The 144179-nt window shown below is 38.9% G+C and overlaps 1 protein-coding gene and 1 pseudogene across 2 annotated transcripts; one reads left to right on the forward strand and one right to left on the reverse strand.

Annotated features, from left to right (window-relative positions):
* Positions 1 to 8597: 8597 nt before the first annotated feature.
* Positions 8598 to 10011, reverse strand: LOC119528974 (annotated as a pseudogene).
* A 31745-nt stretch (positions 10012 to 41756) lies between these two features.
* On the forward strand, positions 41757 to 91976 carry ERI1 (exoribonuclease 1). 2 transcript variants are annotated; one of them, XM_037831277.1, is made up of 7 exons: positions 41757 to 42013; positions 45804 to 45982; positions 51792 to 52002; positions 57886 to 57969; positions 58657 to 58766; positions 60523 to 60637; positions 89191 to 91975. In XM_037831277.1, exons 1-7 carry the CDS (start codon positions 41906 to 41908, stop codon positions 89431 to 89433), a joined length of 1050 nt encoding a protein of 349 aa, XP_037687205.1. In that variant the 5' UTR covers positions 41757 to 41905; the 3' UTR covers positions 89434 to 91975. The 2 variants fall into 2 exon arrangements, with proteins under 2 accessions (XP_037687205.1, XP_037687206.1); XM_037831278.1 differs by lacking the exon at positions 41757 to 42013 and adding an exon at positions 43615 to 43860 and having other exon boundaries at positions 89191 to 91976.
* The last annotated feature ends 52203 nt before the right edge of the window (positions 91977 to 144179 follow it).

Consider the following 144179-nt stretch of genomic DNA (forward strand, 5'->3'; position numbering starts at 1 on the left):
TTCAGAGAACTGTCTTTTCATATCTTTTGCCCATTTTATAATTGGGCTGTCTGTACTATTGTCATTGAGTTGTAGGATTTCTTTGTATATGCAAGATATCAGTCTTTTGTCAGATACATGGTTTCCAAAAATTTTTTCCCATTGAGTTGGCTGCCTCTTTACCTTTTTGAGAAATTCCTTTGAGGTGCAGAAACTTCTAAGCTTGAGGAGTTCCCATTTATCTATTTTCTCTTTTGTTGCTTGTGCTTTGGGTGTAAAGTCTAGGAAGTGGCCGCCTAATACAAGGTCTTGAAGATGTTTTCCTACATTATCTTCTAGGAGTTTTATGGTACTTTCTTTTCTATTGAGATCTTTGGTCCATTTTGAGTTAATTTTTGTGTAGGGGGTGAGGTAGGGGTCCTCTTTCATTCTTTTGGATATGGATATCCAACTCTCCCAGCCCCATTTGTTGAAAAGACCATTATGACTCAGTTCAGTGACTTTGGGGGCCTTATCAAAGATCAGTCGGCCATAGATCTGAGGGTCTATCTCCGAATTCTCAATTCGATTCCATTGATCTATATGTCTATCTTTGTGCCAGTACCATGCTGTTTTGGCAACTGTGGCTTTATAATAAGCTTCAAAGTCAGGGAGTGTAAGTCCTCCCACTTCGTTTTTCTTTTTTAGAGTGTCTTTAGCAATTCGAGGCATCTTCCCTTTCCAAATAAATTTGATAACTAGCTTTTCCAAGTCTGCAAAGCAGGTTGTTGGAATTTTGATTGGGATTGCATTGAATCTGTAGATGAGTTTGGGTAGAATTGACATCTTAATGACATTTAGTCTTCCTATCCATGAACATGGAATATTTTTCCATCTTTTAAGGTCCCCTTCTATTTCTTTTAGTAGAGTTATGTAGTTTTCTTTGTATAGGTCTTTTACATCTTTGGTTCAGTTTATTCCTAGGTACTTGATTTTTTTAGTTGCTATTGAAAATGGTATCTTTTTCTTGAGTGTCTCTTCAGTTTGTTCATTTCTAGCATATAGAAACATTACTGACTTATGTGCATTAATCTTGTATCCTGCTACTTTGCTAAATTTGTTTATTAGCTCTAGTAGCTGTATCGTCGATTTCTCAGGGTTTTCTAGATATAAGATCATATCATCTGCAAACAATGACAGTTTTACTTCTTCTTTTCCAATTTGGATGCCTTTTATTTCTTTGTCTTGCCAGATTGCCCTGGCTAGCACTTCCAGCACAATGTTGAATAACAGTGGTGACAGCGGGCATCCTTGTCTTGTTCCTGATCTTAGAGGGAAGGCTTTCAGTCTCTCACCATTGAATACTATGCTGGCTGTGGGTTTTTCATATATGCTCTTTATCATGTTGAGGAAGTTTCCTTCAATTCCTACCTTTTGAAGTGTTTTTATCAAAAAGGGATGTTGGATTTTGTCAAATGCTTTTTCAGCATCTATTGAGATGATCAATTGATTTTTCCCTTTCGAGTTTTTAATGTGTTGTAATACATTGATTGTTTTTCTTATGTTGAACCATCCTTGCATGCCTGGAATGAACCCCACTTGGTCCTGGTGTATGATTTTTTTAATGTGTCTTTGGAATCGATTTGCAAGTATTTTGTTGAGGATTTTTGCATCTATATTCATTAGGGAGATTGGCCGGTAGTTTTCCTTTTTTGTAGCATCTTTGCCTGGTTTTGGTATTAGATTGATGTTAGCTTCATAAAATGAGTTAGGTAGTGTTCCATTTTCTTCAATGTTTTGAAAGAGTTTGAGTAAGATTGGTGTCAGTTCTTTCTGGAAAGTTTGGTAGAATTCCCCTGTGAAGCCATCTGGCCCTGGGCATTTATTTGTGGGAAGATTTTTGATGACTGATTGGATCTCTTTGCTTGTGATGGGTTGGTTGAGGTCTTCTATTTCTTCTCTGGTCAGTCTAGGTTGTTCATATGTTTCCAGGAAATTGTCCATTTCTTCTACATTGTCCAGTTTGTTGCCATACAGTTGTTCATAATATCCTCTTATAACTTTTATAATTTCTTCAGGATCTGCAGTTATGTCACCTTTTTCATTCATTATTTTGTTTATATGGGTCTTCTCTCTTTTTGATTTTGTCAGTCTAGCTAGGGGCTTGTCAATCTTGTTGATCTTCTCAAAGAACCAACTTTTGGTGATATTTATCCTCTCTATTGTTTTTTTGTTCTCTCTGTCATTTATTTCTGCTTTAATACTTGTTATTTCTTTTCTTGTACTTGGTTTAGGATTGGTTTGCTGTTCATTTTCTAGCTTCTTCAGTTAATCCATTAGTTCTTTGATTTTGGCTCTTTCTTCCTTTTTAATATATGCGTTTACTGCTATAAATTTCCCCCTTAGCACTGCTTTTGCTGCATCCCATAGGTTTTGGTATGTTGTGTTCTCATTTTCATTCGTCTCTATATATTTAGCAATTTCTCTTGCTATTTCTTCTTTAACCCACTGATTGTTTAGGAGTGTGTTGTTTAACCTCCAGGTATTTGTGAATTTTCTAAGTCTCTGATGGTTATTGACTTCTAATTGTATTCCATTGTGGTCAGAGAATGTGCTTTGAATAATGTCAATCTTTTTAAATTTATTGAGGCTTGTTTTATGTCCCAGCATATGATCTATTCTGGAGAAAGTTCCGTGAGCACTAGAAAAGTATGTGTATCCTGGTGATTTGGGATGTAATGTCCTGTATATGTCTGTTAAATCTAATTCATTTATCAGATTGTTTAGGTTTTCAATTTCCTTATTGGTCTTCTGTCTGGTTGATCTATCTATAGGAGAGAGTGATGTGTTGAAGTCTCCCACAATTATTGTGGAAACATCAACTGCTTCCTTTAGTTTTGTCAGTGTTTCTCTCATGTATTTTGTGGCACCTTGATTGGGTGCATAGACATTTACGATTGTTATTTCTTCTTGCTGAATTGCCCCTTTTATTAGTATGTAGTGGCCTTCTTTGTCTCTCAAAACATCCCTGCATTTGAAGTCTATTTTATCTGAGATTAATATTGCTACACCTGCTTTCTTTTGGCTGTAGCTTGCATGAAATATTTTTTTCCATCCTTTCACTTTCAGTTTCTTAGTGTCCCTGTGTCTAAGATGAGTCTCTTGTATGCAGCATATTGATGGTTCATGTTTTTTGATCCATTCTGCGAATCTATATCTTTTAATTGGGGAGTTTAATCCATTTACATTCAACGTTATAACCGTGAAGGCATTTCTTGAATCGGCCATCTTATCCTTTGGTTTATGTTTGCCATATTTTTCCCCTCTGTCTATTAATATCCTTTATTGTACCCGTACCGAACCTCTTTAGTACTGAACCTTTCTCCAAGTCTCTCTGTCCTGTCTTTGTTCCTCTGTCTGTAGGGCTCCTTTAGTATCTCCAGTAGGGCAGGTCTCTTGTTAGCAAATTCTCTCAGCATTTGTTTGTCTGTGAAAAAGTTAGGCTCTCCCTCAAATTTGAAGGAGAGCTTTGCTGGATAAAGTATTCTTGGCTGGAAATTTTTCTCACTCAGAATTTTAAATATATCGTGCCACTGCCTTCTCGCCTCCATGGTGGCTGCTGAGTAGTCACTACTTAGTCTTATGCTGTTTCCTTTGTATGTGGTGAATTGCTTTTCTCTTGCTGCTTTCAGAACTTGCTCCTTCTCTTCTGTGTTTGACAGTGTGATCAGTATATGTCTCGGAGTGGGTTTATTTGGATTTATTCTATTTGGAGTTCGCTGAGCATTTATGATTTGTGTATTTATGTTGTTTAGAAGATTTGGGACGTTTTCCCCAACAATTTCTTTGAATACTCTTCCTAGACCTTTACCCTTTTCTTCCCCTTCTGGGACACCAATGAGTCTTATATTTGGACGTTTCATATTATCTATCATATCCCTGAGGTCCATTTCGATTTTTTCAATTTTTTTCCCCATTCTTTCTTTTATGCTTTCATTTTCCATTCTGTCATCTTCCAGGTCACTGATTCGTTGTTCAACTTCCTCTAGTCTTGTACTATGAGTGTCCAGAATCTTTTTAATTTGGTCAACAGTTTCTTTAATTTCCATAAGATCATCCATTTTTTTATTTAGTCTTGCAATGTCTTCTTTATGCTCTTCTAGAGTCTTCTTGATTTCCTTTATCTCCCGTACTATGGTCTCATTGTTCATCTTTAGTTCTTTGAGTAGCTGCTCTAGGTGCTGTGTCTCTTCTGGTCTTTTGATTTGGGTGCTTGGGCTTGGGTTATCCATATCGTCTGGTTGTTTCATATGCTTTATAATTTTCTGTTGTTTTTGGCCTCGTGGCATTTGCTGAACTTGATAGGGTTCTTTTAGGGTTTGTAGACCTATTGAAGTCCTTATCTCTAATTTATCAGATCTACAGCTTCGTGGAGTACAGTTTCTCTAACTAACCAGCAGGTGGCGTCCACGAGCCACCTGTTCTCCACAAGCCAGTTATCCCCTGCTTAGCCTTTTTTTTGAGTGGGGGAGTGAGTCTTGTGGGGCCCAATTGGTGTACCAAGCTTGCGTGTGTAGTTGGTGTTTCCTGCACTGTATGTGGGGCGTGTTTCTGGGCAGTTGGGGAGGGGGGGTGGCGCTAACAATCAAATCTCCCTGGTGATCCTACAGTTTTAAAGCTGCTGCAATAGTCTAATCCTTCAGTTCAGTCCCACCACAGTTTGTCTCTGCCACTGACCCACAAGTCCTTGGTATTGGCGTATGGCTCCTGAGACTTGCAAGTGGGCCCCTCTTCCAGGTTGTGCACCCCAGGTCCTCTGTTGAGGGATGACTGTGCTATGTCACAGGTGAGTGCCGTCCCCCCAGGGCAGTTCTGGGCTGCTGGGCTGTGTAGGGAGGCTCCCAGTCTGCTCAAATGATGGCTGAATGGGGCTTTGTTAATTCACACTGCTCCACCTTCCCAACTCTGGGACAATCAGCTGAGGTTGCAGGGAAGGCTAATGTCCACGCCGAGTTTTGTGGTGTGTGCCTGTTATTTGAAGCACTTCCGTCACACTGGATTGTGTGGGGCAGCTCTGGGCTATGGGGCTGGCGATGGGCAGGAGTGTTTCCTGTCCACCAGGATGGTGGCTGTGAGCGGACACCCCCCTTTTCTTGGGAAGTTGTGGTGTTTAGTGAATTTTCTCAGCCACTGAATTATTGCCTTTTGTCTCAGAGCTCTCTTAGTTCTGCTCTTGACTTGACGTGCCCAAATTGAAAGTCTCTGAAGCTTTCTGTATTGGACTTCTTAGAGTAATTGTTTTAGAAAAAGAAAAAAGGATTAAAAAAAAAAAAAAAAAAAAAGGGCCCTCCTCAGAGATCTAATGGGTTATTGAAATGCTAAGAGACAAAGCAACCAGGGCCATTAAGGAAAGGTCCACAGGGCAGAGAGATCGGCTTTTCTTCGGGATTTGCATATGCGCCTTAGGGCCTGAGCTCCGCCCTTCCCCTTTCTGTGTTCACCAGAACTCCAAAAATCCTCTGCTTTTATTTTGGAGTTTTTCGTGTTGTTTTTTTTTTCTATGCCTGTCTCCTCTCTGCTGGGCTGGCAGCTCTCAGATTCTCTGGTGTCTGGTCTCAGTCTATCTATGGTTGGAGTCTGGATCAGTAGAATGAGTTTCCGATAAGAGCAGTCACTGCAGTTCTCCCTTCTCCTTCCCGGAGCTGACAGCCCCTCCTCCCACGGGGCTGAGCCTGGCAGGGAGGGGCGCGGGTCCTCTGGCCGCAAAAACTTACAGATTTCGCTGATCTCAGCAGTTCGACGTTTTCATGAGTGTTGTATGAAGTATGCCCAAAGTCAGATTGCTCTGTGGTGTCCAGTCCACGCAGTTCCTGGCTTTCTACCTACTTTCCTGGAGGAGTAACTAAAACATACAGCTCACCAGTCTGCCATCTTGCCTCTTCTCCTCGGATTGGCTTTTTCAATGGGGATTTATTAGGTTGCAAATTTATGGTTCTAAGGCCATGAAAATGACCGTATTAAGGCATCAAGAGGTAGATACCTTCTCTGAGGAAAGGCAGATGGCATCCAGGTTTCCTCTGTCACAAGGGAAGGCACATGGCTGGCTCTGCTGGTCCTTCTTTCCCAGGTTTAGCTTCTGGTATCTGTGGCTTTCTCCAGAATGTCTCTGGGCTTCTGTCTCAGCTCCTGTGGGTCCTTGCTTCTCCTGGGGACAAAGTCTGGATTACATATCTTAGCTTCTCTTGGTTCTCTGCTTGTTTCTCCTGGGGCAAACTCTAGATTTCCTCTCTTAGCTTCTCCCAGGCAAACTCGGGGCTTCATCACTTAGCATCTCCAAACGCCTTTCTGTTGGCACCTCCAAGTGTTTGGGTCTGTGTTGGCTCTGAGCTCTCTCTCTCTCTCCCCTTGAGCTCTCTTAAGGACTCCAGTAAACTAATTAAGACCCACCTTGAATAGGCAGGGTCACATCTCCATGGAAACAACCAAATCAAAAGTCCCGCCCACAATAGGTCTGTCCCCACAAGAGTGGATTAAAAGAAAATGGCTTTTTTATGGGTACATGATAGATTTAAACCAGCACAACTAGTATTTATATTTACCCATGTCATTATCTTCCCTGGAGATCTTTGTTTCTTCACGTGTCTTCCGTCAATTGTCTAGTGTCCTTTCCTTTCCACCTGCAGAACTCCCTTTAGTATATCTTGTAGAGCTGGTCTAGTGGTGATGAACTCCCTTGGCTTTCGTTTATCTGGGAATGTTTCAATTCCTCCCTTATTATTATTATTATTTTTCATTCCAACAGTTTCACTGTATTCAATCAATATAACATGATCTCAGTGCTTAAGCAGCCTCTGTAGTGCCAGGTCTCTGGAGGTAGTTTTGTCTCAAGTCATCAGCTAATTACAGCAATTTCCCAGGCAGCTTTAAGGCTGTGGAGGATCAGAGGAACCAGCTCAGCTTGTCATGGACCTCTCACAGAACCAGCCAGTGGCAGGTGCAGGGACTTGATAAATCTAGTTCCATTTTCTCACGTTGCAGATGGGGAAACGGAGGCCCCAGAAAGGGAGGGGACATGTTCAGAGCACCAGTGAGTCAGTGGCAGAGTCGGATCTCCTGCTAAACCCTCAGTCCAACTTTTCAGTGGAGGAGGGCAGTGGGCCTGCTCTCGGACCTACTGCAGCAAGTGGACTTGGTCACAGTGTGTCACCCAGGAGGGCCCAGCCCAGCCAGTCCCACCGTACACATGGGGAGACTCGCAGAGAGAGGGAAGTGACTCAACCCAGAGCCAAGACTAGAACTCAGGTCTCTTGCTTTCGTCTCTGCCTCCTGAGAGAAGCTTCCGCCAGTGGAATATAAAAGGAATGGCATGTACGGAACTTTGAATAGGAAGTGAGATACGGTAGGTTAGTATAGGCTGGAGTGAAATAGTGATACATCCCAGAGTAATTTGGGCAGATAATAAAAATATATTTACAACCTCCCCCCACCCCAGCCCCGAGGATCTGGGGGAAGGTGCAGATGTGTTGGACATCCTCACCTGGACTGGGGCTGATGTTGTCACAAACATTGGGACTGGCGGTTTGATGTGCTGAGCCCTTGAGCATGGGACTTGCCCTTATGAAGCTCATTACCACAAAGGAGAGTCTAAACTTGCATGTAATGGTGCCTAAGAGTCTCCCCCTGAGTACCTCTTTGTTGCTCAGATGTGGCCCTCTCTCTCTCTAACTGAGCCACCTCGACAGGTGAACTCGCTGCCTTCCCCCCTACATGGGACCCGACTCCCAGGGGTGTAAATCTCCCTGGCAATGCAGACTATGACTCCCAGGGATGAATCTGGACCTGGCATCGTGGGACTGAGAGTATCTGCTTGACCAAAAGGGGGATGCAAAATGAGACAAAATAGTTTCAGTGGCTGAGAGATTTCAAATGGAGTCGAGAGGTCACTCTGGTGGACATTCTTATGCACTATATAGATAACACCTCTTACGTTTTAATGTATTGGAATAGCTAGAAGTAAATACCTGAAACTACCAAACTCCAACCCAGCAGTCTGGACTCCTGAAGACGATTATATAATAATGTAGATTACAAGGGGTGACAGTGTGATTGTGAAGACCTTGTGGATCACACCCCCTTTATCTAGTGTATGGATGAGTAGAAAAATGGGGATAAAAACTAAAGGACAAATGGGGTGGGATGGGGAATGATTTGGGTGTTCTTTTTTACTTTTATTTTTTATTCTTGTTCTGGTTCTTTCTGATGTAAGGAAAATGTTCAGAGATAGATTGTGGTGATGAGCGCATAACTATGTGATCATACTGTGGACAGTTGATTGTCTACCATGGATGATTGTATGGTGTGTGAATGTATTTCAATAAAACTGAATTAAAAAAAAAAAAAAAAAAGGAATGGCATGTGGTGGAATAGCCAGTCCAGAGAAAGAGATCGAGCTGACAATTTTAAATACAAGTCATTTGCACAAATGATCAGATAAAAATTGGTTTCCCTATCACAGTCTCACCTTCCACGAGGAGCCCCATTTCTGGAGAGACCAGCCCCGAATGGGACTGTAGGGACATGCAGCATTAGACTGAACACCACGGCTGTGCGACGGGGCAGGGGTGGGGTCTGGGGAGCACTCAGACAACTTGCACTGTCTTCAGTAATCCCATGACTCCTTCTTTGGTCAGGAACACCACCTCATTAGTGTTCTGGCACCAAACCTCAAAACATGAAGGGTCTTCCAGGTCCCCTTTGCCAGTGATGATCACAAAGGGGTAGCCAAGCTTGTTCCCAATGGTCAGATGAGTCCTGTCATCCAGCAGGAGCTCCCCGCAAAGCTGCGGCACGGCCTCTGCAATAAGGTCGTACAGGCTCCCTATGAGCCATGGCCGCCTCCTCTTTGCTGCCCTTCTTAGTGGGGATAAGGCAGACCTGGTAAGGATCCAGGAGGCTGGGCCAATGAAAGCAGTCCTCTGTAGACGGGACTTCAATGGCAGCAGCCAAGATCCACATCACACCCAAGCCATAGGCAACCCATTTCAGCCAGGGAGACTTTGCCGTGGATGTTGGCAAACTGGGCCTTGAAGATGGAAGAGTATTTGGTGCCCAGGTAAAACATGTGCCCCATCTCAATGCCTTTGGTTTCGGTCAGTGGTCCCTGACAAGCAGGACAGCTTGTTTGTGACGAGTCTAGTGTCTCCATATTGGCCGAGAAGTTGCAGCTGGGACAGACGGCAAGCCGGTCCTCTCCAACATCCACTGGTAGCTGGAACTCATGAGACATCATGCCCCAATGCTGCCCACATCTGCCTGGACCTTGACAAAATGCAGCCCCAGTCTGTTGAACAGGCTGCAGTAGGCATCACACACCAGGCTGTAGGTGTGCTGAGCGGCCTCAGGGGAGGAGTCAAAGGAGTATATGTTCTTCGTGTAAAACTCTCGGCTGCAGAGAAGATCGAAGCAGGGCCTGGGCTTATCTTGAAACTTCCTTGTCACCTGGTACAGCAGGAATGGAAGCTGCTTGTAGGACAGTGTCTTCTGGGAGGCGACCAGGGCCATAATGGCTTCCTCCTGGGTTGGTCCTAAGCAGAACTCCTTGCCGTGATGGTCTCTAAGTCTTAGCAGCTCCTTGCCCATCAAGTCCCACCACTTGGAGGCTCGCCAGAGCTCTGCCGAGCTGAGGCTGGGCATGTTGAGCTTCTGCCCCCGCCGATGGCGTGCATCTCCTGGTCTGTCACCTGTATGTGCTTCTCCATGGCACGAATGGTATAAGGCAGGAGGTGGTAAGAGCCAGGACTCGCTGGGTGGATCAGGCCCACCTGCAGCATCAGCCGCTGGCTCTTACAGGTCAGCTCACCAGATCCATTCTCCAGGGACAGCACCTGATCATACCACAGGTTCTGAGGCTGGAACAAGTGGGAAAGCACCAAGCACTTCCCTCTTTGTGGGCCACCAGAGTAAAATCTGTGGGGAACGTACCCGGAGAATTGGCCCACAGGAAGCTAGGATAGGCAATGTTCTGCATCTTGTCAGCAGCTCTGGCATGACACCCTGGCACAGGGAAGCACTCATGCCTATTGCATGCCCAGCCAACACCACCCCACCTCCCTTATTTTTGAAAGATGGTTTTGCTGCATACAGAATTTTTCATTGGCAATTTTTGCTTTCCACACTTTAAATAAATTTTAAATTTCCACAAATTTAAAATGAGAAATTGGCATTTAATCTTGAGAAATGGGCATTTAAAATTGAGGCTCCTTTGTTTGTGATGTATTGCACATGAATTTTCTCTTTATCTATGGCATTTGATAGTTCAGTTATAACATGGTATGGTGTGGGTCTATTTGGGTTTTTCCTGTTTGCAGATCATTGAGCATATTTGCTGTGTATATTCATATCTTTCATTAGGGAAGTTTTCAGTCATTATTTCTTTGCATATTCTCTCTGCCCCTTTCTCTCTTTCTTTTCCTTCTGGTACTGCCACAATTGTACATTGGTACACTTGATGGTGTCCCATAGGTTCCTCAGGCTCTGTTCACTTTTCTTCATTCTTTCCTCTTTCTGCAACTTGGACTGGATGATTTTAATTGTCTTATCTTCAAGTTCACTGATTCTTTCTTCTGCCCACTCCAATCTTCTGTTAAAGCCCTGTAGGGAATTTTTAATTTCTGTTACCATGGTCCAGTTCTGTTTGGTCCCTTTTTCACAATTTTCATCTCTCTATTGATATTCTCTTCTGTTCATCCATCATCTTCCTGATTTCCTTTGGTTCTTTGTCTGTGGTTTCCTCTAGCTCTTTGAGCATATTTAGCTGATATAAACAGTTGTGTACAAGTTTCTGTGGGGATATATATTTTCATTTCTCTTGGGAACCTTGGAGTGGAATTGCTGGGTCATATGGTAACTGTATGTTTAATTGTTTGAAGAATTTCCAGAGTATTTTCCAAGGATGCTGGACCATTTTACATTCTCACCAGCAGTGTATGAGGGTTCCAATTTCTCCACATCCTTGCCAACTCTTGTTGTTTGCTGATGTTTTGATTCTAGCCATACTAGTAGGTGTGAAGTGGTATCTCATTACGGTTTTGATTTGCATTGCCCTGATGACTACTAATGTCCAACAACTTTTATATGCTTATTGGCCATTTGTGTATCTTCTTTAGAGAAATGTCTACTCAGATCCTTTGTCCATTTTTTTAATTGGGTTGTTTTTATTATTATTATTATTGAGTTGTTGGGATTCTTTATAAAGTCTAGAAACAAATCTATTATCAGATACATGATTTTCAAATACTTTTTCCCATTCTGAGGGTTGGCTCATGACTTTCTTGATGGTGTCCTTTGAAACACCAAAATTTTTAATTGTGTGAAGTCCAATTTAGCTATTTTTTCTTTTGTTGTTCATGCTTTTGGTGTCATATTTAACAATTCTATGCCAAATTCAAGGTCATTAAGAGCTTCCTCAATGCTTTAATTTAAGAGTTTTATAGTTATCCTCTTACGTTTAGGTGTAAGATCCATTTTGAGTTAATTTTTTATTATGGTGTGAAGTATGGGTCCAACTTCATTTTTTTCAGATCGCATTTTACTTGACCACTCCTTCTGTTTTTGTTATTAGAGAAGTTGTAGGTTTACAGACAAATCATGCATAAAGTAGAGTTCCCATATATTCCCTATTATTAACACATTGCATTGGTGTGATGTATTTGTTAAAATTGATGAAAGCGTATTATTATAATTGTACTATTAACTATAGTTCATGGCTTACGTACATTAGGGGTCACTGTTTATGTTGTACACCTATGATTTTCTTTTTGTAATTTTTATTCTAGTAACATATATACAACCTAAAACTCATTTTTTTTTTGCATGTGGATATCCAATTGTCCCAGCACTATTTGTTGAAGAGACTATTCTTTCCCCCATTGAACGATCTTACAATCTTTATTGAAAATTAGTTGATCATAGATGTGTGAGCTTATTTCTGGACTCACAATTCTGTTTTATAGACCTATACATCTGTCCTTATGACAGTATCACACTGCCTTGATTACTATTGCTTTTAAATATGTTTGAAATTGGGAAATGTGAGTCTTCTTATTTTATTCTTTTTTTTTTAGGATCGTTTGTTTATACTAGGTCCCTTACAATTCCATATGAATCTTAGAATCAGCTTGTCAATTTATATAAAGGAGTCAGCTGAATTCTTCTAGAGATTATGTTGAAACTGTCTATCAGTTTGGGGAGTATTGCCATTTTAACAATGTGAAGTCTTTTGATCTATGAATAAGGGATGTTTTCCATTTATTTAGATCTTCTTTAGTTTCTTTCAACAATATTTCGTAGTTTTCAGAGTATAAGTTTTGCACTTCTTTTGCTAAATTTATTCCTAAGTATTTTATTATTTTTGATGCTTTTGCAAATGGGATTTTCTTAAACTCAGTTTCAGGTTGTTCATTGCAAGTGTATTGAAATGCAGTTGATTTTTGTATAGTGATTCTGTGGCTTATTGCTTTTTAAAAGTGAAATAATTTCATGAATTAGGAAAGACACAATTTTTGTTTATACAATTGTAGTCTGTTTCTAGTCTTTTTCTTTTCCAAAGAAAGATGAATAGTGTGCTTTACTGGACTTAGAGTAGGGGGTATAGATCCTTTTGGACCAGTGAACTCCCAGCTCTAAGGGTTTGAACTGAATACTTCATGAATTTTTTGGAGCCTCATTTTTCTTCTCCATAAAGTGGGAATTGAAGTACCTGTTCAATTCCCAACCACAGAGTTGTTTTAAGGGTTCAATGGGCAAATACGCATAAGTGTACTTATTTGCTATATTTGTTATTATGAAAGTACCTAATAAATGTGTAAAAGTGACCCATCTTCTTGCTGTACTTGGATTTTAATTTTCTGAAGATACTTTTTATATTGAGCTGGCTGAAAGAGAAACCAATACCTCAAAGAGCCTGGAATTTTCTTGTTAATAGAAGAACCCACACAATAATATAATGATAAATCAGTTAACACAAGGCTGGTAAGTTCATTTGCTTCACTAACTAAATTCTGATTTCTCCAATCCATATATTCTATAGAATAAAAAATAATATGATGTTTTAGGTTGAATGAGCTTTTAACAGTTAACTATCCTATGTAATATCTTGAGAAGCATCTTGTTCCTTCTTAATAGACAAAATAAGGGAAAGATCCTGAATCCATTTAAATTTCGATAAGATAGCTGAGCAAGGAGGTTATGGGGCCATGGAGATTGAGACAGCATTGTAGGGATATTGGATTAAGTAAATGAATAACTATATTGAAGATAATGGGAGACAGGTTTTTTATTTTTGTTTTTGTTTTTTTTTTCCTGTGGGAGAAGAGATTACAAATATGATTGGACAACTCTAATATGTGGGGTTGAAATAGGTGATACTAGTGTGAACTCAGTTTATTTATATATATATGTATAGTGTGTGTGTGTGTGTGTGTGTGTGTGTGTGTGTGTATCCTACCCTGATCATAAGAGGGCTTAGAGCAATGACACCCCACTAGCAATAATTGCACTGGTGTCCAAATATTATTCTTCTCTAAAAGGAACCAGGGTTCCTTAGTGAAATGGCTGTTTCTAGGGCCAGGACAGGGAAAATACATGGTGAGTCAGGAGCATATCGTTACACCAGAAAGTAAGGAAGTACTCAAAAATTAATGGGAACATGTCAAAAGAATATAAGAACCAGCTTGAAGGAAATTCCTCGGCTAAATCTCAGTCATTTTAGGCATCGGAAACTAATGATAGTAATGGGATACAACCCACTGGATAAAATGGGAAGCCAATGGTCCATCTGATAGGCAGGGAGAGGGAGAGAGAGAAATGGGGGGGGGGGGGGATGGATGGAAGTAGGGAAGTAGGGACGGAGAGAGGAAAGAAGGAAGGAAGGAAGGAAGGAAGGAAAGAAGGAAGAAGGAAAGAAAAAAAGGGAAAGTTCTTTACACAGGAAGGCCAACTGTAAGAGGAATGATGGAAATAAAAGAAAAGGTCATTTGACAGCTATTATAAAAATGATTGATTCAGGTGAGAATCAGCAATGGATGCTGTAGTTGGTTGAATGGTGGCCTTCCACAGAAGATATGCCCAAGTCCTAATCCTCAGAACCTGTGAATGTGGCATTATTTGGAAAAAGAGTCTTTACCAGTATCAGGTTAATAATCTCAAGATGAGATCATTCTGAATTACCAGGTGGTCCCTGGATGGTAACAGGTGTGATTAGAAGAGAAAGATCTGGAGAGATCTGAGACACAGGAAGAAGGTGGTCATGGACGATGAAGGCAGAGATTGGAGTCATGCAGCCACAAGCCAAGAAACATGTGGCTTCAGTAACAAACTACCACAAACTGCATGACTTAAAACAGAAATCTATTCTCTCACAGTTCTGAAGGCTAGAGGTCTGAAATCAAGGTGTTGTCTATGCTCTCTCTGAAGGCTCTGGGGAAGAATCCTTCCTTGCTTCCTATCTTTTATTGGTTTCTGGTCATCCTTGTGTCTCCTTGGCTTGTAGCTTCCATCTTCACAAGGCCTTCTTCCCTCTGTGTCTTCTCTGTGTCTCTTTGCCCTAATCCACTATGACTTTATCTGACTAATTTTAGCTGCACATGCCCTATTTCCAAGTAAGGTCACATACATAGGTATGGGGGCTAGGGCTTGAACTTATCTTGTAGGACACAATTCAGTCTATTATAGTGAACCCTCTAGTTTCCCAAATTCATGTCCTTTCCATGTGCAAAATACATCCATGCCATTCCAACATCTCCAAAAGTCTTAACCCATTCCAGAATCAACTCAAGTCTAAAATCTCATGTAAATATCAAGTCAAGAAGTTCCAAATCTTATCATCTAAATCATCTAAATCTGGTATGGGTGAGACTCTGGGGCAAAATTCCTCTTTATCTGTACAACTGTAAAACTAGAAAACAAGTTATCTGCTTCCAAAATTCAGTGATGGAACAGGCATAGGATAGAAATTCCCAAGTCTGACAGGGAGAAAATGGAAGGAATAAAGAGGCCACTTTTCCTAAACAAGTTCAAAACTCAACAGGTAAAATTCCCATTAGGTTTCAAGGCCTTAGAATAATCCTCTGTGGCTCTATGTTCCACTCCTCTGAAGCCAAGGAGGAAACCTGAGAAGATGGCCCCATTCTCTGAGGCTGAAGAGGTAGCAGCCACCTCACAAGCCTCTGAGTCAGCCTTGGAGTTATTCTTCTTTCATTTCATTCTAACCCTCCTTTTGGGTCATGCTGGCAGTATTTCTGCTACCATAAGATTTGCAAAACCCGTGTTGGAAACTTTGCAATCCACAGACATTTATACCATCAGACAATAAGGTTCTCTGCTTACCTTTCCTGGATAACTCTATCTCTATTCCTGGCTTCTGCTGAGATGGTTGATTGGATCCATTAGTCACAGGCCTAATCTGTCCAATCAAAGGTTGTCCAATTACACCCTTGGCATTCTTTCCAGACACACTTCAGCATTTTTTTCAATATGCATAGACTGAAAATTTTCCAAATGGTCCTTAAGTTCTGGTTCCTTTGCACTTAATGGCTCTTTCCTCAATTTATCTCTTTCTTCTTACATTTTACTATAAATAGCAAGGAATAACCAGGTTGCTTCAATATTTTGCTTGGAAATCTCCTCAGCTAAATATCCAAATCCATTGTTTACAAGTTCTACTTTCCACCCAAAGACAGAAATCAACTCAGCTAAGTTTTGCCACTTTATAACAAGGATCACTTTCCTTCCAGTTTCCGATAACATGCTCCTCATTTCCATCTGAGACCTCACCTGATGCACCTTTAACCTCTATATTTTCACCAGCAGTATCTTCATGGCAATCTAGGTGTGCAGGTCTGAAGCTGTTATGGACCCCAGAAAAACTGTGATCTTTTAATCCAATCTTGTGGGGTGGGACCTTTTGATTGAATGTTTCCATGGAGATGTGACATGCCCAACTGTGGGTTAGGCATTTTGATGAAATTATTTCTATGGAGGTGTGAGCCCACCCATTCAGGGTGGGTCTTGATTAGTTTACTGGAGTGCTTTAAAAGAACTCATGGAGAGAAGGAGCTCAGAGAAGCTTAGAGAGATATTTTGGAGACAAGCTAAGTTATGTAATCCAGAGTTTGCCATCAGGAGAAGCTAAGAGCCATCACAGACCCAGATGCTTGGAGATGCAGACAGAAAGACATTTGGAGATGCTAAGCTAAGAGATGAAGCCCAGAGTTTGCCCCACAGAAGCTAAGAGAGGACCCCCAGGTGCTTAGAAAGAAATGCCTTGGGAGAACAAGCATGTATGCGCAGTTGCTGAGAGAGAGAAGCTAAGAGAGACAGAAGCCAAGAGACATTTGGAGAAAGCCCTTTTGAAGCCAGAACCCAGGAGCAAAGGACAAAAAGACGCCAGTCATGTGCCTTACCAGTTAACAGAGGTGTTCTGGATGCCATTGGTCTTTCTTCAGTGAAGATATCCTCTTGTTGATGCTTTAGTTTGGGCACTTTTATTGCCTTAGAACTCTAAATTTATAACCTAATAAATCCACTTTATAAAAGCCAATCCATTTCTGATATTTTGCATAACGGCAGCTTGAGCAAACCAGAACACTAGGCTTCTCCTATCATGTACCTCAAAATTCTTCCAGTCTCTACCCATTACCCAATTCCAAAGCCACTCTCACAGTTGTAGGTATTTGGTACAGCAGCACCCTTCTTCCTCTGTATTAGTTTCTAGGGGCTGCAGTAACAAATTACCAAAACTGGGTGGTCTTAAAACAACAGAAATTTGTCCTCTCACAGTTATGGAAGACAGAGGTCTGAAATCAAGGTACCAGCAGCCATGCTCCCTCTGAAAGTTCTAGGGAAGTTTCCTTCCTTGTGTCTTCCTAGTTTCTGGTGTTTGCCTGTGTATTAGTTAGGGTTCTCCCTGGAAACAGAATCAATGAGAGATGTCTCTGATAATCAAATTGTAAAAGTGACTCACGCAACTGTGGGCATGCATGAGTCCAAATTCTGCAGTGCCGTCAACAAACTGTCAACTCCAAGGAAGACGTCCGACGAACTCCTCGGGAAACGAACTGACAACTTTGATGAACTCCTCAGGAAACGAACCGGCAACTTCGACGAGCTCCCCAGGAAATGCTTCACTGAGCAGCCGAAGAAGAAGTGAAGGCTCTCTAACAGTCCAGCTTATAAGCCTCCAACTGATCACCCGGACCAAATTCAGCCAATTGCATTCTCTCACTGTGGAAGCACTCCCCTTGATGAGTCATCAGTCAGCTGCAGTCAATTGACTGATGAACCAGCCTCAAATAGCCTCACAGCAATCGTCAGGCCAGTGCCCGCTTGACCAGACTGCTAGGCCACCTAGCCAAGTTGACACATGAACCCAACCATCACAGCCTGCAATCCTGGTGTTCCTTGGATTTGCTCCAATCTCTGCTCCTGTCTTCACATGGCCTTCCTCCCTGGGTGTCTCTTCTGTGTCCTCTTGTATAAATCTCCCTTATAGAGACACTAGTCATTGGATCTGAGCCCACCCTAGTCCACTATGACCTCATCATTGCTTGGTTACATCTACACAGACCCTATTTCCAAATAAGGTCACATTCACAGGTCCTGGAAGTTACAACTCGAACATATGTCTTAGAGGGACACAATTCATGTCAATGTAGGAAGATACTCCCCTAGCGTCTTCAGAGGAAGTGTGAACTGCCAACCCCTGATTTCTAATGTTACCTACTATTTCACCTTCAGAGACAATAACCACTGTTAACATTCTCAGGTATTTCCCACTGTATCTGTTTCTGTATCTGTATCTGTATCTGTATATGTATATATAATTGTCACACATAAAATGTTTAGGATCATTCACTGTATAGATTCTTCTTGCATTAATGTTATACCATCATTTATCACACAAATTAAATATGTCTATTGTTCAAAATTGAGATAAAGAAACTTTCCCTAAACTTGTTACATGGAGATAAGACAAGGATGACACAGGAGATAAGAATGGCTGGAGGTCATCTTGGAGGCTGGCTACCACTGACCCCAAATCTCTCTATCTTGTTGCTCTGCCGTTTTCACCCAAGGCTTCTCTGTCATGATCCAAGGGGTATGCTACCAAGGTATATGTTGGGTAATTTTTACATGCACTAAAATTTAATAGCTATTCTCTTATCAATGATGTGAGATTGGTGGTTTTTGTCAATGACCAAAAAAGTCCCTTGAAGACAAATAAAATTAAATCAAGACAGTACTCAGTTGCCTAGAGTTCTTCTTCAAGAATTTTTAAAAGGCCTTTGCATGTGTGAGAATTTGTTAATATCATCTATGACAGACAGCTAGGCTGAGTATAAAATTTGGGGTGTGCAAATATTTGCCCTCAAAATATTGTAGATATTGTTCATTGACTTTCAAATTTTTTATCTATGAGAAATCTGAGGGTAGCCTAATTTTTTCTGCCTGGATGCTTTTATAATCTTTCATCATTTTAATTTTTAAAATTTGTCATATTTGTCATTGACTTTGCCTGTTGTCCTCATACTAAGAATGTTTTTCAGTTCAGGATAATTTCCTTCTGTTGCATTTTGGATTGTTGGTTCAGTAACTAACAAGCTGTGTATCTTCAAGATGCATCACTAATGAACCCCTGCCTCATCTGCCTAGAAAATCTTTCCTCTTTATTTTTTCATCATGGTTTAATAAAACATACAAATTTATAATTATTTATGTTGTTTTAAAACAAAGTAGATGTCTATAATTTTTTGTTTGTTTTTTAGCATATTAATAAGATATGTTTTTTTTAATATATCCATCAGTGTGGCTTTCAATACCACTTGAAACATGCATATCATCCTAGAGACGAATCGGTTTTCCAGTGCTTCTTATTTGATATATGTTACTGCAAACTCATTATAAATTACTGAGCAGGTATTTGGTTAAAAAAATAAACAATAAATCATACTGCCCAAATAATATTTTGCAAATACTGTTTTTCTCTTTTGTGCTTCTTTATTATGAAATGTATTATACATACATAAGACTTTTAAGAACATATAAGTACAGTTTTAATAATAATAATAATAATAATAATAATAATAATAATAATAATGCCTGTGTATCCAAGACCTGTGTTGAGAAATAGAACTTAGCAGTAACTTTAGAAGGTCCCTCTGTGCCTCTCCTTTATTGTCTTTTAAAAATACATTTACTGTAAAGGAATACATACCTGGCTATAATATTGTTTAGTTTTGAAGAATTAAGAGGCAAGCACAAACTTAGCTGTGCAAGGAAAAACAGAATCGACTCTATTTGATGAAGCCTCCCAGATAATCTGACAGTCTCTGATGAGTCTTTGACTTCATCTTCACTGATGTTGACAAGAACCCTTTGAAAGTCAGTGGTCAAAGTTATAAGTGAGTCCTGGAAAACAGAGCTTTTGGGGAATCTGGCAGAACTGTGGAGTGAAATATTGGACATCCAGAAGAAATATCTTAAGGGAGAGTGAGATGTGCTGTATTTGCAGTTTCTTAGTTACCATCTCCTACTTCCAGCTCTCCAGAGTAGTGCAAAGCAGAATACTTCTGTTGGAGTGAAATGAGTATCTTCAAAATGACATGGAATTGCAACAAATGTACCGCACCAATGCAAGATGTTAATAATAGGACAGTACATGGGAACTTTGTATTTTATGCATGATTTTTATGTGAACCTCTAACTTCTCTAATAAATTTTTTTTTTAATGACATGGCAGCAGGACTTCGGGGAAAAAGTAAGAACTTCATCAGCTGTTGATCAAGATGAACCAAGTAAGGATAAAATTCTGGCCAGGTCCACTGGACTTTGTGCACTCCTGTTAAGGTACACACTGGGATCAGAGACTGTGGTTATAACAGGATTCAACATGCATGTCTCAAGTTCTGATGCTCCAACCCTGACTGGTGCCCCTTGCTGGGAGGCAGCTGCCATTCTGAGATCATCCTCCTTTTCTTCCTGGGGATTTGCTTTGGCTCTGCTCTCTGTTAGAGATCCAGTGTCCTGAATCCTGTGTCTTCTTTCTTGGCTTACTCTGTTTTGTGGCACATGCCCTTCAGCAGAACCTGGTAAAAGGATGCATAGAAGGTAAGTTTGTCTTACCTTACCATAACTTGTATGTCTGAATATATCTTTTTACAGCTCTTGTGCTCACATGATACTTGATTAGGTATAGAATTCTAGGTTGAGGGTATTTTCTTTCAGATTTTGGCCCTTCAGTCCGGCAACTGATATCTGTCAGTTCCAGGAAATTTTCTTGAATTATTTCTTTGATTATTTTCTTCCCTCCATTGTCTTTCTTCTTTCTTTCTGGACTCTTATTGAGTTGTTTGATCTCCTGGATGGTTCTATAATTTTCCCATCACTTCCAATTCTCTATAGTCTACTTTCTGGGAGAATTCTTCAAATTTGTCTTCTACAGTGCTGTTCAATAGAACTTTTTGCAATGATGGAAATATTCTATATTTATTCTGTACAACACTTCGGCCACTAGCCCACCTGTGGCTTTTCAGCATTTGAAATGTGACTAGTGCAAATGAGGAACTGAATTTTTAATGTTGTTAGTTTTAAGTAACTTAACTTTAAATATATTGACTGGTGGCTATCCCACTGGACAGCACAAGTGTTTGCATAATTTTCAAGAGTGCCTTTTAGGTTTTTTTTAATCTTTTATTTTTAAGGCCTTGGTTCTTATATTTAATGGAAGAAATATCCTCTTTTATCTTTCTGAAGATATGATTAAAGCTGTTGCTTCTAAGTCTTTTATAGTTTCTCATTCTTCCAAGATGCTTCTTTTGTTTGTGCTTGTTTGTTTTGGTCTCTGTCTTCTATATAATAAGCTTTCACCAGATTATCCTTAGTGGTCTGATCAACATTAAGAGTGGGAAAATTTAAAACTGATTAGAAACTCTGAACTTGTGAAATTCACTATAGTGTGATGGTGGGGGGGGGGAACATTGATGTCAGTATCTTCAGGTATTTTCTTTTAAGATGGTCATAATCCCCCCATGCAGGAGTCTTCTAATCTCCCACATAAAAGATAACAGTCTAGCTGCTGTGTTCTGTAGGCCAAGTTGAGAAGAGGGCTGGGGACTGATCCCTTCATCCCTCTCAGTGAGAACTGGCAAAGATTGGGAGAAGGGTCTAGGATTTTAAATTTTTCTCAGCTTTCACCCTGGTCCTCTTTGTACTATCTCCTCTCTCCCTTTACCTCCTGTCTTAATTTTGCACTGTAGAATCCTGAAAGGGCCCAGAAACTGTACCCTTTGTAGATATTGTTGGGTAAATGTAGTTGGTTCTCAACTTTCCCTAGTGACCTTGGGACTTTGTTTTCTCAGGTCTGTTAAATTTGTTACCACCGATCCATCTAATTTTCGGTTTCTAGAATTTTGTTGCTGTTGTCTCCTTTCCTATTCTAATTCTTGTGGGTTTGGGTCTTAAAACACAACCCTTATTTTTATGATGTTCATGAGGGTTGGATATGTGGTTTCCAAATATTTTCTCTTGTTGAGTAGCCTGCCTTTTCACTTTTTTGACAAGGTCCTTGAATGCAGAAAAGTATTCATGAGGGAGAAAATTTTCCTTCTTACTCTGGAAATTAAAACAAAACAAAACAACAACAACAACAACAAAAACAATAAAAAACCTAAATCTTGTTCCTTTGTGAAGCTTTCTTTTGATTCCCCTGCCTTTAAAAGAATTAATCATCTTTTACTGAATTCAAAGATTTTGCTGCACATTTTTATTGTGTTACACAAATTGGATCCTAATTTATTTATGTATGCTTTTCTCCCCAGAGAAAATATAAATGTCAGGACCCAGTTTAATTCTAGCTTTATCTTCAGCATCACAATACGTAGGAAGCATTTAATAAATGTTTGCCAAATGCAAGGATATATAATTAGGTTCCAAAAAGGGCAGAAGTGAACCTTTACAAAAATTGAACATTTATTCAGATAAATTTTCTTCTGGCTAAAAAATTATAATTTCTCTTTAACAATATCTGCCTTCCCAAGCTAAAACTGAAAACCTGTCAGTTCCTTCACAGCAGAGCAGCCTGTTTACTACATTAGAGTAATTTTGGATTGACTGCCCTCTAGTGGCAATTCAAGGAAATAACTTATTGTACTCTCTTGGAGATGTCATCAAAGAGAGGAAGTATCTGGGTGCTGCTGCATCTCTGTATTTTATTAATCTTCCCAATTAAACATCTATGAATTTTGTAATCATAGGAAAACTACAATTTTCAAAATAATCTATGAGTTTTTGATACAATACAAAGTGCTTAAGAAGTTGAACTAAAATAAAAATATGAAGTATATGTTTTCAAAATACAATCTATTTCTAAAGTTTCCTTTGCCTTTATTATTTCTCAATCTGTCTTCAGTTGAATTACGATAAACCCAACATAAATCATCTACAATTAAAATGGTAAATAAATATCTGAATTTCTTTATAACAGAAAATCTATTTTATTTTATATACCAAAAACTCACGCTGAATTTCTTCCCTCAATGTTGAAAACAAAAAAACTGAAATCTTTTAACATGCAAGTTTAAGCATGCAACATTGAAAGAAAGAAAGCACTGGAGCAATTTCCCCTCCTTCTTCCAAATATGCATTCTTATTTCAGTCATCCTATTCCTCTATTTTCTATTGACTATATCAGAGGCAGATAACTTCTCTTTTGGTTTACAAGCAGCTGGACCAAGAGGGGCTGGCCACATCTGCTCCTGCACCTCACCCAGAGATCTTGGACACTGAGCTGGATGCACCGACTGAATAGGACCTGGGGAAGGGGTGTGGGTACTTTATGTGCAGGAAGAAGGGTGCTCATGGATAGGTGTTGCATCAGTTTCCTGTGACTCTAACATATTGTCACAAACTGGATAGCTCAAAACAGCAGAAATTTATTCTCTGACAGTTCTGGAGGTTAGAAGTCCAAAATCAGGATGTTGGCTGGGCCATGGTTCTCTCCGCAGGTTCTAGAAGTGGACTCCTTCCTTCCTCTTCCAGCCTCCAGTGGCTACAGCCATTCTTTGGCCAATCTCTGCCCCCATCTTCATCCAGCTCTCTTTGCCCTGTGTGCCTCTGTCTTCACATGGCCATCTCTTTGTGTCTGTCTCTCTAACTTTTCTCTTTTTATAAGGACATGAGTCATAATGGATTGAGGGCCCAACTTCCTTTATCAATTCCATCTGCAGTGACCCTGTTTTCAAATAAGGTCATATTCTGAGGTATTGGGGGTGAGGACTTCATCATATCTTTTTGGGGGACATAATTAAAACCATAATATGTATGTTCACCAGATGGTGAATTATGGCAGGGAGTGCTAGTTGTCCTAATATCTGATCTCCTCTTCTTCCACAGCAATAGACTTTTAACTGTTCACATGGCCACCCAGAACAAAGGCAACATTTTCCTCATTTCTCCCAACTAGTGTCATGTGACTAAATTCCAACAGATGGGATATAAACAGAAATAAGGAGCACAGTTTCCAAGTGTGAATTTAAATGGAAATGCACATACTCCCGTTCAACTTTTCCCATTTTCCACTGGCTGGAATGCATATGGAATGTTAAGCCCTCTGGAACATGGAATGAGGAAAGTGCACTAGGAATGGTGGGGCCACAAGACAGAAGGGCCTGGACCCCTATAGCTTTGGATATGGAACCAAGCTTTAACATCAGAGAGAAATACACCTCTAACTCATTTAAGCCACTGTTATTTAAGGCCTTTTTCATACTCAGCCAACTCTTTATTTTTAAAAGCATGCAAAGGAAAGATGCAGATTCCATAAGGGGCAGAATCTAACAAAATCTGGTGTTCTGAGGGGACATTCCGGAGGAAGTGAGGTTTAATCTCCCATCTAAAGAGTGAAAGAAGTTGCTATGAGAACCAGCATAGGATGTTGGTGTAATGAAAGGAGTTAAGTATGGGAGAGAATGAAGGTACTTGATGCTTGAGGCTTGAGAGAAAATCATTACACTGAGGGAGGTGAAGAAGATGAAAACTCAAATGTGATTTCCATATTTCTGGCTTGATCAACTATGTGGATTGCAGAGCCATTTACTGAAATAAAAAACACCAGAGAAGAGGGAGGTTTTTTGGGGGGAAAATGATGAGTTCACTTCTGGATATGTTGACTTTGTAAGTAGGCAAGTAGTTCTGTGCATCTGGAGCTTGACATTAAGAAATAAATTAAAATATAAGAGATAAGAATTAAGATATAAATTTTTGCAAGTAGATGGTAAATAAAGCTAGAGGAATGGGTGCGATCACCTAGTCTATACTGAGAAAAGGATAAAAGAAAAGAAGGGAATCTAAGGTTCAGTCCTGAAAGAATTTCTATATTAAATGGCTGCATAAAAGAGGGGGAACTGACAAGGGAGCTTGGGAAGGAATGGCCAGAGGGAAAGGAAGGAAGCCAGGCAAATGTGCTGTCATGGAGACCAAGGTGAGAAAATGATTCCATAAACAGAGTGGCCAACAAGGTGAGATGTCACTGAAAGATCAAGGAGGATGAGCTCTGACAAGTGCCTATTGGATTTAAACATGTAGAGATACTTGGTGACCTCAACGGAGAAGTGTCAGTGGACTGTGGGGGTGAAATCCAAATTAGAGTAGGTTGTATAGTGAGGAGATGGCATGGTTAAAAGAGAAATTCTTTCAAGAGGTGGTTAAATAAAAATAAAATGGCCATCTGCATTGGGAGTTGCCAGGAGTGGTCCTCTTTTTGAGACATGGCAGGGACTTTTCTAAAGATAAAAACTGGCCAAGAACAGAACTTTCTAAAAGCATAGAGCAATCCCCCAAAAGTTGCAACTTTTACAAAATTAAGTGATTTGTTGGTATGATGATAAGGTTCATGTGTCAATTTGGCCAGATGATGGTGCCCAGGTCTCTGGTCAAGCAAGCACTGGCCTAAACATTACTGCAAGCACATTTGTGGCTGGTTAATAAAACAGAAGGCTAGTTTATTAAATCATCAGTCAATTGGCTGCACCTGTGACTGATTACGTCAATGAAGAGCGTGTCTCCGCAATGAGAGAATTCAATCAGTTGGATTTAATCCAATCAGTTGAAGACTTCTTAAGGGAGAAAGAGAAAGAACCTTCACTTCTTCTTTGACTAGCCAGTGAAGCATCTTCTGAGGAGTTCATCAAACACCTTCATTGGAGTCGCCAGTTTGCTGCCTACCCTATGGAATTTGGAACTTGTGCATCCTACCCTAATTCCAAATTCGTGCATCCCCACAGTTGTGTGAGACACTTTTATAAAATCCTTTATTTACAGATATCTCTTGTTGGTTCTGTTTCCCTAGAGAGCACTAACTAATACAGTTAGTCTTGGTTCCAGCAGGGACAGCCTATTAAAGTTAGACAAATACTCATGCTAACCAATATATATCTGTTCCCTGCTTTGTAAGACCCTTCTATATAATGAAAAACTTGTGTCAACCAATTACTATAACTCCTCACTTGGAAATCCCCTAATTGTCTCTAAAAGCTACTGCAACCCACTCGCCATCTTGAGATTCTCACTCCAACTTCCCCAGTTTAAGATTTCCCTGCTTGAGCAGTTTTTTTCAATAAATCAGCAGTTTTGATTACACTGGTAACTTGGTTTCCATTAATAAGGTTTAGCTCTGAGGATGAGAAAAGAGATGGCACAGCAGCTATATGGGGTACTGAGGTTGAGGGAGGTGTTTGGGTTGGTTTGTTTTTTTTAAATTGTAAAAATTTGACTTGAGCCCATTTAAATACTGAAGGAAAAGGTCCATTCAAGGAAAAGATTGAAGATACAGAAGAGAGGGATAACACAAAATTCAAGATTCCTGAAAAGATAAGAGAGGAGAGGAATTCAGAGAACATGTGGTGGAATTCATCTCAGAAAATGAAGGAGGAAAAGAGGGATGGATGGACGAAGCAGGGCCAGGATGAGGGGCAGCCAAGTGAGGCGCACACTTCAGGCACAAACTTTAAGGAAGCACACTCAAAAAACCCCCCAGTAATTAAAGTAAACACTATTTTAATTCAATATTTCAATGAATCAAAATTAATGCAAAAAATCCATGATGAGCCAAATATCAAAATTTCAAATCAAGGCTATGTGGTAGGTTGATTTGGTGGTAGGAAGCAAAAATCATTTTATTTAGAAGGTTTCTATTTTCTCTGTGAAACAAGAAGTGAGTTCCAGTAAGAGTAAGTGGGAAAGGGGATTGGAGGTTGGAGGTGAGAGCAGAGAAGGTTTACAGTAGAAGTTGTAGAGGGAAAGAAGGCAAGATGAGGAGAGAAACTTGAAAGAGTTATCAGGGAGGGTTAAGAACCTGGGTGAAGCCAGTTATCATTAACTTATCATGACGCTGATCTACCTGTTATGTGATCTCTAAGGCATCTCTCAGAACTCAGGGCAAGCATGGAGAGAGCAGACAGATTTATCTTGGAGGAGGGGGTTGTCAGGGAAAGATGTTTAGGACATCAGTTGGAGATTTATTTATAATGATGGACCATAGAAGCTGGTAAGGGAGGAAGTGAAAACATGAGAAATAACTGAACCCAAATGTGAAATTATAGTTCTAAAATAGAAGGCAAATATTGTATATGTTAATATTGTAGAAATAATCACGTAGCTTTATAATTCATTAGCTCTCTCCCCCTTGAACCCTGAAGAAATTCTAGTATCAGGAAAAAAAAGCAAAAATTTCAGAAATGAATGAACCATAACAACAAGAAGAGAAACTCATTGGGAGTTTGAAGGCAGTTTTGAAATGGGAAACATGCCTATTAGAAAGAAGGGGTTCTCAGCCTTGGTTAGTGGGAAGCCAGGCACAGTGATAACACAACCTGGAGGAAAGCAGAAACTGGCAGTAATATCTCAAGCTAATATCTCATGCCTGCCCATGTCTTATACCAGAATCAAGGCATCAGGACACCTTGCAGGGGAGAGGAATGGATGAAAACAAGAACAGGCTGACCAGCCCCTCTCAGGCATTGACTTCCTTTCCCTTCCAAATCCCAAGGCTGGTGGGTTACGACCTGGAGAGTAGGTCTCCTCTCAAAGCTAATGCTTCCTAAGAACTTAAAAGTCAAATCCTGAACAGAGTAGCTGTCTGGTGGAGTGGCAGCAAATGGGAGTGGTTAATAGTGTTTCTGTGGTGGCTGGAGCTCATTGTCTTTCCTCCTGTTCCGGTTTGCTAATGCTGCAGTTATGCAAAACACCAGAAATGGACTGGCTTTTATAAAGGGGGTTTATTTGGTTACACAGTTACAGTCTTAAGGCCATAAAAGTGTCTAAGACAAGGCATCAACATGAGTATATCCTCATTGAAGGAAGGCCAATGGTATCTGGAAAACCTCTGTTAACTGGGAAGGAATGTGGCTGGCTTCTGCTGATCCCAGGTTGTGTTCTAGCTCCACTCTCAGCTCTAGTGCATCCTTCAAAGTGTCACTCTTGGCTGCAGCACCTCCTTCTGTCTGTGAACACTTTCATAGGACTCCAGTGATTCAATTAAGACCCACCCTGAATTGGTGGGGTAACACCTTCATGGAAATTATCCAATCAAAGTTCTTGTCCATAGTTGATTGAGTCACATCTAGATGGAAACACTCAATCAAAGGATTCCAACCTAATCAACACTAATATATCCACCCCCACAAGATTGCATCAAAGAACATGGCATTTTGGGGGACATAATATATCCAAACCAGTACACCTCCCCAACTCACATCACCAGATACTCCCTCCATGGGCACATGGATTCTCAGGCCAAAATAACCTGATGCTTGTGGAGGAACAAAGAGACCATGAAGTGTAGACAACAAACTGAATAACACATACCAACTGAATAGACTTATTAGCACATATGAACCAAGAATTTAAAATATGCATGATGAGTATACTGAAGGAGGTAAGGAAGATATTAGCAGTATGAACAAAGAACCAGATGTTATTAAAAAGTGGAAATATGAGTTATGAAAAATGAGAAATGATGAGGGAAATGGTGCAGATCTGACTTCAACAAGGTGTAGATACTGCTGGAAGGACACTGGCAGACATGATCAAGACAGCCTGTTGCAAAGGCTCCCTAGTTAAATAATTCTCAAGGTTTTCAGAATATCCACAAGTCTCTGAAAGTGTTTTCTTCAGTAACCCTATTGGATTACTCAAATTTCCATATCCCAAATGTGTGCAAATACCATTCACCATTTTCAGACTGTGGCCTTTTTCTTCTCTCCTCTTTTCTCTGCCTTTAAATCCTGTTTTGCCTTTGTTACTAATGATTGCCTTCCTCATGTGAGTAAACCCATGAAGCAAATTAACTAAAGGTCTCTGAGTTATTCTTTGACTAAATAAAATAGTTGGGTGGGAAAATACAATAAATAGGTAAAATGGCAGGATGGATACAACTGAAAAATAAATTAAAGACTTATAAAGTAAGATTGAGGAGCTTTCCTATGAGGCATCAGGAAAAGATAAAGACGGGAAAAATACAAAAGAATAGCTAAGAGATATGGAGGGTATGGAGGGTAGAAGCATACCAAGCTCCAGATAGATAGCAGAAGAAAATTGGAGAGGAACATACATTTAAAGAGAAAATGAAGATAAATTTCCCAAAATTAAAAAAAAAGACCTAAGATTGAAGGAAGTCACAGAAAACCAAACAGGAACAAAAAAGGGAAGCTCCCCACCTGGATCCATTATAGTGAATATTAACTATATTGATGACAAAAAGAAAATATGCAACATTTTCAGAGAGAAAGAGATCATCTACAAAGGAGCAAGAATCAGATTGACAACAGACTTTCCAAAGCAACGTTGGATACAAGAAGAAAATTGAGTAAGATTTTAAAGAATTGAAGGAAAAGACCTTGGAACCTGCAGAAAATATTGTACTAAATGGGGAAGCTTTATATATACTTTCTGTAAGCTCAGTACTAGTGCCACTATTATTCACATATTAACAAGTGTTTTATTGTCCTAGGCTGCTTATAGCAGATACCAATGCATTGGCTTAAACAATGGGAATTTACTGGCTTACAGTTTGAGGCCATGAAAATGTCTGAAACAAGGTGATGCTTTCCTCCTGAAGACTGGCTGCTGGTGATCTTTGGCTCCTCTGCCACATGGCAAGGCACATGGGAGCATCTGCTGCTCTCCCTTCTTTTCCAGGTTTTGTTAATTTCAGCTTCTTGCTTCCATGACTTTTTTTTCTCTTTCTTTCTTTAATCATCCTGTTTATAAAGGACTCTGAATTAGATGGGTCACACCTTAACTGAAGTAACCTCATCAAAAGATCCTGCTTACAATGGGTTCACTCCCACATGAATGGATTAAATTTAAGAACATGTTTTTCTTGGGTTCATACAGCTTCAAACCACCACATTAAGTTTCCTGGCCCATGCAATAAGAAAAAGAAAGATATAAGAGCATATCTTATATGCTGTGATTATTTGCAGATAATGTAATCATCCATCATTTAAAAAAAAGCAGAATAAAAAACTATTGAAATTAATAAGAAAGTTTAGGGGATTATAAAAATCAATAGTATTTCTCTCACCACAATAATCAACAAAGAATGTAATAAAAATAAAATTCACAGTGGTATAAAATAATGTTGAATTCATAATGGCAACAGAAACTATAATATATCTAGGAATTAACCAGGAATGCACAAAAACTGTATGGAGAACATAATAAAATTTTAGTTAAAGACTGTACTAATCAGGGTTCTCTAGGAACCAACAGGAGATATCTATAAATACAAGATTTTGGGAAAGTGTCTCATGCAACTTTGGGGATGCATGAGTCCAAATTTTGTAGGGCAGGCTGGAAGCTGTCAACTCCGATGAAGTTTTTCAATGAATTTTCCAGAGAAGCTGGCTGGCTGAAGTAGAGATGGAAATTCTCTCTTCTGACTGCTGAAGACATCACCTCTCCTTTTAAAGACTTCAGCTGATTGGACTAAATGTCTGTCATTGTGGCGGACACTCCCCTTAGTTGATTGTAGATGTAATCAGCCATAGATGCAATCAACTTACTGATGACTTAAGTCCATGAAATGTCATCCCAGTAAGTTAAGCCAGTGAATGCTTGACCAGACAACTAGCACCATCACCTGGCCAAGTTGACAAATGAACCTAAACACCACAAAGACATAAAAGATTATATACTTTTCAATAGGAAGACTTAATAATACATTGGTTCTCCTCAAATTAATCTATTAAATTCAATCTTAATAAAAATTTTTATTGGATTTTTTGAAGATCAATACTTGAAGATGAATTTGTTCTAAAATTTATCTGAGACACCAAATACCCACCAATAGCTAAGACAGTCTTGAAACAGAAACGTAAAGAGGAGGAACTTAATAAAAACTGTGTGGAATGGGTATAAGAAAAAATCCAAAGACCAATACAACAGAGCAGAGTGATAAGATATAGATCTCAACACATGGAACACAATATACAACATGTAGCACCAGGCAGCAATGCGGAAAGGATCTAGAAACAAATGGCAAGGTATTCTGCAAAGGTCACATATTTAATGTAGCCTAGAGTGATTTATAAACCCTGGTATTCAATAATACACAGATGTATCACTGACAACAGACTAATCCAGGGACGTTGTATCTGAAAGAAAGGCTGGTATATGTTTCCTCTGGGATGAATCAGAGAATAAACAATTCTAAAACCTTTCTTTTTAGGCTTGTGCCATACCTGAAACATCTATGGAGGCTTTCCCTTTTATCTGTCCAACTATGACATACTTTCTTAGGCGGAAGGCACTAACATATTGGGGATTTCGCCTTGGTGTCCTGAGAAGTTACAGCAGAATCAACATTTTAAAACATGTCTCCTGCATGCTGACATCACATAGTCAAAGAAACATACCAGACACTGATATTTCTTGAACATTTCAGGCACATTCCGAACTCAGAGCTTTTTCATTTGTTGTTTTCTCTGTCTGAAATTCTTTTCCCCAGATATTCTCACAGTTTGCTCCCTCACCTCCTTCAGGTCTTTGCTCAACTGGCACATCATCAGAGAGACCTTCCACGACCACCCTATTTAAAATTCCAGGTTCCCTCCACATATGGAAAACCCATTTCCCTTCCTGGCTTTATTTTTCTCCATAGCACTTAACACCATCTGACATACCACAAACATTTTACTTATTCCTTCTGTTTATCATCTGTACTCCACGTGTTGAATGTAAACTCCACTAGGGCAAAGAGTTTTTGTTTTGTTCACTGTTCTATTCTTGGCACATTGAAGGCACTCAGTAAATATCTGTTGAATGAATGGATGGATATTATAAATACAGGCAACAATACTAAGGCATAAGCCCATAATTTTCAGTGTAGATTTACAATCAGTCCTAGATAGGAAATCTTCTTTGAGTCCTTTGTAGTGAGATACACATACCAAACCATAAATTTCAGGTGGAACCATTTGTGACTAATGCTCATTAAAGTGCTTGCTACATGGATTCTGGTATTGTTTGCTGGATCATTTTATTTCTTTGAGAGAAAAAATTATATATACGGACAGCGTTGAGATTAACAATTTGGCTTCATTTCTCTGAAGTTGTTTGTCAGGACTCAATGTCTTATATGAAAAGAGTGAATAAATCTGAAAAAAGGTTATCAGCTCAATAGTTTTTTTTTTTTTATCATCATTTTATTGAGATATATTCACATACCACGCAGTCATACAAAACAAATCGTACTTTCGATTGTTTACAGTACCATTACATAGTTGTACATTCATCACCTAAATCAATCCCTGACACCTTCATTAGCACACACACAAAAATAACAAGAATAATAATTAGAGTGAAAAAGAGCAATTGAAGTAAAAAAGAACACTAGGTACCTTTGTCTGTTTGTTTGCTTCCCCTACTTTTCTACACATCCATCCATAAACTAGACAAAGTGGAGTTTGGTCCTTATGGCATTCCCAATCCCACTGTCACCCCTCATAAGCTACATTTTTATACAACTGTCTTCGAGATTCATGGGTTCTGGGTTGTAGTTTAATAGTTTCAGGTATCCACCACCAGCTACCCCAATTCTTTAGAACCTAAAAAAGGTTGTCTAAAGTGTGCGTAAGAGTGCCCACCAGAGTGATCTCTCGGCTCGTTTTGGAATCTCTCTGCCACTGAAGCTTATTTCATTTCCTTTCACATCCCCCTTTTGGTCAAGAAGATGTTCTCCATCCCACGATGCCGGGTCTACATTCCTCCCCGGGAGTCATATTCCACGTTGCCAGGGAGATTCACTTCCCTGGGTGTCTGATCCCATGTAGGGGGGAGGGCAGTGATTTCACCTTTCAAGTTGGCTTAGCCAGAGAGAGAGGGCCACATCTGAGCAACAAAGAGGCATTCAGGAGGAGACTCTTAGGCACAAATACAGGGAGGCCTAGCCTCTCCTTTGCAGCAACCATCTTCCCAAGGGTAAAACTTATGGTAGAGGGCTCAACCCATCAAACCACCAGTCCCCTATGTCTGTGGTCATGTTAGCAACCATGGAGGTGGGGTAGGCGAATACCCCTGCATTCTCCACAGGCTCCTCAAGGGGGCACTACATCTTTTTTTTTTTTTTCCTTGTTTGTCTTTTTTCTTTCTTTTTTTTTTTTTTTTTTAACTTTCCCTTCTTTTTTCAAATCAACTGTATGAAAAAAAAAGTTAAAAAGAAAACAAACATACAATAAAACAACATTTCAAAGAGACCATAGCAAGGGAGTAAGAAAAAGACAACTAACCTAAGATAACTGCTTAACTTCCAACATGTTCCTACTTTACCCCAAGAAAGTTACATAATATAGCAACAATTCAGTGAACTTGTTCCTACTACATCCATCAGAAATTAACAGACCATAGTCATTTCTGGGCATCCCCAGAACGTTAAATAGCTTATCTGTTCTTCTTGGATTATTGTTCCCCCTTCCTTAATTACTCTCTACTGCTAGTTCCCCTACATTCTACATTATAAACCATTTGTTTTACATTTTTCAAAGTTCACATTAGTGGTAGCATATAATATTTCTCTTTTTGTGCCTGGCTTATTTCGCTCAGCATTATGTCTTCAAGGTTCATCCATGTTGTCATATGTTTCACCAGATCGTTCCTTCTTACTGCCGCGTAGTATTCCATCGTGTGTATATACCACATTTTATTTATCCACTCATCTGTTGAAGGACATTTGGGTTGTTTCCATCTCTTGGCAATTGTGAATAATGCTGCTATGAACATTGGTGTGCAGATATCTGTTCGTGTCACTGCTTTCCGATCTTCCGGGTATATACCGAGAAGTGCAATCGCTGGATCGAATGGTAGCTCTATATCTAGTTTTCTAAGGAACTGCCAGACTGACTTCCAGAGTGGCTGAACCATTATACAGTCCCACCAACAATGAATAAGAGTTCCAATTTCTCCACATCCCCTCCAGCATTTGTACTTTCCTGTTTGTTTAATGGCAGCCATTCTAACCGGTGTTAGATGGTATCTCATTGTGGTCTTAATTTGCATCTCTCTAATAGCTAGTGAAGCTGAACATTTTTTCATGTGTTTCTTGGCCATTTGTATTTCCTCTTCAGAGAACTGTCTTTTCATATCTTTTGCCCATTTTATAATTGGGCTGTCTGTACTATTGTCATTGAGTTGTAGGATTTCTTTATATATGCAAGATATCAGTCTTTTGTCAGATACATGGTTTCCAAAAATTTTTTCCCATTGAGTTGGCTGCCTCTTTACCTTTTTGAGAAATTCCTTTGAGGTGCAGAAACTTCTAAGCTTGAGGAGTTCCCATTTATCTATTTTCTCTTTTGTTGCTTGTGCTTTGGGTGTAAAGTCTAGGAAGTGGCCTCCTAAAACAAGGTCTTGAAGATGTTTTCCTACATTATCTTCTAGGAGTTTTATGGTACTTTCTTTTATATTGAGATCTTTGGTCCATTTTGAGTTAATTTTTGTGTAGGGGGTGAGGTAGGGGTCCTCTTTCATTCTTTTGGATATGGATATCCAACTCTCCCAGCCCCATTTGTTGAAAAGACCATTATGGCTCAGTTCGGTGACTTTGGGGGCCTTATCAAAGATCAGTCGGCCATAGATCTGAGGGTCAATCTCTGAATTCTCAATTCGATTCCATTGATCTATATGTCTATCTTTGTGCCAGTACCATGCTGTTTTGGCAACTGTGGCTTTATAATAAGCTTCAAAGTCAGGGAGTGTAAGTCCTCCCACTTCGTTTTTCTTTTTTAGAGTGTCTTTAGCAATTCAAGGCATCTTCCCTTTCCAAATAAATTTGATAACTAGCTTTTCCAAGTCTGCAAAGTAGGTTGTTGGAATTTTGATTGGGATTGCATTGAATCTGTAGATGAGTTTGGGTAGAATTGACATCTTAATGACATTTAGCCTTCCTATCCATGAACATGGAATACTTTTCCATCTTTTAAGGTCCCCTTCTATTTCTTTTAGTAGAGTTATGTAGTTTTCTTTGTATAGGTCTTTTACATCTTTGGTTAAGTTTATTCCTAGGTACTTGATTTTTTTAGTTGCTATTGAAAATGGTATCTTTTTCTTGAGTGTCTCTTCAGTTTGTTCATTTCTAGCATATAGAAACATTACTGACTTATGTGCATTAATCTTGTATCCCGCTACTTTGCTAAATTTGTTTATTAGCTCTAGTAGGTGTATCGTTGATTTCTCAGGGTTTTCTAGATATAAGATCATATCATCTGCAAACAATGACAGTTTTACTTCTTCTTTTCCAATTTGGATGCCTTTTATTTCTTTGTCTTGCCGGATTGCCCTGGCTAGCACTTCCAGCACAATGTTGAATAACAGTGGTGACAGCGGGCATCCTTGTCTTGTTCCTGATCTTAGAGGGAAGGCTTTCAGTCTCTCACCATTGAGTACTATGCTGGCTGTGGGTTTTTCATATATGCTCTTTATCATGTTGAGGAAGTTTCCTTCAATTCCTACCTTTTGAAGTGTTTTTATCAAAAAGGGATGTTGGATTTTGTCAAATGCTTTTTCAGCATCTATTGAGATGATCAATTGATTTTTCCCTTTCGAGTTTTTAATGTGTTGTAATACATTGATTGTTTTTCTGATGTTGAACCATCCTTGCATGCCTGGAATGAACCCCACTTGGTCATGGTGTATGATTTTTTTAATGTGTCTTTGGATTCGATTTGCAAGTATTTTGTTGAGGATTTTTGCATCTATATTCATTAGGGAGATTGGCCGGTAGTTTTCCTTTTTTGTAGCATCTTTGCCTGGTTTTGGTATTAGATTGATGTTAGCTTCATAAAATGAGTTAGGTAGTGTTCCATTTTTTTCAATGTTTTGAAAGAGTTTGAGTAAGATTGGTGTCAGTTCTTTCTGGAAAGTTTGGTAGAATTCCCCTGTGAAGCCATCTGGCCCTGGGCATTTATTTGTGGGAAGATTTTTGATGACTGATTGGATCTCTTTGCTTGTGATGGGTTGGTTGAGGTCTTCTATTTCTTCTCTGGTCAGTCTAGGTTGTTCATATGTTTCCAGGAAATTGTCCATTTCTTCTGCATTGTCCAGTTTATTGCCATACAGTTGTTCATAATATCCTCTTATAATTTTTTTAATTTTTTCAGGATCTGCAGTTATGTCACCTTTTTCATTCATTATTTTGTTTATATGGGTCTTCTCTCTTTTTGATTTTGTCAGTCTAGCTAGGGGCTTGTCAATCTTGTTGATCTTCTCAAAGAACCAACTTTTGGTGATATTTATCCTTTCTATTTTTTTTTTTGTTATCTATGTCATTTATTTCTGCTTTAATCCTTGTTATTTCTTTTCTTGTACTTGGTTTAGGATTGGTTTGCTGTTCATTTTCTAGCTTCTTCAGTTGATCCATTAGTTCTTTGATTTTGGCTCTTTCTTCCTTTTTAATATATGCGTTTAGTGCTATAAATTTCCCCCTTAGCACTGCTTTTGCTGCATCCCATAGGTTTTGGTATGTTGTGTTCTCATTTTCATTCGTCTCTATATATTTAGCAATTTCTCTTGCTATTTCTTCTTTAACCCACTGATTGTTTAGGAGTGTGTTGTTTAACCTCCAGGTATTTGTGAATTTTCTAAGTCTCTGATGGTTATTGACTTCTAATTGTATTCCATTGTGGTCAGAGAATGTGCTTTGAATAATTTCAATCTTTTTAAATTTATTGAGGCTTGTTTTATGTCCCAGCATATGATCTATTCTGGAGAAAGTTCCGTGAGCACTAGAAAAGTATGTGTATCCTGGTGATTTGGGATGTAATGTCCTGTATATGTCTGTTAAATCTAATTCATTTATCAGATTGTTTAGGTTTTCAATTTCCTTCTTGGTCTTCTGTCTGGTTGATCTATCTATAGGAGAGAGTGATGTGTTGAAGTCTCCCACAATTATTGTGGAAACATCAATTGCTTCCTTTAGTTTTGCCAATGTTTCTCTCATGTATTTTGTGGCACCTTGATTGGGTGCATAGACATTTACGATTGTTATTTCTTCTTGCTGAATTGCCCCTTTTATTAGTATGTAGTGGCCTTCTTTGTCTCTCAAAACATCCCTGCATTTGAAGTCTATTTTATCTGAGATTAATATTGCTACACCTGCTTTATTTTGGCTGTAGCTTGCATGAAATATTTTTTTCCATCCTTTCACTTTCAGTTTCTTTGTGTCCCTGTGTCTAAGATGAGTCTCTTGTATGCAACATATTGATGGTTCATTTTTTTTGATCCATTCTGCGAATCTATATCTTTTAATTGGGGAGTTTAATCCATTTACATTCAACGTTAAAACCGTGAAGGCATTTCTTGAATCGGCCATCTTATCCTTTGGATTATGTTTGCCATATTTTTCCCTCTCTCTATTAATATCCTTTATTGTACCCATACCGAATCTCTTTAGTACTGAACCTTTCTCCAAGTCTCTCTGTCCTGTCTTTGTTTCTCTGTCTGTAGGGCTCCCTTTAGTATCTCCAGTAGGGCAGGTCTCTTGTTAGCAAATTCTCTCAGCATTTCTTTGTCTGTGAAAAATTTAAGCTCTCCCTCAAATTTGAAGGAGAGCTTTGCTGGATAAAGTATTCTTGGCTGGAAATTCCTCTCACTCAGAATTTTAAATATATCGTGCCACTGCCTTCTCGCCTCCATGGTGGCTGCTGAGTAGTCACTACTTAGTCTTATGCTGTTTCCTTTGTATGTGGTGAATTGCTTTTCTCTTGCTGCTTTCAGAACTTGCTCCTTCTCTTCTATGTTTGACAGTGTGATCAGTATATGTCTCGGAGTGGGTTTTTTTGGATTTATTCTATTTGGAGTTCGCTGAGCATTTATGATTTGTGTATTTATGTTGTTTAGAAGATTTGGGAAGTTTTCCCCAACAATTTCTTTGAATACTCTTCCTAGACCTTTACCCTTTTCTTCCCCTTCTGGGACACCAATGAGTCTTATATTCGGACGTTTCATATTATCTATCATATCCCTGAGGTCCATTTCGAGTTTTTCAATTTTTTTCCCCATTCTTTCTTTTATGCTTTCATTTTCCATTCTGTCATCTTCCAGGTCACTGATTCGTTGTTCAACTTCCTCTAGTCTTGTACTATGAGTGTCCAGAATCTTTTTAATTTGGTCAACAGTTTCTTTAATTTCCATAAGATCATCCATTTTTTAATTTAGTCTTGCAATGTCTTCTTTATGCTCTTCTAGGGTCTTCTTGATTTCCTTCATATCCCGTACTATGGTCTCATTGTTCATCTTTAGTTCTTTGAGTAGCTGCTCTAGGTGTGTCTCTTCTGGTCTTTTGATTTGGGTGCTTGGGCTTGGGTTATCCATATCGTCTGTTTTTTTCATATGCTTTATAATTTTCTGTTGTTTTTGGCCTCATGGCATTTGCTGACCTTGATAGGGTTCTTTTAGGGTTTGTAGACCAGTTGAAGTCCTTATCTCTAATTTATCAGATCTACAGCTTCGTGGAGTACACTTTCTCTAACTAACCAGCAGGTGGCGTCCACGAGCCACCTGTTCTCCACAAGCCAGATCTCCCCTGCTTAGCCTTTTTGGTGAGTGGGGGAGTGAGTCTTGTGGGGCCCAATTGGTGTCCCAAGCTTGCGTGTGTAGTTGGTGTTGCCTGCCCTGTATGTGGGGCGTGTTTCTGGGCAGTCGGGGAGGGGGGGTGGCCCTAACAATGAAATCTCCCTGATGATCCTAGAGTTTTAAAGCTACTGCAATAGTCTAATCCTTCAGTTCAGTCCTGCCACAGTTTGTCTCTGCCACTGACCCACAAGTCTTTGGTATTGGCGTATGGCTCCTGAGACTTGCAAGTGGGCCCCTCTTCCAGGCTGTGCACCCCGGGTCCTCTGTTGAGGGATGACTGTGCTATGTCACAGGTGAGTGCCGTCCCCCCAGGGCAGTTCTGGGCTGCTGGGCTGTGTTGGGAGGCTCCCAGTCTGCTCAAATGATGGCTGAATGGGGCTCTGTTAATTCACACTGCTCCCCCTTCCCAGCTCTGGGACATTCAGCTGAGGTTGCGGGGAAGGCTAATGTCCACGCCCAGTTTTGTGGTGTGTGCCTGTTATTTGAAGCACTTCCGTCACACTGGGTTGTCTGGGGCAGCTCTGTGCTATGGGGCTGGCGATGGGCAGGAGTGTTTCCTGTCCACCAGGATGGTGGCTGTGAGCGGACACCCCCCTTTTCTTGGGAAGTTGTGTTGTTTAGTGAATTTTCTCAGCCACTGGATTATTGCCTTTTGTCTCAGAGCTCTCTTAGTTCTGCTCTTGACTTGACATGCCCAAATTTCAATTCTTTGAAGCTTTCTGTATTGAGCTTCTTAGAGTAATTGTTTTAGAAAAAGCAAAAAGGATTTAAAAAAAAAAAAAAAAAAAAAAAAAAAAACGGCCCTCCTCAGAGATCTAATGGGTTATTGAAATGCTAATAGACAAAGCAACCAGGGCCATTAAGGAAAGGTGCACAGGGCAGAGAGATCAGCCTTGCTTCGGGATTTGCATATGCGCCTCAAGGCCTGATCTCCGCCCTTCCCCTTTCTGTGTTCACCAGAACTCCAAAAATCCTCTGCTTTTATTTTGGAGTTTTTCGTGTAGTTTTTTTTCTATGCCTGTCTCCTCTCTGCTGGGCTGGCTGCTCTCAGAGTCTCTGGTGTCTGGTCTCAGTCTATCTATGGTTGGAGTTTGAATCAGTAGAATGAGTTTCCGATAAGAGCAGCCACTGCAATTCTCCCTTCTCCTTCCTGGAGCTGACAGCCCCTCCTCCCCTGGGACTGAGCCTGGCAGGGAGGGGCGCGGGTCCCCTGGCCGCAAAAACTTACAGATTTCGCTGATCTCAGCAGTTCCACGTTTTCATGAGTGTTGTATGAAGTATGCCCAAAGACAGATTGCTCTGTGGTGTCCAGTCCACGCAGTTCCTGGCTTTTTACCTACTTTCCTGGAGGAGTAACTAAAACATACAGCTCACCAGTCTGCCATCTTCTCAATAGTTTTTTGTCTTACAAATCTTTATAATTTCTGATTCCATAAACTTTGGTTTATAAAGAGAAAGATAAATCTCTACTTATGAGGGGAAAAAATACAATTCACCTAAGAAGAAACAGGTGATATCAGAAGTAGGACATCTGTGGTAGATTTCCATTGTTTCCCCTTCTTTATTAGGCAATTATGTCCTCACCCATTGCCATGTGACTTGAAGTGATTATGTATTAGTTAACTACTATTATAATAATGCCAAATAACAAACCACTTCAGTGGCTTACAACAATAAGCATTTAATTTTCTTCCTCAAAGGTCTTCAAGTCAGCTGGGATGGCTCTACTTCAAGATGTAGATTTGCTGGGCTTGGTTCCAAAAGTCTCTGTTGCACCCTGCTGAGCAAAGAATTCTAGGTTGACAGGTTTTTGTTTGTTTGTTTGTTTGTTTTGTTTTGTTTGGCACTTTAAAGTTGCCATTTCATTTTCTTTTGGCTCGCACAGTTTCTAAAGAGAAATCTGTGGAATTCTTATCATTGTTCCTCTGTGTATTATGTGCCTTTTTCTCCGGTTACTTTTAAGATTTTCTCTTTATCACTGTTTTTCAGCAATGTGATCATCGTGTTCCCTGGTTAGTTTACTTTATGTTTATTCTCCTTGGCTTCTTTGACCTTCTTGGATCTGTGGTAAATAGCTGTCACCAAATTGGAAGTCCTCTTTATATTGTCTCATAAATCACTGAGGTTCTGTTCTGCTTTGTTGTTGTTGTTGTTGTTTGGTTGGTTGATGTTTTTGGTAGTTTTTCTTCTCTGTGTGTCATTTTGGACTGTTTCTATTGCTATGTCTTTGAATTCATTAATCTTTTTTTTCAGCAGTGTCTAAGGGGTTATCATTTACATCCAGAGTAATTTTTATTTCAGAGATTATATATTTTTCATCTCCAGAAATTCTATTTGGTTCATTTTTAAAAAAAAATCTCCTCAGTTTCTCTGCTGTCATGTTTTCCTTTAAGTCCTTGAGTATATTGAGGGCACTTACACGTGTTTAAAGACCTTATCTGTTAATTCCATCATTTTCGTCATTTTTTTGACTGTATGATACATGCCCCTTGGCATGTCTATTAACTTTTACTTGGATACCTACATTTTGAATTTAAGGTTGTTGAGTCCTGTATTTTGTTGTAGTCTTTTAGAGTATTATTAGACTTTGTTCTAGGAGTCCATTAGGTTACTTGTTGAGTAGTCTGATCCCTTCAGGGCTTGTTTTTAAGCTTTTAAAGGGTGGGTCTACAATGGTTTTTCCTCTAGGCTCTAGAGTCTAGGTCTAGTTTATCTTACTACTAAGGAGTGGCACTTCTGGGGTCTATACTGCATGTTCGGTGTGTTAAAGCCTCTCCTCCACTCTTGTAGGTGAGAACTACCAGAACGATTCCTGGTCCTGTGTGAGCTCTGGGTATGGTACAGCTTACCACTCCTGGAAATTGTTCATCCTTGGCTGGGGAGATTCACATGACATATGCACTGATTTTTATTCAGCTAAAGATTCAAGGATATTCCTATGCAGATTTGTGAAGTTCTTTCTCTATGTTATTCCCTTCTCTCCAGAACTCTGCCCCACAAATTCTGACCAACTTGACCTCCAGGAATGTCTCATACAATTGCTTGTCTTTCCAAGTCCATGACCTTACGTCTCTGAGCTCCCCTTCCCTGCACCGCAGTCTGGAAATCGCCTCTCAGCAGAAAGCCGGGGTGGTCTTAGGCTCATCGTGTTTGTCTTCTCTCAAGGATAACAGTTGACCTGGCTGTTGTCCAATGTCTGGAAAGAGCTGTTTCATATATTTTGCTCAGTTTTTAAATAGTTTATTAAACTATTGTCTGTGTCCCCTTCTTGTCCATAAACTTCTTATGGAAAATGTAAATTGTTTTATACATGCTATTTGTTATGGTTAAAAATCAGCCTTCTTTATGGTACTCCTCGTTTTTCTTCTCAGGAAATGTTCATGGGTTGATTTACTCAGGTGGTGTCCTCTAGCGGCTAGAGTCTCGACCCTTGTGTAACTTCCACAGCGCCAGGAGACCCGCGCTACAAAGGAACGCGATGACTCGTCAGCCCATCTTCCCGCGCACACCGCGCTCCGCTTCCTCCCTCCCTCGCGCTCCGGGGCTGAAGTACTCGCGTTCCGCGCGCGCGGACTCACTGCGCCTGCGCAGCGTGTGGACGCCACGCGCTCCCGGAAGTGGGAGGTGTTCGCTCCAGTTTGTGTGGCCGCCGCCGCGGGAACGAGAGCTCGGTAGTTTTTCACCCAAGAGAGGCGAGGTTTTCGGGCTGGGCTGATTGAAAGTAAGCGAGTGTCTAGCTCCAACGCCTATCTTTGTACGTGACAACGGCATGGGAGATCAGCAGATAAAACAGCCCGGCAGCAAGGCCTTGGTTCTCGCACAGCAAGAGTCGCCGCGGCCGGAGTGTGGGGAGGAGCCTCCGCGTCCGAATCCTGAGGTGAGGAGCCTGCCCTTCCAGACACCTCGCGCGCCCCTTGATGCTGGTTTGCAGCCTTTCTTTCTAAGGTGTCAGGCAGAAGTGCAGCCTGCGTGCCTTTTCGACCCCAGTTTCAGGAGCCTCTACTCGGGGCGGTTGTCGTTGTCGCCTTCTGAGGTGGGCATTTCCCTCCGGATGAGAGTAAATGGGCAAGGCGGGAGTGATACGAATTCGTGTTTTGATAAGTTGTGAGGGGGGAATTCTGCTCTCCATATTCTGTGTTGACTGTTTTCAGTGTCATTCTGCCTAGTTCCTTATCGCCAATTGGTAGCTTACATTTTTAAAGATCACACTATATCTTATGTATGTCACTTATGATTTTTTTAATTTACAAAAAAAGAGCGCACACAGCCCACCTCCTCACAGACCTTAACAGAATGACTGGTTGGTGTTGGAGCTTCGTCTCTGATTTTTATGTCCAGTTACTCCTTTCTCAAGTAGACTTAGTGTATGGCTGATTTTCTGAATGATTTTGACGTCACACTGGTAGTTCCTAGTTGTAATGGCAAAATTGTAAAATGACCTTAAAATTTGTTTGTTCATCATTCTTAATGAATATAGTCGTTGACTAGCGCTGGGGATTTTAAACGATCTAATACCAATATTGGTCTTTTGCTATTAATAATAAACAAAATTTTGAGCACCTCATACTTGCGAGAAGCTTCCCTGCTCTTGCTCCTTCTACCTACAATCTATTCTCCGTATACCAGGTAGAATGATTTTTAATAACCCGTGTCTATCTGGTTGGGTTACTGCCCTCCTTTTTGTTGCTCTGGAGGATCTGGCTCCTGCCTCCATTGCTAACTGCATCTCCTCCAGTTTTTCTCTTTTGTGCCCAGTGCCCCTGGCTTCCTTGTATTCTTACCTGTGGAAAAACTTTCTTGTTCGGGGTTTTTGTCTATTCCCTTTGCCCTGAATGCTCTTCATCTGGGTCATTGCTAGTTATTCTTCTTCTCATTCATCTTCTTCGAAGATGTTACTTTCAAAGAGGCCCTCCATGTCTTCCCTTTCTAAAGAACCACTCTTCCATCCTCCCTCCCTCTTCAATCTGAGATACTGTCAATAACATCATTAGATAGGTGAGTTTTATAATTTTTAAAGGTTTATTTTTAATGAGAAGTGTGGCTGAATATATTTGACTATATTTGAAGATATTGAAATTTTGATATAGAGCAACTTAAGGCCTGGATCTGTATGTTCCATATTTGGTTTTAGCGACTGTCACAGTTGCAAAAAAAAAATGCATGCAGATGTGTAGATCCCAATGGAAAAAAGGGGATTGTTCCATGCTCTTAATAAATGATGATGTAGTTTTTTTTTTTTTTTTTTCAATCTCAAGCAGAAGTTTTTGTTGGAATTCGGCTAGTAAATTTTATCAACTCTAATGTCAGTTGTTTATGTAAACTAATGGAAGGGGTTGCATTTTTCTATTTTATCAAAGAGGTTCAAAATTCATAGGAAGACTTCTAAGTTTTTTCAGGGTGCAGATGAAGAGGTTTTTTTTTTTTTTTTTTCTTTCATAGGTAATGCACAGTTTGGGGCAACAAAATAATGGAAACATCTTTTTAAAAACAGATGTTCTCACTGCAGAGAACAATTCTTTTGATAACCAGTTCTTTTCTAGCTTATTATAAAAATATCCTTTCATCTTGAAACTCCAGATTGTGTTCATTAAAAGAAAAAAAAAGTCAAACTTATAAGGATCGAGCTATCAATCCCCTTCTCAACATAGAAAAGGACAGCAATTTTGAAATATCTGTCTTTTGGAAAAGAAAGTATGTAATTCTTCTTGAAGTTCAACAACAGTTGTAAGTACTTTGCCACAGGATAGTCAGCAAACCTCTGTTATAAAAGATTTTCATGGTCTCTTTTCATAATTTAAAGATTCTCCTATTTGAGATAATACAATGCATACATCCACTCACTTAATTGGGAACATGTAAATTGCAGTGTCATAGTACCGAGAAGGAGACTATTCCTCTTCATACTGTGGAATCTGTCCCCACTTTCCTCCTTATATGACCAGTGTTGTATGTGACATGTGATAGATGGACATTGAGACTGAGGAGGAAGCCAGTGTCAATCTGTATATTATTAATTTAGTAAACTAATAGCTTGTTTTTGTAGATTAAAAATGTATGTAGGGTTTTAAGTATTTCTTTTCTGCTCCCTAGTGGGTTGATTGAGCATCCTTTGGAAACCATTAGTGTAGACCTCTGAAGTTTGGGAGGAGACACTGATCACTGGGAACTGGGACCTTGGCTATGTCAGAGAGAACTTCACGGAAGGAAGAGAGCTCGAGTTGGGCCTAAGAGAGGAAGCAGAGGCTTTAAATATATGAAAAGAAAGGGAAAGAGCATGACAAGCAAAGAGAACAGTATGGGATCTTCATAAAAGTCATGATTTATAGCATATTTAGAAGAGGCTTACTTGTGTATAAATTTTGTAGTTCCTGTTTTAGTTAAGAATTGACGAAGTGATTGGGTTGAATTAAATTGAGTGTTTTGAGTGAGAAATAGTCCCTGAACCACCAGGATGAGTTCTAAGTCAGGGACTGTGGCCTGTCCATAGTTATTCCTCAGTGTGTAATTAAAGTTCACATAAGGACTGTGGTAAATTATGACTAAGTTAACAATACTTATTATGGATGAATAGTAAGTATCAATGTATTTTTGAAAATTCTGGGAACTTAGCTAATGTTTGTAACATTATATGGGGAAAATAATTAAACTACGAATGAATCTTTGAAACTTAACATTAGTTTTGGGACCACCTGTGGAGAATTGAGTCATGCTTTAGCACAGATTTTGATTTAAGAAAAGAGAAAAGGTTTATAATATAGTAATTCCATAGTTCTTCTGAATACCTGGTATATTTGTAACTTTTAGAAAATGTGAGTTTTGAAAATAAGTATGTTTCCTTCTTTGCCTTGGATACCAGGAAGTTTAGAAATAGATTTTAAAAAAAATTTTTTCTGTGTGTGTGATAGGACTCTGTGCTAATCTTATCTCTAGGTTTTCTTTTCTTATTTCTGTTTCGCCTTCATTCTGCTGCTCTCAAGTATTTAGCTGTAATTTATTTATTTGTTTGTTTTTACATTGAGCAATTTTTGTTAACTTTGTAAAATGAAGTCAGGTTAAAAGAAAGAATATTCAAGAAGTTCCTGAATTGTAAATGTAAATTGTGAATGTTTGAAAGTTCGTTTAAAAAATGGTTCTTTGGTAAACTTTATAATATAATATTGTTTGTGAAAAAGTCTGTTCTATAGCCTGTGATGGTAAGTAGAGCTACCATTTTTAATAATCACTGTGGGTTTGACAACGCAATCTCATTTGATCCGTATAATAATCCTGCCAAATACTGTTTACCATTACCATTACCAGCTACCATTTGAGACTCTTATTATTATGCTTTATTTTATAGATAAGAAAACAAGATCAGAGAGTAATAAGTAATAAGGTCATGGTGCTAGTAAATGGTCAACTGGGGATCTGTGCTGAGGTGGCTCTGAGTCAAATACCCAGTGCTCTTTTTATTTAGCTTCTTTGCCTTTGAGGAACCTCATGACCCAGAATAGAATAGAGCAGGGTAGGTTGTATGAGAAGCACATCTTTTTTCTGCAATGACCATTTTTCATCTAACATGTAGCAGGAAGAGGCCTCAGTAGTTTTAAACCTTTACATCTAAGATGTTTGTACTAATTATAAACTATATCCTTCTTCTTCTTTCTTTCTTTTCTTTTTGCTTTTAGAGAAAACAACAATGTAGATTTGATGGCCAAGAATCAAAAGGAACTACGTTTATTAACTCCAGTGCAGGTGACTTCAGTGACCCAGTTTACAAAGAGATCGCTATTACGAATGGGTGTATCAATAGAATGAGTAAGGAAGAACTCCAAGCTAAACTTTCAGAATTCAAGCTTGAAACCAGGTAATTAAAAACAACTTTTTAAAATTATAAAAATAGTACATGCTCATCTGAGGAAAATTTGAAAACACTGAAAATTAAGAAATCATCTATAATTCTATATGAGGAGATAACCATTATTAACAATCAAATAACACTATAATTTACATCCTTAAACCTGAATCTTTGTGTGCAACTCTGATTATTTCTGTCAGTCTGTTAGATGATAGAAATAGTATTACTGATTCAAAGTCTATGAAGTTCTTAAAACTCCACCAGCAATGTAAAGGAGTGTTCATCTCATCATACCAAATGTGTGTGTTTTTAAATAGACTTTATTTTTAGAGCAGTGTTAGGTTTAAAGAAAAATTATGTGGAAAGTAGAGCGTTCCCATATACCTGTCCCTCGGTTTCCCCTATTATTAATTAATATTTTGCAATAATGGGGTACATTTGTTACAATTGATTAGCCAAAATCGATACATTATTTTTTTTTTTCATTTTTTATTGTCAAATTTAACATATAAACAGAAAAATGATAACTTTCAGAGTTATCTTGTTAGCCCCTAGTTATTTATCCCTAGTATTAGTGTGGTACTGGTAAGGTATTCCTATTAAATATAGTCTATAATGTTCAATAGGTAGTTTTTCCCATATACCATTGTGTTAACTCTTTGTACTAGTGTCATACCTTAGAAGGAGATCATGCAAGCCCTTGTGCGTACATACCTTTAAACAAACCGTTTCAATCATGTTTGCCTTCAGTGCCACACTGATGCTTGTAATCCCTTTAGCAAACTATCATCACCTCTATCCATTCCTATACCATTAAGTTCACCCTCATTAACATGTCTATACTTGTTAGGCAGTCATTCACCCTCCACTAGCTTCTGACTCTCTCTCATTCCCCTGTATTCTACAGAATGACACTGGTTTTACATTGTTCAGGAAGTTCGTATTAGTGATAACATACAATCTATCTCCTTTTGTGTCTGACTTATTTCACTCAGCATTATGTCTTCATGGTTCATCCATATTGTCATATGTTTCAGGGTCTCATTCCTTCTTACTGCTGCACAGTATTCCATCATATGTGTATACCACGTTCTGTTTATCCACTCATTTGTTGAAGGACACTTGGGTTGTTTCCACCTCTTGGCAATTGTGAACAATGACTCTGTGAACATTGGTGTGTAAATGTCTATTCGTCTCACTGCTTTCAGATATTCTGGATACATACTGAGAAGTGAAATTGTCAGATCGTAGGGTAACTCAATATCTACTTTTCTGAGGAACTGGTAAACTGCTTTCCACAGCAGCTGTACCATTATACATTCCTACCAGCAATGAATAAGAGTTCAAATTTCTCCACATCCTCTCCAGCATTTGTAGTTTCCTGTTTGTTTAATGGCAGCCATTCTTATTGGTGTGAGATGATATCTCATTGGGGTTTTGATTTGCGTTTCCCTAATAGTTTGTAAAGATGAACATTTTTTGTTATGTGTTTTTTAGCCATTTGTAGTTCCTGTTCAGAAAAATGTCTTCATATCTTTTGCACATTTTGTAACTGGGCTGTTTTACTATTGTCATTGAGTTGTAGGATTTCTTTGTATATGCTGGATATCAGTCAATTATCAGACTTATGGTGTCCCAGTTTGCTAGAGCTGCTGTTATGCAAAATACCAGAAATGGATTGGCTTTTATAAAGGGGATTTATTAGATTACAGATTTACAGTTCTAAGGCTGTAAAAGTGTCCAAACTAAGGCACCAACAAGAGGACACCCTCATTGAAGAACGGCCAGTGGTGTCCGGAACACCTCTGTCAGCTGGGAAGGCACACGGCTGGTGTCTGCTGGTCCTTTGCTCCTGGGTTGTGTTTCAAAATGGCTTTCTCTGAAATGTCTCTGGGCTTCTGTCTTCACTCCTCCCTCTCAGCTCCTGTACATCTTTGCTTGTTTCTTCCAGGACATTTCTCTCTAAGCATCTGGGGTTCCTCTCTCAGCTTCTCCAGGGCAAACTCTGGGCTTCATCTCTTAGCTTAGCACCTTCAGATGTCCTTCTTTCTGCATCTCCAAGTGTCAGTGTCTGTGTTGGCTGTTGAGCTCTCTTAACTAGTCCAGTGAACTATTCAAGATCCACCCTGAATGGGCGGGGTCCACACCTCCATAGAAATAACCCAATCAAAGATTCCACACTAATCAACAGACTAATAAGTCTGCCCCCACAAGCTTGCATTAAAGAACATGGCTTTTGTATGGGGCATAATAGATTCAAACCAGCACATTTTACCCCCTGGACTCCAAAAAGACATATTCTTTCAATTGATGGACACCTTGGTTACTTCCAGTTTTTGGCAATTATGAAGTCTTTTTGAACATTTGTGTGCAGGTTCTTGTGTAGGACATAAATTTTCAATTCACGTGAGTAAATATTAGGGGCTGCAGTTGCTGGATGTATGGTAAACCTGTATTTAGCTTTGAAAGAAACTGGTGACTGCCTTCCAAACTGGCTGTACCATTTTGCTTTCCCACCAGCATTGAAGGGGAGTTCCTGTTGTTCCATACTCTCCCCAGCATTGGTATTGTTTAGGATTTTAGTCATTCTAAGAGGTTTGTAGTGGTATCTCATTATTGTTTTAATTTGTAGTTTCCTAATGATATATAATGTTTGAGCGTCTTGTATATGTTTACTTGCCATTTTTGTATCTTTAGTAAGTTGTCTATTCAAATCTTTTATACATTTTTTAAATTGGGTTGTTTGTTTTCTTGTTGAGTTTTAAGAGTTCTTTATGTAATTTGGATACCACTCCTTTGTCAGATATGTGTTGTAGAAATATTTTTCCCAGTCTCTTATCGATTGTGTTTTCATTTTCTTAATGAAGTGTGTTTTTATTTGATTTTTTTTTAGTTGCTCATTGGTTGATGGATAATTGTATCTTATTTTATTTTTCATTTCTTTGATTATTAATGAGGTTGAATATTTTCTTTTTTGTTTTCTTTTGGCCATTTGATTGCTTTTGTAAAGTAGGTTTGTTAGAAACAACATGATGAAAAGCATTCACCTATCAGCAAAAATTTTTTTGTTTGTTTCTAAAAATATATAGAATGTCATACATTGTGCATTTAATGGTATATATTGAATGAGAAAACAGAAAACATTGCAGTTTAGCCAACTGTCTCGTGTGTGGGTCTTTAATTATGATGTGCACATACCCAAGTTTTTAATAATTTTTTGGAAATCACTTTGTTTTGACTTAACTTATACTTTCAGAGATTCTTTTCTTAGGGCTTGGAACAGGAATGACATTTTGAATCCGGAAAATATGTAGATTTTTGATAGACAATAGAACCGCTATGCATCAAGAAAAAATTGACTACGTAAAATAGATGAAAACTGTTATTGTTTCAGAGCATCCTTGAATCCTTATTCTAAGTAGTAGTCCTCTTCTTTGCTTCAAAATGGAGCTTTACAACTTTTCAGAAGAGCACAAATATTTACTTTTCCTTTCTAGAGTGCTTGGATGACTTTCTTCTTCGTGAAGAAAAATTTTACCACATTTCCCCCTGACTCTTCCAGGTACAACCTATAGCCTACAGAAGATTTGCTGAGCAAAATATTTGTTCTTTCCAGGTTCAGAGATCATTTGCTTGCTCCTGGCTTGCATGGGAGCTAGATATCTAGATGTATGTTTAAACATTTATTTGAAAAATACATATTGCATTCTAAGCACTGTATTAGGATTTGAAGTTGTAAAGGTAAATACGGATAGATATTTTCCCCACTTCAGAAAGCTCACAGTCTTTTGTGAAAACACACAAGCAAGCACCATACAAAGTGACAAATACTATATTGGAGGTCTGGCTAAGTACCATGAGAATACAGAAGAGAGTCTGTCTCAGGAATTCAGGAAGGTGACATTTGAATTGATGGGCTAAACAAGAAAAAAGAGGGAGGGTATTTCTGGCAAAAAGAACTAAAAAACTACTCTAATTGTTGATTGTCTATTTTCTGCTGCACAATTGCCTTTTCTTCAACTGTTGTACAACTGTAGTTATAGAACATGGAAGTGTACCACATGATCAATGAATAATGACTTGTAGTATGTTTTATCTGCAGCATAAGATGTACCATGGGGGAAAGGGAACATTTGAAGATGATACTGAAATGATAGCTTAAAGCCACATTGTAAAGGAGCTCTATGCTGAAGTCTGGGTTCTACCTTGTAAGCAGAAGAGAGCCATTGAAGATATTTAAGCAGGAAGATGGCATTAGTACTTAGTTCTGAAGTAAGATAAAGAATGAATAGGAGGATTACAATAGTGGAGGCATTTGCCATAGTCTAAGAACTTAGTGGGAACCATAGCAGAGAGAAAGAGAACCAAATTCTCAGTGTTTTTCTGCATTGGAATTGGCAAAGATGGTGATTATTTGGATATGGAGGGGAAGGGGAAATGTTAAAGATGATAGGTTTCTAGCCTAGGCAACTGGTTATAAATTGGTTTTACTATTAACTGCGTAGAGAATATGGGAAGGGGATCTGGGTTGCAGGGAACCTTAAAGTAAGTATTGTTGCTCCAAAAGAAAGGGGGGAAAAAAAAGAAAGTAATCTGAAGCAATTACTTGATAACAGAGGGGCACAAACAATGCCTTAGTGTAAAAGGAGATAAGATTTTTCTTTCTAGGCTTTGCTAATCTAGAATATCTCAAACAGATGAGCAAATTAAGACATTTTTGCCTTAAAACAGCTGGTTGATTATGGGTATTTTCATGGATAGGATTCCTTTTCAGTGTTTCAGTGGTAATTTAAAAAGGAAAGCAAAAGGTTTAGAAAAAAAAAATTCTATGAAAATTTTTTTTATTAGTCACTAAATGACCAAAGTGCACTATCTGACCAAAGTGCCTTACAATTTAGATCCTCTTACTTTTCCTACCATTTTTTTTTACTCAAGTCATCATTAGGATTCAACCTAGTAACACTTTGAAGGGAGTCTAACCACTAGTTGCAACTTGTAAGTTTTCGAAAAAATGCATACTGTTTGAAGAACATTGCTGCCATTACCAACCATCCATACCTATTAAGAAGGCTCCTTTCCCTCTCCCTCCCCCCTGCACCATTTGTGGAACATATTTTTTTAAAGAGCCCTGTAATACTGGAATTCCCTAAACTATATTCTATCCGTGTTAGATTAAGAAACCTTCCAGTTACGAAACTACTGAACATGACAATGTTCCTCTTGCCAGAATTTAAAGTACCTTCTAAATTAGTTTTCCTAGTTAAATAACTAATAGACATTTAACTTTATATGCTAAGCTCATAATGCTTTTATATTGATGGGGATTTTTGGGGTTATCTAACTTATAAAAGGCCAAAGAAAGGAAAGAGATAGCATAATATGTTCTGTTTACTTGAATTTTCATACTCTGATATTTGTATTTCATCCATCGAATCATTGAACATTAATTTCAGTTTTTATCTCATGCACACTATTTTAATATGTAAGGTAATATGGCTGTGTCAGACGTTTATGCTGACAAGGCTAATGGTTTGAAGTTACTTGCAAAGAAAAACATTGTTGTGTGTCCTACATAGGATGTCTTTTCTTAAATGTACCATTTAAGATAATCAATCCAGTATAAATACTGTTAAGCTTTTTTTAAAGTAGTTCTTTGCTAACTTATCTTTGAGTCTTCCATTCCTTACATTTATTTTAGCAAACATTTGCTAAATTATGCATTAGCTGTCAGTGTTCTACCCTGTGACAGCAGGTAAGAATTTACATTATTGACTCTGAAGCTCACCTGAGAGTAAATTTTATTCTTATTTTTCTTCAGAGGAGTAAAGGATGTACTAAAGAAGAGGCTAAAAAATTATTATAAGAAGCAGAAGCTGATGTTGAAAGAGAACAATTGCGCTGACAGTTACTACGACTACATTTGTATTATCGACTTTGAAGCAACTTGTGAAGAGGGTAACCCACCTGAGTTCATACATGAAATAATTGAATTTCCTGTTGTTTTACTGAATACTCATACCTTAGAAATAGTAAGTGAATTGTTATATTTTAATTTATTTTTAGCAGGAACTATTCTGGTGTTTGTTAGGTGTGTTTCTGTATCCACTGATTTGTTAGCTACTGATTCAGTTACATATGGGGAAAAAAATGAAACAAATTGGAAAATTCCAGAAAATAAAAAAATAAACAGTTCATAAATACCAGACTGCGCATGAAGCAAGTATAGGCCGTAACAGAGTGAAGTCTGCCTGCCCAATACATGACTCATTTCTCTGTCTCCATGCCCACGTCTCTAGTGTTTTCCTTGATTGGATCACATTCATTGTAGTGTTATTGCATTGCCTTTGTTTAAGAAAGCCCTTATTTACTATAATAGTGGCCCCAAAGTGCTAGAGTAGTGGTGCTGGTAGTCTTCTCAGCCTAAAAGAAGCTGTGAAATGCTTTCTGTTAGTGAAAAAGTAAAAATTTTTGACATGATTGAAAAAGAAAGAAAATCATAGGCAGAGATTGCCAGGTTGTATGGCAAGAATGAATCTTCAATTCATGAAGTGATGAAACATAAAGACAAAATTCATGCTAGTTTTTCTATTGCACCTCAGACTAAAAAAGTAACTGTGCTACAGTGTTTGGTAGGGTAATGGTGTTCACTTATATCTGTGATCTCAGCCATCCACGCTAGGACTTTGAACATATCCCCTGTAGATTCAAGGCCCCACTGTACCTTGTATCAGCTTGATTCATAGAAAGGCTATAATGAAATAGCTTCAGAGTTTGTATTTCTTTTCTGGTAGCTAAAATTATGCTTTTTTTTCTGTTAGTTTGCTTAGAATACATATCTGTCTGGACATCAAAATCTCCTGGAGAGTTTAAAAAAAATCCTGTCCTAGAGATTCTGATTTAATTGTTTTGCTGTGGAGCCCCTGATATCAGAAATTTTTTTTAATGCTTCTTGGTTGTTTGTAATTTTTTCAAAGCGGTTTTATTGGGATATGTTCACATACTATACAATTCATCCAAGATGTACAGTCATTGGCTTTTCCTGTAATCACTGAGTTGTGCATGCATTGCCACAATCAATTTTAGAACATTTTGATTACTCAAAAAAGAACAATTCCAGACCTCTTTGCAGTTACCTCCAATCCTTGTATCCTTCCCCAGCCCTATATAACCACTAATCTAATTCTGTCTCTATAGATTTGTTTATATTCAAAGAACATTAAAATATTAGTTAACTATAGTCCATAATTTGCATTAGGTGTATTTTTTTCCCATATGCTATCCTATTAACACTTTGTACTAGTGACATATATGTGTTATAGTTCATAAAAGAACATTCTTACATTTGTACTATTTACCACAAACATCCATTACAGGGTTCACCAAGTTACACAGTCTCATGTTTTATCCTCTGGTTTTCCTTTTAGTAACATATGTGGTCTAAAACTGCCCCTTTCATCAACATTCACACACAGAATTCAGCACTGCTAATTATACTCACAGTAACGTGCAGCCATCACCTCTTATCTATTTCCAAACATTTCCAATCACCGTAAGTAGAAATTCTGCACAAATTATGCATCATCTCCCCATTCTCGACCCCTGTTCATCTCCTGGTAACCTATATTCTAGATTCTAACTTTATGAGTTTGCTTATTATACTTAGTTCGTATTAATGAGATTGTGCAATATTTGTCCTTTGGTGTTTAGCTTATTTCCCTCAACATACTGTCCTCCAGGTTCATCCATGTTGTTGCATGATCAGAAGTCCATTCCTTCTTACAGGAGAATAATATTCCATTGTATGTACATACCACATTTTTTTAATCTGTTCATCAGTTGATGGACACTTGCTTTTTTTCCATCTTTTGGCAACTGTAATGCTGCTGTGAACATCAGTGTGCATCCCTATCTTCAGTTCTTCTGGGTATATACCCAGTATTGGAATTGCTGGATCATGTGGCAGTTCTATACTTAGCTTCCTGAGGAACCACCAAACTGTCTTCCACAGTGACTGCACCATTTTAAATTCCCACCAGTAGTGAATGAGTGTCCCTGTTTCTCCACGTCCTCTCCATCACATGTAGCTTTCTGTTTTTTAATGGTCCATTCTAGTAGTTGCGAAATGATATATCATTGTGGTTTTGATTTGCATTTCTCTAATAGCTAGTGATGTTGAGCATCTTTCATGTGCTTTTTGGCCATTTGTATTTCTTCTTTGGAAAAATATCTATTCAAGTCTTTTGACCATTTTTAAATTGGATTGTCTGTCTTTTTTATTGTTGAATTGTAGGATTTCTTTGCATATTCTGGATATTAAACCGTTACCAGAAATGTGACTTTCAAATATTTTCTCCTGTTGCTTAGGCTGCTTTTTCACTTTCTTGACAAAGTGGGAAGCACAGTAGTTTTTTTATTTTGAGTTAGGTCCCATTTACCTGTTTTTCTTTTATTGCTTGTACTGTGGGTGTAAAGTCTAAGAAACCATTGCCTACCACAAGATCTTGAAGAGGCTTACCTACATTTTCTTCTAGGAGTTTTGTGGTCCTGGTTCTTATATTTAGGTCTTTGATCCATTTTGAGTTAATTTTTGTATAATGTGTGAGGTGTGGGGATCTTCTTTTATTCTTTTGGATATAGTTATCCCGTTCTCCCAGCATCAGTTTTTGAAAAGACTATTCTTTACCAGTTGAGTGGACTTGGCATCCTTGTCAAGTATCAATTGACCATGGGCTTGAGGGTCTAATTCTGAAGTTAGACTCCTATACCAAGCTGTCACTAGACTTCTATACTTGGATATTAATAGACATCTCAGCCATAGCGTGTCAAAAATATAATTGCTGATCTCTCATGATCCTCCTCCAACCAGTCTTTTTCCTTCAGTTGACGATGTTCTATTCTTCTGCTGTTTAGGCAAGAAAGTTTGGAGACATCTTCAGTTCCTCTCTTTCTTTTGCACACTCCATCCTTCAGGTAATCCGATTGTAACTACCTACAATGTATAGCCAGAATCAGGCTTGAGACAGTGTATTGACCAAGAGCCTCTTGAATGAAGGGAAGGCCAGGTCTCCTTGGGGAAAGACCCTGCTAGACTACCAAAAATTTATACTGTTAATCTTTTTCCCAACCTTCCCCAGAGAGACCTTCAACCTTTTTTCAGGGTAATGCTGCATTAGAGGAAAAATACAGGGTGACTTTGCATTGAGGAAAAGGAAATGATCAGACATTTCAGGGATTATTAGTCACCAGTTTGGAAGTGATATTAATTCCAGGAGACCTAAAATGTCACTGTGGTCCACTACTCACAGTAGAGGATTATGGAGGTCAGATGATCAATGGAGTTTTAGCTCAGATCCAGCTCACAGTGGGTCCAGTGTGGTCCCAGAACCATTCTCTGTTTATTTCCCCAGTTCTGGAATGCATAATTGGAATAGACATACTCAGCAACTGGCAGAATCCCCACTGTGAAATGAGGGCTATTATGGAAGGAAAGGACAAGTGGAAGCCACTAGAACTGACTGCCTAGCAAAATAGTAAATCAAAAGCAATACTGTATTCCACGATGGATTGCAGCAATTAGTGCCACCATTGAGTTCTTGAAGGATGTATGTGTGGTGATTCCCACCACATCCCCATTCAAATCTCCTGTTTGACCTTTGAAAAAAATAGGTGGATCTTGGAGGATGACAGTGGATTATCACAGACTTAACCAGGTGTTGCTGAGGGTAAAGGTAATATGGAATAAGTAGTGGAAGAAGGTAGTTATAAATATGAGCTATGACCACATGACCAGATACAGAAAGAGGACTGTAATTGTTATGAATATTTCTTCCTTGTTTTGTTATGAATATGTATGTATGCCAAAAGCAAATATCTTTGTTTTCTTCCCTATTTATCACCTTATCATATGACACAAGTTGCATTAACTTTATGTCGCAGTATTTAAATTATTGGATATCAACTTTAAGAGTGAATATTACCCAAGGACTTGCACCATATTCTGGGGAACGTTGTTGTGTTTCTGGTTGTATGCAGGACAGTTGAGTATTGTTAGGTGAAAATATGACTTACTGCTTTTATTTAGAAGTTAAATATGGCTTAAGGAGATGTGTTTGGGTGCCAGGTTGACAAGGGGTGGGCTTTGTTGGTTAAATACATGTGTCAGCTTGGCCAAGTAATGGTATCTGTATCACCTTTCAATTTATATGCAGTTTACTTAGGTGGTTATTAAATATTTGGTCAGTGAACGAATAGTTCTCTGTAGCATCATTCTGTTAAAAGCAACAAATAGGGAATAAAATTTTATTTATATTTCTTATATTTAGTGTTGTCTGCTTGTAATGGCAAGGTAAGTTGTGCTATATTTTTTGAAATATTTTTATTTAAAAAATATATTGATACTTAAAAGAATACAGACTTCATTTATCTGTAAAATTCAGTTATGTGGACTGCTTCCTTCTGCAATATGTCTGATAAATAGTGTCTCACCTTTGAATTTCAAGTGTTCTTTCCTGTTCCGCAGTTTTACTCTTATACAATTGTTGGTATCCATTTACAGTTATCCTGCTTAATAGATTAGTGTGTAGAAAGAATTTATTCTTAAACAGTATAGATATTTACTTCTCTTAATGTTTTTATCTTCTGCCATAAAGAGTATTCTTTGTCTTTTTCTCCTTATCTACCTAGGGTTAACAATTGCTGTCTACCTTTAGAGTTTGAAATTGTCCTTAATTTTAAAAAAAGTGACTTAATGTGTTCTGGTTTAGGGAGGTCATATTGGACTATAGGAAAAAAGCACTTAGAGATTTGATTTTTTTTTTTTTCCCCCAGAGAAGTTGTATGTTTACAGAAAAATCATGCATAAGATACAGAGTTCCCATATACCACCTTGTTATTAGCACTTTGCATTAGTGTGGCAAATTTGTTAAAATTCATGAAAGAACATTTTCATAATTATACTATTAATTGTAGTCCATCATTTACAATGGGATTTACTGTTTGTGTTTTACAGTCCCATGTTTTTTTTTATTTTTATTTTTATTCTAGTAGCATATATACAACATAAAATTTCCCCTTTTAACTACATTCACATATGTAATTCAGTGCTGTTAATTATATTCACAATGTTGTGCTACCATTACCACCATTAATTATCAAAACTTTACAATCAACCCAAATAGAAACTCTGTACAATTTAGGCATTCACTTCTCATTCCCTACCTCCACTCTATCCCCTGGTAACTTATATTCTAGATTCTGACTCTATGAGCTTGAGTATTCTAATTATTTTGTATCAGTGACGTAGAGATCTGATTCTGATGATAATAACAGTATTGACCTCATATAGATTAGAGTTGTGAGAATAAAATAAGGCAAGCATGAAAATTTCTTAAAGAAGTTAAAAACTGCTGCAAAATATAGTTGTATTGATCCTTAAACTACTATGTATCGCAGAGTCGTATTTGGACTTCAGAATTCATTCAGTGGAAATTTTATATGAAAATAAGGTCTATCCAGGAATAAATGAGATTGGCATTTCTTCAAAATAATTTATTTTTAATTCTTTTAGTATCTTAAAGTATAGGTTGTATTAATAATCTTTATAGTTTTAAAATATTACCAAAGAAGTCAACATTATGCTCCTCGGGAAAATGTTTATTTAAATTTTGGTTTGAAGGCTTACTTTCAAATATTTGCTTTATCTTAAAATTTAAAAAACTGAAATGAATTAATTAAAGAATTAGTAAAAAGAGTACTTTGGGGGTGGGGAAATATTGTTAAATTGTTAAAACTCTGAAAAGGTCCATTCTGTAAGAACATACAAAATTACATCCTTGTGTGACTGAATTTGTCATGTATCATGTATAATGTGTCTTACTCATAAAATATTTTAACTTGATATTTTTCCCTTGAAGGAAGATACATTTCAACAGTATGTGAGACCAGAGATTAACTCACAACTTTCTGAATTCTGCATCAATCTTACTGGAATTACTCAGGTTATAATTCCTTGTTCTTTTTTCTAGGAGTCTGAAAGAGATTTTGAAATTGGTGATTTATGTTATGGATAGTTTTAAAAAATATTGTTATTGTAAATAATTTAAATTAATACAGTGCTTTCCTTGCTTGGTAAAGACCTTTCATATTATGCTATTTAAAAAAAAAATAGAAAAGCAAATTTGCCATCCCTGTGAAAATTTTTCTCAGCCCTTTTAAGGAGTTGTAATGACGAAGGTAGAGGTAGCATTAATAAAGTATTACCATGTCTAACTTGTAGATGAAGTTTTAAAATGTATTTGTTTATAGCCTGACCATATATGTAGCTTAATTTTATTTTTAGGTCTCTGTGTTCTGATGTGGTAGGTCCTTTGATCATTTAGTTAGTTCCTTCATTCATTGAGTCAACAAATATTTAAGTGTCTAATACTTACGGAGGATCCGTGCTAGGCACGAGGGATACAAAGACCAGTCAAGGCAGCCTCTGTCCTCAGCACACTTATAATCAGAAGTCAGAAAGGCAGACAGAATAAACCTGTGGTTGCAGTATAGTTAGAAAGACTGAGAAATCACTGTTTTTTCCCAGATATTATGGGCATATATAAAAAGGGCAGCCATATGAGACAGAGGGAATGTAAGACTACATGTAGCTGCCCTGATTTTTATATATCTCATTTTTATATCCTTAGGATCAGGTAGACAGAGCTGATACCTTCCCTCAGGTACTAAGAAAAGTAATTGATTGGATGAAATTGAAGGAATTAGGAACAAAGTATAAATATTCCATATTAACAGATGGGTAAGTATTTAGGAAAATTATCTTTTTAAAAATCTACCTTTTAAGATTAAAAACGTTCTTATTCATTTGCATTTTAGAATAGCCACAAAAATATTATTTGCTGAAAATCCTTAGATTTACCCCATAGGAGACTCTATTTTTCCTTTCACTTAAATTTTGAATCCTGTGGATAAGAGAGAGGAGCAAAAGTGACAAAGATAGTCTAATCTAGGACTGGAGAAAGATAAATATTAACATAATAATAAAACAACTTTCCTAAAACCTTGATTTTATCATGACCCTTCCTTGCTCAAGAAAAGTCTAAACTCTCTCATCCAGTCCTCTCTACCCATTTTGCCTAATCCAACTGCAGCTATTTTGTTTTTAATCTAGTGAGGCTGGCCCATGAATCACCATGGTTTTATCCTTTCTCTGTGTTCTATTCGCACTTTCCTCTCTACCGAAAGGCTCTCTTCCTTGACTACTTCATTATTCAAAGCCTACCTTGTGTTTTACCCCAGACACTACAACCCACATTGATCTTTTTTTCTCTTGAAGTCTTACAGCCTCTCTGGTATGTACCATTCATGTTGGCATCTGATCATATATTCTAATATTGACACTTTATGTATGTAAGACCTATTTTCGCAAGAAGATGACAGATCCTTTGAGAGCAAAGACTTTTGCTACTTGATAGTCTTTCATAATACTTCCATAGTACTTACTTCCATAATACTGTAGTGCTAGGCTCAAAGAATATGTTTAATAGGCACTTACTAAAATGAAAAGCTAGAGGAGAGATCCAAAAGATTAAAATAAGGATAATAGGCTTGTATCAAGGCACCTCTTGTACTATAATGCCATTTAAAGTTGAGGAACAGAGTTCTCATGAACTTCTCTTTCAAACTGTGGACAGATTGTACCCTAAAGCTGAGATGTCACCTACATAAAGGATTTAAAAGATTCTTACAGACAATAGGAAAAAAAAGCATTTAATTTAATCGTGTCATAATTATGTTAGATTTAGAAGTAAGTTTGGAAGATATTCATGAACCTCTTTGGGCTCTGTTATTGATGTTAAACATGATTGAGAAATGTTGCTGCCATAGCACAGTATATGCAGCTCTGCAAACACCTCATATTCTTGGACAGATCTTTCAAAACCTACACAATTTTGTAACCAGAGCACTAACAAAAATAATAATTGATACCTCCAGAAATAACTTGACTGGTGCAGGGATCACCTCAGGATAGGTGGAAGTTGCCTTAGAGGATATTAAGAATGTACAGAAGCAATAGATGCATGGCATTCAGGCACCAGTTTTTAGTTTTCCTAACACATGATAGAAAGTTCTCCTGCTACCAGTGTAGCAGCTGAGTTAAGGGCTTTTTTCTTTCCTGCTGAAGGGTATAATTTCTACTGCCATTTTTCTAACTCTGCTTGCCTAGGAAAAACCTTATATGAGCTAACACAGTTTCCACATTATTCAGTCAATATACTGCTATTTAATCACTTAAGTTGGTTGATGTGGTAGAAACATGCTGGCAGAACAGATTGTATTTTAACTTCTGTTTTTCTTAAAAATGCTTTTTAACGTTTATTTTTGAATTAGCATTTTGGAGAATGGAAGTTAATTTTCCAAGCCTGATGTTACATGTGAATGTGAGAAAGTTGACATAATTGTTAATAAAAACAAGTAGATTGACTTAAAATAATCATTTGTAAGAGTAGTATAGCATTTATTTTATTAATTGTTTTTTTTGTTTTTTTTATAAGTTCATGGGATATGAGTAAGTTCCTGAACATTCAGTGCCAACTCAGCAGGCTCAGATACCCTGTTTTTGCTAAAAAGTGGATCAATATTCGAAAGTCATATGGAAACTTTTACAAGGTAAAATTTTTATGTTTTATTGATTGTACTGCTCTTAATTATAAATTTATTCTATTTTGCTTGTTATAATTGCATTGTTATGGTTTTATCAGATACTTTTCATAAAAAAAAGTCCCTATAACTAGTTGATTCTTCTCAAATTAGTTATGTTCAAATTAGTTGAGAAAGGTAAGCCATTTTTCTCATTCAACCTATTACCTTTATTTAAAAGGTCTTCAGTGATAGGGTTTTCAAATTGTAGGAGTATTTAATATATGGCTCGTTTTGGCATAAGTACTCCCCACTGTCTTTCCTTTTTTTTCTTTTTTTTAAGTCAACTTTATTTTAGAATTGGCTTTGCTTTTTATAAAATATGTTTTTTAAAAAATTCAATTTTAGTTTACTTTCTATCAAAGTAATGCATGTATGTAGGGTAAATTTTTCAAATGAGACTACAGGACTTGTATCAAATGACAGCCTTTATCGCAGCCTCACCAGTACTAATTTCCTATTCTCCTGAAGCAGGCACTTCAACTTTTCTTTTCTTTTCTTTTTTTTTTTTTTTTTTTTTTTTTTTGATTTAATTCTTCTAGTATTTACCTTCATATTTGTAAATTACATGTTTTAAACTGTTTCTTGAATTTTTTGTATTTAAGAAATATGCAACAGAATATGATTCTCCTCCCTACATCTTTCTAATATAGTTACATTGGTAGTCAAATCATTATTCAGTGTTTACGTTCTTATTTCCATGGAGAATATTCACAACATTCTCCCAGATTTAGTAATTGACTTCTTTAGTTGTTTACTCTCCATTCCAACTGTAAATCTCAATACTCATCTCAGTTTTTTTTGTTTTTCCTTTTTTTTCTTTCTCTTTTCCCTTTTGACCTTGGAGACTGCCTTCCTGGAGCCTTTAATTTTGTTCTAATCTGAATCGTTTGTTCTTCAGGCTTCTTCTAAAATCATCCTAAGGATATCATTTGCTTCTCTGCTGTATGCTAGAGCCTGTGTTATCTTCTTTCTCCATTTATACCTCTTTTTTGGTGAAGCACATCCTAAAATAGTTTTATAAGAAAAGTTGCTTTTCTTTAAAAAGATAAATATATATATATAGTTGTAACTTTTTAAAACTGAGAAATATTTATATTAAAAAGTACAGTTTAGCAAATTGTTTTAAAGTAAATATCCTTGTAACTTCTACCCAATATCCTTCCTCCCAGAGTTATTCATAACTTGTACTTTCATGGTAATCATTTTCTTGGATTTTTTTTTATAGCTTTAATATTTATATATATATCCTTATACCAGATAATTTAGTTTTCCCTGTTTTTGGATATGATATAATGAAATGAAAAGCCATCATAATGGCTGTATTATTTATTTTGCTTTTTTTCTCAACTTTATGTTGTATATTCAGCTGTAGTTCATTCATTGACTATTGTGAAGAATTCCATTGTATGGCTGTACCACAATTTGTTTATCCATCCTACTTTGGATGGCCGTTGGGTTGTTTTCAGTTTTGGGCTGCTATAAACATTCTTCTGTGTGTTTTCTGGTTCCTTTGTGCACTTGTTTCTCTAGAGCGTAAACCTAGAAATAGAATTACTGGGTCAGTGGGTATGTGCATCTTTGACATCACTATACACTGCAAAAACAGTTTTCCAAAAGGGTTGAACCAACATGCACTCTTATTAGCATTTATAGAATTGTTCAAACATGTTAATCATTTCTTTTCTGGATCTATGTATTTATTAAAATGCTGTTGTTGAAGTAAAAGTAAAGAATGAAATACACCTCTTTGATGTGCAACCTATGCTTGTTTTTGTTATTTTTTTCTCTTTACAAATAATCAGATCTGTGTTGGATCTTAATTTACACTGAAATTAGATCACTTCTGCCCTTGCTGTTCATGTTCATTAAATAAGAAAATGCTTGTTTATACACAAGCAACTACAGTGAAATGTTTATTGCTTTCCTATGAATGATAGGATACTCTTCTTTCTCAGAAATCCTCAAGTTTCCTAGGGTAGTTTAGTGTATCTCATTGCTAGCATATCATCAAACTGTGCTTTCAGAGTTCTTCTTTTCTCAAAATCATATTCTCAGACTGAGCAGATACTTGAGAGAAAGTGTCCCTCACCTAGTCATTTTTGTCAGCAGTTTTTCCAGATGGTTTTCAGTAAGACTTGAGACTTGTTATATTTTAACTCACAATGAAGCCCAAGCAAAAGTGTGAACATTTCAAGATTTTCTTTTGCTATATGTTATTTCCAAAGAGTATCCTTTAAAACATAAGACTTTTTCACTAAAGTCAAAGCATTTTCTCAAGAGTTTTGTGGGGACTTGTTTGTCTGGCTTATGTGATGAAAAATGTCTGTAAAGAGGCTGGGTTTTTTTTTTTTTTTTATTAATTCAGTTTTATTAAGATATGTTCACATACCATACAGTCATCCACAATGTACAATCATTTGTTTGCAGTACCATCATGACCAGATCAATTTTTGAACATTTTCATTATGCCAAAAAAAAAAAGAATAAAAATAAAAGTAAAAAAGAACACCCAAAACATCCCGTACATCACCCCCCCATTATTCATTTAAATTTTGTCCCCATTTTTCTACTCATCTGTCCATAAACTGGATAAAGGGAGTGTGAGCCATAAGGCTTTCACAGTCACACAGTCACACCTAGTAAGGTGCATAGTTATACAATTGTCTTCAAGAATCAAGGCTACTGGGTTGCAGTTTAACAATTTCAGGTATTTCCTTCCAGCTATTCCAATACACTAAATCTAAAAAGGAATATTTATATAATACATAAGAATAACCTCCAGAATGACCTCTTGAATCCATTTAAAATCTCTCAGCTACCAAAACTTTATTTTGTTTCATTTTTCTTCCCCCTTTTGGTTGAGAAGACTTTCTCAGTCTCACGATGCTGGGTCCAAGCTCATCTCCAGGAGTCATGTTGCATGTTGCCAGGGAGATTTACACCCCTGGGAGTCATGTCCCATGTTGGGGGGGGGGGGGCAGTGAGTTTACCTGCCGAGTTGGCTTAGAGAGAGAGGCCACATCTGAGCAACAAAAGAGGTTCTCTGGGGGTTACTCTTAGGCACAATTATAAGTAGGCTTAACCTCTCTTTGCAGTAAGAAGCTTCATAAGGGCAAGCCCCGAGATAGAGGCGTTGGCCTTCTTAATTGGTAGTCCCCAGTGCTTATGAGAATATCAGTAATTACCCAGGTGGGGAAGTTTAGTATTTCCACATTTTTCCCCAGTCCCTCAAGGGGGCTTTGCAAATACGTTTTTATTCTCTGCCCAGATTACTTTGGTTTTGTATCAAGGCTTCACAATCTGTACAAACCAACCAGATCTAACTCCCTTTTCAAAGTTCCATTTAATTATCATGTTTGAATAAACTGACCATACAAGTTAACACATATAGTGTGCTTCAGAAAATACAGATTTTTGTACCAAGTAAACATCTCTTACTTTGATCTCACACAGAAGTTGAAGTCTTTAAATACTGTCAATATCGTCCTTTACCCTTTGGTCTGATTTGTCTTAGATATAACAAGATTGGCTTTATTCATATATCTAATTGAAGTCTGAATTCTTTTTCAACTTTTTTTTAACAGTTTCTGTATGTGGTAATACTGACATTCATAGCTGCCAAACTCTATCTCTGAGTCTCAGGTGTCCTACAGATAGATACCTGAAGTTCCAGGGACCAACCAGGTTATACACAAAGAGCTCAGCATCTCAGAATTTAGAGATAACCATTACAACTCAGGAATAGATGTGACTGCTGTAAGAGCTTAAAATCTAGGGACCTTTACGATAAGCCTTCCCTTGATAACCCGTGCTCTAATAAGGTTCAGTTCTCAGAGTTTGCACATTACAGTTAGTACATATTAGTGAGGCATTATAATGTCTTTTTGTTTCTGGCTTATTTCACTCAAAATGCTGTCCTCAGGATCCATTCACCTAGTTGCATGCTTCACAACTTTATTCCTTCTTGAAGCACTCAATATTCAATTGTATGCCTACACCACAGTTCACCATTCTGTTCATCAGTTGATGTACCCTTAGCCACCAATTTCCATTGCAAATCGTGAATACTGCTGCCATAAACCCCAGTGTGCAGATGTCCATTTCTTTCCCTGAAGAGACTAGTTTTTGCGGTTTTTTTCAAACCACTCGGGAAAATTTAGACTATTTTCTTACTGATCACCTTTCACCTCAGACACTTTGTTGAAAACTTTTCCTTGCTAAGCCAGAGGAAGCAGGAGTTTATGTGCTCGTTGTTGGTTTTCACACAGTGTTTAAAAACATGATTGAGTAACTGGGCTTTGTTTAGTAAAGTAAACCATTTTTTAGGCATTATGCAGGACGTTTCATTTTATCTCAAGATTTTGACAGCATCGTTTTTCTTTTCTCTGAAGAAAGCAGTATGTTGTGACACCATCAAGATTTCTTTTTCTTCTCTTTCTACTCTTTTTTCTTCCTACAAGAGAGCTCACCATTGATTGGGACATCAATGTGTCTTGTTGTCTTTGAAGCAGAAAATATTTTTTGAATTTCACACTTATTTACAATTCTTACAGATGCTTTGGTATGCCGTTATTAGTACAATCTATTAACTCATTCAGCCTGGATAGAAAAGCTGTCATTTTCCATTTATTACATAAAATGTCTTCAGCATCGCATTATGTCATCAATATGTTGACTTCTCATACTGTTTAAAAATGGAAAGTTTACTTTCTTCTACTGTATCTTGTCCTAGCATTCTACTCATCGATTTTTTTATTTTTTATTTTTTATTTTTTCAACTTGTTAAGAAGTGGTTTTACAGAACAATCATGCTTAAAGTACAGGGTTCCTATATACCAACCACCTCACCACCAGCACCTTGCATTGGTGTGGAACATTTGTTAAATTGATGATAGCACATTTTTATAGTTGTACTGTTAATTAAATAATTGTACTATTATGGTTCCCACCACTTTGCTGAATTTATTTATTAGCTCTGGGAGCTTTGTTGTGGACTTTTCAGGATTTTCTGTGCATAGGATCATATCATCTATAAATAGTGAAAGTTTTACTTCTTCCTTTTCAATTTGATTCCAGAACAATATTGAATAATAGTGGTGACAGTGAGCATCCTTGTCTTTTTCCTGGTTGTAGAGGGAAAACTTTCAGTCTTTCATCATCAAGTAGGATGTTAGCTGTGGGCTTTCGGAAAAACATTTTAGCACCTGTAGGCACTAAGACATGGAGTTACATACCATACAATACATTACAGTAATACTGGCATTTATAATTACCTATATGGGTATCTTTCCTCCAGGTCTTTCTTTATATTGCTTTGAACCACTGTCGAATGTCCTTTCTTTTTAGTCTGAAGAACTCCGTTTAGTGTTACTTTTAGGACAGGTCTAGTGATGATGTGCTCCCTCAGCTTTTGTTTATCTGAGAATGTCAGTCTCTCCCTTTTTTTAAGCGAGTCTCACCAGATATGAAATTCTTGGCTGACAGTTGTTTTCCTTCAGCCATTTAAATATTTCAACCCACTGCCTTCTTGCTTCCATGTTTTTTTATAAGAAATCAGAACTCAATCTTATTGGATTTCCCTTGTATGTAACATATTACTTTTCTCTTGGAGCTTTCAGAACTCTCTCCTTGCATTTGATAGTGTAATCAATATGTGACTGGGTATATTTTTCTCCATGTTTATCCTGTTTGGTGTTCTCTGAGCTTGGATGTGCATATTCACATCTTTTGCTAAGTTTGGGAAGTTCTCTGTCATTATTTCTTTGACTATTTCTTCTGCCCCTTTCTCTCTTCTTTTGGGACCCTTGTAATGCATATATTGATGCGCTTGATGGTGACTGTGCTGGCTTGAATGTGTTATGTCCCTCAAAACGCCATTATCTTTGATGTAATCTTGTGTGGGCAGACATATCGGTGTTGATTAGATTGTAATTCTTTGAGTGTTTCTGTGGAGATGTACCCCACCTAACTGTGGGTGATGACTCTGATTGGATAATTTCCATGGAGGTGTTACCCCACCCATTCAGGGTGGGTCCAAATTAAATCACTGGAGCCGTATAAATGAGCTGACAAACAGAAGGAACTCAGTGCAGCTGTGAGTGACATTTTGAAGAGCACCTGAAAGTGACATTTTGAAGAGGAGCTACAGCCAAGAGGGACACTTTGAAGAACGCACAGAAGTTGAGAGTAGCTGCAGATGAGAGACAGTTTGAAGACTGCCTTTGAAGGCAGACTCTTGTTCCGGAGACGCTAAGAGGGGACAGACACCCCAAGAGCAACTGACGTTTTTGAGGAACTGCATCCTAGAGAGGAACGTCCTGGGAGAGAGCCATTTTGAAACCAGAACTTTGGAGCAGATGCCAGCCACGTGCCTTCCCAGCTAACAGAGGTTTTCAGAACGCCATTGGCCATCCTTCAGTGAAGGTACCTGATTGTTGATGACTTACCCTGGACACTATGGCCTAAGGCTGTAACTTTGTAACCAAATAAACCGCCTTTATAAAAGGCAGTCCATTTCTGGTGTTTTGCATTCCTGCAGCATTAGCAAACTAGAACAGTGACCCATAGCTGTCTCAGACTATTTTTGATTTTAGTATTTCTTTTTGCGTTCTGCTCCTCATCCTGACTCATTTCAAGTGTTTTGTGGTCAGGTTCACTGATTCTTCCTTCTGCCAGCTCCATTCTGCTCTTGAAACCATCTGTGCCGGTTTGGATGTATTATGTCCCCCAGAATGCCATGTTCTTTAATTCAGTCTTGTGGGGGCCGACGTGTTAGTGTTGATTAGGTTGGAATCTTTAGATTAGGCTGTTTCCATATGAGACGTGACCCAGCCAACTATGTGTAATACCTTTGATTAGATTATTTCCATGGAGGTGTGGCCCCACTCATTCAGCGTGGGCCTTGTTAGTTTACTGGAGCCCTGTCAAAGCTCACAAACAGAAGGACCAGGGAGCAGCTGCAGCCTAGAGAGACGGTTTGGAGACGGCTGCTGAAAGCAGACTTTTGCTGATGCTTTGCTTCAGAGAAACTAAGAGAGGACAAAACGTCCCAAGAGCAACATTTTGAAGAACTCATAGGAGCTGAGAGAGGAGCTGGAACACAACCTGGGATCAGAAGACGCCAGCCACGTGCCTTCCCAGTTAACAGAGGTTTTCCGGACACCATTGGCCTTCCTTCAGTGAAGGTATACTTGTGTTGATGCCTTCATCTGGACATTTTCATGGCCTTCAGACTGTAACTTTATAACCAAATAAACCCCCTTTGTAAAAGTCAATCCACTTCTGGTATTTTGCATAATGGCAGCATTAGCAAACTGGAACACCATCCTGGGCATTTTTCATTTTTATTATTTTGGTCAACTCCAGTAGTTCTGTTTGGTTCCTTCCTAAAATTTCTGTCTCTTTACATAGACACTTATATTGTTCATTAGTTGTTTTCCTGATACCCTGTAGTTCTTTCTCTGTACTTCCCTTCATCTCCTTATGCATTTTTAAGATCATTTTTTTTTAAAAACTTTGTTCGGTATGTCCACATTCTTGTTCATTGGTGTTTTCTGTATTTCTGTCATCTTCCATTGGATGGGCCATCATTTCCCATTTCTTTGTCTTCTACTCTTGTTGCGCACTGTACATTTTAATATTTTAAAAGTTCACTTTGGTATTTACTCCCTGGAATGTTCATTTCCTGGTTTTGTAACCAGCTGGTGAGAAGACAGATTTTCTTGAGCTTCAGTTCGCTTCTCAGGAAGGTCTTCCCTAGGTGTTAGTTGTTTTGGAGTCTCCCTGTTGAAAGGAGTTTGGTTGTTCCCTCTTTTTCCCAGGGTACAAACCTCCCTCTCCCGGGTATCTGAAGCTGGCAGGCCTTTGTCCCAGATTGTCTGCCTTTTCATTGTCTCACACTGCTTTTGCCTGGAAGACAAATTCTGGGAGGAGGATCATCCTGGGGAAGACTTTACCTATTTGGTCTTTCCCAGCCAAAACAGGGCCAGGGTACCACAAAGGGGGTACAGACCAGTTCCCAAGAGTCCTGTGGAGGGGGTTAGGAAGGGCAGCAAAAAACTCCAATGGTTCCCCAAAGCTGTGCTTTCCTGTCCTGCCCAGCAAATGCAGCCTTTAGCTAATTTTCCCTGCAGCTCTGAGGATGCCTGCATGTTTAAATCTCCACCACCACTGCCCCTGTCTGGGGTGGAGTTGAAACAATTGCTGCCACTTCCCTTGTCCCAGGTGGGTTTGAAACAGTGGCCTCTGCTGCCTTGTCCAGGGCAGGTTGAAACAGTAGCTGCCCTCAGAGCTGGGACCAAGCAATCAGAATTTGCTTACCGAAAGACTTGATCAATAATCAGCCATGCCCACCCCTGTTCTTGGGGAAGAGGATTTTTAAGTCCCTTGCTGTCAATAGTTGCGAACCAGGGACTGGACTTTGTGGCAGCCTGCCCTGAGAGTGGGGGTTGGACGTCTTTAGCTACTGCACAGAGACAGCAAATTACAGTTCTTTACCTTAATTTATCAGCCTCTTCCCTCTCTTCCCTGCATGCTATATAGAGTTCTTCTGGCCTCTGGAGTTTCAAAATAGTTGTTTCAGACAGTTTCTACCTATTTAATAGTTCTTGTGGTGGAAGGACTGAGTCCTGGTATTCTCTACTCTGCCATAGTTCCCAGAAGTTCCCTACTCACATCATTATGCTTGCTGGTACTGTTAGGTTCTTACTGTCTTGTGACTTTTCCTTCTATGGACAATAAGTTTTATGGACAATAACTTGCTTTCTGAGCGTTTTCACTAAATGTGAATTTTTTAAAATTTAATTTTATTGATATATATTTACATGCCAGTCATCTAAAGTGTACAATCAGTTGTTCACAGTACCATCATATAGTTGTGCATTCATCACCCCAATCTGTTTTTTGAACATTTTCCTTGTACCAGAAAAAATGAAAATAGGAATAAAAAATAAAAGTAAAGAAGAACACTCAAAACACCCCCTCTACCCTATTTTTTATTTAGTTTTTTTGTCCCAATTTTTCTACTCATCCATCCATAACACTGGATAAAGGGAGTGTGAGCCACAAGTCTTTCACAGTCACTGTCACCCCTTGTAAGCTGCATTGCTATATAATCGTCTTCAAGAATCAGGGCTACTGGGTTGCAGTTTGATAGTTTCAGGTATTTACTTCTAGCTATTCCAATGTGTTAAAACCTAAAAAGGGTTATCTATATAGTGCATAAGAATGCCCACCAGAGTGACCTCGTGGCTCCATTTGGAATCTCTCAGCCACTGAGACTTGATTTCGTTTCTAAATGTGAGTTGTTTTACAGGAGCTTTACTTTGTTGATTTGGTGATTCCAATTGCTTTTTAAAATAATCAGTTCATTTGCTTGTCATTTAGTTATAATTTGTAGTTAAGTATCTTTTTAGTTTTGCTGGAGTTATCACTGCATTTTTTTTTTTTAATTTTGAAATAAATTCAAAGTTATATGAACAGTTGCAAAAACAATACTAGCCCCATACACAGAATTCCATCACACCCTGACCCCCCTCCCCTGATAGCTCAATCCACCAACTATAACATGCTGTCACATTGCTATTTCTTTCCCTCCCTCTCTATCATACATCATCTATTGCTCTGTCTTCTGAACATATGAGAGTTAGCTGCATGCATCCTTGAACACACACTATAATTCACGTATACACTTCCCATGAACAAGAACATTCTTTTATACAATCCCATTAAGCGCAGCTAAGAAGTACAAGAGATTCAACAATGATACAAAGCTTGCATTCTGTATTTCCTTTTCCTGATGTCTCGACTGTGTCCCTTTGAGCCACCTGTCCTCCATCCTCCAATCCCATCCAAGTTCATCCTTAGCATTCAATTGTCATCTAGTTAGACTGTCTTTTTTTTTTTCAGTTGTGGAAACATATATACAGCCTAAATCTGCCCATTCCACCCCCTCCCTAGCCTTCCATTAGTGGGATTAATCACATTTAGAATGTTGTAATGCTTTTTCCCACCATCCATTACTAGAACTTTCCCTTCACCTCAAACAGTAACCCTAGACTCATTTCTTAACTCCCCATTGCCCCTTCCCCCATTTCTCTTAACCCATACTCTACTTTTCATCTCTATGGTTATATTCTCTGATAATTTCTTTGTGTTTACTGTGGGGCTTAAAATTAACCTCTTAAATCCATAACAATCTTGTTTTTCTTTGATACCACCTTCACTTCAATAGGACACATAAACTATGTTCCTATACTCCTCCATTCCCCCACCTTTATATAGTTGTCTAAAATTACATATTTTACATTGAGTTCAAAACCACTGATTTGTCCTTAGAGTTTGTGTATCTTATATCATGTAGGAAGTAAATAGTGGAGTTACAGTTCAAAAATTATTGACTTCTATTTGTATTCCATTGTGGTTGGAGAATGTGCTTTGAGTATATTCAATTTTTTTTTTTTTTTTTTTTTTTTTAATTTCTTGAGGCTTGTTTTATGTTCCAGCTTATGGTCCCTTCTGGAGAAAGATCTGTGATCACTAGAGAAAAATGAGTGTCCTGGTGATTTGGGATGTAAGGTACTATATATGTCTGTTAAAATTCTCTATATCTCTTTCTCCTTTCCCTGTCTCTTCGCCGGCAGGGCCCCCCTCAGAATCTGAAGTAGGGCAGGTCTTTCATCAGCAAAGTCTCTCATGATTTGTTTGTCTGTGAAAAATTTAAACTCTCCCTCAAATTTGAAGGAGAGTTTTGCTGGATAAACTATTCTTGTTTGGAAATTTTTCTCTCTCAGAATTTTAAATATGTCATGCCACTGCTTTCTAGCCTCCATGGTGGCCGCTAAGTAGTCACTACTTATTCTTACGTTGTTTCCTTTGTATGTGGTGAATTGCTTTTCTCTTGCTGCTTTCAGAACTTGCTCCTTCTTTCAGTATTTGACAGTCTGATCAGAATATGTCTTGGAGTGGGTTTATTTGGATTTATTCTATTTGGAGTTTGCTGGGCATTTATGCTTTGTGTATTTATATTGTGTAGAAGGTTGGGGAAGTTTTCCCCAACAATTTCTTTGAATAGTCTTTCTAGACCTTTACCCTTCTCTTCCCCTTCTGGGACACCAATGAGTCTTAAGTTTGGACGTTTTATTTTATCTATCGTATCCCTGAGATCCATTTCGATTTTTTTCTCCATTCTTTCTTTTGTTCTTTCATTTTCTGTTCTGTGGGGTTCTAGGACACTGAGATGTTGTTCAGCTTCCTCTAGTCTTGTATTGTGAATATCCAGAGTCTTTTTAATTTGGCCAGCAGTTTCTTTTATTTCCATAAGATCTTCTGTTTTTTTATTTACTCTTGCTATGTCTTCTTTATGCTCTTCTAGGGTCTTCTTTATGTAGCTTATATCCTGGGCCATGGTCTTCTTTATGTCCTTTAAATCCTTTGCCATGTTTTCGTTCCTCTATTATAGTTCTTTGATTAATTTTGCGAGGTACTGTGTATCTTCCAATATTTTAATTTGTGTGTTTGGAGTTGGATTTTCCATATCTTCTGGTTTTTTCATATGCATTAAGATTTTCTGTTGTTTTTGGCCTCTTGGCATTTGTTTTGCTTGATAGAGTTCTTTCAAGTTGTAAAAAAGAAAAAGGGATATCGATCTAATATTTCAGAAACAGTTTGGTGACGTACACTTTCTCTAACTAACCAGCAGATGGCGTCTGTAAGTCACCTATATCCGTCAAGTCAGTTCTCAACCTTGTTCCCGCGGTGTGTGGGGAAATGATTCTTGTGGGTTCAGTTGGAGAACTCAGTTTCGGTGTGTTGCTGGAGCCGTTTGCCCTGAATGTGGGGCATGTGTATGGGTGGCCAGGGAGGAAGGACAGTTTTAATGTTCAAATCTCCCAGGATCCCGGAGATTCAAGGCTGCCACAAGAGTCTAAGCCTGCATTTCAGTTCAGCCCCAGATCCTCTCTCTTGCTAATCCACAAACCACTGGACTTGGCCTAGCGTCCCTGGGTTCTCCAAGTGGGTCTCCCCTCCTAGCTGCGATCCTCCAGGAGCTCAGTCGAAGGAATGCTGTGCTACGTCACCAGTGCGCGCCATCCCTCAAGGGAAGCCCCGGGCCACCAGGCCGTGCAGTAGCACGCTCTCAGACTGAAGCAAAAATGGCGGAACGGGGCATCTCAGCCCCCTCCTCCTCACACAGTTCCTCCTTCCCAGCTCCGGGACAACTGGCGGGGCTCTGGGCTGTGGGCACGGCCCCAGGCAGGAGTTTATCCAGCCCTCTGGGGGGCCAGCTGCTAGCCGCGGGGTTTCTTTCTGCTTCCGGCTCTCCCCTCCATTCCCCCGTACCCAAGGGTATCTGCTGCGGGTTATCTTCCCAGCTAGACACTGAGAGGCCGGCCCAGCCCCCTCTTGCTGTGTTTTACTGTGTGGTTCCCACAATCGCAGCTGTGGCCACTCCTGGGTCCCCTCCCCCCTTTTTTTTAAAAAAAAAAAAAAGAGCCAGCTGGTCTCCAAACGCTGAACCCTGGCTTCCCCAGACCGCCGCGTGGCTGCCGGTCTTCCAGCCAGCTTACTCATTTCAGAATGCCGACTCCTGGTTTCACCAAGTATATGGCCCCTCTGGAGCTAGGAGCCCTCGTCCAGCTGGCACATCATGGGTCACTTTCTGGTTTTTAGCTAGTGTTTTTCATGGAGGCATTTTTTTCGCCTTGTCTCAGCTAGCCACCATCTTAGTTTCTTCCATCACTGCATTTTTAAGTTATTTGCTTCAAACAGTGCACAGTGGAACCCAGCAATTGGATTACCAATAAGGGTTGGTGAGAACATGGAGAAATTTGAACCCTCATACATTGCTGGTGAGAACATAAAATAGTACATCCTCTTTGGAAAACAGTTTGGCAGTTCCTGAAAAAGTTAAACATGGAGTTATCCCGTGATCTAGTAATTCCATTCCTAGGTATATATACAAGAGAAATGAAAACCTATGTCCTCACAAAAAGTTGTATGTGAATGTTCATAGCAACATTATTCATATTAGCTAAGAAGTGGAAACAGGACAGATGTTTGTCAGTTGATGAATGGATAAATAAAATGTGGTATATCCATACAATGAAATATTATTCATTACTAAAAAGAAATGAAGTACTGTTACATACTACAACATAGATGACCCTTGAAAGCATTATGTTAACTGAAAGATACCAGTCCTGACAAACTACAAATTATATCATTTTATTTACATGAAATGTCCAGAATAGGCAAATCTATAAAGACAGAAAGTAGACTAGTAGTTGCCAGGATATGCGGAGGGGGATGGGATTAGATAGGAAATGGGCAGTGATTGCTAATGGGTATGGAGTTTCTTTTAGGGTGGATGAAAATGGAAAATATTCTAAAATTAGATTGTGGCGATGATTGCATAACCCTATGAATATACTAAAAAACATCGAGTTGTATAGTGTAAGTGAGTTAATTGTATGGTATATGAATTACATTTCAAGTTGTTAAAAAAAACTGAAGGGCATAATATATAACTAAATATGAAAAGTGAACTTCATAACAGTTCACTTCAAACCCTACCAACATTTAGAACAATAGCAAAGCAGCAGGAGGGCAGCCAAATTGTAGTGCATAAAAATTCTGTCTTTAGAAAGAAAGTTTCTCTCTGGTTTTCTTTTGCACTGATAGATCTTGTCCACTCCTGTAAGTCAATCAGCCATGTATAAGAAGTGGGTTGGGATTATAATTCTAGAGAGAGAAAGTAATATCATTCAGCCTATCATTTTCTCCTTCTGCATAGTACAGTACCCATAAATTTTCAGCAGCCTATGTTATTCAAACACTGAAGATGAACTCAACCAAATGAATCCGGTTATACTGTGCACTGATATTCCCCTATTGACATTTTGCAGGTTCCACAGAACCCCACTTGAGGAACCTTGCATTAGGAGGTAAACATGTTTGGTTGTCTCTTTTTGTCAGTTAGTAGCCACTGATGACCAATGACTATCCATTAATTCATTAAGGGTTGCAAAATGGTGATATTCCAATTATATCATTCTTTTTTCATTCATTAGCTGGAATACTTTTTTTTTTTTTTTTGCATTTTTATTGAGATATATTCAATGCAATTCAAACCATCCAAGGTATACAATCACTGGCTCACAGTATCATCACATAGTTGTGCATGAATTCCCACGATCAGTTTTATCCGGCTCACTTTTTTTTCCCTACTATTTTTTAATTGAAATATATTCACATACTATACAATCATCCAAAGTGTACAACAGTTGTTCACAGTCTCATCATATAGTTGTGCATTTATCACCACAGTCAATTTTTGAACATTTTCTTGACTCCAAAAAATAAAGAATAAAAATATAAGTAAAAGAATACCCAAAACATCTCATACCCCTCCTTCCCCATATTAGTCATTTACTTTTTGTCCCCATTTTTCTACTCGTTTGTCTATCTATACACTGGGTAAAGGGAGTGTGAGCCATAAGGTTTTCACAATCATGTGGTCATACCATATAAGCCACGTAGTTATACCCTCCCCTTCAAGAGTCAAGGATACTGGATTGCAGTTCAACAGTTTCTGATATTTCCTTCTAACTATTCTGGTAAACTAAAAACTAAAGAGGGATATCTGTATCATGCATAAGAGTTACCTTCAGAGTGACCTCTTGAATCCATTTGAAATCTCTTAGCCACTGAAATTTTATTTTATTCATTTCTCTTCCCCCTTTTGGTCCAGAGGGCTCTCTCAATCACATAATGCTGGGTCCAGGCTCATCCCTGGGAGTCACAACCCATTTTGTCAGGGAGATTTATATCCCCAGGAGTTATGTCCCATGTAGGGGGGAGGGCAGTGAGTTTACTGCCGAGTTGGCTTAGAGAGAGAGGCCACATCTGAGCAACAAAAGAGGTTCTCTGGGGGTTACTCTTAGGCACAATTATGAGCATGCTTAGCCTCTCCTTTGAGTAACAAGCTTCGTAAGGGCAAGCCTCAAGATCGAGGTCTCAGCCTACTAAGCCAGTAGTCCCCAGTAATATCAGTATTTCCCCAGTCGGGGAGGTTTAAGATTTCTGCATTTTCCCCCGGACCCTCAAGGGGGTTTTGCAAATACTTTTTATTCTCTGCCCAAATTACTCTGGGTTGTATCAGGGCTTCATGCTAACCTGTGCAAACCAACAGGATCTCATTCTCTAGTCAAGATTCCATGTAATTACAGTATTTGAGTAAACTGACCATATATGTTAAATTATATAGTGTTACAGAAAATAAACATCTCTTCCTTTTGTCCCACACAGAAGCCAGTTTTAAAACACAGTTAATATCATCTTCTACCCTTTAGTCTGATATACCCCAATTTCAAACAAGTCCGTTTCGTTATATCTCCAATCAAAGTCTGATCTCCTTTCAGCCTCTTTAACAGTTGATTCATGGGGCAATGCCAACACTCATAGCTGCCAAATTCCAGCTTCAAGTCCCAGGCACCACATAGACACCTGAAGCTCTGGGGACTGATCGTGTCACACACAAACAGCTCAGAATCTCAAACTTGAGGAATAGCTGTTAAAACTCATGAATAGATGTGACTGCTGTAAAAGCTTACAATCTAGGAACCTTTACATAAGCCTTCCCGTGATAACCCATGCTTCCAGATTCAATTCTCAGAGTTTGTACATTATTATTAGCCCATATTAGTGAGGCATTATAATGTTTGTCTTTTCATTTCTGGCTTATTCACTCCACGTACTGTCCTCATGGTCCATTCACCTAGTTGCATACCTCACAACTTCATTCCTTCTTGCTGTTCCCACATGCAAAAACATTCTTACATTTGTGCATTTAGTCACACTCATTGACCACTCTATGTTTCCCTAAGTATTTATACAGTCCCAGTCTTTATCTTCTGTCTTTTCTTCTGGTGTCATACATGGCCCTAACCTTCTTCTTTTAACTGTGTTCAGAGTCATCTTTTTTCCGTATACTTACAGTATTGTGCTACATCACGCAGTCTTGTGCTATTCATTTCTGGATCTATGCAATCAATCCTGTAGAACATTCTATACTCCTTCAACATCAAATGCCCAATCTGTACCCTCTTTTGATATCTTCATTTCTACACTCTTCTCCAAACCTCTCTCTCCTGTCCTTTCCTGTCTCTCTGAGCACTCTCTTTAGTATTTCCTGTAAGAGGAGGTCTCCTGTTCATGAACTCTCTCAGGGTCTGTTTATCTGTCAATATTTAAACTCTCCCTCATTTTTGAAGGATGGTTTTGCCAGATATAGGATGCTTGGTTGGCAGTTTTTCTTTTTCAGTATCTTGAATATATCATATCACTGCCTTCTCACCTCCATGGTTTCTGCTGAGAGATCTGCAGTTAGTCTTATTCAGCTTCCCTTGTATGTGATGGATTGCTTTGCTCTTGCTGCTTTCAAAATTCTCTTTTTGTCTTTTACATTTGAAAACCTGATTAGTAAGTGTTTTGGAATAGGTCTATTTGGGTCAGTTCTGTTTGGGGTACACTGTGCTTCTTGGACCTGTAATTTTATGTCTTTCTTAAGAGTTGGGAAATTTTCATTGATTATTTCCTCTATTATTCCTTCTGCCACTTTTTCTTTTCTTCTGGAACACCTGGGACACCTGCAACACGTATATTTATCCGCTTCATGTTGTCATTCATTTCCCTGAGATCCTGCTCATATTTTTCCATTCTTTTCCATATGTGTTCCTTTGTATGTAGGATTTCAGATGTCCTGTCCTCCAGCTTACTGATCCTTTCTTCTGCCTCTCTAAGTCTGCTGTTGTATGTCTCCATTGTGTTTTTCATCTCTTCTACTGTGCCTTTCATTCCCATAAGTTCTGCCATTTGTTTTTTCAAGTTTATGAATTCTTCCTATTGATCACCCAGTGTCGTCTTTATATCCTTCATCTCTTTTGTCACATTCTCTCTCAACTCGTTGATTTAAAAGATTTGCTTGAACGTCTATAATTAGTTGTTTCAACTCCTGAATCTCAGTTGAGGTGTTAGTTTCTTCCTTTGACTGGCCATATCTTCCTGTTTTCTGATGTGGCTTGTGATTTTTTGCTGTCTAGGCTTCTGGTTTTCTTGATTGGTTTATTCTGGAGGTTGTTTTCTCCCTTTTGCCTGAGGTTTTCTTGTTGGTTGACTTTGATCTCCCTCTTTTCTTTGTTTCTCTCCCTGGCCAGTTGTCAGATTGGCTCTGCCCAAGTCTTCCTCCCAAATCAGGCACCCATTGTGGCCTTCCACAGTGTTGGGAGGCAGACACTGGGTACTCCAGCACTTTCACTGTGTGTGCTAATACAAATCTGCTGGCTTCCAGTGGTGCTCTATTTTCCACCAGCTAGCAAGACCTGGGTTTGTTTTGGTGTCCTGCTTTAACAATTGGGTCTTCCCTATTTCTCAGCCATAACAGGGCTGGGTTTCCCTACAGGATATGTAGACCAGCTTCTGTGCTGTCAAGAAAGGTCTGAAGCATCTTTTTTTTTTTTTTTTTTTTTTTTTATTAAATTCAGTTTTATTGAAATACATTCACACACCATACAATCATCCATGATATACAATCCACTGTCCACAGTATGATAACAGTTATGCGTTCATCACCACAATCTATCTCTGAACATTTTCCTTACATCAGAAAGAACCAGAACAAGAATAAAAAATAAAAGTGAAAAAAGAACACCCAAATCATCCCCCATCCCACCCCATTTGTCCTTTAGTTTTTATCCCCATTTTTCTACTCATCCATACACTAGATAAAGGGGGTGTGATCCACAAGGTCTTCACAATCACACTGTCACCCCTTGTAATCTGCATTATTATATAATTGTCTTCAGGAGTCCAGACTGCTGGGTTGGAGTTTGATAGTTTCAGGTATTTACTTCTAGCTATTCCAATGCATTAAAACCTAAGAGGTGTTATCTATGTAGTGCATAAGAATGTCCACCAGCGTGACCTCTCTACTCCATTTGAAATCTCTCAGCCACTGAAACTATTTCGTCTCATTTTGCATCCCCCTTTTGGTCAAGAAGATACTCTCATTCTCATGATGCCAGGTCCACATTCATCCCCGGGAGTCATATTCTGCATTGCCAGGGAGATTTACACCCCTGGCAGTCGGGTCCCACGTAGAGGTAGGGCAGCAAGTTCACCTGTCGAGATGGCTCAGTTAGAGAGAGAGAGGGGGCCACATCTGAGCAACAAAGAGGTACTCAGGGGGAGACTCTTAGGTACCATTACATGCAAGTTTAGACTCTTCCTTTGTGAAGCATCTTTTGAAAAGTATTTAACTTCCCTTGCACTTTCTGGACTGGCCAGCAGATGGTGCTGTTTGGTAACTTAATCATCCACAGAGGCTGCTTTGCCTCTGAGCACAGGCTTTGTATGTCCCAGCGAGACTGAAATTGTAGATTCCTATGCCCTCACTTTGCCGGCCAAAATCTGGCTTGATGTGGGGCCCCACCTATGGAAAAGTGCTGTCTCAGCTGACCCAGCACTCCAGATGTCTCCAAGCAAGGAAATGGCTGCCAGCTGCTGCTTCCCTCGAGGGTGGGGAAGGGCTTTCAGACCTAGAGCTGGGAAGAGTTTCTGTCCACGTTTTCTGTCTCTTTGTCCCTCAATAATCTGGGCCTTGAAATGTCCTCCACTGCCCACTGGGTCTTCAGATATTCAGTGTATGTTTCATTGCTGTGAGAGATTTTAAAATCTATGTTCCTGGTGCGGGGGGTTCTAGTCTGCTGTTTCTGTGCCTTTCCCACCCAGAGACCAAGGGAGGGGGGAGGGGAGAGGACTGGCTGGTCTGGGATGGAAAATTCCTACCTGTTATTTCTTCTCTTTCTTCAATTTGACATTTGCAGGGTCTTTTTCCAGTCTATATCCTCCTCCAGAGTTTCAGACAATTCAGAATTGTCCTTTTTTCGTTGAATCTCTGGAGAGGAGTTTTCAGTAGCTGTTTACATTGCCATGTTGCTGACTTCACTCTAGGCAGAATACTTTTACAAAGGAAACATTCCCTCTTCTAGAATTTGATTACATAGTGTTCACTAGTGGATACCAATTTGCTTTTATTAAGGTAGAGTTTTGAAATACATTAAATTAATTTGATGTATTGCAATCCATCTTTGGCAAGTAGAAGCCTCTTTAACTGTGGGTTTGTTTGTTTTTTTCCCCATTTCTCTAATTTCTCTAGCCCATTATTCTAGACAGTTGTGTGGTGCCTTTTGATGAATATAAATCTTATTTTAGTATTGTTGAATTTATTACTGTTTTCCTTTATGCTTTTTGTGTCTTAAATCCTTTCTTACCTCAAGATCATAAAGTTATTTTCCTTTGTTGTTTTCTAAACCTTTATAATTTTGCCTTTTACATTTAAGTTATTAATCTACCTGGAGTTGATTTTTTCTGTCTGTGTTTGAAGGGCCCAATTACTGTTATTTAAACATGGCTAACCAATTGTCCCAGACCTTTTATTGAAAATAGCATCCTTATAAAACTGTTTCATATTGTACATCTCCAGATATGTGTATGTCTGTCCTGAATTCCTCTATTTCACTGATCTATTCATCCTTGAGCCAATACCATAATGTACTAGTTACTAGAGCCTTATCAGTCTTGATATCTGGTGGAGTCAGGCATTTTTAGGTGGGGTTTCTTGAGTCTGTGGATTGATACATTTTTCAGTTCTGGAAAATTCTCAGCCATTGTGTCTTCAAATATTGCCTCTATCTCCCACATCTTTTAGCATCTTTTCTGAATGTTCTTTTTTTTTTTCTTCTTGTGGATTTTTTTTTTTTTAATTTTGTTTTGAAATAAATTCAAACTTACAGAAACAGTTGCAAAAACAATACAAACCCCATACACAGAACTCCAGCATACCTGTACCCCCTTCCTCGATCCACCCACTTTAACATTCTGTCACACCACCATTTCTTTCTTTCCCTCCCTCCCTAGCTATCATCCATCATCTATTGCTCTGTCTTCTGAACATAGTAGAGCAGACTGCACACATCCTTGAACAAACAATATAAATCACATATACATTTCCCATGAACAAGAACATTCTTTTATGCAATCCCATTAAGTGCAGCTAAGAAGTTCAAGAAATTCAACATTGATTCAAAGCTTAGATTCTTTATTTCTTTTTTCTTATGTCCCAACTGTGTCCCTTTGCACCTCCTCTCCTCCATCCTCAAATCCCATCCAGGATCATCCTTGGCATTTGATTGTCATAATCTATTTAGACTGTCTTTTTATTTATTTATTTATTTTTAATTGTGGAAACATATACAGCCTAAATCTTCCCATTCCAACCCCTCCCTGGCATTCCATTAGTGGGATTAATCACATTTAGAATGTTGCAATGCTATCACCTTCCCACCATCCATTACTAGAAATTTCCCTTCACCCCAAACAGAAATCCTACACTCATTTCTTAACTCCCTGTTGCCCCTTCCCCCACTTCTTGTAACCCAGACTCTACTTTTCTTCTCTATGGTCATATTCTCTGATACTTTCTTTGTGTTTACCATGGGGCTTAAATTTAACCTCTTAAATTTATAACAATCTTGTTTTCTTTGATACCAGCTTAACTTCAATAGGACACGTAGACTATGTTCCTATACTCCTCCATTCCCCCACCTTTATGTAGTTCTTGTCAAAAATTACATATTTTACATTGAGTCCAAAACTACTGATTTATCATTACAGTTTATGTATTTTAGATCCTGTAGGAAGTAAAGAGTGGAGTTACAAATCAAAAATTAACAGTAGCATTGGTATTTATATTTACCTTGTGATCTTTACTGGATATCTTTATTTCTTCGTGTGGTTTCAGTCAGTTGTTTAGTGTCCCTTCCTTTCAGCCTGCTTAGTTCCCTTTAGCATTTCTTATAGGACTGATCTACTGGTGATGAAGTCCCTCAGCTTTTGATTATCCAGGAATGTTTTCATCTCCCCCTCATTTTTACCTGCCAGGTGTTTATGAATTTTCTAAGTCTCTGATGGTTATTGACTTCTATTTGTATTCCACTGTGGTCAGAAAATGTGCTTTGAATATATTGAATTTTTTTTTTTTTAATTTATTGAGGCTTGTTTTATGTCCCAGCATATGGTCTATTCTGGAGAAAGATCCATGATTACTAGAGAAGAATGTGTGTCCTGGTGATTTGGGATGTAATGTTCTATATATTTCTGTTAAATTTCTCTATATCTGTCTCTCCTTTCTTTGTTTCTCTGTCGGTAGGGCTCCCTTTAGTATGTGAAGTAGGGCAAGTCTTTTATTAGCAAAATCTCTCAGCATTTGTTTGTCTGTGAAAAATTTAAGCTCTCCCTCAAATTTGAAGGAGAGTTTTGCTGGATAAAGTATTCTTGGTTGGAAATTTTTCTCTCTCAGAATTTTAAATATGTCATGCCACTGCCTTCTCGTCTTCATGGTGGCTGCTGAGTAGTCACAACTTAGTCTTATGTTGTTTCCTTTGTATGTGGTGAATTGCTTTTCTCTTGCTGCTTTCAGAACTTTCTCCTTCTCTTCAATATTTGACAGTCTGATCAGAATACGTCTTGGAGTGGGTTTATTTGGATTTATTCTATTTGGAGTTTGCTGGGCATTTATGCTTTGTGTATTTATATTGTATAGATGGTTTGGGAAGTTTTCCCCAACAATTTCTTTGAATAGTCTTTCTAGACCTTTACCCTTCTCTTCCCCTTCTGGGACACCAATGAGTCTTAAGTTTGGATGTTTTATTTTATCTATTGTATCCCTGAGATCCATTTTGATTTTTTCAATTTTTTTCCCCATTCTTTCTTTTGTTCTTTCATTTTCCGTTTTGTGGTCCTCGAGGACGCTGAGTCGTTCAGCTTCCTCTAATCTTGTATTATGAGTATCCAGAGTCTTTTTAATTTGGCCAACAGTTTCTTTTATTTCCATAAGATCTTCTATTTTTTTATTTACTCTTGCAATTTCTTCTTTATGCTCTTCTAGGGTCTTCTTTATGTCCTTTATATCCTGTGCCATACTCTTGTTGTTTGACTTTAGTTCTTTGATTAATTGAGCCAAGTAGTGTGTGTGTCTCTTCTGATCTTTTGATTTGGGTGTTTGGGATTGGGTTCTTCATATCGTCTGGTTTTATCATATGCTTTAAGATTTTCTGTTGTTTTTGGCCTCTTGGCATTTGCTTTACTTGATAGGGTTCTTATAGGATATAAAAAATACCGATCTCTAATTTGTCAGAGCTACAGCTTGGTGGCGTACGCTTTCCTCAACTAGCCAGCAGATGGCATCCGCAAGCCACCTATTCCCCTCAAGTCAGTTCTCCCCAACTTTGTCTTTGTGGTGTGTGGGGATCTGATTCTTGTGGGGTTTAATTGGTGGACTAAATTTGGGTGTGCTGTTGGTGCTGTCCACCCTGAATAAGGGGTGTGTGTCTGAGTGGTTAATAATCAAACCTCCCAGGTGTTCCCAGAGATTTAAGGCTGTTGCAAGAATCTAAGCCTTCATTTCAGTCTTGCCACAGATTGTCTCTGCTGCTGACCCACAAGTCCTTGGTACTGGCGTAGGGTCCCTGGGGTTTCCAAGCGGGTCCCTCTTCCCAGCTGTGATCTTCCAGCACCTCGGCTGAGGGAAGGCCGGGCCATGTCACACGTGCGCTCCGGCACTCCAGGGAAGCCCTGGGCCGTGCAGGGGCGTTCCCAGCCTGCTATATAAAGATGGTTGAATGGGGAGTGTTAATTTCCCCCTTTTCGTGCTGCTCTGCCTTCCCAGCTCCGGGACAGTTAGCTGTAGGTGCACTAAGGTCACTGTCCACAGCTGATATTGTTGCGTGTATGTGGTGCTGTGGGAAACACTCCCTGTCACACTGGTTTTCTTGGTGTGGCTCTGGGCTATGGCTCCAGCCCTGGGCAGGAATGTTCCCAGCCTGCCGGGGAGATGGCTGCAAGGGGTGCGGTTTCTTTATCCTTTTGGGTCCCCTCTGCCCCCCTGGCCGCGAGACAGTCAGCAGCGGGTGTGGGTAGGGCTATCCTCCATGCCAGACACCAAAAGGTTGGCAGAGCCCACTCCTGCCGTGCTTCACTGTGTGGTTCTCACCATCGTAACCACAGCCGCTCCCGGGGTTTTTTTTTTTTTTAAAGAACTAGTCTGTTTCCAAACGCCAACCCACGGTTTCCCCACACTGCAGTGCGGCTGCTGGACTTTCAGCTGGCTTACTCACTTGTTTCAGAACACAGACTCCCGGTTTCACCAAATGCACGGTCCCCGTGGATTTAGCAGACCTTGTCTGGCTGGTGCATCACTGGAACTGGTGTTCTGGGTCACTTTCTGGCTTTTATTTAGTATTTTTCATGAAGGTGTTTTTTTGCCCTGTCTCACCTAGCTGCCATCTTAGGTTCTCCCTCTTTCTTTTATCTGCATGATTTAATCTGGATCATTCTGATCAATTCCATTCATTGATTTTCTCTTCTTCTTTGTCTAATAAGCTGTTAAACTTGTGCATTGAGATTACTTTTAACTCTTTATTTAAGTAGTTTTAACGAAGCCAGTATAACTGGTTTTATAATTTTCTGTGTATATTAGAGAGAATACTAGTGTGAAGAGTGATTTGAGAATTTTTCACTGGTGGATATTTTCCTTTTTACTCTCTGGGTTAAGTAATTTATTTTACTAAATCTTTTGGGTGGTGGTATGCATTATTCTTCCTGATTCAAAAGAAAGGAATAGTAATACTTAGAAGTTAAATCAAGTTTTGCTGTTTAAGATTAGGACCTTTGAGAATGACAGTTGCATTTTTAGTTCCTGTTGTATACGGTTGTGAAAGGTGCCTTCTCAGTAACAAGGGCTGTATTTTTAGACAAAGCAAAACTGATTTAGGAGGGGGTGGATGATCAAGATGACAGAGTGAGAGGCTTCAGGGCTCTGTTGCCCTGCAGAAGCTTTGAACTGGAAGAAACATCTTTCTCAAATCCAGAAAACACTTAAGGACTGCAGTAGTAGGGTGAGTGCTAAATCAAGAAAAAGGCCACTTTTTTAAAAGCAGTAAGGTCTTCTGGCACCATGGCTGGCCCTTTTCCCATCTGTCACTGGCTTGGCACAGAGCTGACCCTCACTCCTAGTGGATCCCTGATCCCAGCTCTAGTAGGAGCAGAATAACCCTTTTGCACATACCGTGAGCATGTATGTCTGGTTCACTCTGCCTGATGGGGACCTGAGTGACTCGTGGTCCTTGAACTTGCCCTGTGTGTAGAAGAAGGCAGCTCACCAAGTTCTCCTACAGAACACTGTGGGAGAATAGTAAAGTGGCTGTCTAGGGCAAGTGATTGCCGGCTGTAGGACATAAACAGTATAGTGCCCAGGACCCTGAGGACACTGTTTCCCAAGGAAGAGGGGACATTTGTATCTGTGTAAATGGGGGAGTTCCTCAAGCCAAACATGCATGCCCAATATAAGATACAAAAGGGCACAAAAAAGGCAGAAAAGCCACTAAACTTTGGCCTGGAGTTCTCTAAACCTGAGCACTTGCACAGGTCAATCTCAAAAGACTTTTTTTTTTTTAAATTCAGTTTTATTGAAATACATTCACACACCATATAGTCATCCATGGTATGCAATCCACTGTTCACAGTATCGAAGACTTTTTATTAGCTCCTGGAAAATTGTCCTAACACTAGCTGGATACAAGCTTAAGGAACAGATACCTCAGAGTCTAAATTCCAGTGATAACACATTAAGTAATCAAAATGTCCAGGTTTCAGTGGTGAAGCAAAGCCTACTTACAACTATGCCTAAGAGTCACTCCTAGAGAACCTCTTGTTGCTCAGATGTTAAGCCAATTCTGCAAATTAACTCAGTACCCTCCCCACAACATGGGACATGTTACCCAGGGATGAGCCTGTCCTTCGCATCATGGGATTGAGAATGACTTCTTCTCCAAAAGGGGAAAGAGAAATGAAACAAAATAAAGTGTAAGTGGCTAAGAGATTTCAAATAGAGTCAAGAGATCATTCTGGAAGTTATTCTTATGCATTATATAGATATTCCTTTTAGTTTCTAGTGTATTAGAATAGCTAGAAGAAGGAAATACCTGAAACTTAATTCTTGATGATGATCATGTAACCATATAGCTTTTATTGTGTGACCATGTGATTGTGAAAATCTTATGACTGACACTCCCAGATCCACTGTATGGGCAGATGAGTAATAAAATAAAGTCAAAAAATACATAAATAATAGGCAAGAATAAAGGATATGGGATGTTTTGGGTGTTCTTTTTTATTTTTGTTTTTAAAATTTTATTATTATTGTTTTGCATAGTGAAAATGTCCTAAAATTGATTGTGATGAATGCACAACTATATGATGATACTGTGAGCAACTGATTTTATACTTTGGATGGATTATATAGTATGTGACTATATCTCAATAAAATTGCATTTTAAAAAAATGTCCAGGTTTCAACAAGAGATTAGTAAACACACAAAGAAACAGGAAGCAATTGTTCAGTCAAAGGAGAAGATTAAAATTTTATAACCATCAATGAGGAGGGTCAGACCTGGGACATTCCAGATGAAGACTTTAAAATGGTCCTAAATAAGTTCAAAGTGCTAAAAGAAAATATGAACAAAGAACTAAAGAAAATGAGGAAAACAGTAGAGGAACACAAAGAGAATATAAATAGATGGAAATTATGAAAAGGAACTAAATAGAACTGAGGACCATAGTAGCCCAAAATTTAAAATTCCCTAGAGGGTCAACAGTAGATTGGAGCTGGCAGAAGGAATTGGTGAATTCAAAGATAAGACAATTGAAATTGTCTGTTCTGAGGAACAGAAAGAAAGATGAAAAAAGTGAACAGAACCTGAGAAACCGATGGGATACTGTCAAGTATATCGTTGCATTATGGGAGCCACAGGGAGGAGAAGAGAGAGCGAAGGGGGCAGAGAGAGTATTCAAAGAAAAATGGCTGAAGATTTCCCAAACTGAATGAAAGAAGTTAATACACACATCCAAGGTGTGCAACAAATAAATTCCAAACAGAATAAACCCAGGTAGATCATACTGTGCCATGTTGTAATCAGACTGTCAAATGCCAAAGATTAACAGAGAATTCTGAAAGCTGCAAGAGAGAAGCAATGTGTCACATGCAAGGAACCCTCATTACGACTAAGTGCTGATATCTTATCAGGAACAACAGAGGCAGGAAGACAATAGAGACATATTTAGAGTACTGACAGCAGAAATTGCCAACCAAGAATTCTGTATTCAGTGAAACTGTCTTTCAAAAATGAGGAGAGATTAAGACATTTCCAGATAAACAAAAGCTGAGGAAGTTCCTCACCACCAGAGCAACCCTACAAGAGATGGTAAAGGGAGTTCTGCAGGTTGAAAAGAAAGCATACTAGACAACTGACCAAAGCCTGAAAAAATAAAGATCACCAGTAAAGCTAATGACATGGGTAAATATAAATACCAGTACTGTTGTATTTCTGATTTGTGACTCCACTTTTTACTTCCTATAGGATCTAAAACGCAAATGTATGAAATGTAATGATAAATCAATGGTGTTGGACTCATAATGTATAAATACGCAGTTTCTGACAAGAAGTACATAAGTGGGGGGACAAAGCGGTATAGGAGCATAGTTTATGAGATGATACTGAAGTAAAGTTGGTATCAAAGAAAAAGAGGTTGTTAAAGATTTGGTATGTTAAATTTAAGCTCCATGTTAACCACAAAGAAAATATCAGAGAATATTCAAACTCACAGAGACAGAAAATAGAGTACTAGTTACCAGGAGTGGGGGGTAGGGGCCATAGGAAGTTAAAGCAAAATAGGGTTTCTGTTTGGGGTGGAGGGAAAGTTCTAGCAATGGATTATGGTGAGGGTACTACAACATTGTGAATGTGATTAATCCCATTGAGTAGGTTGTTTGGGAGGGTTTTGGATGGGAAGATTTAACTTGTATATATCTTTCCACAATTTAAAAGAAAAAAAAAAAGAAACTAAAGAGACAATGACAAATGCAATACCTGATAGCTGGATGGTATCTAAGAATAGAGAACAGGCTCAAAAGGACATTGGGACGTAAGAAAAAATTGGAATATAGAATGTAAGCTCTAATCAATGTTAAATTTCTTGAACTTGGTAACTGCACTTAATTTAAGTGAATATCCTTGTTCGTGGGAAATGTATATAAATGTGTTCAAGGATTATATTTGCAACCTGCTTTCAAAAGATAGGTCAGTAGATAGATAAGTAAATAGATAGGATGATACAGCAAATGTGGCAAAATGTTAAAATTGGTGGATCTGGGTTTCTTGGAATACACATATGTTCAGTTGTTTTTATGGGGCTTGTATTACTGAAATTACAATTTGAATTGTAAGTTTGAAATTTTTTCAAAATACAAAAGGTTTTTGAAAAGGTTAGTAGGAAGTACAGTAACTTCCTATCATGCTGCTTTCCCTATCCAGAATATTTGAGAACTGAGTAACAGAAGACTTTCTCACAATGGAAGCCAGTCTCACAGTGTAGGTATCAGAGACTTTTTCCTCTTAAATTTCACCCACTTTGAATAAACTTGTTTACCCATTATCCTACCTATTTATTTCCAGTAGTAGGAAGTTGGGAGTTGCCAATAAGGGCTACAAGAGGAAGATAAAGCTTTGAGAATAAAAACAGATAATAAAAGTTGTTTTGAAAAGCACATTTACTAGGTGGTATTTAGTGCAAGGTCCCGAGTGCATTGTAGTATTACAGCTTAAGATAATTGTTGATGTTCATCTTTGTGCCTTCACCTCATTATCTTTGTGATTCTCCCAGAAACTCAGTGAGTTAACACTGCAGTTGAAGTGTTTTTACAGATGAAGACTGAGCCTCAAAGACTTGTAGGTGACATCGCTATAGATACTACAAAATATAAAACGTAAAACTTCCTGTTAGGGATATGTAGAAAAAAAAAAACAGTGGTTCTGACAGTTGGGAGGAGCATATTGAAATTTGGGGCATATGTGAGATTTTTGTATTTTTCAAAATAGACCAGGTGTTTAAATGGTTTGAAAATACCACGCTATATTATCTTGCATCCTTGATCTTCATTCCCTTTAGTCATCTAGAAAGGCTACATATTTTAGGGTATATCTGTCTAAGTAGTCAATGAACAAGTAATACATTACAGAAAAGCACCATGCAAAAGAATTAGTATGGGTTATAAAGGTGGTTTTGCAATTTAATAAATGATTTGTTAGATTATGAAACTCTGCAAAGTTTTAGATGTCTGAGGATCTCTGACTGTTCCTATGTGTTTTCAACTAAAACTCAAAGATTTTTTAAAGCTCTGAAAGTCTGAGTTGTCTGTTTGCTTCATTTGACTAAGAGTATTATCCTTTGCCTAACTTTATTAACCAGTACTGCTAATTTTTAGTTTCTTATTTTTTACTTAACTGGTTTGTACTGTAGTTTAGTGAATAGTAAAGAATTATTTACTAAGCTGCTTGTTTATTTTTCAGGTTCCTAGAGGCCAAACCAAATTGACTGTAATGCTTGAAAAACTTGGAATGAATTATGATGGGCGGCCTCACAGTGGTCTTGATGACTCTAAGAATATTGCCCGAATAGCAGTTCGAATGCTTCAGGATGGATGTGAACTCCGAATTAATGAGAAAATGCATGCAGGACAGCTAATGAGTGTGTCCTCTTCCATACCAATAGAGGGCACTCCAGCTCCACAAATGCCACATTCTAGAAAATAACAGCATTTTTGTCCCTGGATCATTCACTCTAACTGGAGTTACTACAAAGAGGTAGTAGATGTATGCTCATTGAATTAGTCCTGCAGTCCAAAATTCAAGCACCTTAAACATTTCAAATCTTATAACAGTATAGAAGTAGACAAATATATATATGTATGTGAACAGCTTTTATGGGAAGGGCATACTGAATTCTTTGTCACCAGCACTTTTGATATGGGCAGTACTTGTTGCACAGTAACAGTTCCTGCTTAGAATTGTATTTTATAATTTAAGGTGTCCAGGATGTGTTCTTTTTGGTTTTAAAATGCAAGGTTTTAGTTAGCTATCCTCTTGAATGTCATATCTTATTGATGTTAAAATATATAATGTATTTTACATTAACATCATTAGATAACAATCATTTCTTAAAATACAGAAGATTGTAAGGCAGGCTTTATCTAGCCTGTTGGTTTTAAGATTATCGTCCTTTTGATTTTTGAAGTTTATATGTGAAGTTCAGCTATATGTGATGAATTTCATAAAGTACTTGGTACACATATCTACCTACATTTCTTTTCAACTCATAACTGGAAGACATGAAAAATTATAGGGGTTTTGTTAAAAATTCAGTTACTGATGAAATTAATGAATAGAAGAAAATACTAAGGAATATCACAAGGGCTGTATGTAGCTTGAACTTTATAATACATAGATAAATCAATGAGGTTTTTTATTTTATTTTTTTATTTTTTGGTTCCCCTATTTCTTATATATATTAGTCCCAATTCTTAAATCTTAAGAGACCATGCTTTGAAGCAGACATAAAATGAAGGGCCACCACTTAATTTCGCATTTGTATTCAATATTATGAATGAGGTTAATAAAGTCAAATAATGCTTTCTACCATATCTTATGTATTTATTACTAAAAATAAAAGTACTCTTGGCCATCAATGCAATTAGTCAAAAAAATACTTGTTTAGTCTGATTTTACATAGTAAGTGACCAATAAATGTTGAAAAGTTAGTTCTTAACTAAGTCTAAAAAAAAATGCATTTATGGGGCTGACGAAGTAAAACTTCTTAACTAGAGGCTAAAAATATGTATTTTCACAATTAAATTTCCCTCCATAGCTTTCATGGAACAATTTCTTTGACATTGCTTACTTCTTTTCTTTTACCATCTAATAATTGTGATGCTACTTTATTTTAATGATTTATATGTTACCATCAAGTGAATTTCATAGAGGTTTTCCAACCTTGATCTATAGGAGAATAGTAGGAAAGTAGGCATTTTTTCTTGGCATGAGAGTTCTCTACACGGTGCTATGGGTTTCAAACACGAATGAATGAATTTCTTCCTTTGACTAGTAGTTGTGCAGTCAGCATAATAAAGAATAATGTGCATAACAGAAGACAGAAGAGAATATGATATCCTTAGAAAAACCAGTATAGATTACATTAAAACAGTGAAAATCTAGTTGTTTCAGGTTTATACAGTAAACTCTTGGTGGAATGAGAGGGATATATTCTAAGAATTTTGGGAGTCCCAAATAGCACTATATAATATACTGTAAAGTATTACTGAAAATTTTTAAGAATTTCCTTCAAATCCTTAATGAGTTATATCAGAGCAGAGGAGCAAATCACTGTTGAGAGCTGGATGCCAGGTCAACTAGGCACGCTCCTTAGGTGATTTTTCCGCATAGCTACTTACAGTATGATTTAAATTCATGGCTTAGCCAAATTGTGATTACCTGTCACCGGCTTCCAGAGTTGCTCATCAATAGTTGAAACTGCAATTGTGAAATCTGAGGATGACAAGGAAATATGGCACTGCCTCCCTCCCTTTCTGTTTTGTTTTATAAAATCAAGCTGCTAATTTCTTTTGTCTATTTTTCTTTTTGCCAAGTACTGACAAGTTCATTTTGTGTTTCTTTTTAAGACCTTCAACATTGTAAGTTCTCAGTATCCTGTTAACTCAACCCAATATTTTATCTGGTGGTGCTTTACCTGTCCCAACTAATTTTAAATCAGAGACTCTGGTTGAGTCTCCACCCTCCTCCTGCCTTTTCCCACCATTTTCCTCCCCCCAAATGTCATTTTCCTTCTGTCAAATGGACTGTTTGGAGATTGTGCTGAGACCAGTCTGGCCTGTTTTGATGAATTGACCGTAAACATCAGAAGTACTGCTTCTACTCTTTGATTTACATTGTGTTGTCTTTCAGGTTTGCAGTACTGATAATTATTGCAAGGAAAATGCTTAAGACAAATGCTGTTCTAGTATGCCAATCAAGGCAATATTAGTGATATTTTAATCTTGTTAATTTTTATAAATAACCCTTTTTTTTTTTCATTCATCAGCTCTGTTAGTTTCCTTTTCTTCTCCTTTCCAATTGCTCTGACATATTGGATTTCTGCTTTTTTATGTCAGATCCAGTGTTTAGAGCCAGCTGAAGCTCTGTATTTTGTCCTTTAAAAATTTGTTTTGTGTCTTTTAGGCAAACTATTTAAAACATTTTCTCTGAAAAAGGTCTTTTTCTGAAGTATCTTTTTTCTAAAAGATAGACCTATTATTTAACCTGCCTCCAGGAGACCAGTTTCTACCTGCATTGAAATGAAAACCTGTCATAGGAGCCACTAATATGTTACCTATTAAAAGGAAGATGGTATCTTTGCAGACTAGTTTAAATGGTCATTTTTCTTAAGATGGATCCAGTTTATTTGTTCTCCTTAATATACTATCCTGAGTGTTATCCCAGAAATGATAATACAAGACAGAATAATTTGGAGGAGAGGAAAGGAGCTGGTAGTGCAATTACTGGGATGAGGAAGAAGCATGAGTGGTCAAGATAATAAGGCACATTGGCCTAGGCTGTAGGTAAGGTTGCCAAAGAAACTACCAGCCTCATACATGAACCTGCTTATGTGCATTGTAGAAGTCTGATTGGACATACTATATTTTGAAGGAAGACCTTCAGTTTCTAAGCTACTGTGGAGAAGTATGAGCTCCTTGAGAGCATGGAGTGTGACTTCTACATCTTTGATTCCAACAGTGTGTGCTACAATGTTTTGCACATAGTTTTCTGCTATTAGATATTTTTTTTTCTCTTAGAAGTCTCATCTTTCCCCTGCCCCATCAACCTGTATTTCAAGTCTGTCCTTCCCCACAAAGCTTCCAAAGCCCATAAACTAGTTAATCTAGAGCAGAGGCCCATAAACCCAGGGAGCCAAATCCTGTCCTTCCCGTTTTTGTGTGGCCTGTAAGGTAAGGATGGTTTTTACTCTTCTAAATGATATGAAATATTAAGATTTTTACTTTTTTCAGACACATGAAAATTATATGACATCAAATTTCAATTTCCATAAGTAAAGTTTTATTGGGACACAGCCACTATGCTCATTTGTTTACGGAGTATCTCTGGTGGCTTTTGTGCTATAACAGCTGAGTTGAGTAGTTGCAACAGAGAACCTCTGGCCAGCAAAGTTGAAAATATTACTATCTGGCCCTTTACAAAAAAAAGTGTGCAGACCCCTGATCTAGAGAAACATATAAATTCCACCAATGAAAAATAAATCAATTGTGGTAACATGAGAACCTAGAGCTGAATATTAAGGTACAACAAGATTGTTTATTGAGCACCATAAATCCATTGTTTAGTAAGAATCCTGAGGTAGACCTCAGATCAGAAAATTGAGGTACAGAGAAGTTATTAACTTGCCAAAGTATATAATAAGTAGTGAATTTTATTACTAATAAATGATTGTGGGGGCATATAGTATGATCAATAGCAGGTTAAAAATGCTAGTTCTTTTTTACTTATTATTTAATTGACCAAGAGGACAAATTAGGAGAAAGCTTATGATATTCTACCTGCTAGTGTATCAACATCTTAGGTGGTGATGATGATGGGCTGGAGATTGGACCTTCCCCTTCGAATATTCATTGTTGCTTGCTGACCCCACTCCCTCAAACATAAATCCGGTTTCTTTTCACATTTATTTTTGTTCAGTGGGACCATGATTATCACAGTCACATAGGCTTGAAACCTTAGAGTTACTCATGGCTTCCCCTTTTAACACAATGTCCTTTGATTATTTTTCAGTCACATTATCCTTACTCCAGTCTCTGCTTTCACTCTGCCTTTTTTTTTTTTTTTTTTTTTTAACCCAGGCTGTCGCTTTTTCTTGCTTTCTTTTCCTTATTTATTAACGCATAAAAATCTTCTTAAAATGTGGTTTTGCACATTGATCTTAGAAACCTTCGTAATTCTCTTTGGATAAAATCCAGCTTTCACTTAGCATTTCAGACGTCGAGAGTCTGGTTTCTAGCTGTCTTCCAACTTTTAAAGCAGTCATCGGCTCTGGACTAATCGCTCTTCCCCTCACCACCATCATACCTGTATCACACCTGCACCATCCTCCTTCTGTCCTCATCAGATTATCCCTTCAATCTTGAACTCCCTGATTCTTGTTTTTAAGATCCACTTTGATTCTAGCCACCACATTCTCAGACTCCCTGGCTTTTGGCAATAACTCCCATTTGCCCTTTGCACTTTGTTATACTCATTGGACCCTTAATTTGCACTAGACAGATTCGTATTTTGTTTTTTTCTTTTTCCCCAAGGAGATTATGAATTCTTGAACTGTAGGTCCTTACATGTTGCATTCCCAGAACCTACCACATAGTGGATGCTCAGTTAAAAATAATTTGTGATGGTAAAATATGTTCCATGAGGCCAGTACCTTTTCCTGAAATTGCAAAGGGTGGAAAGCGTAAGTCTTGGCCATTCTATGATAAAAGGAGTTGCTGCTTGGGCAGAGTCATAGATAGGACCTGCCCCTTTGTCTGGTTACTATGCACCATAAACAAATTTTTAAGAGCCTTTTTGACTCAATAGCAGAACAGTTTAATCTCTGTCTGTGTTTGGCTTTACCACTAGATGCCAGGACAAGAAAACAAATATTAAGTTCACTCTGTTCAGTCTATGCCTTGTTGATAGAAAATCTGCTCTCAGCATCTCTGGCCTTAAAGAAGGTCACTGCTTACCATTCCTCTGGAGCATTGACTTTCAAACTTTTTTGCTAAAGTATTTGTGTTTTCTAATAGTTTTTTTAAAAAAAGTTTAAAAAAACTGTGCTCCCTTGCAGAGTTTTAAAACAAAACTGATGTTTTTTTAAAACAAAACTTTCATCACTCATATATCCAATTGAAGCTACATACCATAGAAATTTGATACTATATTCCATATGAAAAATACATAAATATATTTAGATTTTTGCATCATTTATGCTCTTTCCCCACAAGATTTTATCCTAATGTAATACAGAAAAATACCACCATTATGTATGTGGGACCCCCAAAATTGAAAATGTGGAGTCAGGTTATTGACAAAAAAGTAAGTTTCAGTCTGTACTGACACAAAAAACATAAAAATAAAGACGGTGAAACTTTTATTGTACAATCTGACCATTCACTGAACTGATCATGAGGTAGTCATTTTCTAACCACCACCACCTGTCACCACTTATAGATGATTAGAACTTTCACCTCTCTTGGTTAGAAATAGGGATCTGGGATGCAGGGCAGGGACCAATTCCATTAGATCTGATTTTCATATTCTTGGAGTTTTGTTATCAAAGGATTTTATTAATATATTTTTATGGCTGAAATTCATATTGATCACACTATCATACATCTCTTCAATAAAAATAAGTAAATTAAAAGTTTTTAAATGTATTGTGATCTTAAGGCTGTTAAAATTTTTATATGTTGAGTTATTAAAATTGTTTTGCATAATTGATCAAAATATAAATTTATTAAAATTTGGATACTTATTAAAATGCAAACTTTTGGGAAATCCTCTTAATGAGATTAATTTTCAACTGATTTACGTATCTTAAATAAGTATGCCATTGCTAGAATGAAAGAGGGGTCAGCATCAATTCTGTTTTTCATTTCTCCTTATGTAAGTGCTGAAAAGCAGACCCCAAGTAAATAGGTGGGAGTGGAAGGAGGTTTATTAAAGCAATTTACTCATTTCCCTTAACTCCGTGCCAAAAATTTGATTGTGATCCATTATCAAAAGTGACTTTTTGATCATCCTTCAGCTGACAACATTATTCGTTTTTTATTCCTTTTGTTGAAAGCAGCGAGTTGGTAGTTGCCTGACTTTTAGAAGATTTTGTTAATTTGGGATTACTCCCCCTCCGATTTGAAGATGTAACCCCAAATTTCTCAGTGATTATTAATTTCACCTGTTAATCCTTCACTTCGAGAAACTTTATTTAATCCAGCATATTCAGAAAGGATTGGGAAATCAAACTTGCTAGTTTCTGAGCCTTTTCTGACCAATATCTTCTTTAAATTCAATTTTATTGAGATACAGTCACATGCCATACAATTATCCAAAGTGTATCATCAGTTGTTCACAGTACTGTCATATAGTTGTGCATTCATCACCCCAGTCTACTTTTGAACATTTTCCTTGTACCAGAAAAAGTGAAAATAAGAATAAAAAAATTAAAGTAAAAAAGAACACCCAAATCACCCCCACCCTATTTTTCATTTAGTTTTTTTGTCCCCATTTTTCTACTCATCCATCCATACATTGGATAAAGGGAGTGTGATCCACAAGGCTTTCACAATCACCCCTTGTAATCTACATTGCTGTAAAATCGTCTTCAAGAGTCAAGGCTACTGGGTTGGAGTTTGATAGTTTCAGGTATTTACTTCTAGCTATTCCTATGCATTAAAACCTAAAAAGTGTTATCTATCTAGTGCGTAAGAATGCCCACCAGAGTGACCTCTCGACTCCAGTTGAAACCTCTCAGCTATTGAAACTATTTTGTTTCATTTCGCATCCCCCTTTTGGTCAAGAAGATGTTCTGAATCCCATGATGTTGAGTACAGATTCATCCCCGGGAGTCATATCCTGCATTGCCAGGGAGATTTACACCCCTGGGTGTCAGATCCCACTTTGGGGTTGGGGGGCAGTGAGTTCACCTGCCAACTTGGCTTAGCTATAGAGAGAGGGCCACATCTGAGCAACAAAGAGGTACTCAGGGGGAGACTCTTAGACACAATTATAAGCAGGTTTAGCCTCTCCTTTGCAGTAATGAGCCTCATAAGGGCAAGTCCCGTGATAGAGGGCTCAGCACATCAAACCACCAGTCCTCAATGTTTGTGAGAACATCAGCGACAATCCAGGTGAGGAAGCCCAACACCTCCGCATTCTCCCCCCTGCTCCTCAGGGGGGCCCTGCCTATATATTTTTATTCTCTGTCCAAATTACTTTGGGATGTGCCTCTATTTCCCACTAACCTATGCACACCTACCAGGTCTCAATTCCTCTTCAAAGTTCCATGTAATTATGGTACTGTATGAGTTAAATTGTTCAGGAAATACAGATCTTGCAGCAACTAAACTTCTCTTCCCTAGGTCTCACATGGAATTTGAAGTTTTAAAACACAGTCAGTATTGACCTTTATCCTTTGGCCCGATATGCCCTAGTCCTAACCACATCTGCTTCATTCATATCTCTAGTTGAAGTCTGGACTCTTTTTCAGCTTTTTTTAACAGTTTTTATATGTGCTAATAATGCTGACATTCATATCTGCTAAGTTTAGCTCTGAGTTCCAGGTCTGACAATATTTTTAATACAATTAGTCTTATGTATTTTAAGTATATTTTTGTCAAAACCTTAGAACTGCAGTTTTAAAACCTTAATTGTTGCTAAATGACCACCCTGTCATCATCAAATCAGATAACAAATTCAGATGCTTGTGTTAATGAATTTTGAAGACTATTATAAAAATCATTAAGAAATAAATAAAGAACAGCTCTTGTAAGACATTACTAAAAGTAGTCAAGATTTACAATTATGTACATTTAACAATATTATCTTTTCCATAGTTTAGAAAACAAGATAAATGGATATACTACTTCTCATTTAATTTGTAACAAGTCAAAGTCATCTGTAGCTAAAAGTATAAGTTACTTAGGAAGCAAGTAGTTTGATAAAAGGGAAGATATTGTTTTATTTAAAAGTGTGTGTATTTATTTAAGATGTATGTCTGGTGAAATTAGACATCAAAAACATTAATTTTATTAAATACAATCAAACTTTTCCTGTAGAATGGTATATGCTGATAAAAACTAGTCTGGCAGCTAGTATCTCACTTTTTGTTAATGGTATGGGAAATGTTAATCATAGCATAAGATTAAATAGAGACTTGACTGTATGTGAAATAAATACTTCGTGATATGATTGTGAAGTTTTGTCTGCAGGTTTTATTCAGTGCATTATAATAATGTTGGTAGTCCTGAAAATTATTCCAAGTTACAATTATGATAATCAGCATCACTAAATTATTATTGTTTTGTCTGTTCAAAAGTACTTTTCTTTCCAGTCAATGACTTGTTCTAAGGATGAATATTTAAAATAGTTGAAAAAATTACTTAGGAGAAAAGCTGTTTGTAGCGTTCAGTATTTCTTACGGATGCTTGTTGCTTTATTGATAGGATTTCCATCAAGAATGATATATTTCTTCCTTGGCAGGAACCTGGGAGTGAAAGAGGCCAATTTGTTAAATAAAAATCATTACTGCCTAAAAAAAAAAACAGCAAACAAACAAAAACCAAAATATTGCTGCCACTTTACCCCACTTAACTGCATATTCAGATTTTCAACAGGCTATCGAGTCCCCAAATACCCTATTCTAAATTCCCTTTAAGAGAAATTATAGGACAGGGAAAGTCAGGAACCCCTAAGGACATAGGCTGCCTTAAGGAAACCTTCAAGGAGGCTGGTTTCCTGTTTTGTGCATTGTAGACTTCAATGCCTCAAGACAATACAGCCTACAACAAGCTGGGATGGGTGAGTGCAGTGCCTTTGTTTTATGAAGTGGAAGAAGTATGTGGATGCAGGGTTTTTTTCCCCCCAGGTTGTTCAATTCAAGGAAAGGGTGTGTATAAAAGCAGAGAATGTGGTGGAAGATTCCTGTAGAGTTACCCTTGCCCAGGGACCCCTTGGAAAGTTTTCCGGTAGTCTACAGCTACACATGCCCCATATGAAGACTTCTGATGCAAGAGTACTGAAATTTTCTGTCCTCAATTCTGTGTGTTCATAAAACGCTTTTATTAGTGTTATTAAAATATGCTTTTTTGAGTTCACATTTGATAAAAGTTCTCATTTAGGACCTCCTTAGTAAAGCACTGAGGAAACTGGGTTAATATTTTGTAGAGGGAGTGAATGTAAGACAAACGAACCTGCCCCTGCCTCATTAATGTCATAAAGCCTATCCATCAACCAGCCAACACCAAGCCTTTTGAGTTCCCTTTATCTGATAATGTCAAGAGTACCTGGGTTAGCATTATTCCCACCTCAGCCTAGTGCTTATTCAGTCCTGAACCAGGCTGGAATTGCTTACGTACAAGGTATAGTGTTATGAAACAGTTTTAAGTGCAGACAGCTGGAACACCATCACTTGCCCCTCTGAGTGTTTCAGTGATTACACTGCACTTCTATTAGCTTTCCTAAAATGTACAAAGAGCCCTGCAGGGAACAATGACCATGACTTTTGTGCATTCTGTGTGTGTAGGGAGAAAATGTGGGAACTCCAATGAGTAAGTTCCAATGAGCTTACTAAATATCATACAGGATATTCAGGAAAGACAGGTAAAATTTATAAAATCGAGTCATAAAATTTGTGTTAAACGTTACATTCCTTACTACAGGCAACTTCCTTGTATTCTACAGTCAGGGATTTGGGAGGACGGGAGGAAGGAGATCTTTTAAAAATTAGATGTAGGATCAACAGTAACAAGTTTACTACACCAATACTATGGGTCAACGATAGGAGGGGATAAGGGGTTTAGAAGGATTTGGGTTTTATTTTTCTGATTTCTGTTCTGGAGTAATGAAAATGTTCTTATGTTGATAATGGGGATGTATGCACGGCTATGTGATGATACTGTGAGCCAGTGATTGTATACAGTGGATGGTTTGTGAGGTATGTGAATATATCTCAATAAAATTGGAAACAAATAATAGGTGTAGGAAAGTTCCAATTTAACTCAACAATTTAAAACATTCTAATAAGGGAATTTGGCTCAAATATATAGATTGATGGTGTGCAATAAAAATCTTTTGCTGTTAGATATCACAGTTCTTTATTCTTGAGAAAGGTTATTATTTCATTTAAAGACCTCTTTCTACCACATTTTTTATGGCCTTGCTGAATAAAGTTATTTATTCCCCAGCTGCATTTGAAGGTCAGGTGAAAATTTATTACTACTGTTCAAGGTAGAAGGGAAGAGACTAAAGTTGCATTAAGCTTTTCTCAATGCTAAGAGAAATCTCTGTACAAAGAGGAAGAACTTGGGGACTGTGTAACTGGAATGCCTCATCCAAGTGAACACATTTCCCTAACCTTGGTCCTCTCAATTTATTTTCTCCCTTTGATGCACATAGTTTTATCTATCGTCTCTCTGAAAAAGGTTCCTAGGCTTCTGTCACCCTATTCCCATCTCTCCCATCCCTATTCACCAAGCATGTTAATTCTTTCTCTGCAATACTTCCCATAACTATTCTCTCCCATTCTCATTGCCTTTATTTTAATCCTTATCATCCCTTACCTGACCTGTTGAAAATATTTCCTAATTTTCTTGGTCAAATAACCCACTATCTTTCACACCATTACCTGAATTATCTTCCTAAAACATGGGACAGGAAATTCACAAATATGTGGAAAATAAACAACACACTCCTAAATAGCCAATGGGTCAAAGAAGAATCACAAGGGAAATCAGAAAATACTTTAAGATGAATGGAAACAAAAATACAACATACCAAAACTTATGGGATGTAATGAAACTAGTGCTCAGAGGGAAATTTGTACTATAAATGTCTAAAACATGGATCAGATCAGATTACTCTCCTGCTCAAAAAGTCTATAGTGGTTCACTAGTGGGATCTCCCTGATGTGAGACTCCAAATCCTTTACAGTCTGGACCCGTTTTATTTTTGTATGTTTTGTTCTTTATCCCCTCCATACATTCTGCTCTCCACTTACACCTCAGCTCTGAGGCTACTCTACTTTCCTCTTTCTTCCTGCCTGAACTTAACCATTTCTTCCTTGAACTCTCAAGACTGTGATGTTACCTGTATGATAAGAATTAGCTGTATGCACATCTAACAGGCCCACCATATTTTCAATTTCTTGAATACAGATATCTTAGCCATTTTTCTACCTTTCTAGCCCCTAGAGCACCTAGCACAGTGCCATGCACTGAGTAAAGGAGTGTCAGATGCTCAGAGAGCAGGAAATGCAAGTTATCTGCCTCTAGAGCAAGTTGACGCCAGGCAGTGTCTCCTCAAACAGTCATTTTGGTAAACTTGGACAGATAACTGGGCCATTAGTTTGTGTTCAGATGAAAAATATGAAGTCATAAGCAGCTATTGCAGATAGTTGAATAAGATCAAAAACTAAGGGTGCAGATATCAGAGCATGGCATTAGATGTCCATAAAGCTAGGACACATGCTGAGGAGTTCAGGTCCTCATAGTGAAGAGAGAAAGTGAGCTATTTGATAGATTTTTGTGAGGAGGGAATGTAGGATTATTGTGGACGTGGACTTTGAAGCACCAACTTTCTTTGCATTGCCCCTGACCCTAAGAGGGTCTCTCACTAGTATGTTCTTTTCCCGTTTAGAGAAACATACACCATGTGTTGTGTATGCTTGATTAGTGTTCGAAGTACCAGGCACCTGCTATTTAGCCAGTCCTTGCTGAACACTGAAGACCCTCTGAAAAATCTGAAAGCCTATTTTTAAAAATTGAACTGTTTCTTTATCTCAGATTAATGCAAACAAATCAAGCCACAAAGATGATCAAACTGCCAATTTCTGTTCTTTATGGATGCTTATGAGGATGCTTCATTTGTCACATTGCAGACAGGCTGTGCCTTTCTGCCCTCTGAGCCAGCTAAGATATGGTTACCCTTTGCATCTAGAATGAAAAGGGGTTTGCTAATGAAGCTGGAGGAGTGCTAAGCTTTTCAGGAGGTGATAGCTAAGCCTGCTTGAATCAGCCCTTCCCTCCACTGCTCCCAGGTGCAGGGTCACAGGTCTGCCTGGTGCATGCTCTGTAGTGTCTGCACGGCTCTGGACTTAAGATTGCTGTAGGCCCTGAAGAGAAAAGGCTTGGCTGTTGCTTCCTTGCAGTCTGCCTTCCATGTCCTTCCTCTGTTGGAATAGGTTGTGCTTGACTTTGCTCTTATGTCCAAGTATATCTCTTTAGGCTTCTTGCTTTGGAATCATGCTTGAGTGTGGAGGGGATGCATAATTCTAATTTTTCTTAAAAGATTCCTTCTATGTCCCCACTTGCAATATGATGCAAACCATTTCTGATATCCATTACAACTCTTATGTGTTCTTAAGATCCTCTCCTTAAGACAAGTGAGGAATGAGTTCTCCTTGTGGGCCCAATCAAATATATAGGTGGTATACTGGGAAACCTGTGCACCCACTGCCCTCCCCCAACTGCCCAGTTTCAAGCCCTGCTTGTAGGACGCTTGTGACTCAGTTACTAACACTTCACGAGCTATGGCTGACACCTCATTATCCTGTGATGAAACTGTACTGTGTGCTTTCTCTGACCCTACCATGTAGGAACCATACCTAAAACAGAGAGCTCAGCAGAAGTAGGGCTTCCTTAAAATTCAAGAATGTTATGGAAAATGAAGAGACCCGTGGAGAAGTCTTTTCCTCCACTGTGGTAGATAAAATGCATATGGGCCTAGGCTCAAATTCTCTTGGAAGCTTTTAAACGTATGTTGCAAGAGAATCACTTCATTCTGTACTTAATATTCGATCAGGCCTACACAGGGAGAGAGAGTTAACATGTGAAGTAGGTTTCAAAAGGGGCCTAAAGGGCAGCGCGGAACTGAAGAGCATACAGGTTTGGGGTCAGATCTGGGTTGGAATCTTGGTTCTGACACTTGCTGTGTGACCTAGGCAGGTTACTTAACCTTTCTCAACTCCCAGTTTTCCCTATAAAACTTTAATTATAGAGTAGTTGTAGGACTTAAATGAGGTAACTTCCGAACTTACCTAGTGAATTGTGGCTGATTTAGCTAGAGTATCTTGGAGCAAAACAGAAATAAAGCATCTTTGAAATTCATCACAGTGCTAAAGGGTGTCCTAGTTAACCTCGTACCCTGGCTGATGGGCTGCAGGTCTAGGGCTCCTTAAATTTTCCCTGATTAAGGTATGAGCGATCCAGAACCTAGAATGATATTGAGATTATTGGCAAAAGCAAATTGGTTCTGGCTGTGGGGATGAGGGGGATGTGAGAGACAGACAGGAAGCCAGGAGCCAGATTAGCAGATGTATCACTGTATCACTTCAGTAGGTGATTTCACATTGGCCCCCATACAAGCAGATGTAGTTACCAAAGTAGATGTGATGGAGAAGAAAAGTAATAACACATGATATGAATAAAGTACACAGAGGATGTTACAGGAGCAGAAGCAAAGATCAATGGACCAGGGAGTCAGAGAGGGCTTCCTGTAAGTGGAGACACAAGCTGAGTCTTGAAGAACAGACATTAGAAGGAGAAAGGTAGTATTTTACCAGATAGCTGGAAGAGGATATGTAAGAAATAACAAGATTCTCTTAGATAGTACTTTCCCAATGGAGTTCTGCCTTTCCTCAAAATGAAGATCTGGAATCTAACCCCCTCTCTTATTGGTCTGTCCTTGTCTCTTGCACTGACCCACAACATCTGCATCATCTGCTTGGCTAACACCAAGGCAGATTTAACCTGGTAAGAACTGTTCTTGAAATCTTGCCTGAGCCCTGACCCTGAAGCCTTTGAGGAGTAGTGACATTAGACTGAACCCTGAGCAGGCTTCTCAGATTTCCACTAGACTGGTTCTACCACAAGTGCTCTGTCGGGTAGGGAGCTCCCCAGCCCACTAACGTCTGTTTGCACTGAAATGATTTGCTCACTGTAGCCCTATGGTAATAGCCTCCACAAATCGTAGACAGCTTAAACGGCAGTCTCTCACTAGACTTTAGTACGAAGATTAATGGAAACCTAAGACTTGGGTTTCTGCGGCTCTCAAGTCTAATTTATCATCAGAATCTCCTGAGGGATTTTCTTTTAACTTTTTATTGTAGTAACACATACACACTAAAAATTTCCATTTTGGCCATTTTTAAGTCTACAGTTCAGTGATATTAATTACATTCAAAATATTGTACTGCCATCATCACCATCCTTTATCCCAACTTTTTCATCACCTCAAACAGAAACTCTCACCCATTAAGCAACAGCTCTCCCACCTCCCCCACCCTCTTCCCCTGGTTCCTGGTAATCTGTAATCTATCTCTTTTTATGAAATTTGCTTATTCTAGACAGAAACCAAGACCTCATCCTTAGAGATTCCGGAGTGGGGCCTGGGGTCTCCTTTTTTTAAAAATCTCCTGTAAGTGACGAATCATCAGAACTTGGTTGAGAAGACAGCCACTGGGCTCTCTGTTCATTGGCCATTGCTGATGGAATCTGACCCATCAGGTTATTTTTCCTAAGAATCAGTTCTGAAAGACACTAGTCATTCTGAGAAGAACTCTTGAGAGAAAGTGTTGAGTGCTGCCCTGTGAGGGACAGCAACATTTCTCCTTGTAGACAGAGGCACTATAAATCCACTTAGAGAGACAAAGGCAGCAGAGAAGCAAAGCTATAGAGATGAGACATAGCGGAGATGTCTTGCCAGTTCCTCCTTGAGGCCTGGCTACACACCTGTGGTAGCTTCTATGAGATGTGGCTTTATCCTTATAATAAATTCCTCTCTATGGTTAAAGCTTGCACAAGTTGGCTTCTGTTATCTGCAACTAAAGAGCCCAATTACTAGAAGTCTAACTAGAAATAGCTTCCCCAAAGGACAGTCAAGGCATACACTTTAAGCACACTATGGTATCAAATGGCAACTTTCTTCCCAAACAAGTCTGAGAAGGAAATGGGCCCTTGCTCAGGGGAGGAAACAAACAAAACACTCCTGCTATTGAATAGTTTATTCAGTTATTAACCTGGTACAAAGAGTACTCCTTTATGAAAAAAAAAAAGAAATTGTGGGAAAGGATGCTGTACCGATTGGCAGCACTGGAAGTGGCACATGCATTAGCAGGGCTCCGATGGGCATCCCTGAGGGAGAAGGAAACAGGGCCAGTTTGTGGCAAAGATGAATGCTGAGGCACAGCCAACTCAGTTATGTTGATCCCAATCTGTACCTTCTATTTCATCCTCTCTGAATCAGCCTGAGGCTGATCGAGGTCTCTGCACAGGGATGGGAGTTCTGACCATTTGGGGTCAGCTTATGGTTGAAACAATCAACACTGTCCAAGAAACAAATGGAGCACAGCTGTTCTCAGATGGAAAAACAAGCAACCTACTCTTTCCCAAAGGGAGTAGCAACCCTTGCCAAGCCCGGATGCCCTTAGGTTCTTTCTGCACAGTACGCCCAAATATCCTTCTACTCTTGAACAGAGAGCATGTCCAAGCCTCCAGCCACCCACCACGCACCTAAAAACCAGAGCCATGCATCCAGCCAGGGAACTGAGGATTTATAGCAGCGTCTGTTGGTTGGGTGGGTTCCCGACAGCTCAAACAACTTGGTTAGTAGCTGCATACCCCACTAAAAAGCCTGATACAGAGATGCCGCTTGGGCCAAGCAACTCTGCTTATTCCGGTGGCCACGGAGCAGTCCTGAATCCAGTCAGCCAGCTAGCTGCACAGCAGATTCCAGTCACCAAAAGAGATTGTGAATGGGTTAGAGCAGTTCTGAAACAGCAAAAGCAACTCAACATCCTATAAAATTGGCTCTGTAGTGTCACTTCATCTCCTGCCAGTGGTCTTAAGTCAATTCCCAGGAATCCTAAGGGTTCTGCAGAGTACCCTTGGTGAGGATTGTGGGTCTGAGTTTGCCTGCACCCCCTGCCTCCCACCAACACCTGCTTCAGATAGAGCAGCTCCACCTTTATCTATTTACTTACTGGGCTTTGCATCATTTTGTTTGAAGAAAGGATACGTTAATAACGAGAGCTAGGTGTTTTTTTCCTTAAAACACGTCCATAGCGCAGTTGAGGAAGCAAAAGACATATCTGAGGTCAGAAAGCTAATATGTGGGAAAGCCAGGCCTTGATTTCTGTTCCTTGAACTCTAGATCCCTAACTGACATTGTTCTCTGGGAAGGACCACAGAAAAGACCATCTGAGTGAGGGAAAAAAAAAATAGCCTTACACTAAAGCAATTGTTCTAAACTTTGTGTGCACATTGGAATCACCTAAGAAGCTTTAAAAATTACAGATGCCAACTCTTACCTCCAGAGATACTGATTTAATCGATCTAAGGTGCAGCCTGGCTAAAGGGATTTAGGTTTTAAAGATTGCAAACTACTGCAATAGAGAAACAGTGATGGGGAATCCAATAAATGAAATTACATGTCAACACTGATTTGAGAGTGTCAAAGATAGGAATTTCCCTCAAGGCAAATTCACTCAACTGATGGTTTAAAAAGTAAGAGAGAGCAAGAGAAGCAGCAAAACTCCTTCGATAACTCTTGTGCAAGAAGAGGAATTTTCTTTTTCCTCCTCCTTGATGGCCTGGGTGGGGGGAAGGCATTGCATGGTGTCTACTTCAGCTGCGATCTTGCATGCACCCTGCTGCCAGTTATTTGGCGGAGTGGACACAGAAAGCAGTTAATGTGGAGGGGAGGCAGAGAAGGATATGGGGAAGCTATAAACTAGAAATCAGGACCAGCTGTCCTAATTTTTATGTAATTTTATGTAATCAAGATAAATAATGTTTTAAATGTGATATATATATATAATATATTTATATATACATAGTGATATATATATAAATATATACATATATTTTAGTCTTAATTAATGCCTCCCAAATCCATGATGAACAAAATGTCAAAAATTTAGACATAGACAGGATCCAACCAGGCTGGGATCAGAGTGAGAGGAGGGAGTGAGTTGTTCAAGTGTAGGCTGGGATCCCATCTCTTTTTAGAACAGATTTTTTTTTTTTTTTGCATTCATTTTTTTTTTTTTTTTTTTTTTATAAGCAGCGAGAAAAGTTTATTGAAGAGAAGAGAGTACACACTTAAGGGGATAAGCACGGGCGTGCTCAAGAGAGAGATGTGCCAGGCTGTTCGGCACATGGGTTTTTATTTTTTTTTTTATCATTTTATTGAGATATATTCACATACCACGCAGTCATACAAAACAAATCGTACTTTCGATTGTTTACAGTACCATTACATAGTTGTACATTCATCACCTAAATCAATCCCTGACACCTTCATTAGCACACACACAAAAATAACAAGAATAATAATTAGAGTGAAAAAGAGCAATTGAAGTAAAAAAGAACACTGGGTACCTTTGTCTGTTTGTTTCCTTCCCCTATTTTTCTACTCATCCATCCATAAACTAGACAAAGTGGAGTGTGGTCCTTATGGCTTTCCCAATCCCATTGTCACCCCTCATAAGCTACATTTTTATACATCTGTCTTCGAGATTCATGGGTTCTGGGTTGTAGTTTGATAGTTTCAGGTATCCACCACCAGCTACCCCAATTCTTTAGAACCTAAAAAGGGTTGTCTAAAGTGTGCGTAAGAGTGCCCACCAGAGTGACCTCTCGGCTCGTTTTGGAATCTCTCTGCCACTGAAGCTTATTTCATTTCCTTTCACATCCCCCTTTTGGTCAAGAAGATGTTCTCCGTCCCACGATGCCGGGTCTACATTCCTCCCCGGGAGTCATATTCCACGTTGCCAGGGAGATTCACTCCCCTGGGTGTCTGATCCCACGTAGGGGGGAGGGCAGTGATTCACCTTTCAAGTTGGCTTAGCCAGAGAGAGAGGGCCACATCTGAGCAACAAAGAGGCATTCAGGAGGAGGCTCTTAGGCACAAATATAGGGAGGCCTAGCCTCTCCTTTGCAGCAACCGTCTTCCCAAGGGTAAAACTTATGGTAGAGGGCTCAACCCATCAAACCACCAGTCCCCTATGTCTGTGGTCATGTTAGCAACCATGGAGGTGGGGTAGGCGAATACCCCTGCATTCTCCACAGGTTCCTCAAGGGGGCACTACATCATTTTTTTTTCCTTGTTTTTCTTTCTTTCTTTTTTTTTTTTTTTAACTTTCCCTTCTTTTTTAAATCAACTGTATGAAAAAAAAGTTAAAAAGAAAACAAACATACAATAAAAGAACATTTCAAAGAGACCATAACAAGGGAGTAAGAAAAAGACAACTAACCTAAGATAACTGCTTAACTTCCAACATGTTCCTACTTTACCCCAAGAAAGTTACATAATATAGCAACCTTTCTGTGAACTTGTTCCTACTATATCCATCAGAAATTAACAGACGATAGTCATTTCTGGGCATCCCCAGAACGTTAAAAAGCTTATCTGTTCTTCTTGGATTATTGTTCCCCCTTCCTTAATTACTCTCTACTGCTAGTTCCCCTACATTCTACATTATAAACCATTTGTTTTACATTTTTGAAAGTTCACATTAGTGGTAGCATATAATATTTCTCTTTTTGTGCCTGGCTTATTTCACTCAGCATTATGTCTTCAAGGTTCATCCATGTTGTCATATGTTTCACGAGATCGTTCCTTCTTACTGACGCTTAGTATTCCATCGTGTGTATATACCACATTTTATTTATCCACTCATCTGTTGAAGGACATTTGGGTTGTTTCCATCTCTTGGCAATTGTGAATAATGCTGCTATGAACATTGGCGTGCAGATATCTGTTCGTGTCACTGCTTTCCGATCTTCCGGGTATATACCGAGAAGTGCAATCGCCGGATCGAATGGTAGCTCTATATCTAGTTTTCTAAGGAACTGCCAGACTGACTTCCAGAGTGGCTGAACCATTATACAGTCCCACCAACAGTGAATAAGAGTTCCAATTTCTCCACATCCCCTCCAGCATTTGTAGTTTCCTGTTTGTTTAATGGCAGCCATTCTAACCAGTGTTAGATGGTATCTCATTGTGGTTTTAATTTGCATCTCTCTAATAGCTAGTGAAGCTGAACATTTTTTCATGTCTTTCTTGGCCATTTGTATTTCCTCTTCAGAGAACTGTCTTTTCATATCTTTTGCCCATTTTATAATTGGGCTGTCTGTACTATTGTCATTGAGTTGTAGGATTTCTTTTTATATGCAAGATATCAGTCTTTTGTCAGATACATGGTTTCCAAAAATTTTTTCCCATTGAGTTGGCTGCCTCTTTACCTTTTTGAGAAATTCCTTTGAGGTGCAGAAACTTCTAAGCTTGAGGAGTTCCCATTTATCTATTTTCTCTTTTGTTGCTTGTGCTTTGGGTGTAAAGTCTAGGAAGTGGCCGCCTAATACAAGGTCTTGAAGATGTTTTCTTACATTATCTTCTAGGAGTTTTATGGTACTTTCTTTTATATTGAGATCTTTGGTCCATTTTGAGTTAATTTTTGTGTAGGGGGTGAGGTAGGGGTCCTCTTTCATTCTTTTGGATATGGATATCCAACTCTCCCAGCCCCATTTGTTGAAAAGACCATTATGGCTCAGTTCAGTGACTTTGGGGGCCTTATCAAAGATCAGTCGGCCATAGATCTGAGGGTCTATCTCTGAATTCTCAATTCGATTCCATTGATCTATATGTCTGTCTTTGTGCCAGTACCATGCTGTTTTGGCAACTGTGGCTTTATAATAAGCTTCAAAGTCAGGGAGTGTAAGTCCTCCCACTTCGTTTTTCTTTTTTAGAGTGTCTTTAGCAATTCGAGGCATCTTCCCTTTCCAAATAAATTTGATAACTAGCTTTTCCAAGTCTGCAAAGTAGGTTGTTGGAATTTTGATTGGGATTGCATTGAATCTGTAGATGAGTTTGGGTAGAATTGACATCTTAATGACATTTAGCCTTCCTATCCATGAACATGGAATATTTTTTCCATCTTTTAAGGTCCCCTTCTATTTCTTTTAGCAGAGTTATGTAGTTTTCTTTGTATAGGTCTTTTACATCTTTGGTTAAGTTGATTCCTAGGTACTTGATTTTTTTAGTTGCTATTGAAAATGGTATCTTTTTCTTGAGTGTCTCTTCAGTTTGTTCATTTCTAGCATATAGAAACATTACTGACTTATGTGCATTAATCTTGTATCCTGCTACTTTGCTAAATTTGTTTATTAGCTCTAGTAGCTGTATCGTCAATTTCTCAGGGTTTTCTAGATATAAGATCATATCGTCTGCAAACAATGACAGTTTTACTTCTTCTTTTCCAATTTGGATGCCTTTTATTTCTTTGTCTTGCCGGATTGCCCTGGCTAGCACTTCCAGCACAATGTTGAATAACAGTGGTGACAGCGGGCATCCTTGTCTTGTTCCTGATCTTAGAGGGAAGGCTTTCAGTCTCTCACCATTGAGTACTATGCTGGCTGTGGGTTTTTCATATATGCTCTTTATCATGTTGAGGAAGTTTCCTTCAATTCCTACCTTTTGAAGTGTTTTTATCAAAAAGGGATGTTGGATTTTGTCAAATGCTTTTTCAGCATCTATTGAGATGATCAATTGATTTTTCCCTTTCGAGTTTTTAATGTGTTGTAATACATTGATTGTTTTTCTTATGTTGAACCATCCTTGCATGCCTGGAATGAACCCCACTTGGTCATGGTGTATGATTTTTTTAATGTGTCTTTGGATTCGAATTGCAAGTATTTTGTTGAGGATTTTTGCATCTATATTCATTAGGGAGATTGGCCGGTAGTTTTCCTTTTTTGTAGCATCTTTGCCTGGTTTTGGTATTAGATTGATGTTAGCTTCATAAAATGAGTTAGGTAGTGTTCCATTTTCTTCAATGTTTTGAAAGAGTTTGAGTAAGATTGGTGTCAGTTCTTTCTGGAAAGTTTGGTAGAATTCCCCTGTGAAGCCATCTGGCCCTGGGCATTTATTTGTGGGAAGATTTTTGATGACTGATTGGATCTCTTTGCTTCTGATGGGTTGGTTGAGGTCTTCTATTTCTTCTCTGGTCAGTCTAGGTTGTTCATATGTTTCCAGGAAATTGTCCATTTCTTCTACATTGTCCAGTTTATTGCCATACAGTTGTTCATAATATCCTCTTTTAATTTTTTTAATTTCTTCAGGATCTGCAGTTATGTCACCTTTTTCATTCATTATTTTGTTTATATGGGTCTTCTCTCTTTTTGATTTTGTCAGTCTAGCTAGGGGCTTGTCAATCTTGTTGATCTTCTCAAAGAACCAACTTTTGGTGATATTTATCCTCTCTATTGTTTTTTTGTTCTCTATGTCATTTATTTCTGCTTTAATCCTTGTTATTTCTTTTCTTGTACTTGGTTTAGGATTGGTTTGCTGTTCATTTTCTAGCTTCTTCAGTTGATCCATTAGTTCTTTGATTTTGGCTCTTTCTTCCTTTTTAATATATGCGTTTAGTGCTATAAATTTCGCCCTTAGCACTGCTTTTGCTGCATCCCATAGGTTTTGGTATGTTGTGTTCTCATTTTCGTTCGTCTCTATATATTTAGCAATTTCTCTTGCTATTTCTTCTTTAACCCACTGATTGTTTAGGAGTGTGTTGTTTAACCTCCAGGTATTTGTGAATTTTCTAAGTCTCTGATGGTTATTGACTTCTAATTGTATTCCATTGTGGTCAGAGAATGTGCTTTGAATAATTTCAATCTTTTTAAATTTATTGAGGCTTGTTTTATGTCCCAGCATATGATCTATTCTGGAGAAAGTTCCGTGAGCACTAGAAAAGTATGTGTATCCTGGTGATTTGGGATGTAATGTCCTGTATATGTCTGTTAAATCTAATTCATTTATCAGATTGTTTAGGTTTTCAATTTCCTTATTGGTCTTCTGTCTGGTTGATCTATCTATAGGAGAGAGTGATGTGTTGAAGTCTCCCACAATTATTGTGGAAACATCAATTGCTTCCTTTAGTTTTGCCAGTGTTTCTCTCATGTATTTTGTGGCACCTTGATTGGGTGCATAGACATTTACGATTGTTATTTCTTCTTGCTGAATTGCCCCTTTTATTAGTATGTAGTGGCCTTCTTTGTCTCTCAAAACATCCTTGCATTTGAAGTCTATTTTATCTGAGATTAATATTGCTACACCTGCTTTCTTTTGGCTGTAGCTTGCATGAAATATTTTTTTCCATCCTTTCACTTTCAATTTCTTTGTGTCCCTATGTCTAAGATGAGTCTCTTGTATGCAGCATATTGATGGTTCATTTTTTTTGATCCATTCTGCGAATCTATATCTTTTAATTGGGGAGTTTAATCCATTTACATTCAACGTTATAACCGTGAAGGCATTTCTTGAATCAGCCATCTTATCCTTTGGTTTATGTTTGTCATATTTTTCCCCTCTCTCTATTAATATCCTTTATTGTACCCATACCGAATCTCTTTAGTACTGAACCTTTCTCCAAGTCTCTCTGTCCTGTCTTTGTTTCTCTGTCTGTAGGGCTCCCTTTAGTATCTCCAGTAGGGCAGGTCTCTTGTTAGCAAATTCTCTCAGCATTTGTTTGTCTGTGAAAAATTTAAGCTCTCCCTCAAATTTGAAGGAGAGCTTTGCTGGATAAAGTATTCTTGGCTGGAAATTTTTCTCACTCAGAATTTTAAATATATCGTGCCACTGCCTTCTCGCCTCCATGGTGGCTACTGAGTAGTCACTACTTAGTCTTATGCTGTTTCCTTTGTATGTGGTGAATTGGTTTTCTCTTGCTGCTTTCAGAACTTGCTCCTTCTCTTCTGTGTTTGACAGTGTGATCAGTATATGTCTTGGAGTGGGTTTATTTGGATTTATTCTATTTGGAGTTCGCTGAGCATTTATGATTTGTGTATTTATGTTGTTTAGAAGATTTGGGAAGTTTTCCCCAACAATTTCTTTGAATACTCTTCCTAGACCTTTACCCTTTTCTTCCCCTTCTGGGACACCAATGAGTCTTATATTTGGACGTTTCATATTATCTATCATATCCCTGAGGTCCATTTCGATTTTTTCAATTTTTTTCCCCATTCTTTCTTTTATGCTTTCATTTTCCATTCTGTCATCTTCCAGGTCACTGATTCGTTGTTCAACTTCCTCTAGTCTTGTACTATGAGTGTCCAGAATCTTTTTAATTTGGTCAACAGTTTCTTTAATTTCCATAAGATCATCCATTTTTTTATTTAGTCTTGCAATGTCTTCTTTATGCTCTTCTAGAGTCTTCTTGATTTCCTTCATATCCCGTACTATGGTCTCATTGTTCATCTTTAGTTCTTTGAGTAGCTGCTCTAAGTGCTGTGTCTCTTCTGGTCTTTTGATTTGGGTGCTTGGGCTTGGGTTATCCATATCGTCTGGTTCTTTCATATGCTTTATAATTTTCTGTTGTTTTTGGCCTCGTGGCATTTGCTGAACTTGATAGGGTTCTTTTAGGGTTTGTAGACCTATTGAAGTCCTTATCTCTAATTTATCAGATCTACAGCTTTGTGGAGTACACTTTCTCTAACTAACCAGCAGGTGGCGTCCACGAGCCACCTGTTCTCCACAAGCCAGATCTCCCCTGCTTAGCCTTTTTGGTGAGTGGGGGAGTGAGTCTTGTGGGGCCCAATTGGTGTACCAAGCTTGCGTGTGTAGTTGGTGTTGCCTGCCCTGTATGTGGGGCATGTTTCTGGGCAGTCGGGGAGGGGGATGGCCCTAACAATCAAATCTCCCTGGTGATCCTAGAGTTTTAAAGCTGGTGCAATAGTCTAATCCTTCAGTTCAGTCCTGCCACAGTTTGTCTCTGCCACTGACCCACAAGTCCTTGGTATTGGCGTATGGCTCCTGAGACTTGCAAGTGGGCCCCTCTTCCAGGCCGTGCACCCCGGGTCCTCTGTTGAGGGATGACTGTGCTATGTCACAGGTGAGTGCCGTCCCCTCAGGGCAGTTCTGGGCTGCTGGGCTGTGTAGGGAGGCTCCCAGTCTGCTCAAATGATGGCTGAATGGGGCTTTGTTAATTCACACTGCTCCACCTTCCCAACTCTGGGACAATCAGCTGAGGTTGCAGGGAAGGCTAATGTCCACGCCCAGTTTTGTGGTGTGTGCCTGTTATTTGAAGCCCTTCCGTCACACTGGGTTGTCTGGGGCAGCTCTGGGCTATGGGGCTGGCGATGGGCAGGAGTGTTTCCTGTCCACCAGGATGGTGGCTATGAGCGGACACCCCCGTTTTCTTGGGAAGTTGTGGTGTTTAGTGAATTTTCTCAGCCACTGAATTATTGCCTTTTGTCTCAGAGCTCTCTTAGTTCTGCTCTTGACTTGACGTGCCCAAATTGAAAGTCTTTGAAGCTTTCTGTATTGGGCTTCTTAGAGTAATTGTTTTAGAAAAAGAAAAAAGTCTTAAAAAAAAAAAAAAAAGAAAAGGGTCCTCCTCAGAGATCTAATGGGTTATTGAAATGCTAAGAGACAAAGCAACCAGGGCCATTAAGGAAAGGTCCACAGGGCAGAGAGATCGGCTTTTCTTCGGGATTTGCATATGCGCCTTAGGGCCTGAGCTCCGCCCTTCCCCTTTCTGTGTTCACCAGAACTCTAAAAATCCTCTGCTTTTATTTTGGAGTTTTTCGTGTTGTTTTTTTTTTTTCTATGCCTGTCTGCTCTCTGCTGGGCTGGCTGCTCACAGATTCTCTGGTGTCTGGTCTCTGTCTATCTACGGTTGGAGTCTGGATCAGTAGAATGAGTTTCCGATAAGAGCAGCCACTGCAGTTCTCCCTTCTCCTTCCCGGAGCTGACAGCCCCTCCTCCCACGGGACTGAGCCTGGCAGGGAGGGGCGCGGGTCCCCTGGCCGCAAAAACTTACAGATTTCGCTGATCTCAGCAGTTCGACATTTTCATGAGTGTTGTATGAAGTATGCCCAAAGACAGATTGCTCTGTGGTGTCCAGTCCACGCAGTTCCTGGCTTTCTATCTACTTTCCTGGAGGAGTAACTAAAACATACAGCTCACCAGTCTTCCATCTTGCCCCGCCTCTCCGCATTCATTTTAATTTTTTAAAAATATTGCACTACACTATTATTTTTCTGAAATTTTGTCTTCACCCCTGGTCTCTATTCTGTCAGTAAACACTCCCACAAGAAGAGTAAATAACTTTTTTGCTTTTTCAGGTCCATCTGAATTGATGGAAGGGAAAAATCACAGAAGCATGCTCTTGGCAAAGAATCAGCAAAAAAACACTAGGCCTCTCAAAGGCCTGATGAGGATTTCCTTTATCAGAGTGAAGCCTTTCAACGGAGGTATGATCGGGAAGTGCAGAGTCTGCAGGTGAGAAGAGGAAATGAGTGGGAAACCAAGCACAGAGAGGCTAAGCTGAGTGCAGGGCGGGCAGCCAGCCGCCGAGGTTGACTGGTTCACTACCTGGGGTGGGGTTGGCAGCAGCACCCACCGCTCCCCATCAGGCAGGGACGGATTACCAGCTGTTACCTAGGTAAGTCCATCTGTTTGAACTTCAGTTTCTGCATCTGTAAAAGAGAGCCAATTACCCCCCACAAGGACGTTTTAAGGATAAATGCAGCCATATGTGTGTATATATATATATGTGTGTGTGTGTGTGTGTGTGTGTGTGTGTGTGTGTGTGTGTGTGTGTGTATATGAAGCCCTTTGCACAGTGCAGCTGTTATGACATTAGCATCCAATTTTCTAAGTCTGTCCTAGAAGCTCCACCTTCTAACCTCATCCCTCTTTTGGACGATTTCACTGCTCACTGATAACTCGTCAATCAAAGATGTATTATCAATCAATAACATTAACCAGTCTGGAAAAATTGCCACTAAAATGGGTCAGGACTAGAGAAGGAATGGAGAAGCTTGGATTTTAGTCTCAGCTTTAGGACTTGTTAGTCCTGTGAGCTGAGGTAGATCCTTTTATACTTCTAGCGTAAAAGGATATTATATATATCCTATATAATGTATGTAATATATAATATATTATATATAATATTATATATAGGATATTATATATAGAATATTATATATACCCTATATAATAATATAAGGATATATTATTATCTTTGTAAAATTAGGACAATAATAGTATCTTTCCTACTGCTCCCTGTTATGGGGCTCAAAAGAGATAATGGGTGCAAAAGTAACTCATGGTAAAACACTCAGATGGGAACATGTTTGTTAAGGTGTAATTCTTTCAAAGGGCTCATTTCTTTGTCTGGGCTGGTTCACCTGGTTCTGATACCAGACTTTAAAAATCTTTGGAGATAGATTAACTGAGAATGCCTAAACTTGGACTATGGCATGAACTATGTAACCAGGTTTTATTTGCTAAATTGTTTAAGCAGTTAAAATAGATATTAGTTCTGGTGTTAACTGTATTCCTTCCCAGTAGGGGATTAAGGGAACATTTAAGAAGTGTGACTAGGGGAAATACCTCCCTCCTGCTCCTTCCTAGTTCTTCTGTTGTCCTGAAGTTGTGTGTGTGTGTGTATATATATGTGTATGTGTGTATATATATATATATATATTAGTCTTCTTAAGTGTTCCATGTTGTCATACATTCTTCATGAATATGAGTTTGAATGATCACTTCCTTTACTCAAGGCTGATGTGCTAATTCATGAGAATTTTCAGTCCTTTGAGTGCAGCTGTTTAAAATTCACACTTTAAATGCAGAGTCATCTTTCAGCCGCTGTTGGGGAGTCAGTGTTGTGTAGCGATTGCGAGCATGGGCTCTGAAACCAGACTGCCGGAGCTCGGCTCCCAGACACGCCACCACATAAGTGCAACCTTCCATTGGTAAATGGGGCAATACAGCACTAATCGTATAGATTTATAGAGCGAGATAAAGAGTAAATGTGTATAAAGTGCTTAAAGTAGTGCCTAATGAATAGTATTCACTCCATAAACATTAACCTTTATTGTATCGATCCCTAGTCATGTTAGATGTTATGCATATCTGTGCAATGCTGAGGCTTGAAGCTGGTACTATGGGGCATTCTCTGTGAATTTGAACTATGGCTACTTAATATACTTGGTTATGGTTTGAGCTGTGTCTCCCAAAAGGCCATGTTCACGTCCTAACCCCGGTCCCGTGAACGTGACCACATGGAAGTAGAGTCTTTGAAGATGTAATTAGTTAAGATGAGGCCAAACTGGATTACAGTGGGCCCTGGTCCCATATAACTGGTGTCCTTATAAGAAGAGAAAATTGGACACTGGCAAAGGCAGATAGAGGGAAGAAGGCTGTGTGAAGAGGGAGGAGGCAGAGATTCGAGTGATGTGTCTACAAGCCAAGGAATACCAAGGATGGCCAGCAAACACCAGAAGCCTGAAGATGCAATGAGGGTCCCTCCCCTACAGGTTTCAAATGGAGCACAGCCCTGCTGACACCTTGATTTTAGATTCTGGCTTCTGTAACTATGAGACAATGAATTTCTGTTGCTTTAAGCCACCCAGTTTTGTGGCACTTTGTTATGGCAGCCCTAAGAAACTAAGATACACTCCCTGGCAATGTTTTTTATCTCTCTTTCTGGTTGGTTTCTGTGGTTTCTTCCCCTCTTCATAGTGGCAGTGGGAAGGATTATATGGACAGAATGCTTCCAGGCAGTTTATCCCTCTTGTTCATATTAAACGCTTCTCTTCTTCCCTCATAACCCACCCACTGGTCGCAGCCACTGACAATTACATCATCCGGCAGTTCTATGTCCATTATGGATGGACATCATGGATGATCCATGGTAGCACTTTGTAAATTACAAAGAATAAAGTTCTAATAAAACAAGTCACTTTTTACTGGTGTCATTAATGTGAGATTATTTGTGCTATTTATTTAAGCTAAATAATTTTTCTAAAAATGAAATGGTTAGTGCCCACATCTAAAAATAATTCTAAATTTTATTCAGTAAGTAGAGATAGAGAAGTTGCTATGAAGTTCTGGTATATCAGAACATGAACATTTTGTACTTGATGACAGGATGACCAAATACAAGTATGACAGCGCAGTTAATGTAAAAAAAACACTTACCCTACCAACATTTATTGAGCACCTGCTATGTGCTAGCTACTGATCTGGGTCCTTGGAGATACAAACAAGAATAGGTCATGGACCTTGCCCCTGGATTAGATCTGAACAGTTAGGGGTACTGTATTCAATGATGTGGCCTATTACTAAGTATACCATCACAGCAATGAATTTCATGCCATATTAGTCATTCCTTAAATTTATAAAATTAGAAAATAAATAATCTACATTCCTTATGATCTCCACTTTTTGCTGATTCTCCTTTAGGGGTGAATATAACTATCCATAATTTGCATAAATACATACTTGAGAGTATAAATTAATTAAAACAGAATATTTAAAAAATCTGTAAATATTTTAAAATCTAATAAATAAAAAGAACTTTTGATAGAAAATAGGAGTTGATAAATACTCCTGTGCTAATTTATTTTAAAATTAGGATTTTTTTAATTTTAAAAGGAATGTGTTAATGTGGAAACTTGGGAAATATTCAAGCTCCAGGGTTCCTACCTTGTTAACTGCCAACTTTTCACCAACCTAGGATGCTAGGGCTAACTAGGCTTAATCAGGTTTACTGACCCAAATTCCCTCTTCCTTTGTTAGATACCAGGACTTCGACCAAGCAACTGAAACGTTTTAGAATTCTCTAAACCTGCACCCAGTAGATCATCCAGAAGGACAACAGTACAAAACACTAAAACATTATACATGTATATATATGCATATATGTGTGTGTGTGTGTGTATATATATATATTTATTTATAACTTACTTGCCATTTCCTCTCCAAAGCAATTTGGTGTGGGCTATAATGTTAAAAGAGGTTTAAAGCGAGATGTTTTAAAAGATTTCCAAATGACCCACAAGCACATGGAAAGATGATCTGCCATATTAGGAATCAGGGAAATCCAAATACAAAAACACAATGAAATACCCATACCTCCACATACTCATCAGAGAGTTAGAAAAAAACTTTATCAACTAACAGTCTCATGTGTTGGTGAAGTTGTGGAGCAAAGGGGGAGAAAATACACTGCTGGTGGAAATTTAAAATGGTACCACCACTACAGAAAAGAGTATGGCATTGTCCATTAAAATCGAGCATAACTTATAGACAAGCAATTCAATTTCTAGGTATATAGCCAACAAAAATGTATGTACTTTGTCTAGCTTTATTTATAATAGATTCAAACTGGAAACAACTCAATGTCTATCAACAGTAGAAGGGATCAATAAATTATGGTCTAATCATGTAACACTATACAGAAATATACAGAATGAATGATTGTTGTAGATACTCAAATGTAATATTAAGTGAAATTAACCAGTTATAAAAGACTGCATATTACATGATTCCATTTTATGCAGTTAGAAGAAAAAATGCAAAACCAAATCATGGTGTTAAGGTATACACACTCAGGTAGTAGAAATGCAAAGAGAAGCAAGGCAGTGATTACCATAACAGTCAAAATAATGAAGGGAGGTGCAGTAGAGACGGGGTGCAGGTGTTTAGGAGGAAGATGAAAGGACTTTTGGGGTGCTGGTAATGTCAGTTTCTTGACCTGAGCAGGTCAATAAACACCTGTTTGTTTATTTTGAGATAATCATTAAGCTGTCCATTTTTGCTTGGTGCACTCCTTGCATGTGTGCTGTGCTTCACAATTAAAATAAGTTTTTAAAAAAACAACAACCCAAGATGGTTCAGGACAAAAAGTTAAATAAGAACCAATTAGGAGGCATGATCTAATTATATCAAGAATCTGCGGTATAGGGCAACAATTAAGCACTAAATTTAACTAACAGTTCACAAGGATCAATGCAAAAGAAAAACGTGGTGCTATATAGCTCATGTTGTCTGACAAAATGAAGCATGCTTGTTTGCCTGGAGAGACAATATATTTTTCTGGCTCTAAATTTTGGGTAGACTGTTATGCTCATTACATAGGAGATAAGGCAGATTTTCTGAAGACCTGCAAAATGATGCTTAAATGGCCATTTCTTATCTGCATCCTTCATAAAAGCATGACATTAAGCCATAACTCAATGAAGGCATTTCTGAGGGAACCTAAGTTAACACAGTTGTGCAGTTTTCTTGGGCAAGGATTTTTCAGTGCCATAAGAACTCTCTTCCCACGGCTTCTTGACCACAGCTCTCTTCACTCTGCCGAGTACTGCCTGATCCCCAGCTTAGGGTTGTGGATAAACAATTCCTGACAGTGGTTGACTTTGCATTCTGTAATGGATGCAATGGACGAATGTCTGTTTCTTTACGTTCTCTCCCTTCTTCAAGACACCCTGACTCTGCAGCACAGCAGAAAGCTTCAAAGCATGGACTTTGGGGACTCGCTCTGTGGGTTTGAATCCTGCCTCTACCGGTGTGTGATCTAGGACAATTAACCACCTTATTTTGTGCCTCAATTTCTCCCTCTGTAAAATGGAGATAGTTATACTACTTATCTTGCATGTGGAGTAAAACACATAAAGGGGGACACAGTGTAGCATTGTGGGGAATGCATGAACTCGGGAACCAGACTGCCTGGGTTCATATCCTAGCTCTTCTCACCAGCCATGGCAGGATGGATGCGTTTTGTAGTCTCCTCACATCTCATTTGGCTCATCTGTAGAATGGGAATAATATAGCACCTGCCTAAAGGGTTGTTGTGAGGATTGCATCGCTCATATCTAGAAAGCACCTAAAATAGGGCACTTAGTGAATGCTCTGTGCTATGTGAATGTCTGCTACCTAAAGATTGGAACAATGCCTGGCATAGAGTCAGTTTCAATACATACATTTAAAAAAATTATTTTCTGTTTCTGTGACCTCCCCCTGCCACCACCCCCCCCATACACACACACACCTACGGGGATCGATCAAGGAGTACGAATCTGAACCCACACCTGGCCTTGAATATTTCTACCCAATTCTTGGGATAGAGTGGCGGGAAGACCCTTTTATTCCGTCATTCTAAAGCTGTGAGCATGTGAGCCGGAAGCTGCCTTGTGCTGTTACTGGAGTCTCAGGGTGGATGCTATTCAGCAGCAGGAGAATAAAGCTTACACATGAAAAGAAACAGTTTGACAGGAGGTGAGGAGAAGAAGAGGGAGAAGGGGAGAGAGAGAACAAGAGGCACAGAGCTGGCTAAGGGTAATGGAGTAGTGGTTCCATTCCTGTCTCTCAGATCATGATTGAACAGAGAGCTCTTCCTTTTGTGCTGAGAGCTGCCCCCATATTTTTTTTCAATGAAACACCCTTTCTATTTAAGCAAATTTGAGTTGGGTTTACGTCACTTGCTACCAAGAGAATCCAGAATGACACCACTGGATTGGGAAGAGTCACCTCCTATTCTTTTTTTAATTTTTTCTTTTAACATTTCTAGATTGTGAAAAAGAACATATATACAGAAAAGTGATAATTTTCAAAGTACAATTTAAACAAGTAGCTATAGAGCAAATTTCAGAATGTTATGGGTTACTGTTCCAAAATTTTGGTTATTTCCTTATTGTGAAATATAACACATACACAGGAATGTGAAAACTTTCAAAGTATAATTTAACAAGTAGCTATAAAGCAAATTTTGAAGCATGTTGTTCTAGTTTGCTGATGCTGCCAGAATGCAAAACACCAGAGATGGATTGGCTTTTGGTTTATTTGGCCACACAGTTACAGTCTTAAGGCCAAAAAGTGTCCAAGGTAAGTCATCAACGATTGGGTACCTTCACTGGAGGAAGGCCAATGGTGTCGGGAAAACCTCTGTTAGCTGGGAAGGCACGTGGCTGGCGTCTGCTCCAAAGTTTTGGTTTCAAAATGGCTTTCTCTCAGGATGTTGCTCTCTAGGCTGCAGTTCCTCAAAAATGTCACTCTTAGTTGCACTTGGGGTATTTGTCCTCTCTTAGCTTCTCTGGAGCAAGAGTCTGCTTTCAACAGCCATCTTCAAACTGTCTCTCATCTGCAGCTCCTGTGCTTTCTTCAAAGTGTCCCTCTTGGCTGTAGCTCCTCTTCAAAAGTTCACTCTCAGCTGCACTGAGTTCCCTCTGCCTGTCAGCTCATTTATATGGCTCCAGTGATCCAGGCCCACCCTGAATGGGTGGGGCCACACCTCCATGGAAATATCTCATCAGAGTTATCACCTACAGTTGGGTGGGGCGTATTTCCATGCAAATCTAATCAGCACCAAAACGTCTGCCCCACAAGACTGCATCAAAGAATATGGCTTTTTCTGGGGGACATGATACATTCAAACCAGCACACATGTTATATGTTACAGTTCCACCATGTCAGTTATTTCCTTCTAGTTATTCTAGTACCCTAGAAATGAAAAAAAAATGATTTATATAAAGATTCAATATTCGTAATCTTTCGTTAAATCCTATCTTGTCAGTTGCCACCCTTCTCTCTCATTTGATCACTTTCTCAATCTTCAGGGATATCTAGGCAGTGACCAACCTAACTTGTTCATATTTTTCTGAAAAGGAATATTGACATTTTAGGGAAGATGGATGCATCTGGTTATAAATGTTCTCTGAGAGGCTGTTGCCTCTGGCTTTTGGGACTTATCTGGCATAGGAACACTCTGAAGATTTAAGTTTCTGAAAAGTAGACTCAGTGAGTGAAACTTTTATAGAGTCTCAGATAGGGACCTAGGTATTCTTTACCTCCTATTCTTAATCAAATTGGTCTAACTTTCCTCAAGCCTTAGTCCTCTGGGATCCTGGCGACTGCTCTCTCATAGCCCCAGCAGCAATCTGGCATAAGTGGCGTATAGCAGCATTATCAAATAATTCATCGAGAAACATATTAAGTGCATACACACCGAGGTGCATCCTTTGTGCAAAGAACTGCGTTAAGTATCCAGGTAGATCCAGAGATCCAGAGAGGTAGAAGCCTGTGCCCCCCTGTTGTCAAGATGGTTAAATATGTTAACTTTAGCTTACATTTTGGAAAAATGAAATAAAGAGATTTACCCAGAAGACCCATTTCAGAATTTTGGAAGAACTCACTTTAAGAACCCTTTTCTGAAAAGTAGCCTAACACGCAGTGCTTTATTGCCTCCAGAAAAACACTTTTAACCACTTGATGACAGAAAAGCACTTTTAACCACCCGATGTCAGAGCACAATATTCAATCTATCCTTTGATAGTGAAAGAAAACATATACCTAATAGGCGAGTAGAAACAGCATTTGGTGTACAGAGACTAAAGGCCCAGTATATTCCCTGGTGTGATAAAGAGCTCTCATTTCCATGCTCAGGTAAGAAGTTTATCAGATTTGTGATTTATTCTGTGGAAACACCTCAGAGTGGGTCTGATGATCTTTCTGTGTAAAAATAAAAGCAGGACCATGGAATTGGGTATACCAAAGGTAATATAAATTGTGGTAATGGCATTTTGGGGTGTGTTTAAAATAACCTGTGGCCAAACTTATGTTTATAGAAGACTCCCATTATATTACAGTCCTGAGGTCAAATTATGCCCACCAAAAGCTATCAATTATGTACCAAGCAAGCTTGACACTAAAGATTTGCCTATGATGTAGTTAGTCCTGTTTCTGATACCACTTTTTTTCAAAATAGGATTCAGCTTTACCTTTATACAAATACATTTTTTTCTTTTCTATATCTCTGTTCTTCCATTTTTGCTTATGTTTGCTCTTTATGTATTTGAAGTGAGGGTCACCCCCGGGCCTAATTCATACATGTACCTCAGGGGCAAGAGGACATCAGGGCAGAACCTTGGGTGTTTCTGTGCCTGAAGGTTCCTGGCACTGCAAGCAGAAATAGTGAATAGAGTTTGGAAACTGGAAGGTTTCTGGGGATTGGATCTAAGAACCTCAGACACAGGAGAGAGGAAGTTTCTGGGGATCTGGGATCAGGTGGATGGGGCTCTCCCTGAAGTAAGAGGGGCCGGAATCAAGGAATCAAGAACACTGGCTTGCAGCCCACCACTGTTTATATTTGACCTACCTCCTTCCAACCTTCTTTCCCTAATAAACTGGGGTGAGGGGTTATATCGCATCACATTAGCATCCCTGCCAAACATTGTTAAACTATTAATATGTCATTAAAATTAGATCAAATTGACGGGCCATATATAGTTTGCTTAACCATTTTCTTATTGTCTGACATTTAAGATGTTTCCATATTATGCTTTGATAAATATGGCTTATTAAAAAAAAATCTTTGTCCATAAAACTTTGTCCACATTTAGAATAAATTCCCACAAGTTAATTCCTGAATACTTTAAGTATTTTTAACACATATTCCAAATAATTTTCCAAGAGGACTCTATTTTCTAAAGGGCAATGTCCCAAAGTGCATTTTTCTCTGTTCCTTTGCCAGCCTTGAGTATTATAATTTTTTATAGGCCCTTGGTAACGTATGCTCCCATTGCTTTGATTTATATTTCTTTGATTACTCTTGAAGGTAAACATTTTCCCCCTTGGGGCCTGTTAGCTATTTATTTCTTCTCTTCCTGTACTTTGCCCAACTCGGGACCATCCTTCCCCTGACAACTTCTAGCTGCAGAATGAGGCCCATGAATGCTGAAACAGAGATGAACAAAAGCAGCAGAGAAACTTGAGTTGTCAATTAGAAGACCCAGCTTAGGAATCCAGCAACTTTTTCAGGTCCATGCTTAGAAATCACACTTGTTAACTGGCTTGTGGTTTGCAAAAGAAGGGGTAGGCACTGATATTCATTCATTTAACCAATAAATATTTTTGAGTGCCTTCGATGTGCCAAGCACTGTTTTAGGCACAGTGAAAAGTAACAGGTAAAATCCATTCTTGTATTGGAGGCAAAAAGAAAGTAGACATTGTAGGTCTGTTATTTAGTAAATTAGGAGGCATAAGCACTATGGAAAAAAAAGGAGAGGCAAGTTAGAGACTCAAGAGCACTGGAGGCTGGTACATGTTGCAGTATTAAATAGGGTGGCTGAGGCAGACTTTATTGAGGAGGAGACTGGATTAGTTTCCTAAGGCTGATGTAGCAAAGTACCACAAACCATGTGGCTTAAGACAACAAAAATTGATCATCTCACATTCTGAAGGCTAGAAACCCAAAGTCAAGATGTCAGCACAGCCATACTCCCTCCAAAGTCCATGTGAAGAATTTGCTCCCTGTCCCCTTCTCCTGGCTTCTGGCGGTGGCTGGCAATCTTGGGCATCCCTTGGCTTGCAGCACTTCCATCTGTACCTCTTTTGTCACATGGCATTTTCCCCTCCTGTGTCGGTCACTTTCTGTGTCCAGATCTCCTCCCGTGAGCACACATGCATATTGGGCTAGAGCTCACTCTAGTCCTGTTTAGCTTCATCTTAACTAATAATATTTTTAAGACCCCATTTCCAAATAAGGTCACATTCAGAGGACAGGCGTTTAGGACCTGTCCTTTGGGCGGCGGTGGGGGGGAGGGCACAGTTCAATCCATGACAACGACACTTGAGCAGAGACCTTAAGAGGGTGAGAGGGGCAGCCAAGCAACGGTCATGGGGAGGAGGGCACTTTGGGCAGAGAAAGGGGCCAGGGTGAAGGCTCTGAGGCTTGGAAACTGGCCTGTTGGGAGATCAGCAAGGAAGCCAGGATGGCTAAAATGGAGTGAGCAGTGGATAGAGTCATGGGAATTGAGGGCAGAAAGGGAAACAGGGTGGATCTCTTAGGGCTTTGGGGTCAATGTAAGGATTTGGGCCTTCTGAGCAAGATGGAAGCCCCTAGAAGGTTCTAACCAGAGGTGTGCTTTAAAGGAGTCATCCTGCCTGGCTGCTGCATTGCCAACCGACTGCAGCTGGTCAAGGGTGGCAGCAGGGAGGCCAGTCCGGAGATGGCCACAAAAATTCAGAGTATGTGTGCTTGGCAGGGGAGGTGGTGAGAAGGGTTGGATTCTGATAGATCCAGAATTTGCCAGAATCTGACAGAGCCAGATGGATTAGATGTGAGTTGTACAAAAGGGTGAGTCACAGACGGTGACTTTTTAAGAACTCTTAGGCTACTGTGTGCACAGTGGTCCCTCAGTTGATGTTTCTGAACATTTCCAGAGTTAAAATTAGAAACAAATGTGCTCATGGAGAGAGCTCCGGGTACTAAGGCAGTGAGAACTAATTGCTGCCGCGAGAACTTGGAAGGAGCAGTGGTTTTATCCATTTTAATGAGATGACAACAAAAACAATAGCTAGGTTGTGGCATTTGGCACATTCTTTAATGATCTTTATATGTTCCTGTTGAACTTGACTAAATTGGATTAAGATAAATATCTACTATCTTGGCCACCACTTGTTGAACTTATACAGGCTTTGTGCCTGATGTCTTCTGAATTCACCAACAGTTGAAATAACTTGATTTAATGCTCATATCGTGTCTGAGTTGTTAGGCACACCGAAAGTGGATGGCAAATTAAAGGCAGAAAGATGTAGGAAGTTCTGTTCTTCAGGTTGTTTTCGGTTATGAGTGGTGGATATATAACACCAGTCACTGTTTTTAAATGAAGGGGCTTAACATATTCTTAATATTCTACTTCCTAGTTTAAATTTTAAAGAAATAAAAGGGGGGCTTGCAGATACCACTGTGAAGACTAAAATGTGATGACTCTCTGAGTTGGCAGTGTAGCAGCTAGTTGAGTGCCTCCGTGGTAGCTTTTATTTCATGAAATTTTGGAAGTCGCTTTGCCGCAGTGATTTCAGCTGGGGCTGACAGGATGGGTGGAACAGAAAGGTGAAGTAAGTGGGGAAGGGAAGCACCGAAGTTTACAGTCCTTCTCTGACAGGGCTGCCGCCCAGAATAAATGCTGGCGAACCTGGAGAAGGTCCCAGGTCTGCTTGCTGTTATGTAGATTTATTTGGGCAAGTCATTTTACCCTTTTAAGCCTCTGCATTTATTTTGCAAAAAGGAAATAATTCTTATTGCCCTAGCTATTACTTAAAATAGTTGTGAGGCTCAAAAAGGAAAATGATAAGAGATCAAATCACTTTGCAAACGCTAAAGGATGAAACAAATAGGTGTCAAGCATTGATTTAGCTGTAAGAGACATCATTCGTACATATAAAATATTATATCCAAAGACTATTCTTTCACCATCCTAAAATCTGTATTATGGCTTCTGGACATAAGTAATACATTCTTTTAGCATTGGAATTTTCCCCTCTCTGTAGAGCTGCCCATTGTAAATGTGATTGTGGATGTAACTTTTGACATATGCACAGGTGTGTTCATTAAAAGAAGAAAGGTGGATGACCCCTTGGAGGTGATCCAGTGTAATGTCCTCATTTTAAGTTGAGGAAGCTGGGATCCATGGGGTTATGTGGTTGCCAAGATTACATAGCTAGTCAGAACAGAGCCAGCCCTGGACTCCCAGTTCAGGATTCTTCCTACCTCATTTTGCTTCTATCGATCATGCACCGTACAGTTTTTCTATCCCTATGAGCACATGTGCCACCTCTTTGTTCTTTAACGCTCCTCCCCCAACAGTCTCCTTCCCCCAAGCTGGAAGTTTCCACCAAGCCATCAACAATTTCACATAAAGCTTCACAGCTAAAAAAGTGGAGGACACAGAGAACATACATTTTCAGGGTGATATCTAAGCCAGAACTGCTTTTATCCTTAGCCATTTGTTTATTTCTTTTGAAATTTAAAATACTTTCCAGTTGTCTGTGAAATCTTATTATGTGCAATTGACCTCAGACTGCCTCACTTTTTTGTTTCTTTAAACTTTTTATTTTGAAATATTTTCAAACTTACAGGACAGTTGCAAAAATAATACAGCCCCCACACAGAGAATTCCAATTGTGCCTGCCCCACCTAGTTACCCAGTTCCACCAATTTTAACATTTTGCCACATTCGCTGTGTCTTTTTTCCCTCCCTCCCTCCCTTCCTTCCTTCCTTCTTCCTTCCTCCCTCCCTTCTTTCTCTCTCTCTCTTTCTTTCTATCTAATCTATCTCATCTATCTTCTACAGCCCTCCATCATTTATCTATATTATCTATCCATCTATCATCTATCTGTCTGTATTATCTATCTATCTATCTATCTATCTATCTATCTATCTATCTATCTATCTAGTATCTATCCATTTATCTATCTAATCTATTTTCTAAACATTTGAAAGTAGATCATGCTCCTTAAACTCATAATACTTTCATGTACATTTTCTAAGAACAAAGATATTCACTTATGTAACCACTTAAGTGAGACTGCCTCACTTTGAAAGAGGCACTTCTGGAAGCTCCAACAACAACATCTGTTACATCTCCCACGGCTCCCCTGCTCTTCAGGAATGCTGGAAAAGGCAAGTTTGATTCTGGGTTTTCCTTTCTAACTGGGGCTCTGGGATTAAGGGTCAGTAGAAGCTGGGTACCATGAGGCTCCTGTGGCTGTTTCTGCACAGGGGTCTTTCTTGAACACCAATCACAGGAACATCTCCCCTGCCCTTTATCGATCTGTGTTTTACTTTCCTTCCTATGACTTATCACTGTGTGAATTTATTATTATTTTTTTAATTTATCCATTGACTTATTTATTGTCTTCCTCTCTCCTCACTAGAATGTAAGCTTCACAAGAGCAGAGCTGGCTTGGGTTTTTCCTCAGTGTCCCTCCAGTAACCTGAAGAGTGTTTGGTACATGGTAGGCACTCAAGTATTTACCAAAAGAATAAACGGATTGTGAGGGCAAAGAGTTGAATATTTTTAAGGATTTAGCCCCACAGTATCAAATTGCAGCCCCCAAATGTAAAACTTCACATTCCCATCAGCAAGATCTTTGAAGATCCTTTCCCTTACATCCTCTCCCAATTTGGTTATTATAAATCAATAAGAAAGTCTGTGCTAATACAGTAGGCAAACAATGAAAAAAGGGTTCTCTCCATTTTCATTTACATTTCTTTGTTTCAGTATATTTTAGAAAGATTTTTTTCCAGACCAGTTAAGATTTTTTAAATTGTGGTAGCATAAAGAAATAGACCTGAGTGGTCTAGCATATTCAGTTACATTGAATACATCCTTGTTAATCTTTCCTGAGATGCTGGTAAATGAAAGATTACTATACCAGCCTCTCTTAGCTATTAGGATCAAATGTGTAGGAAAGTATTTTGAGAAGTAAAAAGTTATGCAATCATAATGATTTGTTATAAGCAAAAATGGGAGTGCAGAGGACAATGATGGTTTCCTCAAAGAGTATATTTAAAGTAGTTTAGAGATACTGAGTTATATTTTGTGAGACAGTGTTGGGGTTCAGAACTACCAGTATAGGACAGAAAGGAAGAAATTGATTGGCTCTTTTCCCAACCACTTTATTCACCCACAGAGCATTCATAATGAACCCACACAGGGACTCATTGTTCATAAGGACCAGTTAACCCACTTAACCAATGGGCTTCATCCTTGCAAACGCAGAAGAAAGAGAACATTTTGCATCTAAAAGGATCTGGCCAAGTCTCATGCTTACAGGTCACAGTTAAAGGTGTTTTTTGTTTGTTTTTTTCACTGTGGTTCTGTGAGCTATGTTTCTGTGAGATTCACTTTAAATCTCTCTTTTCCTCAGCATTTTGGCAAACCACGTGTGGAGCGCCTGCCTGGTGGGAAGTCTCGGTGGTGGTCAGGGCAGCAGGTGGGGCAGAGGGGAGAGAACCTTCCAAGGGCACCATAGTTGGCCCAGAGGCTTTGCAGCTCTCCAGGGTCTGCGGGGTGACAGAGCTCTATCCCTGCTCCCCTAGTTGTTCTGAGTATTTTGGTCTGTTGATTTCTCAGTGTCCGTAACCCAAAGCAACCTATCTTTCTTGGCATGCTTAGAAAGGGAGCTGTTGCTAAGATTATTAGGGTCACAAGGGAAAGACCTTGTGTTTACACACTGTAATACAGGGTATTATTCTAACCAGAAGACAGCATAGTTAGAGATACCTGCTAAGTAAGTTTTATCTAATCATTTTGAGGAGACTAACGATAACCAGTAAATTCAACACTATCATTTCTCAAAGGCACTTTGGTATTTGATAAATACCTTTCCTTTTCTGGGGTTTATATTCTAGTAGTTACATTTGGAAGTAGAAAGCACATCCATCACAAAATGCCTAATCTTTTAACTCCGTTTTTGGAATTCAATATAATTAAAGACAGCAAATATTTATTAAGTTTCAGTGATGCCAGCACTATTGTGTGTGGGGGTGTGTGTGCATAAGAAGTAGAAGCCCTGTAAATGATTTCCTGATTATGTAAAGGAATAAAAAACCTTTTCCAACTTTCAGTTCCTAATTCATTCATCTGAGAAATGCTTTCCCCAGATAGGACAGGGTAATTGACTCCTTTAATTGGTCCCCTCTGCTGCAGGGAAACAAAACTTCTGCAGGATTCATTCAATGGCTGATACCTTTCTTTAAAGAGTTCCAATTTTAGCACATTTCATCACACTCTTAGTTTGTGAGCCTCAACAGGGCAAGGGAATTCAACTTTGGTGACGGAGATATCTAGAGAATGACAGAGGGGCAGAATTCCCTTAAGAGGAAGCAAAATACAGAATACAGTGATTTTCCATTTTCTTGCAGTTCTTAGCATTTGATAATAACTTTCCTTTTGGGATCAGTGATACCCAGTCTTCACCTCTTGGCTCTGTAAGGCAGCTGTGTTTAGGCTTATTCTCATAATCACATTTGCCTTTTTCTCTAGTTTCTCATAGGCCTTTTTTTTTTTTTAAATCTCTGAAACCCTCATGAATCAGCACTTTGATATAAATCTCTGTCTCCCTCTACCACTATTTTTTTTTCCAGGTATTTCCTTTTTTTTTTTTTTTTTTTTTTTTAACTTTTTAATTCAATTTTATTGCAATATATTCACATACTATACAATCATCTGGTGTACATTCAGTTGTTCTCAATGCCATTCTATAGTTGTGCATTCATCAACATAATTAATTTTTTTTTTGTTGTTGTTCAGATACCATACAATTATCCAAAGATCCAAAGTGGACAATCAGTTGCCCCTGGTACCCTCATACACCTGTGCATCTATCACCACACTTAATTTTTGTTCAATTTTTAGATACTTTTCATTACTCCAGACAAGAAATAAAGTGAAAGATGGAAAAAAAAAAAAAAAAGAAAAAGAAAAAGAAAAGGAAACTTGAATCCTCCTATATCCCTAACCAACTCCCCTCAATTGTTGACTCGTAGTGTTGGTATAGTACATTTGTTACTGTTTATGAAAGAATGTTGAAATACTACAAACTGTAGTATATGGTTTGCAATAGGTATCTATTTCTTCCTTATATGCCCCTCTATTATTAACTTCTAGTTGTACTGTCATACATTTGTTCTGGTTCATGGAAGAGTTTTCTAATATTTGTACAGTTAATCATGGACATTGCCCACCACAGGGTTCAGTTTCATACATTCCCATCTTTTGACCTCAAACTTTCCTTCTGGTGACATATATGACTCTGAGCTTCCTGTTTCCACCTCATTCATGCACCATTCGGCACTGTTAGTTATTCTCACATCTTGCTACCGACACCTCTGTTCGTTTCCAAAGATTTAAATTCATCCTAGTTGAACATTCTGCTCATACTAAGCAACCACTCCCCATTCTTAAGCCTCGTCCTATATCCTGGTACCTTATATTTCATGTCTATGAGTTTACATATTATAATTAGTTCCTATCAGTGAGACCCTGCAATAATTGTCCTTATGTGTCTGGCTTATTTCACTCAGTATATTGCCCTTGAGGTTTTGACATCAACCCGTTTTTTTTTAAGATGGTTTTGTTCACACACCATACATTCCATCCTAAGTAAACAATCAATGGTTCTCTGTATGGTCACATATTTATGTGTTCACCACTATCTATATAAGGGCATCTACATTTCTTCCACAAGGCAGGAGGGAGAGTCAAAGAAGGTAGAGAGGGAAAAGAAAGAGGAAAAAAATGACAGCCAGGAAGTAGCAAAAGGAAAAGCAACCACAAATCAAAGTAGGTCTACCATTATTTTTGATCAGCTCTTCCCCAGACCGTCGCACTGAAGGGTACTTACTCCCCCATTAGCTGGGGCTGGTGCACTGGGGAACAGAACGACCCGCTGATAAAAGCAGCCTGCGAGAGAGATGGTGAAGGTTAGTATTAGCACAAAGTTTTTTCCAGGAGAACTGAAAATGTTGACCCAGCATTTGGAGAGCATCCTCAGCCTTAAGTCTTTTCACTGAACTCAAACTGCAGGTATTTGTCTTTTTGCCTTTTCTAAAGTACAAAAACATTTCACCATCTAACTCTTCACTGTACCTTCAGTCTGAGGTTTCATTTAATTTCCATCCCTCTTCTACTCAGCTCACCTTCAGGATTTCTCATTTTTTATTCACCACATTCATCAGGGAAGAAATGTATACTCCTTCTGGCTTCTGCTGTCAGTCGATTTGAATACTGGTTGTCTTCTCTGCCGTAAACTTTATCCCGGCCTTATCTCTTCAGCTTTATCCTTGGTTTTGGAAGAACAGTGAATCAAGGACATTTATCTTTGCCAAAGGCGTTATCTTTACCATTCATAGTAGCATTGATCTGTCAAATCATCCCAAAGATGCAAGAGACTATATGTTTTCTAAACTGAAACTTCTCTTCTACTGAACAGTAATGTCCCGTCTTATTAAAATATCTCAATGAATGTCCTGAATACTTCCAAGAAGTGTAAGCCTGAGAGAAGGTACCTGTGGGGGTATTTAGGAGGGGAGGGAGGTCCCCCTCATCACTGGTGGGCAGGATAGAAAATAGAGTACAGTAGAGGTAGAGGAAAGTAGTGAAACTAGTCTTGTATAAAATAAGAATTAGGAGAATTTGGATGATTTTCTTCTGGTTTTCCAGTTCAATTTCTGTTTTAAAAAATTAAAAGGCTTTTAACTATTCCATGTTCAAAGTTTGTTTTAAAGATGCATGATGTCGGGTGTTTTGAAATGTCATTTAATAATTATATTTTTCTGGTATGAAAACATTTGTGTTATTAGAAAGCCACTTATTTCTTAAATAGGACTCAGCATATTTTAACTATTTTCCCTCTGATGCAATAAGGATGACAAAGATGGGAGTGAAACTATTCCGTAAAATTTTAGTTTTAGGTCCTTGCACTTAATAAAAGTTTACTTAACAAAAGATTCAAATCTCAACATACCTTATAAATCACCAGAAACAGTAAACATTGTACTTCATAGTTTTATTGTACCTGCACATATATGGGTACTTTCCATAATGTACTTTTTTTAAACTCCTGGGGACTTAATTAAAAGAGGACATCATCTTGTTGGCTTATTTCAAGCCTCCTGAGGAAAACTCCTTAAGGGTTGCTAATATTCAAGGTAATAGCTAATATTATAGCTAATATAATATATAATATGTAATATAGCTAATATTCAAGCTATACGAGCAATGTATTCTCCAGCACCACAGGAAGGTAACACAGAAGAGTGGCAGAGTTGCCACACTTTTCACTTGCATTCATCTGGTCCTGGGCTACGATGTGGTAGGTTTCCCACGCCAAGTCCAGTTTTGCTTCCCTGAATCATATCTGAGCTCCGAGCCCTATATGGGCAAGATTCCCTGCTAGTGATGAAATGCTAGCATGTGACATTCTTTCTAATGAGTCACACAGTCCATAAAAATTGTTTTCCAAATGAATTTGAATATGCCTTGACACCAGGCAACAGAGAAGAAAAATATCATCAGATCAAAGCATCTCGTTTCATCAGCGGAGCTCAGACAGACCTTTCACTTTTGTAAGCAAAGTGAAATGTGTTTCCACACAAAGTGAAAATCCAGTCTGTCCTTATTTTTCCTCAGAAACACATGCTATATGGTATGAGGGAGTGAAGGGGACACATATTGGAAAATATTTTCAGGATTTGTGGGGTGAGGAGAAACCAGGGAGGAGTTTTGTGTACAGTAATTATGAAATGTCCAAAAGGGTCAAGAACCCCTGAGAACTTCCATATAAACACAGGTGATGGTATTTATTTATGTAATGTGGTTGAACACAGTCTTAACTTGGAATAGCACTGACCTTTTTATTAGGAGAAGTGGGAATTTATTAGCAGTGCACTTGTGTTGTGTTGCTGCTAATGAGAATTAGGGTAAGTTTGGCGAGCACACAAATGATCCCCAAGGAGAGCATAACAAGCCATGGACAGGCTTAGCCCTCAAGTCTCGGGAAAATGGAAATGAACTGAGGGAACGACAATGGATAATCCTCCAGAAGTTAACTATCATCACAGAGAAATAGAAAAAGAAAAATTTTAAGGAGAAAAGCAAGCAAGCCATGTGGCACACATATTAGATTAGAGAAGAGAGGGTATAAATTACTGGACTGATACCCATAAATTACCCTAAGGGTGAAAATACATGGCACACAGATTCTGCTATAAGTCAGATCAAACACAGGTCAGAAAGGGATGACACATTTAAACAGTCTGGGGCTCCACGGTGAGACATCACAGACAAGGGAGAACCCACTTGCACCTTGAACTTGACTTTTTCTCACGCACTCCCAATAAAGTTACTGAGTAATGAAAGAGGTGGGGTGGATAGCTAAAGTCTTATCCATCCATCAGGAGTTTGTTTAAATTATCCAAGCACCTTTGGTAATGCTGTGTCTTTTCATTCTGTGGGAGAAATGAAATTGTATCCTAAAGAGGGTATCTAGAATGGCAGACAAGCCTTTTAAATGAGAAATGGCTGGGGGGAAAAAAGCTGCTATATATGCAATAAGAAGAGATAACTGAGTGAGGACAAGGACCATCAGGAGGAAGAGGGAACATGCTTTCTCCCAGAACATTCCAGAAGGCAGGGCTAGGACCAGAGTGTAGAAAGCCTATAGCTGCCCAGCAGTTGAACGGGCTCTCTGGAGAGAAAATGATAACTCAGAGGCTTAGGATTTATTCCAAGGTTATACCGCTGGGGAGGGGGGTAAGGAGCCAAAGGTGGGGAGGTAGGGGCACTGTTAGGGAAAATAGACGTCTAACAGACCCCTGCCTTCATTCTCTTCCCCCTTCCAAACTACCCATACACATACCACTGTAGATTGCATTCTGAGCAGTTGAGGCACTCACCGATCAGAACCCCTCAATGGATTTCCATTTCCTACTGAATTGTGCTCAAATGCCTTTTCCTGGTATTCAAAGCTTTCTATAATGTGGTTTTAAGCTCCTTTTCAGCTGTAGTTTTACATTATCACACCAATTCCTTAATATGTCATGCATTTTCCTAGCTCTGGGCCCTTCACCTCTCAATATGTCCTTTCCCCCCTCAGTTCCCTGCCTGTTGAAAACCTTTAGGGCCCAGTGAAATCTCCACATTTTTCACAAAGCCTACCCTATCCATCTCTCCCTTGGGCTGGCAGAATGTTACAGCTTTTTTCATCTGTGTTCCCACAATCCTCGATCTCTCTCTGATGCTATCTTATTCTCTAATATTTTGTGTTTGTATGGCACTTTGTGGCTCACAAAGCATTTGCACAAGCATTGCTATTATCTACCTGGGAGATTACTATTCCCATTTGGCAGTTAACTCAGGCTTTGAGCATTCAAGTAGCTTGTCCTAAGTCATAGAGCTAATATTTGGCAGAGTTGGAATTCAAACTCCAGAGTTAGGTTTTCTGGTCTTAAGCCTGGAACCTCTCAGTATCATGGCGAGATTTAGTTTGTTTGTTTTTTTTAAAATCTTACAGATCTGATAGTAATTTTCAAATTCTAAAGCACTACACGGTTTAAAGGAGAGATTTATCCATTAGACTGCGATCTTTTAGAAGCCAGAGACAAGGCCATTTTCATCTTTGCTGTAAATGCACATTCTCGTGCTCCCCTCCCCCAGCCCAGCCCCCCAGACTACTGAAACAGGAGGGCTGGTGTCCAGTGGCCTGTGTTCTAAGAAGCCCCCCAGGTTTCCCGACGCGGGCTCTGCCACCTGGATGTAAGAGAGAATTATCCTTCCTTTGTGGGGCCCCTGTACTCTAGACGCTGAAGGGACATTACAGGAGCTTTAGCAAGGATGCAAGCCCTAACTCTCAAAGAAAAGCATGGCTTATAGTGCTGAGTGAGCACAGATTTTTATCAGGATCAAAAATATTTAAAGACTAAACTGGCAAGATTTTGAACTCTAAAGGGTGTCTTGCCTGGAAGGCAGGTGTCAAGTGGAGCTTTAAGTGGAGAAGGTAAGAAGACAGAACTCTGAAAGGGCAATTCTTCAGAGGTGTCAGAAAAATTCATAGGGAGGGGAAAAGAGATTTATCGTGGAATTTTATTTTGGAGAAGAAATGATATTTTTTGAAAAAGGATATTTACTGAAAACTGCTGATGACAGGCTGTTGGTAAAAGGGCGGGAGGATCGACCGAGTGTGGAGCTCAAGTACTGAAAAACCGAAGAGCAAATTTAACCCCTTACTTCTGGAGAACGGGCTTTGCCATTTGAGTTCCTGGGGCCATTTTGTTTTGGAAACACTCACGTGAGTTTGACCGCAGATTGCTTTTATTTTTTCCTAAACAAACACATTGTTCTAAAGAGGAAAATAAAAATAAATGTAAGTGGTTCCTGGTTTCTTTGTTATTTTGAATAACGCAAAATGTTGGTTGTTACTGCCCTTTGAAATGTATAGAGAATTAGCAAGGAAAAGAAGAGGAACTGTCTAAAGGACAGTGGCTATCTCGCCAAGTAGTCTGGTGATATAAGAAGTTTCTGGTATTAACTTTTCTTTATATAATGTCCTGAGAAAACGGCCTGGGCCACCACCCTTAGGGAAGTCTGGCTTCCCTGCCTCCGTCTTCCTGCAGGTTCACACTGTCCTAGTCAGCTTTGCTGCATCCTTATTTCCCCTGGTCACTTGGTTTCTAGCATCTTCTCTGAGACCATCTCTGATGTGAAACATGGTCCCTTCTGTATTTCCCCAAAGCATCTCTAACTAGGATCCTATATATAACAAGCTTTTAATGAGGATATTGGCTAACATAGGAGGACAATGCACAGCATGTAATAGGCTGATACTGAATTATTTGCCTGTGAAATATAATGTCTGGAATTTGACTCAAAATAATGCCTGGGGAGCAATGAATGGGGGGAGTGTTTTAGATAAAACAAGATTGGCTATGAATTAATAATTGTTGAAGCTGGGTATACTACACAGGTGTTTGTTATACTAGCCTGTTGGCTTTTGTATATGCCTGAAAATTTCCTTAATAAATAGTTTGTGAAACAAATAGAATACTAGACATTATTGTCATGAAATCCGTCCGCCAACCCTGATGCAGGCAGTTTCTCTATGGTCATCCTTCTCTCTATGGCTCCACCTACTGATTTGTTTGCTTAATCTCCCTTTCGCTTTGCCACCCTTTTCTCTACATCTTCCCCTTTCTATGGACCATTGAACTCCTTTCTTTCCCACCTAACATGGGACACTAAAAAAACACTGTTTCTTGCAAAGCAAGCAATTTAATTCTTCTTTGTCTAGACTTCCCATCAGCCTGCATTGGAAGAACCTACTCTTGTCTAACCAAACATACCCATTAATATTTTTTCCACTGAACTAATGTGGTTCTCTCCTCGTGAAGAATTCTGCCTTCCTCCTAATCCATTTGGATCTCATAGCCAGCTTTCAAAACAACTATCTCCTCCCCTCCCATTAGAATTCAAAATTTGGTTTAACCTCAGAATAACATGGAAAACATGAAGAGGAGACGTTTCCTAAGACTCCAGGAAAAGGGATTTAGTCACCGTCTAGAACCTTGCATCAGGAGAGGTACAGCCAGGAGAGCTGACTCTTAAATGTCTCTGGTTTAGAGGAGCAGGAGAATGGAAATCTCTATAATTCCCATAAAATAAACTTCTGTTTTCTACTTATTACTCTTCCTTTGTACTCCTCTTAACTACCTTTACCAGAACTTCTAGCAAGTAACATGTTGACTCATGATATTTTGTCACTTCCTTCCTCTGGTTCACTTCCAGTAGTGATGATGATGAGTTGTCAAGAAAACTGATGGGCAGAAGGAAATACCTTCTCTGCTACTGAAACTTGGTATTTAAGGAGTCAATAATCTGGAACCGAAAATCAGTGACAGAGTGAGACTGAGTTAAGTTGGAGGAGGAGGTATCTTGTGTCTTCCAGCACTAAATCATTCTGTTTCCTTTGAAGTCCAGATTCTCCAGAGCCTACCTGTGTGGATGTGGGATGCAGCAGAAGGAAGAGTCTGTATGTCTTGGGGCCTTAATATCATCTGTGTTCCATTGCCTTGGAAGGATATTGAAAGGAACTCGTGGGGCCTCTGAGTCTGGGTTCTTCATCTTAGAGAGGAGGAGTTTGCTTGATAACCTTAGGCTAATGGCTTCTTTCCTTCCCTACACCCCTTCCAGGGCAAGAATCAGGCAGACAGTCCACCTTGAACTTAAATAGGGTCTGAGAGAATGCCTTTCTGAGAACATAAGAAAAGATAATAGTGAAATACCCAGAAAGCCGTAATTGCTGGGGTCTGGTCCAGCCAATTTGGGTGAGGTAAGGTGTGGCACGAGTTGTAGAGGGGCTGGGAGGATAGAATCTGCTACATTTTATAAGCCAAAAAAAGTAGGGTTTCCAGATAAAATATGGGATGCCCAGTTACATTTGCATTTGAATTTCAGGTAAGCAACTAATATTTTTTTTTTAGTATATGTGTGGCCCAAATATTGCATTTGTTGGTTATCTGTAATTCAGATTTAACTGAGGCCCTGGGCTTTATGTGCTAAATCTGGTGACACCACAGAAGCCCAGTCTTAGTCAGAACCTTTTTTGCTCCATTGGATATGACAACTGGTCATGGTGTATTGCTGAGGGTGAGTGGACACCCTTAACAATGCCTTGGCTTGACCCACTTTCAATGAAAAATGTCAGGTTTTTCCCCCCCTTTGGGTATGTTGTTAAAACCATGACTGTGCTATGAAAATAACTCCCATCCAAAGATCTTTTGCTATGTCACACATCCTCCTTGAAGAGAGCACACACCATCCAGGGTTCAGAGATCACTATTTAACACCGCTCGGCTTCTTTCTGCTTCTGATGACTTTTTAAAATTTACATTTTCTTATGGAAAATTTCAAACATGCGCTACTGTTGAGTGAAAAACTGCTCCAAGAGATCATTTTTAATATAATCACGTATTTCTCCCATGGCCTCACTATGATGTGTAACTATATATGCTGAGATCATAATCTATAAGGGTAGGGATGGAAATACTAACAATGGTAACTGCTGCGTGGTAGGATTAAGAGTACTTTTGATCTGCTTCCTGTTTTATATTTAGCTTTGTGCCAGTTCCATGTATTATGTCCCCCGAAACACCATTATCTTTGATGCAATCTTGTGTGGGCAGACATATTAGTGTTGACTAGATTTTGGAATCCTTTGCGTGTTCCCGTGGAGATGCACTCCACCCAACTGTGGGTGATGACTCTGATTGGATAATTTCCATGGAGCTGTGGCCCCACCCATTCAGGGTGGGTCTAAATTAAATCACTGGCGCTATATAAATGAGCTGACAAACAGAAGGAACTCAGTGCAGCTATGAGTGACATTCTGAAGAGCAACTGAGAGTGACATTTTGAGGAGACCTACAGCCAAGAGGGACACTTTTAAGAATGCACAGGAGCAGAGAGAGGAATTGCAGTTTACAGAGGCATTTTGGAGACGGCCTTTGAAAGCAGACTTTTGCTCCAGAGAAGCCAAGAGCAACTGAGAGTGACATTTTGGAGAGAAGCTGAAGCCTAGAGAGGGATGTCCTGGGAGAAAGCCATTTTGAAACCAGAACTCTGGAGCAGACGCCAGCCACGTGCCTTCTGAACTAACAGAGGTTTTCCGGACACCATTGGCCATCCTCCAGTGAAGGTATCCTTTGTTGATGGACACTTTCTGGCCTTAAGACTGTAACTTTGTAACCAAATAAATCCCCTTTATAGAAGCCAATCCATCTCTGGTGTTTTGCATTCTGGCAGCATTAGTAAACTAGAACAAGCCTTAATTTTTCTACAGCAATAATGAATTACTTGTCTAATTTATTTATTTTAATGCACATAAATGCACATGCACACACACAAATACACATAAAACTCAGTTTGGAGGAGTAGCACAAAATGTAAATGGGTAACTTTGGACACCCTGCTCTTGTCCCAAGTGACATAAATGTCCCCTCCAGGACATCGGGAACCACAAGGGCTGTTGGTTGCTCAACTTATGAAGAAAAGCAAAGAGGCAGAGACTGGTAGATATAAAACTCAAGGTGTCCTTGCTCCTTTCCTGTCTTTCTGGCCAGGGTGTTCAACCGTCTCAGTCTGCCTGGAACTGAGGAAGTTCCCAGGATGCAGAACTTTCCGTGCCAAACTGGAGAATCCCAGACAAACTGGGATGAATTGGTCACCTATTCCTGGCTAGAACTTCTACAGGCACACAGAGTACATTTCTGACTCACTCTGCAGGACGTGGTCTCCTGAGGGGTTACTTAATGTGAAAGGTCCTGACCCCTGGCTCTCCTAGTCTGGAAAGGCTGTGAGCTCAGCAGGGTGGGGTCAGAATTCAAAAGAGGTTTTCTGACACTGAAAGAAGCAGAGCTCCTTTCAGGTGGCCTTTATCCTAGTGCATGCGTTTGTGCTGTGACTGAGCTCCTGTAAGCAAAATGAAATGAAATGTTATCTGAATAATTCAGGCCAAATTAGTCCTTCAGTTACATAATTTCCTAATTCAATTATTAAACATTGAAGTAATTGATATTGCTAAAGTTGCATTTGTGGTATTACATTATCCAAATTGTGACTCTTCTGCTAAAGCTCTCAACATCCTTTTTGTGAAAGTAAAAGAGGAAAGGGATCAGGAGCGGGGATTAGCAAACCATGGCTGGTGTGCAAAGGAAATTTGAAATGTGATAAAAGTGAAAGTCTGTGTAAACTGAGAGATTAGTATTATCTCCCTCTGTGTTGCGTATACACACGTTTGTAAATGGTGGGAAGATGCTATAGAGTGAGACAAATGCCAATTCATGAAGTATAAGTTGTCTTACCCTGCTTCCAGTCATCCTTTATTGGAAAGTAGCAAACCCACTTTTCTACCAGCTGAGTCAGGAGATGTTCTTGTGGGTAATTTCAGGGAATCTGTTTCATTGCTCACATTCACGTCATTCCCTCTGGATCTTATTGTTTTAGAATGTTTTGTCAGAGATGCAGGAAGGTGAGCATCTCCATGAAATAGGCTGAGCACATTCCCTGGCCAGTTCATGAGGGTGAGTTAACAGGCTTACTACTTGCTTCCCCTGTCTACTACTCTGAAGTGCAAAAATACGCTAGTGTAAGTGTAGTTAGTGGCTAAGAGCCTTGACTTTAGAATCAGCTAGACTTAGGTTTGAATGGAAGCTTGACCACTTCCTAACTGTGTGATGTTTGGCAAGTAACTTAAGATCGCCAGGTCTCAGTTTCCTCAAATGTAAAATGGGAATATTAATAGTTTCTACATCATCCTCATCTTTTCCCATCACTGCTCAATTTATCTGACCTGTGATCACTGGTCATCTGTAAAACATACCGGAAGAGAGACAAGTGGATCCAGGGGGTATTCTGGACCATTCTCATCGTCTCACTCACGGTGCCCTCAAGCTTGGAGCCTGGAACTTCCTACAGAGGGTGAGCTTTAGATTTGTCTTTCTTATTTGAGAAAGGTTTTAATTCAGGAGTTTGCAAAGTATGTTCTGTGGTCCATTGGTGGGTCAAGTGGTCCTCCAGGTGGTGCAAAATGCAGGGGGAAAAATGTTCATGCATCCCTGGAAACATCGAAGGGGCCCAGTGGACTGACTGAAGACTCCTGGTTCTACCTTCAGAGCTCTGGGAAGGTCAGATTTTCTCTCTCTCTCTTAATCACCATCTAAATCTTATCAAGGGCCCACATTATTTAATTCTTTCATTGTTCTTCCCCCTGCTTCTTTACCAGCAGCACAACATGATAATCTTTGGGTAGCCAAAGCAATCCCACAGGTTAAGAGGTGTGGTGCAATGGGGTCAGGTGCATTTTGCTGGGGGCAGGGAGGGAATGCAAATAATATCCAGAGAAGAATGATGTGAATGTGAGCAATAAGATAGATTCCCTGAAGTAACCCATGAGAATGTCTCCTGACTCAGCTGATGGAAAAGAGGGTGTGCTACTTTCAAATAAAGGATGACTGGCAGCTGGATGAGATCATAATCTACGTTTTGTTTTTTTAATTGGCATCCATCTCATTCTGCATCATGTTTCCCACCTGCACAGATGTGCGTGTGCATCAGAGAGAAATGCTCACATACTGAAGAAGGGGTAATGGAAATCCCACCTTCTTTTTGTAAGCGACCCTAATCCAAGGACTCATCATGCTTGCATGACCTAATTATCCACACACCCAACTGCTTCATCTTCCTTTGTATACTTTGAGTGATAGAAAAGTTGGATGGTGAAACAGTGACAGGAGTTGCGAGATGAGCTCAGGTGCACTTTGCTGCTAAGAGCGCACATTCGTGTCAACTTTCAGAAAACAATTGGCTCAAACGTGCAAAGGCCTTTAGAAGTTTTCATTTGTTGATAACAATAATTCTGGTTCTAGGAATCCAGCCTAAGGAGATACACAGCGATGGAGATGAGGATGTGGGTTGAGGATGTAGGTTACGGTCACTTGCTCACTGCAGCATTATTTAGTATAGTGAAATGTTGGGAAACCATCCACGTGACCAAAGATGGGAAATGTTGAAATATGTTTAAGTACATTTGTATGCTGGAATTGCACAGTCAATCCAGATGATGCTTTAGACATACTCATTGTTTAAGTTGAAAAAGTTATACAAGCACACTGTTCAAAGGTTTAAATAGAACAAAAGAAAAGTAATGAGAAGAAAGTCTCTCTCACTGCAGACCACTACAGATATGGCCACTGTCAGCAGCTGTAGATTGTTTTTCTGAAAAGAAATGGAGGAAATTAGAGAATGTTTCAAAGTAATGGTAAATGGAAGAAAGAGGCAAGATAAAACTACTGTTTCTGTATAATTTTAACTTGAGAGGGGTGGGAGGAGAATAAGACAGAGAGAAAAGAAATATTACAGACTGTTTCTGAGTGGTGAAATTATAGGTAATTTTTGTTTTCTTCTTTATAATTTTATGTGATTTCTAGATTTTATACAATGTGTATATGTAACTTTCTAATACTCAGCATTTAGGGAACTAAAAGTTATTAGGATTTAATACAGAGGGCAAAGGATCTTCTTTAAATAAAAGATTTTTTTTCAAAAATCAAGGGTTTTTTAGTTACATATATATGTTCCCTTTTCTCCACATGTGTAAGTGTAAAATAACACTGCAGGCTAGTTGTGTGCTTTTCTTCTAGAATACTCAGAAAATGAATTTTATTTCCCTATCCAGCCTTTCTCTAACCAAGTCAACATACAAGAAACTTGGAAAACAACACTATCAGAAAGTTAGAGTTCTTGCTATTATTTAGTGGTTTTGTGCTCAAAAACCTTCCTCTAATTTTACATTTGAATGCCAAATGCTGAAGTTTGAATTCTTCCTTTCTATAAATGAATCCTTCAGGAAGATAAATTTGGCACTGGCTCTTAGGTCAAGGTCTAATGTTATGAGATTTTTCAACAACAGTCCCAAGGGAAATATTTTTCTGGTTATATTTTCCTATAACAGCATGTAGGAACAAACTATCTGAGTTCTCAAAAAAATGTTAAATGTACATTTGAGAGTCAAATACAGATTTATGGATTTACAATGGTATTTCAGAATCCCTCCTCAAGTTTTAAAGAGACAGACATTCCTGAATAACCCTAAAAGGATCCAGTAGGCAAAGTGGTAGTTTCTGAATATTAGAAAGAACTTTCTGCACTGATATTGAAGTATATTTTGATGATGGGACTCCCATGGTACCATGAAAACCCTCATCAAGTTGGAGCTGGAAGGACATTGGCTTCTAATTCTGTTCAGAATTGACGCCATTTTACAGAATGACTGGTTGTCAGGCCTGCCTCTGTGACTAGGCTGGAACAAGCAAATATCCTGTTTATATCCACAAAAGGTCAAATAGGCGACAATGTTACCTGAACAGAGATTTGCTCTGACCATGGATAAACAGACATGAGACTTAATGGAAGATTACTTGAGACCAAGCAGGCATTTTTTTTCTTCAGTCTTTCCCACACTTATCAGCCTAATAGAATAAATATGGCAGCTGTGAGCTCTGAGAGCTGGGAGCAATATGGAACCAAGGCTGAGGGCAGTGTTCTGACACTAGAAGCAGATTTAAATTTTTACTTCCTCATCTTCTGAGTTCTTGAGATCTGGTGATTTATGCTCACACATGTGCACACTCAGAGATGTGTGCATACATGTGTATATGTATAATATTTTTTGAGGGGACCTGCTCATACACCTAAGAGTGGGTCGTGAAAATCCCACCTTCTCTTGGTAAACCAACCTAACCCAAGGACTCAAGACCCTTGCTTGACTCAATGATCTGTAAACTCAACTGCTTCATCTTCCTTCTTATATTTTGAGTGAGAGAAAAGTTGATGGTGAAACACCTTCAAGCCTGGAGCCTGAACTTCCTACAGAGGGAACTTTAGAGTTGACTTTCTTTTCTGAGAAAGGCTTTGATGCAAGAGTTTGCAAATTATGTGCCATGGATGAGTGGTTGTTCGCCGTGGTCCCCACGTGAAGGCCTGTGTGGCTTGCTTTGGAGGCTGAT

Source organism: Choloepus didactylus, chromosome 3, assembly GCF_015220235.1.
Source record: "Choloepus didactylus isolate mChoDid1 chromosome 3, mChoDid1.pri, whole genome shotgun sequence".
NCBI classification, from domain to species: Eukaryota; Metazoa; Chordata; class Mammalia; order Pilosa; family Megalonychidae; genus Choloepus; species Choloepus didactylus.

What these genes read in the sequence shown, in the direction of transcription:
- ERI1 (XM_037831277.1), top strand. Translation starts at nt 41,906, where the DNA reads ATGGGAGATCAGCAGATAAAACAGCCCGGCAGCAAGGCCTTGGTTCTC. An exon ending in TATTCCATATTAACAGATGG is followed by an intron (nt 58,767 to 60,522) that starts GTAAGTATTTAG and finishes TTTTTTTATAAG; the next exon opens with TTCATGGGATATGAGTAAGT. An exon ending in CATATGGAAACTTTTACAAG is followed by an intron (nt 60,638 to 89,190) that starts GTAAAATTTTTA and finishes TTTATTTTTCAG; the next exon opens with GTTCCTAGAGGCCAAACCAA.